Source organism: Coregonus clupeaformis, chromosome 21 (genome assembly GCF_020615455.1).
Source record: "Coregonus clupeaformis isolate EN_2021a chromosome 21, ASM2061545v1, whole genome shotgun sequence".
Classification (NCBI taxonomy): Eukaryota; Metazoa; Chordata; class Actinopteri; order Salmoniformes; family Salmonidae; genus Coregonus; species Coregonus clupeaformis.
In genome coordinates, this window is record NC_059212.1 from 11,332,037 (window position 1) to 11,476,215 (window position 144,179).

Genomic DNA, 144,179 nt, shown 5'->3' on the forward strand with positions numbered 1-144,179 from the left:
GGAGGAGACAGCTTAAAGAAGGATTTTTAAGCCTTGAGACAATTGTGACATGGATTGTGTATGTATGCCATTCAGAGAGTTAATGGGCAAGACAGAAGATTTAAGTGCCTTTGAACAGGCTATGGTATGGTAGTAGGTGCCAGGCACAAAGGTTTGAGTGTGTCAAGAACTGCAACGCTGCTGAGTTTTTCACACTCAACAGTTTCCCCATGTGCATAAAGAATGGTCCACCACCCAAAGGACATCCAGCCAACTTAACACAACTGTTGGAAGCATTGGAGTCAACATTGGCCATTAACCCTGTGGAACGCTGTCGACACCTTGTAGTCCATGCCCTGACGAATTGAGGCTGTTCTGGGGGCAAAAGGGGGTTAAACTCAATATTAGGAAGGTGTTCCTAATGTTTTGTACACTCAGCGTATATTACAGCATCTCTGCTGTAAAGCACAATTACAGTATTAAACTGGCAACCCTCTATTTAGGGTTCTTCATAGAACCTCCTGTAAAGGGTTCTACCTAGAACCCTTTATGAAGGTCTCTACCAAGAACCTCGTTATTCTCTCAAGGTTCTTCATAGAACCCTCTAGTTTTGCTTCACAGCAGAGATGCTGTAATCTACCGAGAACCCTTTTATATTTGAAGGGTTCTTTCTAGAACCCTCTATGAACAGTTCCACCAGCCATATTAGCCATTCGAATTAAACTCTTTATGACATAATGTCACGGATTCTGCCGAGGCTGCTCCTCCTCCTTGCTCGGGCAGGCTTCGGCATTCGTCGTCCCCGGAGTACTAGCTACTGCCGTTCGATGTTATCGGTGTTTGTTTAGTTTTGTCTGTATTGTTTACACCTGTTCGTCATTATGTTAATTGTTTCCCTTATAATTACCCCTGTCTCTCATCTGTACTTTGTGTGTGATTGTTTTCCCCTTCACGGTTGTCCATTTTTGTGAGCGGGTTATTTCCTCCCTGCGTGGAGTTATTTTCTGTGTCCTTTTGGATCCTTTTCGTATTAAAAGTACGTATCCGAGAGTTCTGTGTCCTGCGCCTGACTTCGTTTACCGCATCTCACAGACAGTCATGACAGAATCACACACCTTACCATGGAGTCAGCAGGAGCGACGGCACCGACTGGATCACTCGAGGAGCGCGTCCTACAACAGGCAGCGATGCTCCAAAATCTTGGTGCCGCTATGGATAACGTTATGAACACTTTGGGACGATGGGAGAGAGCAGGTTTGCCCACACCTCCTCCAACGATACCACCACCATCGGCTACTCCTATCGTCTCACATCCGGAGTCCAGTGGGATTCGGCTCTCGCTCCCGAGGGCTTATGATGGCACAGCAGCCGGGTGTCAGGGTTTCCTGCTCCAGGTGGAACTTTACCTGGCAACCATTCACCCGGCACCCTCGGGATACGAGAGCGTGTCCGCCCTCATCTCCTGTCTGTCCGGCAAGGCACTGGAGTGGGCCAACGCCGAGTGGGGAGGGATAGACGCCGCTACTGTGAACTATGCAGAGTTCACCCGCCGCTTCAGGGCAGTGTTCGATCATCCCCCGGAGGGGAAGGCGGCGGGTGAGCGTCTATTCCACCTCAGACAGGGGAGGAGGAGCGCGCAGGAATTCGCACTGGACTTCCGGACTCTGGCTGCCAATTCGGGATGGAATGAGAGGGCCCTCATCGACCACTACAGATGCAGCCTGAGGGAGGACGTTCGTCGAGAGCTGGCCTGCAGGGACACCAACCTAAGCTTCGATCAGCTGGTGGACATGTCAATTCGCTTGGATACCCTGTTGGCTACCCGCGGACGTCCAGCGCTGGGGCCGTCCATTCCATCCCCCAGCACCTCCGAGCCGAGCCCTATGGAGCTCGGGGGTGCTGGTAGTAGGGAGGCCAGGAAGGAGGCTGTCCCCTGCATCAACTGTGGCCGCTGAGGACACACGGCGGTTCGGTGCTGGAGAGAGTCTCCTCGGATTCGAGGCAGCAGGCAGCGCACTGATGAGTCATTCCCGGTGAGCAAGGTCCCAACTCACCCAGAGCTCTCTGCTGTTCATATGTGTATCCAAGTGATGTTTCCAGAAGTTTCTTCTTACTCCCAGCATAAGGCGCTAGTCGATTCAGGCGCAGCTGGAATTTTATCGATCGCCATTTCTCATATAAGTTAGGGATCCCTATATTACCAGTCGATGTGCCCTTCCCTATCCATGCCCTAGATAGCCGGCCTTTGGGGTCGGGATTGATTAGGGAGGTCACAGCGCCACTGAAGATGAAAACGCAGAAGGGTCATGAGGAGACTATACAGTTGTATTTAATTGACTCTCCTGCGTTTCCAGTGGTGTTGGGACTTCCCTGGTTAATATCTCATGACCCCAACATTTCATGGCAACAGAGGGCTCTCAAGGGATGGTCTGATCAGTGTGTGGGGCGGTGTGTAGGTGTTTCCGTAGGCGCAACGACGGTGGAGAGTCCGAACCAAATGCCCACAATGCACATTCCTCCTGAGTATGCCGATTTGGCAAGCGCCTTCTGTAAGAAGAAGGCGACTCAATTACCACCTCATCGACAGGGGTATTGTGCGATAGACCTCCAGGTTGGCGCGGCGCTCCCTCGCAGCCATGTGTATCCTCTGTCTCAGGAGGAGATGGCTGCTATGGAGACATACGTCGCCGAATCCTTGAGACAGGGATACATCCGGCCTTCCACTTCTCCTGCGTCCTCAAGTTTCTTTTTTGTGAAGAAGAAGGATGGGGGTTTACGCCCGTGTATTGATTACCGTGGTCTCAATCAGATCACTATTACATACAGCTATCCTCTCCCTCTGATTGCTAGTATGACGGAGTCATTACACGGGGCGCGCTTCTTCACAAAATTGGATCTCAGGAGCGCTTACAACCTGGTGCGCATTCGGGAGGGAGATGAGTGGAAAACAGCCTTCAGTACCACCTCGGGTCACTATGAGTACCTCGTCATGCCATACGGTCTAATGAATGCTCCTTCAGTCTTCCAATCATTTGTAGACGAGATTTTCCGGGATTTGCATGGACAGGGGGTAGTGGTGTATATTGATGACATTCTGATATACTCCGCTACACGTACCGAGCATGTGTCCCTGGTACGTCGGGTGCTGGGTAGACTGTTGGAGCATGATCTGTATGTGAAGGCAGAGAAATGTCTGTTTTTTCCAGGAGTCCATCTCCTTCCTGGGACACCGGTTGTCTGCGTCAGGGGTGGAGATGGAGATTGACCGCGTTTCAGCCGTGCGTAATTGGCAGACTCCAACTACAGTAAAGGAGGTGCAGCGGTTTTTGGGTTTAGCCAATTACTACCGGAGGTTTATCCGGGGTTTTGGACAGGTAGCGGCTCCCATTACCTCCCTGCTAAAGGAGGGCCCGGTGCGTTTGCAGTGGTCGGCTGAGGCGGACAGGGCGTTTAGTCATTTGAAGGACATGTTCACCTCAGCTCCGGTGCTGGGAAGTTACAACCTCTCCCTGTTCCACAACGGCCGTGGTCTCACCTGTCGGTGGATTTTGTCACGGACCTTCCCCCCTCCCAGGGGAATACCATGATCTTGGTCGTTGTGGATCGGTTTTCTAAGGCCTGCCGTCTCATCCCTATGCCAGGTCTTCCTACAGCCCTACAAACGGCCGAAGCCCTGTTTACTCACGTTTTCCGGCACTACGGGGTGCCTGAGGATATAGTGTCTGATCGGGTCCCCAGTTCACCTCTAGAGTGTGGAGGGCGTTTATGGAACGTTTGGGGGTCTCGATCAGCCTTACCTCGGGTTTTCACCCTGAGAGTAATGGGCAGGTGGAGAGAGTAAACCAAGATGTGGGTAGGTTTCTGAGGTCCTACTACCAGGACCGGCAGGAGGAGTGGTCGGGGTATATTCCCTGGGCAGAGATAGCCCAAAACTCACTCCGCCACTCCTCCACTAATCTCACTCCTTTCCAGTGTGTGTTGGGCTATCAGCCGGTTCTGGCACCCTGGCATCAGAGCCAGATCGAGGCTCCTGCGGTGGATGAATGGTTTCGGCGCTCGGAGGAGACATGGAACGCTGCGCACGTCCATCTGCAGCGGGCCATCAGACGGCAAAAGGCGAGCGCCGATCGCCACCGCAGTGAGGGTCCGGTTTATGCACCGGGAGATCGGGTCTGGCTCTCGACCAGAAACCTGCCCCTTCACCTGCCCTGCTGGAAGCTGGGCCAGCGGTTTGTGGGGCCATTTAAAGTCCTGAGGAGATTGAACGAGGTATGTTATAGGTTACAGCTGCCTGTTAATTATCGCATTAACCCCTCGTTCCATGTGTCTCTCCTCAGGCCGGTGGTAGCTGGTCCACTCCAGGAGAATGAGGTACGAGAGGCCCCTCCGCCCCCACTAGACATCGAAGGGGCTCCGGCGTACTCAGTCCGTTCCATCGTGGATTCAAGGCGTCGGATGGGGGGTCTGCAGTATCTCGTGGAGTGGGAGGGGTACGGTCCGGAGGAACGGTGCTGGGTCCCTAGGAGGGACATCCTAGATCCCTCCCTGTTGACAGAGTTCCACCGGAGTCACCCAATTCGCCCTGCTCCACGTCCTCCTGGCCGTCCCCGAGGCCGGGGTCGGCGCACGGCTGGAGCCGCGCGTCAAGGGGGGGGGTACTGTCACAGATTCTGCCGAGGCTGCTCCTCCTCCTTGCTCGGGCAGGCTTCGGCGTTCGTCGTCCCCGGAGAACTAGCTACTGCCGTTCGATGTTATTGGTGTTTGTTTAGTTTTGTCTGTATTGTTTACACCTGTTCGTCATTATGTTAATTGTTTCCCTTATAATTACCCCTGTCTCTCATCTGTACTTTGTGTGTGATTGTTTTCCCCTTCACGGTTGTCCATTTTTGTGAGCGGGTTATTTCCTCCCTGCGTGGAGTTATTTTCTGTGTCCTTTTGGATCCTTTTCGTCTTAAAAGTACGTATCTGAGAGTTCTGTGTCCTGCGCCTGACTTCGTTTACCGCATCTCACAGACAGTCGTGACACATAAACTCTTTATGACAATGCATTACATATATCATAAGGCCTTTCTTTGAGGGCCTAGTTATAACCTAACACAGTATTGTTAGAAAACTCCTGGTTTACAGGCCACATCAGGCCTGCACGTCACATTATGCTGGCTTGCAAAGGGATGTGTAATTCCTATTGGAATCCAGCCAGAGTGAGGAAATCCAACAATTGGAACTTTTAATCACCCACAACCTGCATTCAGAATGACTGCCTGGTTAAGGAAGATTGAGTAATTGGACTACCTAAATCATCTAAACTGGAACAACCATCTCAGTAACAGGTGCAATAAATCAAACTACTCACAGATTGGAACAGTTTAGAAAAAGGTATGTTATTTATCTTTGTGTAGTATAATATTAATCAACCAATCAATGTACATGCAAAAACACAGATATTGCAACAAACAATACAGAAAATCAACTTGCAATAGAGCATGTTGGGAAATATGATAATGGTGGGTGTGGTTCTGAGTGTTTTACTAAACACAGAGTAAAAATTACACAATCATACCCTCAACTCTGGTTATTAACACCAACACTGGGGTTATTTTACACCACTGAGTGTTAAGTTAATTAAACTCCTGAATGAACACTAGAAATGTTACACTGAAAAAAGTAAAACTGGCCAGTTTGCTGTGTACCATAAAATACACTGCTGGTTCACTCATACTTCCTTCTATTCTCCTACTTTGCTCAATAAAATCACAGAAAGTACTCATTTGACAGAGAGAAATCAGGGCAAAGAAATCAACTATGTCAGTACTGTGTATGTAAAATGATTAAGGGAATACCAGAGACACGCACAAATATTCCCATATAGGTACACACCTATCTTTATAAATGAATATCAGATTTCTCAAATCCTAATATTAAAGTTTAAACACTGAGGAAAACACTCATGCTCAGGCACTATTTAAAAGAAAGAAAAAAAAGACAATACAAAATTATATTCAGATTCATAAGGGTTCTATGTAAATCCCTTCTTGCCTTCCAAATAATTATTCAAAAAACGGTTATTAGGATGAAAAAGGTTCTAGGTAGAACTCTTTGCCTTACAAAGAACCCTTGTCTTCCAAAAAGGAAGGGTTCTTCAGATGAAAACGGATCTTGGTAGATTACTATCACTCTGCAAAGAACCCTTTTAGAACCCCCACCTTTTTTTTGAGTGTAGCCTATGCATGCTGGCAAAGATGCACCTATTTTTATGCGCTAATCATAGCCTATTGGTAAATGAATGAGCACATAGGATACAATTTAAACGTAGGCCTAATATGATTTATGATTGATGGGCTGTAAAGATTGTTTCTGATTTTTGTTGAGATGGCATGAAAGCAGTATTGATTCAATCAGCGTGTTACCATTTCCACATCAAAAGGACAGAATGTTGAAACCGTTTTTTTTTTTTACCCATGAGCTCAAGAGACGTCTGCCTTATCCATTTAATTGATTTTTCTGTAGGTTTTTAAGAATGCATATAATGCCAAAGGCTACAATGAATACATTGATTTAGTTATGTTGTAAAACGGTTACAAACACACTGCAACATCTTGAGTGGTTATAAACGTTGTAGGCTACGTTAATAAGCACTATGACATTTGCAATTATTTATGGGATAACATGCACGATCGGAGTCTCATCGTCATCCAAAGGATATGCAACTGAATTGTAGAACCATTTAAATGGCTGCCCTAATGGCCCAATAATAACATGCATTATGGAAATTAACAATGATTCTGTGAAAGAATGTTGGGTTTAATTCCATAATTAAATGGGGAATGCAGAAAAGGGCGCGCTTCCCAGGTGCTCTTATCAATAGGCTTATAGGCTATTTAGGCTACCATAATTAAAAGAGTGGGTACCATAATTTATTGCCAATGCAAAATTATGCTATATCTATTCCACTATAGGCGAAGTTCATCAAACACTAATCATGAGTGGGCCAAAATTATTCAGTAGAATCAGGAATTGGCGTGTTCAACTTAATTAAACAAAAGTATTTGGGCCCTGCTATGCCTTAATGGTCCTCACAAATGATTAAGGGCATGCACATTACAATTTTAACCGGTGCGCTTCAGTATAATAGCCTGTATCATCATTTTTTGGACAAATCTTAAACCATCACCTAAATTTGTTTGAGTGCGAGAGAAACAATCTAAACCATAGCCTACGAGTTGTGGACTAAAGACCCAGACAGTGCATGAAATGTGTGTGATCACATATCAAAGTTTGAGTAGCTTACTTTTGTCTTGGCACATCAACAAACCACCCTTGAGGAATGAGACCACGTGATATAGCGGGGCGGTCTAACTAGTGTGCAAGCCATTTTGGGAACAGTGTCAGTTTCTACTGCTATCAAGTGCCTACTGCTTCATAGGGGTCGAGCACGGAGCAAACCGATAACCTATTTGGACCGGTACTTTTCGGAATCTGCGTAAAGTTCCTGTCTCTCCGCGCATTGCGTTCATCTTTTCCTATTTGTTGAGAATTTCGCCACTGCCATTGAACAGCATTGTAGCTCGTTCCAAGATGGCCGCTTGGGTTGCATTCATTTTTTTCTGATACACTTGTAACTTTCATTGCCCATCACATTTATTGTCCGTCACATATGGGATATTAACCATTAGGTATGTATTACTGAACTTTTAGTTTTAACATGCAATAATACAAGTTTATGTTGAAAATGTTATAGCATTGCAAACGCAAGACCACTGCAGACTATCTGATTAACCGTGAACATCGGCAGTGGACCACACGGGCACACAAGATTATATAATGTTATATTATTTCAATGGTTATGTTTGTGTTCTTTCTGGAGCGCGTAATTTACATAATTGAAAAATTGTCGCAGATCTGTTCATCGCAGCCAATGTTAACAGATCTGCACAGAAGCATTGACGTTAGCATGTATTCTACCAAGCTGATTTTCAAACAGTTTTCCTCAACATGCTCATAGGCTGTTGTTTCATGAAAGTGGTATCAAATATGATTTTGTCGTTGTAGCAAAATTGGCACGTTTGTTTTCAATATAGATACGTTAATTCCGTCATTCATCGAAAATAAATGGGCTTCGCAAGCCATAGGCTATAATAGACCTACGTTGTAGATAAGTTATTAAATTGACAGGATTTCGCTGTTGTGACATTTTATGCTATTGCCATTATTGCGAATATGCTGCTTTGTTTAGACAGTAAATAGTTGATAGGCTATAGCCTATTCAATTTATTTCATTCAGTTATGTTGAACAAATGGCTTTCTCACACACTGATTTGGTTTCTGTCTTGTCGCAGGAATAGGCCTAGGCTATGTTTTGTTATGTTATTCAGTCACTTGAAAAGTGTTATGAAAAGTTTAAAGATTGATGGTTTATTTCCGTGGATCATTTGATGATAAAGAGCATTTATGAGTTGAGATCATGGGATCCTTAACAATTCTGTTAACATAATTAACAACGCGATGGGTACCATTCAAGATTGTTCATATCAATGCAATTTCTGTCTTTCTCTGTTGGTCAAGCATGAGTAGGCTACTAGAGAGCAATAACTCCACATTTTGCGCAATTGATGAGTGGTCGTGGACATTCATTAGGCTATTTCAATATAATTTTCAAATGTATCATCGTCGCAGTATGGTTTAATGCAATTTAGCTAGGCCTACACAAGATCAAGAGCTTATGTCTCCATCACCAATTGGCCAAATTTGGTCTCCAAATTCAGAGCACCTCTCGAATCTCATTTGAAATCAAGATAAATGCCTTGGCCTACTGGGGAGATATCTATTATTTATTTTTAAGTGTTGCTCATCATCTAGTTATGAAATAATCGGCTAATTATATATTTTTGGATTTCAGATAGGTCCTGATCATGTCTTTATGATCATTCGGCTGTGGACATTGGAATATCGGCCGACTCGAGGCTACTATTATTAGGTCTACCCAAATAAACTATGTCATCACAATCAATAATGTAGGCCTATTATTGTGATGACATTATAGTTTGACACAATAGGCTGAGGCAAAAACTCACATGTAAGCCTAAAACTTATAAATACAAATCTCTAAATGTTTCACATTTTATTCATTCTTTCAATAAAGAACACCTATTTCTCTCCACCCATAATAAGGTCAGTCGCGTTTCTTGTTGGTCAACTTTCATGCATGCATCAAAAACAGACTAATTTTCTGCAATGTGAAATTTTCTGCACTAGATCAGTCATGTCTATAGGCCTAACAATGGGATTGACCCATAATAATATTTGCAAATCTTTACAACTTGTATAAATTAAGGCATGGAAAACATTGCAACTTAGGAAGGACATTAATATGAAATATGTCTAGTCGTGTGCTTCTGTTGGGCGCATTCGAGAAAGAAAGTGAACGTTTGCGTAATTTGGGGCTTGATGCATTATTTCTCTCGTTTATGACTACAATTTCGTTGTTGCCATGTTAAGCTATACAGCCAATAGCATGCATAGTTCAATAGCACAGGACAAACATGGCTTTAAACGTTTTCACATCACAGTGAACTAACTAGCTATTGTCTTGAGGCGCATGATAATGGACACATTCGGAGATTACGTGCGTAATGCGAGCTCCCCGTTTCTTGACAGGTGTATGACGGGTCAGGGATTTGTCCAACTAAATGTTTAAATATTTTTGGAATTAACTTATTTTAGAGACATTGGGTGCGGTTTAGTTAACACACATAGCTGAGTAGAAAGAGACATGCGATTTTTGTAGGTCTGGAGTTTACACTGTCATGTTTGCGTGAACATGCGCCATAATGCCAAACATAGTGTGATACATGCCTCATAATTCTTGCTTGGTCATATAGTTCAGATAATAAAAAATGTCGAGTGTGCTGCATATTCTGTCGAGTCTACTCTGTTGCACAACCATTCGATATCGCTTTATCCACCGCATTGATCCTTTGACATTTGTGATGAATAGGCTAGGTCTTTTAATAAATCAACATGATTGATTATCAGCTGCCCACGGTAGATGCTTCTACAGCCAAGCAAGTCATTACAATAGCCTACAATTCGTACATACATATGTAGGCCTATAACACAAAGTGATTTAACAATTAGGATTGGTTAGTCCAACATTTAATTTGACAAATAGCCTACAGTGAGTTATTGTCTTGGAGCGCATGATGTGCACATATGGAGATGCATAATGCGCGCTCCCAGTTTCTCAACAGGTGTAGGAATGTATCCAATTAACTCAATTTTCCAACATAAATTGTTCACTAGGCTATTGTGTGCTCCTTTTAGAATGACCATCCGTAAGAGGGATGAAAGAGCATATTGCGTCTTGTGTCAGGTCAAGCTTGCGGTTTTGTAGGCATAGCCGGTACTTCACAATCCAGTGTTTGCGTCAACACGCAGTCGCAGGAAACACTTTACTTACAATCCTTTACAGCGTCATAATGACATTGCATAACATTGACATTGCATGATCGCGTCATAATATTCCTCTAAACCTGTCAAGAAACCGGGCGCGGGATTGCACGCGTAGGCTAGGCCTACATTTATAAAATGTGGGTTAATAGGGGTTCTATCCAGAACCTATTTTTCTAAGAGTGTAGGCTACACTCCAAATGTAGGCTGCATATTGTGTGCCAATAACAGGGCAAATAATGGTTGTTTACTGTGTTTAAGGCAATTAAATATATTGTCACTTGGCGTTATAGGCCTAGCAAATTATTTTATGAATTGAGCTTTGGAAAAAGTTGATCATCATTCATCGGCCCATTCGCCCTATAACCAATAAACTCGCACACATTCCGGACTTGAAAACGTAGCCTAAGGCATGTGCTATCAGTTTGCACAATTTTAACCTCGCATCGAAATCAACATTTCTGTGACGTGCTTCTGGGATAGGTAGGCTATTCTAAATAAATCAAACGCTTGGCTTGAAGTGAAGAATTCTAAAAATCGAAATGGAAGCTGGAAACAAAATTCATGGTAGCAATTATAAAAGGGTAAATTTATATTAGGCTAGATAACAAATGCTATAATAAATAGGCCTACCCGATTAATATTGTATACATTTTTCTTGGTTTAACCAATTTAAAGTCATCAAAAGAATGTCCAGATTAGTTTTTCGCAGGGTAGACATTAAAACAGTAACGAAAATGCTTTACATTCTCAAGGCCCATCATCACCCGTTTGTGCTCTGAACAGATTGCGAAACTAGGTTATATCCATTAATTATTTATTTATCCTTTCCTATAGGATTTTACCATCTTAGGACAATGCACAGAACAACAAAAATCAAGATTACCGAGCTGAATCCACACTTGATGTGTGTCTTGTGCGGTGGATATTTTATCGACGCAACCACCATCGTGGAGTGTTTACACTCATGTAAGTTGTCGTCAGTTGCATTTCATTCAAAATACCACACCATGCAAGTTGCCGTCTATGCCCATAGTTTTGAAGGATTCGTGTGGCTTAAAGTATGCAGTGTTGTGAAATTGTTTTGATTCTTTTGTCTTTTCAGTCTGTAAAATGTGCATTGTTTGTTATCTGGAGACCAGCAAATACTGTCCAATTTGTGATGTCCAGGTTCACAAAACAAAACCCCTTTTGAATATTAGGTGAGTAGCCTATATATATCGTTTTGTAAAGGCAAGAAATTAAAGTTCTATAATATTTTTAAACTCAAATATGAATGTGGAGACTTCGGGCTCAATACATTGAAACCACATTACAATATTGACATCTCTTTTCCAAGTAAACCCTAGCTCAGAAATTAATCATACAATTTGCTGAAAATATTATATTTCAGGTCTGACAAGACCCTTCAAGACATTGTTTACAGGTTGGTACCAGGGCTTTTCAAAGGTCAGTACATTTTCCCGTTCATCCCCTCAAGTTGGTTTGTAACATGTCAAGTCCATCGTAATACTTTTTTTTTTTAATATTATTTTGCTTGCAGATGAAATGAAACGAAGGAGGGATTTCTATGCTGCACATCCTTCTCTTGATGGTAAACCAGTTGAATCAATGGCGAAGCACCTCAAGCATATCATTGCTACTTCAATGTTCATGTTTCTTTATCATTAGAAAGAGGGGAATTGGCACACTTGAATACTTGGTTGGTTTTAATTGTTAGTTTCTTATTTTGTAGCTGGAAATGGATCAAATGAAGAGCGAGGGGAGGTGGCAGACGGAGAAAATAGAATAATAGCAGATGATGAGATTATCAGCCTGTCCATCGAATTTTTTCATCAGAGCAAGTAAGACCGCTTTCAAACCGCAAAAACAATTGTGCTTAAAAAATTGCAGCCAACCCCCATGCTTGTCAATTATTTCGGTGCTCTTTTTCCAATTGTATATTTTGCTTTTCTCTTAGGCTGGTAAAGGAGGACGGTGAAGTCAAGGACATGAAGACAGAGGTGATTGTTTTAACCCTAAGAAAATCGTATTGGTGTCTTTAAAATGTATGCACTCACTAACTGTAAGTCGCTCTGGATAAGATTGTCTGCTAAATGACAATAATGTACAGTGGGGAAAAAAAGTATTTAGTCAGCCACCAATTGTGCAAGTTCTCCCACTTAAAAAGATGAGAGAGGCCTGTAATTTTCATCATAGGTACACGTCAATTTTGACAGACAAAATTAGGAAAAAAAATCCAGAAAATCACATTGTAGGATTTTTAATGAATTTATTGGCATATGATGGTGGAAAATAAGTATTTGGTCAATAACAAAAGTTTCTCAATACTTTGTTATATACCCTTTGTTGGCAATGACACAGGTCAAACGTTTTCTGTAAGTCTTCACAAGGTTTTCACACACTGTTGCTGGTATTTTGGCCCATTCCTCCATGCAGATCTCCTCTAGAGCAGTGATGTTTTGGGGCTGTCGCTGGGCAACACAGACTTTCAACTCCCCTCCAAATATTTTCTATGGGGTTGAGATCTGGAGACTGGCTAGGCCACTCCAGGACCTTGAAATGCTTCTTACGAAGCCACTCCTTCGTTGCCCGGGCGGTGTGTTTGGGATCATTGTTATGCTGAAAGACCCAGCCACGTTTCATCTTCAATGCCCTTGCTGATGGAAGGAGGGTTTCACTCAAAATCTCACGATATATGGCCCCATTCATTCTTTCCTTTACACGGATCAGTCGTCCTGGTCCCTTTGCAGAAAAACAGCCCCAAAGCATGATGTTTCCACCCCCATGCTTCACAGTAGGTATGGTGTTCTTTGGATGCAACTCAGCATTATTTGTCCTCCAAACATGACGAGTTGAGTTTTTACCAAAAAGTTATATTTTGGTTTCATCTGACCATATGACATTCTCCCAATCCTCTTCTGGATCATCCAAATGCACTTCAGACGGGCCTGGACATGTACTGGCTTAAGCAGGGGGGACACGTCTCGCACTGCAGGATTTGAGTCCCTGGCGGCGTAGTGTGTTACTGATGGTTGGCTTTGTTACTTTGGTCCCAGCTCTCAGCAGGTCATTCACTAGGTCCCCCCGTGTGGTTCTGGGATTTTTGCTCACCGTTCTTGTGATCATTTTGACCCCACGGGGTGAGATCTTGCATGGAGCCCCAGATCGAGGGAGATTATCAGTGGTCTTGTATGTCTTCCATTTCCTAATAATTGCTCCCACAGTTGATTTCTTCAAACCAAGCTGCTTACCTGTTGCAGATTCAGTCTTCCCAGCCTGGTGCAGGTCTACAATTTTGTTTTTGGTGTCCTTTGACAGCTCTTTGGTCTTGGCCATTGTGAAGTTTGGAGTGTGACTGTTTGAGGTTGTGGACAGGTGTCTTTTATACTGATAACAAGTTCAAACAGGTGCCATTAATACAGGTAACGAGTGGAGGACAGAGGAGCCTCTTAAAGAAGAAGTTACAGGTCTGTGAGAGCCAGAAATCTTGCTTGTTTGTAGGTGACCAAATACTTATTTTCCACCATAATTTGCAAATAAATTCATTAAAAATCCTACAATAGGATTTTCTGGATTTTTTTTTCTCAATTTGTCTGTCATAGTTGACGTGTACCTATGATGAAAATTACAGGCCTCTCTCATCTTTTTAAGTGGGAGAACTTGCATAATTGGTGGCTGACTAAATACTTTTTTGCCCCACTGTAAATGTTTATATACAGGGTAAATCCATATGACTGTAAACTAATGCAGTGTTTATCATGTCTCAACTCAACGTATCTTTTTTTTGTCTATTTGTTTGAAGATGATTGACAAGCGGTACTTGCAGTGTCCAGCAGCCATGACCATAATGCATCTGAGGAAATTCCTCCGAAGTAAAATGGATATTCCATGCACCTATCAGGTGACTATGGATATTTAATCACTGATTATTAATGTTATTATTTGAAATTCAGTTAACAATGAATCTATCCGAAATGTTGTGCACTTGTATAGACATTGTTGAACTTAAAAAATAAATAAAAATACACTATACAACTGATTAATTATGGTTAGATTATTATTATTATTTTTAGTTTTAGGGGGTAGATCAGCTTAATACTGCAGATAGATTGTAACTTCCATCAATGTAATTGTCTGCATCACTTCCAATCCCCCATGTTTATATATGTATATATACATACATACATACATACATACATACATACATACATACATACATACAGTGAGGGAAAAAAGTATTTGATCCCCTGCTGATTTTGTACGTTTGCCCACTGACAAAGAAATGATCCGTCTATAATTTTAATGGTAGATTTATTTGAACAGTGAGAGACAGAATAACAACACAAAAATCCAGAAATACGCATGTCAAAAATGTTATAAATTGATTTCCATTTTAATGAGGGAAATAAGTATTTGACCCCCTCTCAATCAGAAAGGTTTCTGGCTCCCAGGTGTCTTTTATACAGGTAACGAGCTGAGATTAGGAGCACACTCTTAAAGGGAGTGCTCCTAATCTCAGTTTGTTACCTGTATAAAAGACACCTGTCCACAGAAGCAATCAATCAATCAATCAGATTCCAAACTCTCCACCATGGCCAAGACAAAGAGCTCTCCAAGGATGTCAGGGACAAGATTGTAGACCTACACAAGGCTGGAATGGGCTACAAGACCATCGCCAAGCAGCTTGGTGAGACGGTGACAACAGTTGGTGCGATTATTCGCAAATGGAAGAAACACAAAATAACTGTCAATCTCCCTCGGCCTGGGGCTCCATGCAAGATCTCACCTCATGGAGTTGCAATGATCATGAGAACGGTGAGGAATCAGCCCAGAACTACACGGGAGGCTCTTGTCAATAATCTCAAGGCAGCTGGGACCATAGTCACCAAGAAAACAATTGGTAACACACTACGCCGTGAAGGACTGAAATCCTGCAGCGCCCGCAAGGTCCCCCTGCTCAAGAAAGCACATATACAGGCCCGTCTGGTTTGCCAATGAACATCTCAGTGATTCAGAGGAGAACTGATTGAAAGTGTTGTGGTCAGATGAGACCAAAATGGAGCTCTTTGGCATCAACTCAACTCGCCGTGTTTGGAGGAGGAGGAATGCTGCCTATGACCCCAAGAACACCATCCCCACCGTCAAACATGGAGGTGGAAACATTATGCTTTGGGGGTGTTTTTCTGCTAATGGGACAGGACAACTTCACTGAATCAAAGGAACGATGGACGGGGCCATGTACCGTCAAATCTTGGGTGGGAACCTCCTTCCCTCAGCCAGGGTACTAAGTCATGTTTTGCAGAGGGGTCAAATACTTATTTCCCTCATTAAAATGCAAATCAATTTATAAAATTTTTAGATTAGATTTTAACTAGAATTTCACACTGTTTTTTATTAATTATTATTCACACCTAATCTTTTCTCTCAAAATGTGTTCACAGGTAGAAGTTATGTATGAAGATGAACCATTGAAGGATTACTACACATTAATGGACATTGCACACATCTACACCTGGAGAAGGGTAAGCATTTACCCTTGCACTTCAACACATGTAATTTCGTTTTTTCTAATAAGACCTGGAAATGATATGCTGTGCTGTTTTCCTTATTTATAAGTATAAGGTGGCTCATCTGAGAATATGGCTATAAGTCACAGAAAAGTCACCTGTACACATTAACTAATCTTCACGTGTTTTAGAATGGTCCCTTGCCACTGAAATACCGGGTACGAACAGGCTGCAGGAAGACGAAGATGAGCAACCCAAGAAACGGGACCAAAACCACACAACATGGTGGAGGAGAATGCTCAGACTCTGGGACTGGGGGTGACAAGCATCCGAACAATGACCCCGAAGTTCCCTCTACCTCATCCTCCTCTCTGCCCAGTCCGAGCCCCAGCATTGTCCAGTCATCATCACCGCTTACCCACTTCCCCCACCTCTCCAGCACTAACACCTCAACAAACGGTATCTTAACAAAAGCGGGTCCAAATGGACTTTCCCGGACCTTCACGCCAACATAGACTGTAGATTATTTTATTATTGTTTCAAACATTTGCCATTTTTATATAATCCTATGTGGACAATATATTTGTTCATTTGTATAAGAAAGACTGTGGAAAGACTTATTGAATTTGCTCAATGGCATCTGCAGATCGGATTTGAAAAGGCTAGCCCAGTAATGTGCCATGTGGTTTGGAATGTGAAGAAATATCACACGTTAATTTCAAACTTGGACATTCCAATTATTCCCATAACTGAATTGCCAAATACTGTAGTTGATTAAAATGGAAATGTGGTGTTGGCTTCGTCAACTTCATTTGTCAAAACAACACAGAAAAGTGAAAAGTTGACTATTGTCCTCTGCATACATGTAATGTTGAATTTAATAAACACAACCTGATTGTGTTTTGGCTTTAAGGGTGAAATCTGCAATAGGTACTGCTGTTAAATGGTCATTTCAATTAATGATATACACTATATATATAAAGTATGTTGACACCCCTTCAAATGAGTGGATTTGGCTATTTCAGCCACACCCATTGCTAACAGACGTATAAAATCGAGCACACAGCCATGCAATCTCCATAGACAAACACTGGTAGTATAATGGCCTTACTGAAGAGCTCAGTGACTTTCAACGTGGCACCGTCATAGGATGCCACCTTTTCCAACAAGTCAGTTTGTCAAATTCCTGCCCTGCTAGAGCTTTCCCAGTCAACTGTAAGTGCTCTTATTGTGAAGTGGAAAGGTCTAGGAGCAACAACAGCTCAGCTGTGAAGTGGTAGGCCACACAAGCTCACAGAATGGGACCGCCGAGTGCTGAAGCGCGTAGCGCATAAAAATTGTCTGTCTTCGGTTGCAACCCTCACTACCAAGTTCCAAACTGCCTCTGGAAGCAATGTCAGCACAATAACTGTTCGTCGGGAGCTTCATGAAATGGGTTTCCATGGTCGAGCAGTCGCACACAAGCCTAAGATCACCATGAAAAATGCCAAGCGTCGGCTGGAGTGGTGTAAAGCTCGCTGCTATTGGACTCTGGAGCAGTGGAAACGCGTTCTCGGGAGTGATGAATCACGCTTCACCATCTGGCAGTCTGACGGACGAATCTGGGTTTGGCGGACGCCAGAAGGACGCTACCTGCCCCAATGCATAGCGCCAACTGTAAAGTTTGGTGGAGGAGGAATAATGGTCTGGGGCTGTTTTCATGGTTCGGGCTAGACCCCTTAGTTCTTGTGAAGGGAAATCTTAACGCTACGGCATACAATGACATTCTAGACGATTCTGCGCTTCCAACTTTGTTTCAGCATGGCCCTTTCCTGTTTCAGCATGACAATGCCCCCGTGCACAAAGCGAGGTCCATACAGAAATGGTTTGTCGAGATCAGTGTGGAAGAACTTGACTGGCCTGCACAGAGCCCTGACCTCAACCCCATCGAACACCTTTGTGATGAATTGGAACGCTGACTGCGAGCCAGGCCTAATCGCCCAACATCAGTGCCCAACCTCACTAATGCTCGTGGCTGAATGGAAGCAAGTCCCCGCAGCAATGTTCCAACATCTAGTGGAAAGCCTTGCCAGAAGAGTGGAGGCTGTTATAGCAGCAAAAGTGGGGACCAACTCCATATTAATGCCCATGATTTCGGAATGAGATGTTCGACGAGCAGGTGACTACATACTTTTGGTCATGTAGTGTATATAGGCTACTCAATACTTGATCAATACCATTTATTCTTGAAGAATATTTAAAGGGTTGGTGTGAGATTTTGGCAATTAAGCCCTTTGTGTGTAGATTGATGTGGGAAAAAAACAATTTAATCAATTTTAGAATACGGCTGTAACCTAACAAAATGTGGAAAAAGTCAAGGTGTCTGAATATTTTCTGAAGGCACTGTATATTTGCATATTTTCATTAGGGAATGCCTCCTCTGTGAAGTGTGCATGTGCACAAACTCAATTCGACCTTGCACTTCTTCTAAACAACACAATTTTGGGAAACTTTGGCAAAGCATCAAGCCTATAAAACTCTGTGCACTGTGTTTGCAACAGATTTCAGTTTTTGGAACAGAAACATTTGAGATCAGATGTTTCATCAATGAGAAAATTAGCAGAATGTAGGTCCAGTTTCACCTAGTTCCATCCTCTCCCACTACCCATGACTCGACTTCCTCTCACTACCATATTTGGTGGTGAGAAAACGTTCTAAAAAGATGCTTCAACTTTATGCCATTGTGACATGTCTGGGTTTCCCCTTTTGTCTGTGAAGCAATGTTGATGAAAAATGCCCCAAGAGGATTTTGAAGTTGGTGGAGATTTACTGCTATATTTACTGTGAAAGGTACCTCCACCAAGTTGACTCAAGGGCGTGAATAGCCATGCAGGATGGTACAAATCCTTCAATTGTACAAATGTGATTAATTAATTTTAGGAATGAACCAGTTCCAATATGTTTATTTATAGCAGTAGTATTGTGTCTTTTGTTAATTGTTTAAATCTTTTTTTTTTAAATCCAATTTACATCCTTGCTTCATTACATCTACTCAGAACAATATTAGGGGCACTGGTTAAAATGTACATCGTTTTAATGAGTTTTCAATGTCTTTAAATGGGGGCTGTGAGAGAGCTGGCCTTACTAGATCACTTAAAAATGCTTAAAAACAAACTGAGAAGTAAAATGTGCAAAAAGGCTTTAATTTTTTGTAAAATGCAGGATAAACCAAGTAAAAGGTACAAAACCCATGGCTAAAACTGTGGCTCACCTTACACCCACAAGGATCTCTAAAACAATAGTCAGGTTTACATTGACCCAGTTTATTCGACAAAAGCAATGTCGCAAAATAAAATCATTGCGACATGTGTAATAGAAACATCAGATATAGAAGCAATTTGATAAAGATTGACAACATTTATATCCGTTCGACATGGTTGGATTTTCCTTTTGTCTAACTTCCTTTATTGCGACAAATGATGATGGAAACTGTGTTTTTCAAATAAATGATTATTGCCGAATACTTGAAGGTACGCGGGGCACGTGATGTCCACTCTACATTTGAATTCTAATTGCTTACTGCTTTCAAAATACTGACATTCAAGAATGCCTGACTTGCTTCCTTTTGCTTTTCTGTTAGGCTAACAAGTTTCACCATCCAATCCACCGACTAGCCTAAGCATCTGATAGTGCATGCCCGTGTGCGCTAGATCCGTGGCGATGCACGTGATAATTATTAGAATATGGCAAATATTAGTAAATTATTGCATTCTATCCATGCTGGCTTTCACGGGCTACCTGATACATGAAACAGATAAATGGGAGGTCATACAGGCTGTCGCCAATTTATTAATGCTCAATTTGCCTAAATGGGTAACGGAAATACTTCAGCCACTACATTTCCATTCAACGTTAGGGTCTTCTTCTTCTATGATATCATGGCGGTCCGCAAACAATCATTTAAGTGCATGCCGCCACCTACTGTTCTGGAATGTACAATCAATCATGATCTGAACAATTCTGTACTACCATGAAAATAACATTAAAAACCAAATCACTTCTACCACACCCTCCTCCCTCCCCCCAAAACCCCTCCCCAACCCCATTAAACTTAATCTATATAATGCTGAAACACTCCACCCTTAGGATTGTTCAGAATGTCAACAACCATTTCAACAGGAACATCTGTTACCCCCAATATCTCTTTTGCCATCTCCACAATAACCTTCAACCTGGCATTTCTGCTTTCCACAACCTGAGTCGTATTGATAACCTTACCAATAAAAGCTATGAAGTCAACTTTATTCATTATCAAAGTGTCCTTTGACACCGCACATACATGAGCACAAGATTTCTGAAATCGAAACCATGCCAGGACAATCAGAAGCACCAGCCCCGACAGTAGGTCCACTTACTACAGGTACATCCATGTAACCTCCATCAGTCCGCACTGTAGTTCTACCAATCTGTTTTACGGCCTCTGCATGGGACATGTGTTCTCCCCCACAATTACAGCACTTAACCTTCAAATTGTTTCCACATTCACCACAATCATGTGCACCTCCACACTTGGCACATCTTTTCTTTCCTTTACACTGAGCAGCTACATGTCCCATTCTTTGGCATTTAAAACACCGCAGTGCATATGGGACAAATTCTCAAACACTGAAACTAAGGAATCCTATCTGTACTTTTCCCGGCAAGACATTCTCAAACCTCAGCATCAGTGATAAGCTTTCACTTCTTTGTCCCTCTTTCCTACTGATCAACCTTTTGGCCTTAATCACTCTGCCTCCCTTCACATTTTCTTTAATATCATCTGTGGACATAGATATTGGGACCCCAGTGAAGACTTCTCTCAATCTAGCACAAGCACCAGGGACATGCCTTTTAATCTTCTTCCCATTAAGCTTTTCCATTTTCAGAATCTTCTCTTGCTGTGCCTGGCTACCACACAATATTAACAATCTACCATTTCCAATTAACCGAGCTAATTTCACTTCACCTACCGCTTTCTCTACGGCATTAGTTAGTCTGATAGGGTGTAAGTGAGGCCTTGTTGTCTCATCAAACACTATCACCACTTTCCACTCCAACACATCATTACTCTTGCTTCCTACCTTGGCCAACTTTATGCTTTCTTTACTAGACACTCCTCCACTGCTTTCTGTATCATGATCTCTCTTCTTTCTGTCTTTCACCTACTGACCATTCCGGTCCTTGACCTTCATCCTCCCGCTCCAAACAATCAGAACTGACACCCACATTGTTTGCATTCCAGCACAGCTGTTGCTTCACCAACTTTTTCTCAATTTCCTCCATTCCGTCCGCACTACTCGCCGTCATTTCCGACCTCCAACCCTCCCCACCCTTGTCAGCTGTCTCGACACTAGATTTTTGTGAAAGTGTGATGTCATTACGTCCAGCTGTTTTTATTGACACAAAGTAGTTACATGGAAATTGTCACATCACTTTCTATGCGAACTTTTAAAATGTCAACAAGAAAAATCACTGGACTGGTTTATGGAAACATAGCTACTGACACCTGCTGTTAAAAGCAGTTCCTTCAATAATTAGGTCAAAGGGACCACACCTGTGTTCAAACAGCCACTCAACTAACCTGCCAATCAAGATTCAGAGCCAATTAACAGGGAAGCGGTGCAATTTACATTGTAGCTATAGTATTGCCTGGAATGATGAATGGTTTATCCAATAAATAAGAAATAAAGACTCCAGCCACCCAAGTCAAAGACTCCAGCCACCCAAGTCATACTGTTCTCTCTGCTACCGCACAGCAAGCCAAAAGGCTCCTTAACAGCTTCTACCATGCTTCACCATCCCTACGGTGAAGCATGGTGGTGGCAGCATCATGCTGTGGGGATGTTTTTCAGCGGCAGGGACTGGGAGACTAGTCAGGATCGAGGGAAATATGAATGGAGCAAAGTACAGAGAGATCCTTCATGAAAACCTGCTCCAGAGCGCTCAGGACCTCAGACTGGTTTGAAGGTTCACCTTCCAACAGGACAACCACCCTAAGCACACAGCCAAGACAACGCAGGAGTGGCTTTGTGACAAGTCTCTGAATGTCCTTGAGTGGCCCAGCCAGAACCCGGACTTGAACCCGATCGAACATCTCTGGAGAGACCTTAAAGTAGCTGTGCAGCGACGCTCCCCATCCAACCTGACAGAGCTTGAGAGGATCTGCAGAGAAGAATGGGAGAAACTCCCCAAATACAGGTGTGCCAAGCTTGTAGCATCATACCCAAGAAGACTCGCTGCCAAAGGTGCTTCAACAAAGTACTGAGTAAAGGGTCTGAATACTTATGTAAATGTTATGTTTCAGTTGTTTTTTTAAATACATTTACAAAATGTCTAAAAACCTGTTTTTGGTTTGTCATTATGGGGTACTGTGTGTAGATTGATGAGGAAACAAATGAATTTAATACATTTTAGAATAAAGCTGTAACATAACAAAATGTGGAAAAAGGGAAGGGGTCTGAATACTTTCCGAATGCACTGTATAGGAACAAGATCATCCCTATGTATTGATCACATTTTTACTAATACTGTAGAACTTTGTTCTAAAGCTGTATTTGTACCCATTGGATGCAGTGATCACAATATAGTGACTATATCTAAAATAGTGTATAAGAGATCATACAAAATATTTTTATGTGGATGATGTTAAAAATATGTGTTGGTCTGATGTGATTAATAAGGAGCATCCAGACGCTGCACTTGATGAATTTATGAAATTGCTTCTTCAAATTTTTTATAAACATGCACCTGTTAAGAAACTGACTGTTAGAACTGTTAAGGCTCCATGGATTGATGTGGAATTGAAAAACTGTATGGTTGAAAGAGATGGGGCAAAAGGAGTGACTAATAAGTCTGGCTGCACATCTGACTGGCTGACTTACTGCAAATTGAGAAATTATGTGACTAAACTCAACAAAAAGAAGAAGAAACTGTATTATGAAGCCAAGATCAATGATATAAAGACATTTTGGAGTACTTTAAATGAAATTATGGGCAGAATGACAAATTCAACGCCATCTTTCATCGAATCAGATGGTTTATTCAGCACAAAACCATTTGATGTTGCCAATTATTTTTATGATTACTTAATTGGCATGTGGGCAAATTTACGCAGGAAATGCCAACAGCGAACAGTGAGCCATCGTACTCATGCATAAAAAACTAATAATGAAAGAAAAGCATTGCAAGTTAAAATGTTGGAAAGTTGGAAAAAAAATTGTTATGATCAATAATGACAAACCTCCTGGCATTGACAACTTAGATGGAAAGCTACTGAGGATGGTAGCTAACTCTATAGCCACTCCTATCTGTCATATCTTTAATCTGAGCCTAGAGGAAAGTATTTGTCCTCAGGCCTGGAGGGAAGCCAAAGTCATTTCGCTACCCAGTGGTAAAGTGGCCTTTACTGGTTCTAACAGCAGACCTATCAGCTTGCTGCCAGCTCTCAGCAAACTGTTGGGGAAAAAATTGTGTTTGAACAAATACAATGCTATTTCTCTGTAAACAAATTAACAACAGACTTTCAGCATGCTTATTGAGAAGGGCACTACTCAACATGTACCGCACTGACACAAATGACTGATGATTGGTTGAAAGAAAATGATAATAAGAAGATTATGGGAACTGTACTGTTAGATTTCAGTGCAACCTTTGACATTATTGACCATAACCTGTTGTTGAGAAAACGTATGTGTTATGGCCTTTCAACCTCTGCCATATTGTGGATTCAGAGCTATCTATCTAATAGAACTCAGAGGTTTTTCTTTCATGGAAGCTTCTCTAATGTCAAACATGTAAAGTGTGGTGTACCGCAGGGCAGCTCTCTAGGCCCTTTACTCTTTTCTATTTTTACCAATGACCTGCCTGCCATTGGCATTAAACAAAGCATGTGTGTCCATGTATGCTGATGATTCAACCATATACGCATCAGCAACCACAGCTAATGGAGTCACTTAAACCCTTAACAAAGAGTTGTAGTCTGTTTTGGAATGGGTCGCCAGTAATAAACTGGTCCTGAACATCTCTAAAACTAAGAGCATTATATTTGGTACAAATCATTTCCTAAGACCTCAGCTGAATCTGGTAATGAATGGTGTGGCTGTTGAACAAGTTGAGGAGACTAAATTACTTGGTGTTACCTTAGATTGTAAACTGTCATGGTCAAAACATATAGATTCTGTGGTTGTAAAGATGGGGAGAGGTCTGTCCGTAATAAAGAGATGCTCTGCTTTTTTGACACCACACTCCAAAAAGTAGGCTCTAGTTTTGTCTTATCATGATTATTGTCCAGTCGTGTGGTCGAATGCTGCAAGGAAAGACCTAGTTAAGCTGCAGCTGGCACAGAACAGAGTGACACCTCTTGCTCTTTATTGTAATCAGAGGGCTAATATTAATACTATGCATGCCAGTCTCTCTTGGCTAAGAGTTGAGGACAGACTGACTACATCACTTCTTCTTTTTATAAGAAACATTAATGTGTTGAAAATTCCAAATGGTTTGCATAGTCAACTTACACACAGCTCTGACACACACATTGACCCCACCAGACATGCCAGCAGGGGTCTTTTCACAGTCCCCAAATCCAGAACAAATTAAAGAAAGTGTACAGTATTATATAGAGCCATTATTGCATGGAACTCCATTCCCTCTCATATTGCTGAAATGAACAGCAAACCTGGTTGAAAAAAACATGTAAAGCAACACCTTATGGCACAAGGCCTCTCCCGTATTTAACCTAGATAGTTTGTGTGTATGTATTTATATGTAAGCTGCGTGTTCCTTTTTTAAATGTATGTACAGTAGTTCTGTCCTTGAGCTGGTCTTGTCTATTAATGTTCTGTATTGTGTAATGTTTCATGTTTTGTGTGGACCCCAGGAAGAGTAGCAGCTGCTTTCACAACAGCTAATGGGGATCCTAATAAAATACCAAAATACTAAATAGTTAGTGTCAATGAATGGGCTACTAGTCCATTAGCTAGCTAGTTCTGTTGAATCTTACAGCTAGCTGCAGACAGTGCACTAGCAGTAGGTATTTTCTGGTTGAACTAGCTTTGCAGGGCATAGGGAACTGTATGATACACTTTTTTTTTCATTCAAATATGTCAAATATATCTGAAGATATACTAGCAATATTTCCTGTTTGTTTTCCTTTCAAAACCCCAGCAACTCACTCTCCCTGTATCTAAAGAGGATGTTCCCCCTGAGCAGGAGCACTGTGAGCAGTAATGGAGCCTTAGTCTGAGGCAGGAAGACCCAGAGCCCACACAGATTAAAGAGGAACATGAGGAGTTCAGGATCAGTAAGGGGAAAGAGCAGCTGACAGGGCTATGGAGTAACATAACAAACCATACTTCGAAAAGGCATTTGATAAAGTACGACTGGGGTTTATATATAAATGCCTGGAGCATTTAAATTTTGGAGAATCTCTTATAAAATGGGTTACAATCATGTATAGTAACCCTAGGTGTAAAATAGTAAATCATGGCTATTTCTCAGAAAGTTTTAAACTGTCAAGAGGAGTGAAACAAGGTTGTCCACTATCGGCATATCTATTTATTATGGCCATCGAGATGTTAGCTATTAAAATCAGATCCAACAATAATATCAAGGGATTAGAAATCCAGGGCTTAAAAACAAAGGTGTCATTGTACGCTGATGATTCATGTTTTCTTTTAAATCCACAACTTGAATCCCTCCACAGCCTCATAGAGGATCTAGAGACATTTTCTAACCTCTCTGGATTACAACCAAATTATGATAAATGTACTATATTACGTATTGGATCACTGAAAAATACAGTTTTTACATTACCAAGTAGTTTACCAATTAAATGGTCTGATGGTGATGTGGATATACTCGGAACATATATTCCAAATGAAATAAATGATCTCACTCCAATACATTTTAATAGAAAGTTAGCAAAAATAGATAAGATCTTGCTACCATGGAAAGGTAAATACCTGTCAATTTGTGGAAAAATCACCCTGATTAACTCTTTAGTATTATCTCAGTTTACCTATTTGCTTATGGTCTTGCCTACGCCTAGAGAACAGTTTTTTTTTATATTAAATTTTATTTGGAACGGCAAACCAGACAAAAATAAACGAGCCTATTTATATAATGAATATGAATTCGGAGGACAGAAATGATTAAATATTAAAGCATTAGACCTATCACTAAAAGCTTCAGTCATACAAACGTTATACTTAAATCTGAACTGGTTCTCTAGCAAATTAGTAAGATTGTCTCACCCCATGTTCAAGAATGGCCCTTTTCCCTTTATTCAGATTACAACCTCTCACTTTCAGTTATTTGAAAAGGAAATAATCTCCCAAATATCACTATTTCTAAAACAAGCCATAGAAAGTTGGTTGAAATTTCAATTTAATCCTCCAGAAACGACAGAACAAATAATACAACAAATATTGTGGTTAAACTCAAATATACTAATTGATAAAAAAAACTTCTTTTTTTTGACAACATGTTTAAAAAATGTATAATCTTTGTAAATGATATCATCGGTAGGACTGGTGGAGTTATGTCGCACATGCAGCTAACAAAAACATATGGAAATGTCTGCTCTACCCAAAATTACAATCAAAATAATTGCAGCATTACGGCAAAAATGGAAGAGGAAAGTGGAAGGGGGAAAAAGTAAGGAACTTGTCTGTAGGCCTTGCATTAAAGAACATAATTGGTTAAAGAAAACTGTGATAAATAAAAAAGTATACCAGTTTCATTTAAGGACCAAAGGATTGACAGCCGTCCCATATAGATTGCAAAATAGTTGGGAAGAGATTTTTGACATACCGATCCCATGGCATAGTGTTTATGAACTGATACACAAAACGACGCCGGATTCAAAACTTAGAATTTTTCAATTTAAATTATTTTATCAAATTCTTGCTACCAATAGAATGTTATTTATATGGGGGATACAACCTTCCCAGCTCTGCAGATTTTGCTGCGAAGAGACAGAATCATTAGATAATTTGTTTTGGTACTGTCCATTTGTAGCTTGTTTTTGGACACAGGTCCAGGAATGGCTAAAGGATTGCAATATTTACCTGGAGCTAACCCTGCAGATACCATTACTGGGTGATCTGAAAAGTCATAGTCAATCGATCAATAATATAATAATACTTCTAGCAAAAATGTTTATTTTCAATTTACAATCTGTAGAAACAATGAGAATAGAAAGGTTCAGAACTTTTGTAAAGCATCACAGTACAGTTGAAAAATATATGGCAAATAGAAATCCTATATGGATAGTGTTAAAAGATAGATGGGTGGTGTTGAATGGAGTTAAAGGATGGGACTAATAACAACTAACAACAACTAATAACAACAAGATAACTAATAATGTAAGCATACTGTGTCCATAATAAGTATATAGGTTATAGGTTGAGAGCTTTGGTGAAAGAGCACAGTTAGAAAGATATGGCATATAGAAGCAAACCGGATGGACATCATGAAAAGGATCGGAGAGGTTGAGGGTAGAGGAAGTTCAGGAGTAAAAACAAACTAAATAGAATTATTGTAAAATTGACTGTGTCCATAACATTTATATAGTATGTATAAGCTGGAAGTAGAGGCCTAAGCATTGTTGTTCACTAGTTTACTCCAATTAGGGAAGGGGTGGTGGGGTTGGAAAGTAATAAAGGGAAATATATTATTTTAAATATATGTATATGTATGTGTATATATGTATGTATGTACGTACAGTTGAAGTCGGAAGTTTACATACACTTAGGTTGGAGTCATTAAAACTCGTTTTTCAACCACTCTACAAATTTCTTGTTAACAAACTATCGTTTTGGCAAGTCGGTTAGGACATCTACTTTGTGCATGACACAAGTCATTTTTCCAACAATTGTTTACAGACAGATTATTTCACTTATAATTCACTGTATCACAATTCCAGTTGGTCAGAAGTTTACATACACTAAGTTGACTGTGCCTTTAAACAGCTTGGAAAATTCCAGAAAATGATGTCATGGCTTTAGAAGCTTCTGATAGGCTAATTGACATAATTTGAGTCAATTGGAGGTGTACCTGTGGATGTATGTCAAGGCCTACCTCCAACCTCAGTTCTTCTTTGCTTGACATCATGGGAAAATCAAAAGACATCAGCCAAGACCTCAGAAAGATAATTGTAGACCTCCACAAGTCTGGTTCATCCTTTTGAGCAATTTCCAAACGCCTGAATGTACCACGTTCATCTGTACAAGCAATAGTACGCAAGTATAAACACCATGGGACCACGCAGCCGTCATACCGCTCAGGAAGGAGACGCATTCTGTCTCCTAGAGATGAACATACTTTGGTGCGAATAGTGCAAATCAATCCCAGAACAACAGCAAAGGACCTTGTGAAGATGCTGGAGGAAACAGGTACAAAAGTATCTATATCCACAGTAAAACGAGTCCTATATCGACATAACCTGAAAGGCCGCTCAGCAAGGAAGAAGCCACTGCTCCAAAACCGCCATAAAAAAAGCCAGACTACGGTTTGCAACTGCACATGGGGACGAAGATCATACTTTTTGGAGAAATGTCCTCTGGGCTGATGAAACAAAAATAGAACTGTTTGGCCATAATGACCATCGTTATGTTTGGAGGAAAAGGGGTGGGCTTGCAAGCCGAAGAACACAATCCCAACCGTGAAGCACGGGGGTGGCAGCATCATGCTGCGGGAGTGCTTTGCTGCAGGAGGGACTGGTGCACTTCACAAAATAGATGGCATCATGAGAAAGGAAAATTATGTGGATATATTGAAGCAACATCTGAAGACATCAGTCAGGAAGTTAAAGCTTGGTCGCAAATGGGTCTTCCAAATGGACAATGACCACAAGCATACTTCCAAAGCTGTGCCAAAATAGCTTAAGGACAACAAAGTCAAGGTATTGGAGTGGCCATCACAAAGCCCTGACCTCAATCCTATAGAACATTTGTGGGCAGAACTGAAAAAGCGTGTGCGAGCAAGGAGGCCAACAAACCTGACTCAGTTACACCAGCTCTGTCAGGAGAAATGCGCCAAAATTCACCCAACTTATTGTGGGAAGCTTGTGGAAGGCTATCCGGAACGTTTGACCTAAGTTAAACAATTCAAAGGCAATGCTACCAAATACTAATTGAGTGTACGTAAACTTCTGACCCACTGGGAGTGGGATGAAAGACATAAAAGCTTAAATAAATCATTATCTCTACTATTATTCTGACATTTCACATTCTTAAAATAAAGTGGTGATCCTAACTGACCTAAGACAGGGAATTTCTACTAGGATTAAATGTCAGGAATTGTGAAAAACTGAGTTTAAATGTGTTTGGCTAAGGTGTATGTCAACTTCCGACTTCAACTTTATATGTATATACAGTGAGGAGAACAAGTATTTGATACACTGCCGATTTTGCAGGTTTTCCTACTTACAAAGCATGTAGAGGTCTGTAATTTTTATCATAGGTACACTTCAACTGTGAGAGACAGAATCTAAAACAAAAATCCAGAAAATCACATTGTTTGATTTTTAAGTAATTCATTTGCATTTTATTGCATGACATAATTATTTGATCACCTACCAACCAGTAAGAATTCCGGCTCTCACAGACCTGTTAGTTTTTCTTTAAGAAGCCCTCCTGTTCTCCACTCAGTACCTGTATTAACTGCACCTGTTTGAACTCGTTACCTGTATAAAAGACACCTGTCCACACACTCAATCAAACAGACTCCAACCTCTCCACAATGGCCAAGACCAGAGAGCTGTGTAAGGACATCAGGGATACAATTGTAGACCTGCACAAGGCTGGGATGGGCTACAGGACAATAGGCAAGCAGCTTGGTGAGAAGGCAACAACTGTTGGCGCAATTATTAGAAAATGGATGAAGTTCAAGATGACGGTCAATCACCCTCGGTCTGGGGCTCCATGCAAGATCTCACCTCGTGGGGCATCAATGATCATGAGGAAGGTGAGGGATCAGCCCAGAACTACATGGCAGGACCTGGTCAATGACCTGAAGAGAGCTGGGACCACAGTCTCAAAGAAAACCATTAGTAACACACTACACCATCATGGATTAAAATCCTGCTGCACACGCAAGGTCCCCCTGCTCAAGCCAGCGCATGTCCAGGCCCGTCTGAAGTTTGCCAATGACCATCTGGATGATCCAGAGGAGGAATGGGAGAAGGTCATGTGGTCTGATGAGACAAAAATAGAGCTTTTTGGTCTAAACTCCACTCGCCGTGTTTGGAGGAAGAAGAAGGATGAGTACAACCCCAAGAACACCATCCCAACCGTGAAGCATGGAGGTGGAAAAATCATTATTTGGAGATGCTTTTCTGCAAAAGGGACAGGACGACTGCACCGTATTGAGGGGAGGATGGATGGGGCCATGTTGTATCGCGAGATCTTGGCCAACAACCTCCTTCCCTCAGTAAGAGCATTGAAGATGGGTCGTGGTTGGGTCTTCAAGCATGACAACGACCCGAAACACACAGCCAGGGCAACTAAGGAGTGGCTCCGTAAGAAGCATCTCAAGGTCCTGGAGTGGCCTAGCCAGTCTCCAGACCTGAACCCAATAGAAAACTTTGGAGGGAGCTGAAAGTCCGTATTGCCCAGCGACAGCCCCGAAACCTGAAGGATCTGGAGAAGGTCTGTATGGAGGAGTGGGCCAAAATCCCTGCTGCAGTGTGTGCAAACCTGGTCAAGACCTACAGGAAACATATCATCTCTGTAATTGCAAACAAAGGTTTCTGTACCAAATATTAAGTTCTGCTTTTCTGATCTATCAAATACTTATGTCATGCAATAAAAGGCAAATTAATTACTTAAAAATCATACAATATGATTTTCAGGATTTTTTTTTAGATTCCGTCTCTCACAGTTGAAGTGTACCTATGATAAAAATTACAGACCTTTACATGCTTTGTAAGTAGGAAAACCTGCAAAATCGGCAGTGTATAAAATACTTGTTCTCCCCACTGTATATATATATATATTTGCGAGAAGAAAAAACATATGGGGGATTGGAAATGATGCAGACAATTACATTGATGGAAGTTACAATCTAACTGCAATATTAAAGCTGATCTACCCCCTAAAAATAAACAATAAAAAAAATATATATATATTTTTTATAATAAATAAAAAACATAACAAACCAATGACTCTCATCCCCTATCTGCAGTAGATCTGTGCTGTTCTGCAGTTCAGAGTGAAACCAATTACAATGGGGTGGAAAGTGGAGAACTACTGCTAGCATCTACACTACAGAAATCAAAGGCATGGACAAAAAAAAGGAAAAAGCTCCCATACCAGGTGCGTAGAAAGACTTTTGTGTGAGAAGTGCGGAGAAGATTTTAAGACCACAGAACATATGATCGATCACCTGCAAAGTCACACTACAGAAATATATTATTGTAATGTTGGTAGTAAACACTTCTCCTTTGAGTCTCATCTGAAACAACAAATGATGGTTCACACAGGGGAGAGGCGATATCAATGCAAAGAATGTGGAAAATGCTTCATCCATAGGGGACACCTGAATACACATATGAAGAGAAACACAAGGAAGAAATTGTATCAGTGCAAAGAATGTACAAACTGTTTTCCCAGTAAGCATAACCTGGACAGACATATATGGTGATTCACACGTATTCTAATCTGAAAATGCATAAGAAGAAACGATATCAATGCAAAGAATATGGGAAATGCTTCATTCATAAAGGACACCTGAATAACTATATGAGGATTCACACAGGGGAGAAATCGTACTAGTGCAAAGAATGTGAGAAATGCTTCAGCTGGAAGGAAAACCTAACATCACATATGAGGGTTCACACAGGGGAGGAATCATACACGTGCCCAGTGTGTGGAAAATGCTATAACACTGCACAGGTCCTAAAATTGCACAAATTTCCCAGTCACCATAAGGAATGTTCACAATAGTAAGAAGTAGGCCTACACTTAACAATGCCTTTTGAGTAAAATACGTTAGTCCCAGAAGATGACAATTGAAAACCATCACGCTCAACCGGCCTTTTGATTGGTGGGGCTTAGGACATACAATCTAAAATCTAAAAATGATATGAATGTTGGGGTACTTTATTTATTTATTTGTGTTGCTTTGTAGCAATAGTGAACTGCCCAAATGTTTCAACATGGTCCCTTCTTAACAACCTACTCATGGTTTACTCCAAAGTGGATATCTTGGGGAGATACAAATAAAAATGTTTCCATTAAAATTGCCATTAAATGTCCCTCTGTTTTCCAAAAGCCATCAAGATCACTATGACAGAATCACAGAAGTTCACATTCCAAAAATGTGATTGTTGAAGTGTCTTATATGCTTTTCTCTAGGGTTGCAACATTCCTGGTAATTTAGCAAAGTTCAGAAACTGGTAACTAACACATACTTTCGGAAATGTATGGAAACTTTGTGAATCTATACCTACTTGAATTATGAGGCTACTTTTTAAAAATCGATATTTGTTCAGATTCTTTATATCTGTGTCCAATGTTGGCCGTGAGTTTGTAGTGGATAGACCATATGGTTAAGGAGAAAATAGCCTGTTAATGTACGGAATAAACATCTAATCAACAAAATAGAATTTCACTAGGTTCAAATCAGGGACAAGCTGGATTGAAATCGGAGAGATATCATGCCCATCAATTGGCACTTTAATTTTGAAGGCTACAAACCTCTACAAACCGGTGTGATGTGTATGGAAACCGGAGGAGGAGCTTGTTGATAAAGCAGTAATTCTCTGTCAAAACAAAGTTGCAGAATCAAAGTGCAGGTGGAAGCACACAGGATGTGTGTGCAAACAAAGTTGACGCACACTGACAGGTAACAGAATTGGAACGTGTAGAGTGGAGGATGACGGTTTCCGGAGTGGAAGCCTATGGGAGGTGGATGGACGTGAGGACGATGGCACCCGATGACGACAAAGATGATTCTGGCCCAGTGGGAGTGAGATTTTTGGAAAGAATGGATCCTTGCCTTCTGGCTTATCCATATGTGGTGTCAGGCTGGGTGGAGAAGAGGTTGGAGACTGTTGAATCGGTGAAAGTAACTCGAAGTGTACTCGTGATGATTTTTTGTGTTTCGGCCATCCAGAGGTAGCGGGTGCTCTGCACCACACGCCTCGGGACAAGAATTCTGACAACTGGGAGCATGTTGAAACAGAGAAGACACTGTCTGTCCTGCTGAGTTTTGATGCAGAGTCTTTACCCGACAAAGTAAAGTTAGGATGTGTCAGTTATCCCGTGAGAGCTTTTGTCCGGAACCCAATACGGTGTTTTAGGTGCCAAGCTTATGGTCATGTTGCAGTAGTGTGTAGGAGGGAGATTCCTAGATGTGAGAAGTGTGCAGGAGGACATGAGACAAAGGAATGTGTAGTATTGGTGGAAAAAGCTGTGTGTGTTAATTGTAGGGGTACCCATGGTGCTGGAGATCAGAAGTGTCCGGTCAGAGAAATGCAGATTGAGGTTGCCAGGGTCAGAGTAGTACAAAAGGTGTCGGCTGAGGCAGTGAAGACAGAGTACAGGAAGATGGGTCCAGAGCGAGGGACCCTAAGAGGCTCCCTGTGAGTAGGCCGAGGGAGTCAATAGAGAGTGATAGGAATAACGTGCTTCAGTAAGATTGGCTTCTTAGCGTTCATAGCCATGGTTATCAACTGTAACGTAGAAATTGAATGTAAATCACAGGAAATAGATGTTGTGGTGGCAGCTGCAGAGAAGTACTTGGTTGTATGATATTTTACTGCAGAAGAGTTACAAGTTGTGTTGAATGATAGTGTCCAGCCCTCCCAGGATTCCGGCCTGGTGTAGGATCAGACAGGGCCAAGTAGTGGACTAGTGGTGAGGTTTTAATGGGTGTAATGGGCAGCGTTTCCCAGACTCGGTCCTGGGGACCCCGAGGGGTGCACATTTTGTTTTTTGCCCTAGCACTACATTCAAATAATCAAAACTTGATGATGAGTTCATTCTTTGAATCAGCTGTGTAGTGGTAACTGAGTTTGGGAAACGCTGGTGTAGGATTAGTTGGTATAGGGCAATTTTCCTTCACTTTCCACGTCCTTTTTCCCTTCTGTTTTCTGTCACAGTAGCTAGTTTTCCATCCAATTTGCTACAGATTTTCATGCGAATATTAACAAATCTGACTTTTTGCGGATAACAGTTTGTGCTTAACATAGTGCACATAAAAATAATCTTACCATTAAATACAAGTTAAATGGGTTTCCATTCCATTTTCAACTCTACTGATGGTTTTGTGACAAACACTGTCGTGTTTTATAGCAAATGTGCCCACTCTGGTCTTGGCACATGCGCGCTAGCCAACAGCCAGCAGATACAGTTCGGGTAGGCTACCTACATTATGATATTATTATGGATAAGAGCGATATTATTTGTATTTGTCAAACGGCAGCCAAGCATTAATCATCATGTCACCAGAATAAGAACATCGATATTTATTGGAAAGGAGCGTCAAGCTCATCACCTTGCACATTCACCAACCTGTGAAGTTCATCATCATTTATTTAATCTGTAGCCTAATAAACTGTATGCTTTCCAGAGTCATAGTGGGAGGACCACACAACATATCGCGTGATTCCAAGTTTACTTCGATATGATGGTTATTCCATCAATATTTCCGAATTAAGACGTTTCCACCGCCATTTCTTGCATAATGAATTTGACCGACACAAAAAGATCCCACCATGTCGAACGAACAAATTGTCTGTCGCCATTTATAAAATGATTTCCATCAAACCGGTCGTGACTTTTTCATGCGTCAGGTAATTCATCCGTATGAAATGGTTGGATGGAAACGTGGTTAGTGTAATAAATTCACACTCCAGAACCGTAGGCGGACACAGCCCACACAGTACGGAGCGGCATGGACCTCTAACGAATGTTTGCGGATCGCCATAATACCATAGAAGAAGGAAACCGGAAATGGTCAATAACAGAGGATTGTGGGAAATTTAGCAACTCGTTGCAAATTTTTTGCATATGCAGCAGCCTGTTGTAAGGGTAGTAGCTAGACACGTTAGCTATATTACAGCAGGTTTTTTTTAATTTATTTTTATATTTCGTGGTGCAATATTACCGCGAACATTGCCAAAGCCTCATAATGACCTCAGCTTCATGGGGCCTCTCGTTTATTCTTGCCGTCAGTATTCTTATTGCATACCCAAGTCCCTCTCATGCCTGGGATTCAGACCTTGAGCTGTACGATCTGGTGGAGGAAATTCAACAAAACTTTTACGAATTCCTATCTGTTGAACAGGTAACGTAAAGTCATAGTTAAATTAGTTATTTTGTAACCTGTAAACATTTTTGGCTTCGCCAAAGGGCTAAATAGGTAACGTTAGCTAGCTGGCTTGCCAATGCCACATTCACGGATCTGTTTCGATGTCGAGGCCTGCTGTAGTTTTTTTTGCTAACAGCTAGCTAACGTTTACTAGTTACGTGTACCGGGAGACGAGCAAACCATGACGTGTCAGGTTGCTCCCCTCACTGTTTATTTTCACAGCTTCAGTTGTCCATTCCTCCCTCCACTCAAGTGAGGTACTGATTAAAGATAGGTAAATATCGTTAGTTCTTCATCTTGCAAGGAACACTTGCAGGAACGATGTTGCTTCAGCTAAAGTGTGCAGGGCTGGAGCACGTTTTTGCTCCAGCCCTACTCGAACACATCCGATTCTACTACTCCGTTTCAGCTGCGCATCAGCACCTTGATTAGCTGAAAGAGGTGTGTTGTAGCAGGGCTGGAACAAAAGTCTGCATGCCCAACATCTCTCCAGTCAGAGGGTTGGCCACCATATGGACATCCTGCAATGCTCCAGTCAGACCCATCAGAGTGCCATGTCCTTGTGGGAAGCCGTTAGCTCTGGGGGTGGTTATTGTCCACTGGATAGAATTTGGGAAGCTTAGGCCCGGTTACTGTGGGGGTTGTCAAGTCACCACATTGGAGGCAGAATGAGAGCATACATACTGATTTATTGCCATAAACCAGTGATTGTGTGATATATCACCACACAATACCCTCTGAAAGGTGTCATGTACATGTGTAGTTTTACTGTTCATTTCTATCTCTCCTGACTCCAGGATGCCTCGTCAGTGGACATCAGAAAGGCCTATCGCAGGCTGTCGCTCACTCTGCATCCCGACAAGAACAAAGATGAAAACGCTGAAACCCAATTCCGACAGGTCAGCCTGCTCACTCACCATGTTCACACTCCCTACTCCTCCATGTTTTTTATTTGCGGACTAAACTCCACTCCATGGTGAAGGACGTTTCTGAAGACTCCACCAATGGAGTGGAGCAGAGACCAGGCTTTGTGGAATCTAGCTCCAACTACATCGATTCGCCCCAAGGTCAATACTTCAAAAAATGTAAAATATTAAATGCCTACCTTGTACCTATGGTTGTCCTTTCTTTGTTGAAATCCATAATTTTTCAATAAAAGTTAATCAAATACAACCACTGACTGTTTACTCATTGCTGTTGCTCTAAGATGGCAACTCGGCACATGTGCCAATTGAATCTCAACAATGAAACAGTCGGTGGTTGTATTTGATTAATGATTACTGAAGAAGTATGGATTACAGCAAACAAAGGCACGCAACTACAGAAGACAAACATGGGTACAAGGTAGGCGTTTCATAATTTACATATTTTGAAGTATTGACCTTGGGCGAATCGATGTAGTCAGAGCTAGATATCACAAAGCCACCGTTCGACTCCATTGGTGTAGTCATCAGAAACTTCCTTCACCATGGAGTGCAGTTTAATCCGCTAGGGTTTTTTAAGCCCAACTTTAACTTGTTAGATCTCCATCTTACAAGTAAGCTATGGACACCTTAAAGAAAAATTCTAGCAGCAATTAGAAAAGGTAACGTTTAAGTGAAACACTTTATATGTAGTGTTTCATGGCAGTAAAAGTAGTTAGTGAGGTATAGTCATTTTCATACACTGCAGTCTTCAACTAATTGATTAGTTGAAGTATTGATTGCAATTTGTCTATTGCCTTACTGATCATATTTTCTCCTATAGTTGGTGGCCATCTATGAAGTACTGAAAGATGAAGAGAGGAGAGAGAGGTCAGTTTTACTACTACTTCCTGCTTTGGCCTTTCACCCCTCACTGACCTCACTTATTTCTTCTGAAAGTGGGAGGAGTCTGTCAAATTCACATTATCATACACAATTTTGTTGAGAGAACATTACAGTATTCTGTAATTATTACGTATACTATTTTCTCACCATGTTATTCCCCGGAGTCCGCTTTTTGTACGTATTTCCTATGTATGGTTTGGGTCGGCACGGTAGTGTGAAGCACCTCAAAAATGTGCCATCGGGGAAATCCTCAAACCACTCATCACCACCTATCGTTTTGGGTCGTCCCAACCACAGGTATAACGATGTCCTGGTCAACGGGCTACCGGACTGGAGGCAGCCAGTGTTCTACTACAGACGGGTGAGGAAGATGAGCAACGGGGAGCTGGGCTTCCTGCTCTTCCTCATCCTCACCGTGTGCCACTACGCCGTCATCTGGTCCATCTACCTGGAGAAGCAGCTGGTGAGGGGACATTACCTTTCTCTTAGTTCTTTACTGCCTAGCTGTTGTCAAAGGTAGCTGTTATCCATTCCACAGCTTTCATTCAAGTCAATGAACTTATTTTTCCCCCCCATGGGGCAGTTATTGCTGGGCTGAAAAAGTGGGGTTGAAAAGCCTTTTTCTGTGTAGGAAAGTAGAAATGCACAGGTGCAATTTTAGGACAGGGTTTCTTCGCTTCGGCCACTGCATATGCAGGTTTTTATCATAACTAATTAGTCCTATTAACAATGCAAATTGAAATAGTCCAAAATGTAACTTATTTCTCTTTATCTGCCATAGAATAAATTAAGTGATTTGCAGTAAAATGGTTCCCTTCAACCAAGGAGACTGCAAACAAACCAGTGTTTTTGAGTCCGCAAAGGGGAGCCCATAGGCTACTAATAACTTGCTTTGATCCCATATGGTGCTTCTCTTACTAGGATGAACTTCTGAGCAAGAAGAAAAAGGAGAAAAAGAAAAAGATGAGTAGCAAGAGTGCTGAAGAATCACGGTCTGTTGGACAGGATAAAATGGAGAAGTGAGTTGAGCTTTTGTCACTACACATTCCTAATTCCACAAGTAAATAGCATACTGATGAATAATGTGGGCTGTCGAAGGGGAGAACGGAACATTTGCCGCTCCAATGAAGGCCTAACTTTTTGAAGCAGCGGAAAGCAAGTGAAAATATCATGGGAAACACATTGGAATATTGCTCCTTTGTTTGTTGATCATTTATCCTATTCATGTGTGTTGGATGTACACTTAAACATGGTCACAGTTCTTAATATGTCCTTTTCCTGTCAGGTCACATGACAAACCTCAATGGCAGGATATCCTGCCACTCAAGCTGAGCATTTGGCTGTATCTCTCTGTCAAGTCCCTCCCCCATGTCATCCAGGTAGTCCTCCTAACTACTTTCCCTTAGCTTCACCTTTGGATGTTGATTTTAACCTGAAATATACAGTGCCTAGTGAAAGTATTCCCTTCCCTTGCACAGTTTCTATCCCTTTATTGATGTAAAATAAATAATGCCATTTGATAAGACATCCCCAGTGACAATTGTCATCAATTTTGTCTGTGTTACAGGACGCCAAACAGTATTACGAAGATTATAAGGAGATGAAAATCAGAGAGAAAGAGGAAGCGGAAGCCATGGTACTGGCAGAACAGGAAGCTACAACAATAAGTAAGGACTTGTAGTATTTTATTGCAAACAGTAGACCATTTCTGCTGAATTGTGACTAATTGTTCACTTTCGCCTGGTCTTTATTGAAAAGGAAGATTTTTTTAATTTTTTTATTAACCTGCCTGGAAAAATAAAGGTTAGATGGATCAAATGAAATAGGAAATAATTACATTTGATTTCTAGAGCGAAATCGTTTTCTTGAAATCATTCAGGAACTACGATACATCAGTTGCATTTTCCCCAGCCAAGTTTTGTAGATGTGCTCCTCTTATCCCATTCCTCACTTGTCATTCCACAGAAGAGAAACGACCCAAAGTGAAGAAGCCGAAGTTTGAGTTCCCTGTTTATGAGCCTTCGCTCACGGTCGCAGACAGCGCGTACTCACCAGTATACGACCAGGGAACGTCCATTGAGGAGATCGAAGACCAGATGGATGACTGGCTAGAGGATAAGAAGTCTCAGAAGAAAAAGGTGGGTCCGCAATATTTTCCCGCTGTGAAAGGGTTTGTTCCACAACATTACTAAAGCTCTGCTCTTTTAATTCAGCCAAAATTGATTATAAAGTTGTTTTATATCTCAAATATATTCTAGTTCTAGGATCAAGTATGGCAAATTGCATGAGGCAACGTGCGAAATGGAATAGATTTTGGATGGTCATTATTGCACAATGTTCAATAAAAATGGTTTTTCCTCCAACAGGGATTGCTGAAAAACATGTGAACTTTGGGAAAGTTTCTGGAATTTTTCAGCCCTATACCACCATAACCCACAATGGTCGTATTTGGAATTTATATGATCTAGTCTTGTTTGTCGTTTCCTCAGGCACCTGAGTGGTCAGAAGAGGACATCACTCTTCTGACAAGGAGTATGGCCAAGTTCCCTGGGGGAACACCTGGTCGCTGGGAGAAGATCGCACACGAACTAGGAAGATCGGTGACAGATGTCAGTCTACATTGGGAATGGGTGGTGCATGGGAAAACTCTGAACTCAGATGGATGTGAACGTTTTGTCAGTCTTAGACAAATATATGGCAAAATTAACATTTGTGTTTGGAAATTAAGGAGACTACTAGCTTGCTCTCATCATAGAGCATCAAATAAATATGCTAAATATTGTGATCCTTTGCAGGTTACTGCAAAAGTCAAACAAGTTAAAGACGGTCAAACCAACACATCAGGTAAATCAGTTTTTTTTTACTGGATTTTTCACAGTATATACATTATCATGGTTAATTTTATTTATTTATTCTACAATCATGCAAGGTTTTTAATGAGAGATGAACATCTATAATGGAATAGCCTATGTATACAGCTGCATCCATGATATTACTCCCAATACTGAAGCAGCATGTCATGTTTAATGTCCATGAGAAGACTAGGATGATTAATATTATTAATGCATTTTGGAATATAGCGATTCCAGTTCAAACTTAAGTGCTGTGTCAAATAATTTTAAGTCAGACTATCTTTGACAACTGCACCATTGTCCCCCCCCATTTTGAATTGAATAACATGGTTTGTAGATGTTCAATAACTCAACATTTCAACTAACCCTAACCTTAATCCTTATCCTAACCTTTATTCTAAACCTAACCATTCCAAGCAGTTGCTTATCAACAGATAGTTTGTTGATAGGATGACCATCTGTAGATCATCTACACGACGTGTACAAAACATTAAGAACACCTTCCTAATATTAAGTTACACCCCCCTCCTCAGAACAGCCTTAATTCGTCGGGGCATGGACTCTACAAGGTGTCAAAAGCGTTCCACAGGGATGCTGGCCCATGTTGACTCCAATGCTTTCTACAGTTGTGCCAAGTTGGCTGGATGTCCTTTGGGTGGTGGACCATTCTTGATACACACAGGAAACCGTTGAGCATGAAAAACCCAGCAGTGTTGCAGTTCTTGACACAAACCGGTGCGCCTGGCACCTACTATCATAACCTGTTCAAAGGCACTTCAAGTCTTTTCTTGCCTATTCACTGTCTAAATGGTACACATACACAATTGATGTCTCAATTGTCTCCAGGCTTAAAAATCATTTTTTAACCTGTCTCCTCCCCTTCATCTACACTGATTGAAGTGGATTTAACAACTGACGTCAATAAGGATCATAGCGTTCACCTGGTTAGTCTATCATGGAAAGATAAGGTGTTCATCTTAACTTGTACCTCTCTGATGCAGGGCTGGTGAAGCTCTCAGAGCTCAAGGCCCAGGGCAGCGCCGCACTCTCAGGAAAGGGATCCAAAGCTGGGGCTGGAGCTGTACCCGACAGCATCATGACCCAGCGAGAACACCCGCAACCCCAGCCTCCGGCAGCAGCCACGGCAGAGTGCACGGAGCCCAGCAGTGGAGGGGATGAAGGAGAGGGCATCCAAGCAGGAGGTGTCAGGAGGAGAGGCAAAAAGACTGGGGGTGGAGGGGTGGGGGGCGAGGACAAAGCCAAGGGGCGCAGACAGAGGGACTTCGACCCCACAGCTGCTGCCGAGGAGGACAGCGAGGAGGAGCAGAGTCCGCCCGCCTCCTCGGTACCACAACCCTCCAAGGAGAAGCCCACTGCGGCGGCTGACGACGTCTGGACCCAGAACCAGCAGAAGCTTCTGGAGCTGGCCCTGCAGCAGTACCCGCGAGGCACCACGGAACGCTGGGACAGGATTGCCAAGGTGGTGCCCGGGAAGAGCAAGGTGAGAGATGGTCCCCCACAATGCAACATTGCAGGGTATATCAAAACGTTTGGTCGACCCCAGTTTTAGTCACGTGTGTACACAGTTTATCTACAGTGCATTCGGAAAGTATTCAGACCCCTTCCCTTTTTACACATTTTGTTACATTACAGCCTTGTTCTAAAATAAAAACAAATCCTCTTCAATCTACACACAATACCCCATAATGTGTTTTTGAAATTGTAGCAAATTTATTAAAACTAAAACATAAATACTTTATTTATATAAGTATTTAGACCCTTTGCTATGAGACTCGAAATTGGGCTCAGGTGCATCCTGTTTCCATTGATCATCCTTGATGTTTCTACAACTTGATTTGAGTCCACCTGTTGTAAATTAAATTGATTGTACATGATTTGGAAAGGCACACACCTGTCTATATAAGGTCCCACAGTTGACAGTGCATGTCAGAGCAAAAACCAAGCCATGAGGTCAAAGGAATTGTCCGTAGAGCTCTGAGACAGGATTGTGGGGAAGGGTACCAAAAAATTTCTGCAGCTTTGAAGGTCCCCAAGAACACAGTGGCCTTCATCATTCTTAAATGGAAGACATTTGGAACCACCAAGACTCTTCCTTGAGCTGGCTGCCTGGCCAAACTGAGCAATCAGGGGAGAAGGGCCTTAGTCAGGGAGGTGACCAAGAACCTGCTGGTCACTCTGACAGAGCTCCAGAGTTCCTCTGTGGAGATGGGAGAACCTTCCAGAAGGACAACCATCTCTGCAGCAGTCACCAATCAGGCCTTTATGGTAGAGTAGCTAGACAAAAGCCACTCCTCAGTAAAAGGCACATGACAGCACGCTTGGAGTTTGTCAAAATTCACTTAAGTCTCTCAGATTCTCTGGTCTGATGAAACCAAGATTGAACTCTTTGGCCTGAATGCCAAGCGTCACGTCTGGAGGAAACCTGGCACCATCCCTACAGTGAAGCATGGTGGTGGCAGCATGCTCTGGGGATGTTTTTCAGCGGCAGGGACTGGGAGACTAGTCAGGATCGAGGAAAAGATGAACGGAGCAAAGTACAGAGAGTTCCTTGATGAAAACCTGCTCCAGAGCGACCTTAGACTGGGGTGAAGTCACCTTCCAACAGGACAATGACCCTAAGCACACGGCCAAGACAATGCAGGAGTGGCTTCGGGATAAGTCTCAATGTCCTTGAGTGGCCCAGCCAGAGGCCGGACTTCAACCCGATCTAACATCTCTGGAGAGACCTGAAAATAGCTGTGCAGCGACGCTCCCCATCCAACCTGACAGAGCTTGAGAAGATCTGCAGAAAATAATTGGAGAACCTCCCCAAATACAGGTGTGCCAAGCTTGTAGCGTCATACCCAAGAAGACTCAAGGATGTAATCGCTGCCAAAGGTGCTTCAACAAAGTACTGAGTAAAGGGTCTGTTTTCGCTTTGTCATTATGGGGGTATTTTGTGTAGATTGCTGAGGATTTTTAAAAATGTAATCCATTTTAGAATAAGGCTGTAACGTAACAATGTGGAAAAAGTCAAGGGGTCTGAATACTTTCCAAAGGCACTGTATATAATCTATATTGTCTGTGGTATTATTTGTCTAATTTCGAGACGAATTTTGATGACTTAATTTGTGTCAGCAAGTTAGCTGTAGTTAGGTAGAATAACATGGAAAGAACCAAACCTAAATTGTCATGAATAGCTGAGATGGTAAACATTAAATCATTTTGGATGGTGACAGACTTATAACCTTTTCCCCTACTTATTTTTCAGGAGGAGTGTATGATACGTTACAAACTTTTGGCTGAGCTGGTGCTGAAAAGGAAGCAGGCCAAGAGCTGACTCCGCCAAGGACGGCCATCTTGAAATCACTTTCTGGGTCCTAGCCCCTTTTCCTAGCTTCTATCCCCTTCAATGTGATCTGAAAGCCCTGGCTAGATGAAGGCAATATAGTGAAAAATCCACATCGCATATTGTTGGGCCATATTGCTTTTACCTGTCCAGTTTCTTCAGATCTGTGAACAGGACAGGGAGAGGAGCAGGGGGAAAGGGCCATATTCTCATGTCTGTCATGTGCCTTAGCTCCGCCCAAAGCATGCCATCCAGCCTCCTCTCTGAACTACCATGTGAGGGAGGGTTCAAAGCACCAACAAAAAACGTCAATACTTTTTTTGTACTTCAATATGTTTTGACTTCTGCTTTGCTCTGTCATTTGAAATCACATGTATTGAATATAACTTGTTTGAGATGAGGAAATAAACTGTTTTATTTATTTACATGGATGACATGTCTTTGAGACCCATTTAGTGTAATGCAACAATGTACTATGTTTGAAGGTTCAGTTTGACCGAAAAGTAAGATTTAAAAAAGAAATTAACATGAAAATGTATTCAATTTTCAAAGGCAAATATGAATATGGGCCTGAGTGAGTAGGTACATATGAATGAGGCGAAAGTACAGAATAGACCATTTTTATTGGGGTATCTCAATTAATGTTTTACAAATTTTTACAGTATACTATGATTCATCTTTTTATATGTTTACAGGTATGTAGTGCGGACCTGAATCTATGTACATCATGAAATTGGGCAGGTTTCAGGGGTAGTCTAGGCAGGGGGAGTTTTTGTTGTGTCCACCCCCCCCTTCCTACTGAGGCAGTGCTTTGATAATCCTCCAAGAGTCAACACCCATACCGCTACACAGCCTGTGCTTACTGTGTTACTACTGCTTATTATCTTTTTTATTGAGTTTTATAGTCACTCATTTGGTGAAGATGAATCCTCATTGTGCGCGCTGTGGGAAAATTGTCTATGCCACCGAGAAAGTCAACTGCCTGGATAAGGTGAGACCTACTGAACTGTCTATTGTTGTGATGTTGATGGCCATTTAGGACTAGCCCTGATGAACTAATGGGTATCTTTATTTTTCTGAGATACCTGATGGTTTTGCCTTTGTATCGACGCTCTTATGCAGTATTGGCACAAAGGATGCTTCCACTGTGAGGTCTGCAGGATGACTCTCAACATGAAGAACTACAAAGGCTATGAAAAGAAGCCCTACTGTAATTCGTGAGTCCTGTGTTGTACTCCTAGCCTCCAAACGACATTTCGGTACTCCATTTTCACCTCTTAACTCTTAAACCAGGCACCAAATCACTTCTCCTAAATGGATCTAATTTACTGAACAATGTAATTGCAACGGCGAATTGCAGTCTTTGTGAGAAACCTTTTGAGTACTTTTGTGCTGTATTGTAGTTTGTGAATAGATCGTTTTATTCAAAGAAATGGGTTCTATTCAGGTCATTTGAATAATGTAGGCAGTAAATATTGCAGGTGTAATTGGTTTACCCTGAAGTCGGTTTCCCAGACCCAGATTAAGGAACAAGTGTTGTCTGCAAAAGATTTGCTGCTCCCACAAGTGAACCTTTACAGAGCTTTTAATGATAAATGGCAAACAATGATTCGAACAACATGGTCTTCCTCTGTCGCTTTGATAGGATAAAGATCACTTGTGGGAGCAGAAAACAATGAGCTGATTCACTCATTCCCACTGGCGTTTTAGAATAAAATACAATCAAATCACTTTAATTTTGAAGTAAATTCAGTTGTGGCAAGTCAGATAAGATTTAAAGATATATTAAACATATAACAAATATTTATAACATATCCTTGCAGGCACTATCCAAAGCAGTCATTCACCATTGTGGCAGATACTCCTGAGAACCTTCGACTGAGACAGCAAAGTGAGCTTCAGAGTCAGGTATACACACCTTTGCCTTTTGAACCATAATTATTCCTTTTAACATTTAAAATCTGAGTTTCCCAAAAATATGAAGATCGGAAATGTATAATGACCATAAAGTTGTTTTTCAATCAATATATTAATTCAATATAGTTGTGGAGTGGATTAAATGGAGGGGAGAGCGAAACTACGCAGTTTCATTTGCCTGCACATGTAACAAGGTGTGATTTGTTATGGGGGTGTATTCATTGGTGCACACCGTAGCTTAATGTTTTGCAACAGAAAAGGTAAACAAGCATTTCTTATTGGACAAATTCAGGTAGGTCCAGATCCGTTTGCTTCCGATTGAATACACCCCAGGATGGGGGATGAGCTATCTCTCAACTCTGCTGGCTGCAGAAGGATCCCCCTGGCTTCTCCACCTGGCCATGCAGTTCGTGCTGCCATCTCACTCTTGAGGGTTCCTGGCACTATTCCCTACTCAAGACTTCCACCATGCTTGACAAAAGCTGACCTCTAGATATTTACATGGAAGGTTTCCCATCTATTCTATGGAGACAGAGCTTTATGTAACAGTGTCAAGAAACATATTTTAGCATCGGGTGCTGGCTTCTGACTAACAGAGCATTTAATCAATAAGGTTGACTTATGTGTGTATTGAATCTGTCTAGGGAACAATGCCCTCACGTTAAAGTGGCAATCTGCAGTTTAAACAACAAAGTGCCCATCCCGCCACTCTTTTGGTAAACAGCCGAAGGATGGGCCTGGAGAAATGTATAGACAGAGCTATGGATGCTCAGACTGACCATCCATGACATCAACATTATAGTTTTAACCATGTTTTGAGGCTATACAGTGTTTGTTTACAATTACATTGTTTACAAAGAATGGCTTAAAACAAGCTTATATTTGGGGGTTTTGATGGGGTACGACAATTGAACTAAGCTCATGAGACATTTTTAAGTTATATTCTTCCAGAATGAATGGGTATATACAGTGCATTCGGAAAGTATTCAGACCCCTTGACTTTTTCCACATTTAAATGATTTTTTCCCCTCATCAATCTACACCCAATACCCCATAATGACAAAGTGAAAACAGGTTTTTAGAAATGTGTTAAAAAATAAAAACAGAAATAACGTATTTACATAAGTATTCAGACTCGAAATTGAGCTCAGGTGCATCCTGTTTCCATTGATCACCTCGAGAGGTTTCTACAACTTGATTGGAGTCCACCTGTGGTAAATTCAATTGATTGGACATGATTTAGAAAGGCACACACCTGTCTATATAAGGTCCAACAGTTGACAGTGCATGTCAGAGCAAAAACCAAGCCATGAGGTCGAAGGAATTGTCCATAGAGCTCAGAGACAGGATTGTGTCATGGCACAGATCTGTGGAAGGGTACCAAAAAATGTCTGCAGCTTTGAAGGTCCCCAAGAAGACATTAGCTGCCATCATTCTTAAATGGAAGATGTTTGGAACCACCAAGACTCTTCCTTGAGCTGGACGCCCAGCCAAACTTAGCAGTCGGAGGAGAAGGGCCTTGGTCAGGGAGGTGACCAAGAACCCGATGGTCACTCTGACAGAGTTCCTCTGTGGAGATTTGAGAAGGACAACCACCTCTGCAGCACTCCACCAATCAGGCCTTTATGGTAGAGTAGCCAGACGGAAGCCACTCCTCAGTAAAAGACACATGACAGACCGCTTGGAGTTTGCCAAAAGGCACCTAAAGGACTCTGACCATGAGAAACTCTGGCCTGATTAAACCAAGACTGAACTCTTTGGCCTGAATGCCAAGCGTCATGCCTGGAGGAAACCTGGCACCATCCCTACAGTGAAGCATGGTGGTGGCAGCATCATGCTGTGGGGATGTTTTTCCAACAGCAGGAACTGGGAGACTAGTCAGGATCGAGGCAAAGATGAACGGAGCAAAGTACAGAGAGATCCTTGATGAAAACCTGCTCCAGAGCGCTCAGGACCTTAGACTGGGGCAAAGGTTCACCTTCCAACAGGACAACGACCCTAAGCACACAGCCAAGACAACGCAGGAGTTGCTTCTCTGAATGTCCTTAAGTGGCCCAGCCAGAGCCCGGACTTGAACCCAATCGAACATCTCTGGAGAGACCTGAAAATAGCTGTGCAGCGACGCTCCCCATCCAACCTTACTGACTTTATTGTCCCCATGGGGAAATGTTGTTGCAGTATCATGTACACGTTTAAAGTGCTGTTTAAATACAGTAGAAAACGAATTGACAATTCAACATTCATAACAGTTACATACTAATAGAAAGAAACTAGCCTGCAGGCCTTACTGGGTCGATAGGAACATTAGCCGGAGCTGTTTAGGAGGGATATCACACCTGGCACAAGTGATTGTCTAGTTCTGTTTTTCCTGCCGGGGGGTAGTACCTGCACCCAGAGGGGAGTAGTTCAAAGTCTGGGTACAGGGGGTGGTTTGGGTCTAAAATAATTTTGTGAACCTTGCTGAGGGACCTTAAAGATCTCATCCAAGCCTGTCTGTTTGACTCCAAGTACCTTGCTTGCTGTGGTGATAATCATTCTCAGCATAATTTTCTGGCTGACAGAGTTTGAGGATCTGTAGAGAAGAATCTGAGAAACTCCCCGAATATAGGTGTGCCAAGCTTGTAGCATCATACCCAAGAAGACATGAGGCTGTATCGCTGCCAAAGGTGCTTCAACAAAGTACTGAGTAAAGGGTCTGAATACTTATGTAAATTTGATATTTCATTTATTTTGTTTTTATATAAATTTGCAAAAAAGTTTAAAAACCTGTTTTTGCTTTGTCATTATGTGGTATTGTGTGTAGATTGTTGAGGGAAAAAACAATTAATCAATTTTAGAATAAGGCTGTAACCTAACAAAATGTGGAAAAAGTGAAGGGGTCTGAATACTTTCCGAATGCACTGTATATACTGAACAAAAATATAAACGCAACAATTTCAACGATTTTACTGAGTTACAGTTCATGTAAGGAAATCAGTAAATTGAATTAAATTAACTAGGCCCTAATCTATGGATTTCACATGACTGGGCAGGTGTGTAGCCATAGGCCCACACACTTGGGAGCCAGGCCCAGCCAATCAGAATGAGGCTTTCCCCACAAAAGGGCTTTGTTACAGACAGATATTTCATCAGATGTCCGGGTGGCTGGTCTCAGACGAATCCCCAGGTGAAGGAGCTGGATGTGGAGGTCCGGGGCTGGTATGGTTACATGTGGTCTGCGGTTGTGAGGCCGGTTAGACGTACTGCCAAATTCTCTAAAACGACGTTGGAGGTGGCTTAAGGTAGAGAATTGAACATTAAATTATCTGGCAGCAGCTGTGGTGGACATTCCTGCAGTCAGCATGCCAATTGCACGCTCCCTCAAAACTTCAGACGTGGCAATGTGTTGTGTGACAAAATGGCACATTTTAGTGGCCTTTTATTATCCCCAGCACAAGGTGCACCTGTGTAATGATCATGCTGTTTATTCAGCTTCTTGATATGCCACACCTGTCAAGTGGATAGATTATCTTGGCAAATGAGAAATGCTCACTAACATGGATGTAAACAAATTTGTGCATAATTTATTTTAGAGAAATAAGCTTTTTGTGCATATGGAACATTTCTGGGATCTTTTATTTCAGGTCATGAAACATGGGACCAACACTTTACATGTTGCGTTTATATTTTTGTACCATATATAATTTATTTGAAAGTTCAAAAATGCCAAGTTTTGACATGTACTGGGGGCCATGGTGCGCTGCGCAGGGAGAAGGCATGCTCTGATGGAGCATTTTCTCTGGAGATGTACTTTGATATAATCATTCCATTTAACTATTTACCCTCGTAGGAATTGGCCTATATGCATAGGGCTGAATTGAAACGTTTGTTACAGAAGAAATATGAAATGCATAAGAATGGTAGCAATTGAAAGGGAACAGTTTGGAGATTTATTAGACCGAAGTTGAGGACACAACAGTTCACCTGACACAAGACTGAATCCAAACATTACACTGTTGATTTTATGTGCATTTTACATTTACTGTACTTTTTGCCGCATTCGTTGATAACGAAATCTGAAAATACTCTGGATACATTCAGAGAATATTCCGGCAAAATGTGGGGTAGGTGCAACATAAGACCCAAAAAATGACAAAGGTTTGAATGAGAGGACTAACTTGTGTCTCCAAGTGGCCACACACCTCTCCAAAGTGTGCACAGTTCCTAAGCAATTTCAATGCCCTTTTCTGACTCCAAGAAGAGTCTTCAACTATAAGGTGCATTTGGAGTTCTCCTAGCTGTGCCGTTGAGGACCTACAGGAACAAACTTGTAGCCTAGTTGTTTTGTTTGGAACACAACCCTGCATCCCCGCCAATCACAGGATTATTGTTGTTGTTTACACAATCCAAAAACTGCCCATTATAAATCGCAATTTGGGTCAGGTGGGCATCATTTAAAAGCTTGTTCTATTGCTGACATGACTAGCTAAGTTATAAAATATGATCTTACAGTGTTGGGCTTTCACAAGGCAATACATTTTTTTTTTTATCGTAATTTTGGTGCTTATAGAAAGGTGTCATGAGTTCTGCTGCTCATTCTGTTCGGAACAACCCTGGGTATGACGCCGTGTCATCTTGTAACTCTAAATCAAACGTAGTGATCATAAATGTTGACAATGTACAGTGAGGGGAAAAAGTATTTGATCCCCTGCTGATTTTGTACGTTTGCCCACTGACAAAGACATGATCAGTCTATAATTTTAATGGTAGGTTTATTTGAACAGCGAGAGACAGAATAACAACAACAAAATCCAGAAAAACGCATGTCAAAAATGTTATAAATTGATTTGCATTTTAATGAGGGAAATAAGTATTTGACCCCTCTGCAAAACATGACTTAGTACTTGGTGGCAAAACCCTTGTTGACAATCACAGAGGTCAGACGTTTCTTGTAGTTGGCCACCAGGTTTGCACACATCTCAGGAGGGATTTTGTTCCACTCCTCTTTGCAGATCTTCTCCAAGTCATTAAGGTTTCGAGGCTGACGTTTGGCAACTCGAACCTTCAGCCTCCCTCCACAGATTTTCTATGGGATTAAGGTCTGGAGACTGGCTAGGCCACTCCAGGACCTTAATGTGCTTCTTCTTGAGCCACTCCTTTGTTGCCTTGGCCGTGTGTTTTGGGTCATTGTCATGCTGGAATACCCATCCACTACCCATTTTCAATGCCCTGGCTGAGGGAAGGAGGTTCTCACCCAAGATTTGACGGTACATGGCCCCGTCCATCGTCCCTTTGATGCGGTGAAATTGTCCTGTCCCCTTAGCAGAAAAATAACCTCAAAGCATAATGTTTCCACCTCCATGTTTGACGGTGGGGATGGTGTTCTTGGGTCATAGGCAGCATTCCTCCTCCTCCAAACACGGCGAGTTGAGTTGATGCCAAAGAGCTCGATTTTGGTCTCATCTGACCACAACACTTTCACCCAGTTCTCCTCTGAATCATTCAGATGTTCATTGGCAAACTTCAGACGGCCCTGTATATGTGCTTTCTTGAGCAGGGGGACCTTGCGGGCGCTGCAGGATTTCAGTCCTTCACGGCGTAGTGTGTTACCAATTGTTTTCTTGGTGACTATGGTCCCAGCTGCCTTGAGATCATTGACAAGATCCTCCCGTGTAGTTCTGGGCTGGTTCCTCACCGTTCTCATGATCATTGCAACTCCACGAGGTAAGATCTTGCATGGAGCCCCAGGCTGAGGGAGATTGACAGGTCTTTTGTGTTTCTTCCATTTGCGAATAATCGCACCAACTGTTGTCACCTTCTCACCAAGCTGCTTGGCGATGGTCTTGTAGCCCATTCCAGCCTTGTGTAGGTCTACAATCCTGTCCCTGACATCCTTGGAGAGCTCTTTGGTCTTGGCCATGGTGGAGAGTTTGGAATCTGATTGATTGATTGCTTCTGTGGACAGGTGTCTTTTATACAGGTAACAAACTGAGATTAGGAGCACTCCCTTTAAGAGTGTGCTCCTAATCTCAGCTCGTTACCTGTATAAAAGACACCTGGGAGCCAGAAATCTTTCTGATTGAGAGGAGGTCTTATTTCCCTCATTAAAATGCAAATCAATTTATAACATTTTTATGTTGTTATTCTGTCTCTCACTGTTCAAATAAACCTACCATTAAAATTATAGACTGATCATTTCTTTGTCAGTGGGTAAACGTACAAAATCAGCAGGGGATTAAATACTTTTTTCCCTCACTGTATATGACATGCGTTTTATGATATGGAAATGTAAAGTGCACATTTGGACTCAGGTGTTTGGCTTGGTTGTATGACATAACAGCAGTATTTTTTATAATCCTCAATTTATCATCTTTCAAAATACATAGACTCAAGTCCTCTTAATTTACAGCATTTCCCATTTCCCTCACTCAGAAAACAAAACATTTGCAAAAGCTGCCCAATTAGCAGGAGGGATGGGGGCAACTTCTTATCACGTGCAGTGTTCAAGTTCACAACGGCTGTCAGTCAAAACCCATACAGCGCTGTGAAGTGCAGAGCCAGAGCTCTGATGTAATTTATAGCGTGTTACTGGACAGCCACTGCGTTCCAATTTAGGCGCTTATTAGTTCCCAAATCTGCCATTTTCAACCCTTATACGAGTGTAAACGGAAATGTACAAAAATTACAGTAAAGGACAGCATGGATTTGTGCTTTTCTAGATTTAGGCCAACAAAGCGTGATCGGGTTGAATCCCGGCCATAGTCTCTCTTGGCATTGATTTAGGAGACTGCTGGGTTGAATAATAGTGTAACTAATGGCCCTTGCCTAGGTAGGCTTGTTACAATCTCCCGAAGTGGGTTAACACAAAGATTCTGGAATATACTTACTGGTTAGCAAGTGTGCCTATGGACTGGGATACTGGAGTTAGAGACACACAAGGGGTGTTGCACTGTCATCGTTTGATAGAATACCATATAATTGACCTTCAATCCAAGAGTTTAGTAACTGTATGCTGCTTGTTTGCATTAATCTTACGGCTAACCGCTCAAGCTCTCCCCAATCTACAGGTGAAGTACAAGAAAGACTTTGAGGAGAGCAAAGGACGAGGCTTCAAATTTGTGCTGGACACTCCTGAGCTGCAGAGACTACGGCGAGCCCAGGATCAGATCAGTAATGTAGGTTCAAGTGTCTCTTTGCCCATCCACCGGTGGGAGGGAATTTGTTGGGAGCTATACGTACAGTGCCTTCAGAAAGTATTCATACCCCTTGACTTATTCCACATTTTGTTGTGTTACAGCCTGAATTCAAAATAGATTACATTTATTAATTGTCCCCTCCCATCTACACACAATACCCCATAATGACAAAGTGAAAACATGTTTTTAGGCATTTTTGCAAATGTATTTAAAATGAAATACAGAAATATCTCATTTCGATAAGTATTCACACCCCTGAGTCAATACGTTAGAATCACCTTTGGCAGCAATTACAGCTTTGAGTCTTTCTGGGTAAGTCAGAGCTTTGCACACCTGGATTGTACAATATTTGCACATTATTCTTTAAAAGATTCTAAAAGCTCTGTCAAGTTGGTTGTTGATCATTGCTAGACAGCCATTTCCAAATCTTGCCATAGATTTTCAAGCAGATTTAAGTCAAAATTGTAACTAGGCCACTCAGGAACATTCAATGTTGTCTTGGTAAGCAACTCCAGTGTATATTTGGCCTTGTGTTTTAGGTTATTGTCTTGCTGAAAGGTGAATTTGTCTCCCAGTGTCTGTTGGAAAGCTGACTGAACCAGGTTTTCCTCTAGGATTTTGCCTTTGCTTAGCTCTATTCTGTTTCTTTTTACAATAAAAAAAAAAATCCCTAGTCCTTGCCGATGACAAGCATACCCATAACATGATGCAGCCACCACCATGCTTGAAAATATGAAGAGTGGTGAAGAGTGGTACTCAGTGACGTGTTATGTTGGATTTGCTTTTCATTCAGGACATAAAGTTAATTTCTTTGCCACATTTTTTGCAGTTTTACTGTAGTGTCTTATTGCAAACAGGATGCATGTTTTGAAATATGTTTTATTCTGTACAGGCTTCCTTCTTTTCACTCTGTCATTTAGGTTAGTATTGTGGCGAAACTACATGTTGTTCATCCATCCTCCATTTTCTCCTATCACAGCCATTCAACTCTGTAACTGTTTCCTGCCTCTCCTGCAACTGAGTTAGGAAGAACGCAAGTATCTTTGTAGTGACTGGGTGTATTGATACACCATCCAAAGTGTAATTAATAACCTCACCATGCTCAAAGGGATATTCAATGTCTCCTTTTTACCCCATCTACCAATAGGTGCCCTTCTTTGCAAGGCATTGGAAAACCTCCCTGGTCTTTGTGGTTGAATCTGTGTTTGAAAATTCACTGCTCGACTGAGGGACTTAAAGATAATTGTATGTGTGTGGTACAGAGATGAGGTAGTCATGTTAAACACTTATTGCACACAGAGTGAGTCCATGCAACTTATTATATGACTTGTTAAGCAAATGTTTCCTCCTGAAATTATTTACACTTGCCATAACAAAGGGTTTGAATACTTATTGTATTGACTCAAGACGTTTCAGCTATTCATTTTTAATTAATTTGTAAAAATGTCAAAAAACACAATTCCACTTTGACATTATGGGGTATTATGTGTAGGCCAGTGACAAAAAAATTGCCAGTAACACAACAAAATGTGGAAAAGGTCAAGGGGTATGAATAATTTCTGGAGGCACTGTATGTAGGCTGGGGTGTTTTTTGAACCCACATACACAAAAGTAGTTTGAAAAAGTTTACTTAAGAAATATGTTGTCTGCATACACAAATATTTTTCAGTGTTCCCTAAAAAATAAAACAACCTGAAATAAAGTGTGCATATTTAGATATGATGCATAATCTGACTGTTTCACATAATAATTTAAATAGTTTCCAATTATATATTTTTTAAATTCAATTAACCCTGGTTAAAAATGATCTTATCCTCAGTTGGTAGAGCATGGCGCTTGCAACGCCAGGGTTGTGGGTTTGTTTCCCACGGGGGGCCAGTATGAAAAAAATTATGCACTCACTAACTGTAAGTCGCTCTGGATAAGAGCGTCTGCTAAATGACTAAAATGTAAATACACTGATAGTATGTAAACTTGTCTGCGTCTCTTGCAGGTGAAATACCACAAGGACTTTGAGGTGATGGGCTCACAAGGGGTCACACATGGTGTTCATGCGCCTTACCTTGTGCGTGGCCAGCTGCGTCAAAACATCCAAACAGAAAATACAGGGCACAAGGGTGTGCACCAGTACATAGTGGAGATGGCCCGGAGGCCTGGTGTCATCGTAGGTGGGTCTTAATATTGTATGGACATTATATTTTTGATGTCTGGGTCCTGAGAGGTTTGGTCTGTTTTTTTTCTCCCTGTAAGCAGGAAGTTGGCCCGCTATTTATGATGAGGTCACATTCCTGAGTCTACCTTTTTATTTAATCTTTATTCAGGCAGGGTGGAATCCCATTGAGACCAAGGTCTCTTTTACAAGGGAGCCCTGCAACCATGCCACCGTTATAAGTTGTCTTACTTGGGTTCAAATTGTTCGTGATGAATCACAGTAACAAACAAACAAAATATTCAAGTTTCCTTGATATTTGTAGCCGCAGCAGCAGCCAACAGATAGCCATCAATATTGGGTTAGTCTTAACATGCTGCTGGATAATAGTCAGACCCCTGTTTTGGCAACAACTGAACCAACAGTGTCTGTACTGTATCAGACTGTCTGCGGTGTGTCTTTGCAGCTCCTGTGCTGCCAGGCGCGTACTACCCCAGTGGACACATCCAGGGGCACAGCTACATGCACCAGACCAGCATGCACTCCTTACGGTCCATGCAGGTGAATTAATCTATCTATTAATATAGTAGTCATTTATCAATCAATCAAATCTGTGACAAGCATCAGGGATACAAACACTGTCTGTGTTTGCCCTTGACAATAGAAATCAGCATCATGCATCCTAATAAATACCCTTTCACACTTGCTGAGCTGGGCCAAACTGTACTGGGCCAGCATGGTTATGCATAAACCATAGTTGCTGGAACCGTGTTGGAAAGGTTCATTTGAAAAGAAAATATCCAAGCCAGCCCAGTACAGGTCGGGTTGGCCCCAATAATGTGAATCCGGTCAAATGTAGCCTACTGTTTCAGTTGATGTGTTTTTGTACCCTGACTGGGTAGGCTGTGTCCCCAATTGGCACCCTTTTCCCTATTTAGTGCACTACTTTGGTCAAACGTAGTGCAACATTAGGGAATAAGGTGCTGTTTGGGATGTAGCTGTTGTCTCACCTTGGTGCTATCTTGCCACAGAATGTGTACAGAGCCCTCTACGATTACGTGAGCCAAGACACGGATGAGGTGTCATTTCAGGACGGTGACATCATCCACAGCGTGCAGCCCATTGACGGGGGTTGGGTGTACGGCACGGTGCAAAGGACTGGCAGATCTGGAATGCTCCCTGGTAACTACATAGAGGGTCTCCGCTAGGGCTTACCAAACTAACTAAAGGCCTGGAACACATTCAAGTTGTACAACTGTTTTGATACAACAGTTTGTCTGCACAGAAATAATTACAAAGGCCTCAATTCAATCAGCGTAAACCCACGTTGGCCAACATCCGCATAGCGTGTAACTGCGGTATGAGATGACAAATCGGTGAGCGGCTGCTCTTGTGTCACCAACCACTCCCTTTCTTATTATCCACGATAGAAGTTCAAACCGGTGATAGAAAATGTAAAATGTAGGTTCTATCGATTATAGAAATAATGACAGGGGCTAATGCTTCCATGTTAATTTGGATGGGGGGATTTATAGCCTATCGGTCTAGTCAAGGTGTAGACAGTAGAACATCACACATTCAAGTGTTTGAACTTGTGACGTGGATATAAAGTCGGGTGGGGTTTCATTGCATCAAATGGCAGTGTCCGCGATAAGGTAACACAAGGAGCCGCTTATGGGTTTGACAGCTCGAACGCCCCACCACCGCTCCGACACCACCAAAATGAACGCTATGCGGATGTTGGTTAGCGCTAATGATAGAATCTAGCCCAAAAGTAGTTGTACAACCCGAGTGTATACCGGCTCTAACTGAGAGCAATATGTAGATAAGATGACTGTATGGTGGGGATTTTCATCAGAATAGACAAGTGGTAATATCACCTGAAATAAAATGTTTCTAGAAATATATGAAAAAGTAATGATTAAAATTCTGTACATGTTTAAAAATGAATGTAACTGTCATTTTTGTGTGCTTATAGTATATAAAATGTTCTATTCACAGCAGTGCGTGCATTACATAGAATATGGTAACAATTTATTCAAATCTTAAGTTGTAAATGTGACAAAATTCCAGTATGTAATGTCAAGCTACTGTATGCAACCTGTCACTTGCATGTCTTCGATTCCATGTCAATGATTCAAATGCAGGCAAGTGGTTTGCAGATAAATGTAAAAAAAAAAATGTAATGTTAAATAAATGTACTAACAAGAAGAAGTACATTTTCTTGTTTAACAGTTTCCATACCTTAAAATAAATTAAAGATGACTGGCTGCAATCCACAATTTCCATGTGGTTATTTTGGTGTACATATGGCTAATTTTAGCACAGGCCATCAGGAGCACCTGCCTGCAAGCTGTTGCAGTAACTGTACATAGAAGAGCCCTTGAAACCTCTTTACCCTCATGGGAATTGGCCTATATGGATAGGGCTACATTTAAATGTATTCTAACAAAATAAATATGAAAATGCATAACTATGGTAACAACTAACATAATTGAGCCGGAGGTGATGGCTGCCGTTTTACGGGCTCCTAACCAATTGTGCTATTATGAAAAATGTATGCACTCACTAACTGTAAGTCGCTCTGGATAAGAGTGCCTGCTAAATGACTAAAATGTAAAATGATGTGTGTTTTTTAGCGTTATTTGTAACTTATTTTGTACATAATGTTTCTGCCACCGTCTCTTACGACCGAAAATAGCTTCTGGATATCAGGACAGCGATTACTCACCTTGTACTGGACGAAGATTTTTTCTTCAACGAGTTGGACGCGAAGGATTTACTTCAGACACCCGACAAAGCCCAAATCCCCGTAATTCGCAGGAGAAAGAGACGGAGATATCGGGGACGTAGGTCGGGGTGCCTAGTAAGGATCCGACAGCGAGTGGGTAACCCGCCTCTACCATCAGTCCTATTAGCCAACGTAAAATCATTGGAAAACAAAATAGACGAGCTACGATCACAAATATCCTACCAACGGGACATTAAAAACTGTAATATCTTACCTTTCACCGAGTCGTGGCTGAACGACAAAATGGATAACATAAAGCTGGCGGGATATACGCTACATCGGCAAGAAAGAACATCCTCCTCCGGTAAGACAAGGGGTGGCGGTCCGTGTATATTTATAAAGAACAGCTGGTGCACAAAATCTAATATTAAGGAAGTCTCAAGGTTTTCCTCGCCTGAGGTAGAGTATCTCATGATAAGCTGTAGACCACAATATTTACCAAGAGAGTTTTCATCTATATTTTTCGTAGCTGTCTATTTACCACCACAAACCGATGATGGCACTAACACCGCACTCAATGAGCTGTATAAGGCCATAAGCAAACAGGAAAACGCTCATCCAGAGGCGGTGCTCCTAGTGGCCGGGGACTTTAATGCAGGGAAACTTAAATCCATTTTACCTCATTTCTACCAGCATGTTAAATGTGCAACCAGAGGGGAAAAAAACTCTAGACCACCTTTACTCCACACACAGAGACACGTACAAAGCTCTCCCTCGCCCTCCCTTTGGCAAATCTGACCATAATTCTATCCTCCTGATTCCTGCTTATAAGCAAAAACTAAAGCAGGAAGCACCATTTACTCTGTTAATAAGGAAGTGGTCAGATGACGCAGATGCTAAGCTACAGGACTGTTTTGCTAGCACAGACTGGAATATGTTCTGGGATTCTTCCGATGGCATTGAGGAGTACACCACATCAGTCACTGGCTTCATCAATAAGTGCATCGATGACGTCGTCCCCACAGTGACCGTACGTACATACCCCAACCAGAAGCCATGGATTACAGGCAACATCCGCACTGAGCTAAAGGGTAGAGCTGCCGCTTTTAAGTAGCGGGACTTTAACCCGGACACTTATAAGAAATCCCGTTATGCCCTCCGACAAACCATCAAACAGGCAAAGCGTCAATACAGGACTAAGATTGAATCGTACTACACCGGCTCTGATGCTCGTCGGATGTGGCAGGGCTTGCAAACTATTAGACTACAAAGGGAAGCACAGCCGCGAGCTGCCCAGTGACACGAGCCTACCAGACAAGCTAAATCACTTCTATGCTCACTTCGAGGCAAGCAACACTGAAGCATGCATGAGAGCATCAGCTGTTCCGGACGACTGTGTGATCACGCTCTCCGTAGCCGATATGAGTAAGTCCTTTAAACAGGTCAACATTCCCAAGGCCGCAAGGCCAGACGGATTACCAGGACGTGTACTCCGAGCATGCGCTGACCAACTGGCAAGTGTCTTCACTGACATTTTTAACCTGTCCCTGACTGAGTCTGTAATACCAACATGTTTCAAGCAGACTACCATAGTCCCTGTGCCCAAGAACACTAAGGTAACCTGCCTAAATGTCTACAGACCCGTAGCACTCACGTCTGTAGCCATGAAGTGCTGTGAAAGGCTGGTCATGGCTCACATCAACACCATTATCCCAGAAACCCACTCCAATTTGCATACCGCCCCAACAGATCCACAGATAATGCAATCTCTATTGCACTCCACACTGCCCTTTCCCACCTGAACAAAAGGAAGACTTACGTGAGAATGCTATTCATTGACTACAGCTCAGCGTTCAACACCATAGTGCCCTCAAAGCTCATCACTAAGCTAAGGACCCTGGGACTAAACACCTCCCTCTGCAACTGGATCCTGGACTTCCTGACGGGACGCCTTCAGGTGGTAAGGGTAGGTAACAACACATCCATCACGCTGATCCTCAATGCGGGGGCCCCTCAGGGGTGCGTGCTCAGTCCCCTCCTGTACTCCCTGTTCACCCATGACTGAATGGCCAGGCACGACTCCAACACCATCATTAAGTTTGCCGATGACACAACAGTGGTAGGCCTGAAGACCCGACAACGATTAGACAGCCTATAGGAAGGAGGTCAGAGTCCTGGTGTGGTGCCAGGATAACAACCTCTCCCTCAACATGATCAAGACAAAGGAGATGATTGTGGACTACAGGAAAATAAGTACAGAGCATGTCCCCATTCTCATCGACAGGGCTTTAGTGGAGCATGTTGAGAGCTTCAAGTTCCTTGGTGTCCACATCACCAACAAACTATCATGGTCCAAACACACCAAGACAGTCATGAAAAGGGCACGACAAAGCCTATTCCCCCTCAGGAGACTGAAAAGATTTGGCATGGGTCCTCAGATCCTCAAAAAATTCTACAGCTGCACCATCGAGAGCATCCTGACTGGTTGCATCACCGCCTGGTATGGCAACTGCTTGGCCTCTGACCGCAAGGCACTACAGAGGGTAGTGCGTACGGCCCAGTACATCACTGGGGCCAAGCTTCCTGCCATCCAGGACCTCTATACCAGGCGGTGTCAGAGGAAGGCCCTCAAAATTGTCAAAGACTCCAGCCACCCTAGTCATAGACTGTTCTCTCTGCTACCTCACGGCAAGCAGTACCAGAGCGCCAAGTCTAGGTCCAAAAGGCTTCTTAACAGCTTCTACCCCCAAGTCATAAGACTCCTGAACAGATAATCAAATGGCTACCTGGACTATTTGCATCAGAAAATACTCTGGATACATTCAGTAACATGATAAGAATATTCCTGCAAAATGTGGGGTAGGTGCAACATAAGACACTAACTGGTGTCTCCAAGTGGCCACACACCTCTCCAAAGTGTGCACAGTTCCTAAGTAATTTCGAGTCTTCAACTATAAGGTGCTTTTTTGAGCTCTCCTAGCTGTGCCATTGAGGAAATAGAGCAAGCACTTTTGTAGTCGTTTTGTTTGGAACAAAACTCTGCATCTCCGCCATCACACAATTACTGTTGTTTTCGCAATCCAAAAACGGCCATAATAAATTGCAATCTGGGACATGTGGGTATCATATGAAAGCTTGTTCTATTGCCAACATTACCAGCAAAGTTTAAAATACAATATTACAGTGTTAGGCTTTCACAATACAATTCTGGGAAACATAATAATTTTGGTGCGCATAGAAAGGAGTCATGTGTGCCGCAGCGAATTTTCTTCACAATAGACAAACATAGGTTCATTCTGTTCAGAACAACCCAGGGTAAGACGACATGTAATCTTGTCATAAATGTTCACACTATATGACATGAGTTTTATGATATGGAAATATGAAGTGCACATTTGGACTCAGGGGTGTTTGGCTTGCTTGTATGTATCAAAGCGACTATAATCCTCAACGTCTCATCTTTCAAAATACATAGAGTCCTTTTAATTTATAGCACTCAGACATCTTTAATTTTTTTTTCAATTAGCAGGATGGATGGGGGCAACTTCTTGTCGCGTGCGGTGCTCAAGTTCAGAACAGCTGTCAGTCAAAACCCATACAGTGCTGTGAAGCACAGAGCCAGAGCTCTGACGTCATGTATAGCATGTTACTGTACAGCGGAATGGCAAAAAAGTACTTTTTACTGTTCTAATTACGTTGGTAACCAGTTTATAATAGCAATAAGGCACCTCAGGGGTTTGTGGTATATGGCCAATATACCACGGCTAAGGGCATTGTCCACAATATTTTCCCCACACATCTCTCATACAGAAACATGCAATTTCCACTGACATGTCAGTTTTTCACTGGCAGGTTTAGTGTGGCCTAATATTGTAATCTAACCTAATCTGTTCACCAGTTTTGCTACAGTGGTACTGAAGGCCTGTGTGTTGAGCAGCACTGAGATTTACACACAGATTACATTTGCATTGTTACAAAAACCACTGGTGGTCAATTCAAATAAAATAAAATCCAATTTTATTTGCCACATGCGCCGAATACAACAGGTGTAGACATTACAGTGAAATGCTTACTTACAAGCCCTTAACCAACAATGCAGTTATTTTTTTTATAAAAAAGTAAAATAAAAAAGTGTTAAGTAAAAAATAAATAAAAGCAAATAACTAAAGAGTAGCAGTAAAGTATGACTAGGGTGGCTGGAGTCTTTGACAATTTTTAGGGCCTTCCTCTGACACCGCCTGGTATAGAGGTCCTGGATGGCAGGAAGCTTGGCCCCAGTGATGTACTGGGCCGTATGCACTACCCTCTGTAGTGCCTTGCGGTCGGAGGCTGAGCAGTTGCCATACCAGGCAGTGATGCAACCTGTCAGGATGCTCTCGATGGTGCAGCTGTATAACTTTTTGAGGATCTGAGGACCCATGCCAAATCTTTTCAGTCTCCTGAGGGGGAATAGGTTTTGTCGTGCCCTCTTCACGACTGTCTTGGTGTGTTTGGAACCCATGATAGTTTGTTGGTGATGTGGACACCAAGGAACTTGAAGCTCTCAACCTGTTCCACTACTGTCCCGTCGATGAGAATGGGGGCATCTTCTTTTCTCTTGATCACGTTGAGGGAGAGGTTACTCACCTCGTATTGGATGAAGATTCTGTATTTCCAGTTTGTTTTTGCATTTCATCCAAAGTGATATTCATCCCGCCAATGCAATAACATAAAATATATGCTAGTAGCAGTTAAATATCGCAAGATTACCTGGCAAACCCATTCTTGTCGTTAACAGTCAAGCCCTAATGGAAACGTACCTTCTTGGCTATCTGTGAGTCCTCTCCCACAGACTCCGTTTGCCACCATCCTCATATGTTTCTTCTGAATTTGAGCTCTCCTCCCCATCACAGTCCTGCAGCAGGGCAGGTACACAGGGAGAGATCGAAGGTTTACAATAAACAGTCAACAATCAAATCTATCAAATTTACCATTCCTCAACTCATGGTAAAATATTTTATAAATCTGACAATTTAAATTGACAGATTGTCACCACAGAAAGCCATACCTCTAAAAAGATCAACCTCTCTTTTTTAATCAATACATAAGCTTTGCTGCCAAGCCACAAGGGAAAGTGATGCCGTTGAGAATGACTTACCATCTGAACTCCAGACAGATCCTTCTTCAGGCCCGTCACCGTCTGATAGAGGATCTACACCATAAAGAGATCACAGCCATTAACACTGAAGAGACAGATTAATAATCACAAAAGTGCAGGATTGATCAATCAAATCTTTTGCGATCCGATAATTCAGGCCAACTAGACAGTTTGCGATGTGACGATGTGATTTTTTTTGCAGTTGCTACTGAAAAAGTAACAATAAATATCTGAACTAGTGAAATGTGTAATTGTGTATAAGGAAAGTTGGGGGTTGACAAAGTCAACTTCTTTGGTATTAGAATGGTGTATTTGAGCAGTTACACCAGGGTTTTAATCAACTCATGTTGTCATTCTGCATGTTGCGCGAGGACTCATCATCTTCATGTTTGTCATGGCATCAACATCACGATCGTAGTGACTCACTTTGTATTTTTATTTATTAGGGATCCCCATTAGCTGCTGCCAAGGCAGCAGCTACTCTTCCTGGGGTACAAACACATTAAGGCACTTACATTACATATAAAACAAAATATTAAACGATACATCATATAACATTATTACACCACTACATATCTACAATACAAAATGTATAATACCACCATACAACAATATTACAATGTACGTGTGTGTAGAGTGCATGTGCTAGCGTGTGTGTGCGTATGCGTGTGTCTATTCCTGTGTGTGTGTGTATCTCTTCACAGTCCCCGCTGTTACATAAGGTGTAGTTTTATCTGTTTTTTTAATCGGATTCTACTGCTTGTATCAGTTACCTGATATGGAATAGAGTTCCATGTAGTCATGGCTCTATGTAGTACTGTGCGCCTCCCATAGTCTGTTCTGGACTTGGGGATTGTGAAGAGACCTCTGGTGGCATGTCTTGTAGGGTATGCATGGGTGTCCGATGCTGTGTGCTAGTAGTTTAAACAGACAGCTCGGTGCATTCAGCTAGTCAACACTTCTTACAAAAACAAGTAGTGATGAAGTCAATCTCTCCTCCACTTTAAGCCATGAGAGATTGACATGCAAATCAAATCAAATTGTATTTGGCACATGCGCCGAATACAACAGACCTTACAGTGAAATGCTTACTTACAAGCCCTTAACCAACAATTAATTTTTAAGTAAAAAATAGATAAGTAAAAAATAAAATACAAATACAATAAGAAAAATTGAAAGATAACAAATAATTAAAGAGCAACAGTAAAATAACAGTAGCGAGGCTATATACATGGGGTACCGGTACAGAGTCAATGTGCGGGGGTACAGGTTAGTCAAGGTAATTTAGGTAATATGTACAGTTGAAGTCGGAAGTTTACATACACTTAGGTTGGAGTCATTAAAACACATTTTTCAACCACTCCACAAATTTCTTGTTAACAAACTATAGTTTTGGCAAGTCGGTTAGGACATCTACTTTGTGCATGACACAAACAATTGTTGGAAAACTTACTTACAGACAGATTATTTCACTTATAATTCACTGTATCACAATTCCAGTTGGTCAGATGTTTACATACAGTAAATTGACTGTGCCTTTCAACAGCTTGGAAAATTCCAGAAAATGATGTCATGGCTTTAGAAGTGTCTGATAGGCTAATTGACATCATTTGAGTCAATTAGAGGTGTATGTGTGGATGTATTTCAAGGCCTACCTTCAAACTCAGTGCCTCTTTGCTTGACATCATGGGAAAATCAAAAGAAATCAGCCAAGACCTCAGAAAGAAATGTGTAGCCCTCCACAAGTCTGGTTCATCCTTGGGAGCAATTTCCAAACTGCTGAAGGTACCACGTTCATCTGTACAAACAATAGTACGCAAGTATAAACACCATGGGACCACGCAGCCGTCATACCGCTCAGGAAGGAGACGCGTTCTCTCCTAGAGATGAACGTACTTTGGTGTGAAAAGTGCAAATCAATCCCAGAACAACAGCAAAGGATCTTGTGAAGATGCTGGAGGAAACAGGTACAAAAGTATCTATATCCACAGTAAAACGAGTCCTATATCGACATAACCTGAAAGGCCGCTCAGCAAGGAAGAAGCCACTGCTCCAAAACCGCCATAAAAAAGCCAGACTACGGTTTGCAACTGCACATGGGGACAAAGATTGTACTTTTGGAGAAATGTCCTCTGGTCTGATGAAACAGAAATGGAACTGTTCGGCCATATGGATATGTTCTGTGGTCCTCTGTAGCTCAATTGGTAGAGCATGGCGCTTGTAACGCCAGGGTAGTGGGTTCGATCCCCGGGACCACCCATACGTAAAAATGTATGCATACATGACTGTAAGTCGCTTTGGATAAAAGCGTCTGCGAAATGGCATACTATTATTTATTTATTATTATGTTTGGAGGAAAAAGGGGGTGCTTGCAAGCAGAAGAACACCATCCCAACCTTGAAGCACGGGGGTGGCAGCATCATGCTATGGGAGTGCTTTGCTGCAGGAGGGACTGGTGCACTTCACAAAATAGATGGCATCATGATGAAGGAAAATTATGTGGATATATTGAAGCAACATCTCAAGACATCAGTCAGGAAGTTAACGCTTGGTCGCAAATGGGTCTTCCAAATGGACAATGGCCCCAAGCATACTTCCAAAGTTGTGGCAAAATGGCTTAAGGACAACAAAGTCAAGGTATTGGAGTGGCCATCACAAAGCCCTGACCTCAACCCTATAGAACATTTGTGGGCAGAACTGAAAAAGCGTGTGCGAGCAAGGAGGCCTACAAACCTGACTCAGTTACACCAGCTCTGTCAGGAGAAATGGGCCAAAATTCACCTAACTTATTGTGGGAAGCTGACCCAAAACATCGCCGGCGGAGGAGAGGCACTCGGAGCGGCCTGCTGATTCAACTTAGGAGGCGCGCACACCACCCACTGCTTCCAAGTACACTACTCGCTAATGTTCAGTCTCTGGTTAACAAGTTCGACGAACTATGGGAAAGGATTTCTTTCCAGAGAGACATCAAGGCCTGTAACATACTCTGTTTCACGGAAACATGGCTCCCTTGGGATATTTTGTCGGAATTGGTCCAGCCAGATGGGTTCTCAGTTCATCGTGCAGACAGGAATAAATATCTCTCCGGGAAGCAGAAGGGCGGAAGTGTGTGTTTCATGATTAATGACTCATAGTGTAACATAGTAACATAGAGAAACTCGAGTCCTTCTGTTCACCCGACCTAGAGTATCTCACAATCAAATGCCGACCGTATTATCTCCCAAGATAATTTTCTTCGGTTATAGTCACGGCCGTGTATATCCCCCCTCAAGCCGATACCACGACAGCCCTCAAATAGCTTCACTGGACCTTATGAAAACTGGAAACCACATATCCTGAGGCTGCATTTATTGTTGCCGGGGATTTTAACAAAGCAAATTTGAGGACTAGGCTGCCGAAGTTCTATCAACATATCGACTGTTGCACTCGCGCTGCCAAAACCCTCAACCATTGCTATTCGAACTTCCGGGATGGTTATAAGGCCCTCCCCCGCCCTCCTTTCGGCAAATCTGACCATGACTCCATTTTGCTTCTCCCTTCCTATAGGCAGAAACTCAAACAGGAAGTACCCGTGCTAAGGACTATTCAACGCTGGTCTGACCAATCGGAATCCACGCTTCAAGATTGTTTTGATCACGCGGACTGGGATATGTTCTGGGTAGCTTCCGAAAATAATTTAGACTTATACACTGAAACAGTGACTGGGTTTATCAAGAAGTGTATAGGGGATGTTGTGCCCACTGTGACTATTAAAACCTACCCTAACCAGAAACCGTGGATAGATGGCAGCATTCGCGCAAATCTGAAAGCGTGAACCACCGCATTCAACCATGGCAAGGTGACTGGGAATATGGCAGAATACAAACAGTGTAGCTACTCACTCCGCAAAGCAATTAAACTGGCAAAACATCAGTATAGAGACAAAGTGGAGTCACAATTCAACGGCTCAGACACGAGACATATGTGGCAGGGTCTACAGACAATCACGGACTACAAAATGAAAATCAGCCACGTCGCCGACACCGACGTCTCGCTTCCAGACAAGCTAAACACCTTCTTCGCCTGCTTTGAGGATAACACAGTGCCACTGACGAGGCCCACTACCAAGGACTGTGGCCTGTCCTTCTCCATGGCCGACGTGATTAAGACATTTAAGCATGTTAACCCCTGCAAGGCTGCCGGCCTAGACGGCATCCCTAGCCGTGTCCTCAGAGCATGCGCAGACCAGCTGGCTGGTGTATTTATGTACATATTCAATCTCTCCCTTTCCCAGTCTGCTGTTCCCACATGCTTCAAGATGGCCACCATTGTTCCTGTACCCAAGAAAGCAAAGGTAACTGAACTAAATGACTATCGCCCTGTAGCACTCACCTCTGTCATCATGAAGTGCTTTGAGAGACTAGTGAAGGATCATATCACCTCTACCTTACCTGTCACCCTAGACCCACTTCAATTTGCTTACCACCCCAATAGATCCACAGACAATGCAATCGCCATCACACTGCCCTATCCCATCTGGACAAGAGGAATACCTATGTAAGAATGCTGTTCATTGACTATAGCTCAGCATTCAACACCATAGTACCCTCCAAGCTCATCATTAAGCTCGAGGCCCTGGGTCTGAACCCCGCCCTGTGCAACTGGGTCCTAGACTTCCTGACTGGCCGCCCCCAGGTGGTGAAGGTAGGAAACAACATCTCCACTTCGCTGATCCTCAACACTGGGGCCCCACAAGGGTGCGTGCTCAGCCCCCTCCTGTACTCCCTGTTCACCCATGACTGCGTGGCCAAGCACGCCTCCAAATCAATAACCTCTCACTCAACATCAACAAAACAAAGGAGATGATTGTGGACTTCAGGAAACAGCAGAGGGTGCACCCCCTATCCACATTGACGGGACCGCAGTGGAGAAGGTGGAAAGCTTCAAGTTCCTTGGCGTACACATCACCGACAAACTGAAATGGTCCACCCACACAGACAGTGTGGTGAAGAAGGCACAACAGAGCCTCTTCAACCTCAGGAGGCTAAAGAAATTCGGCTTCCTGTCGGGCTGTATCACCGTCTGGTACGGCAACTGCACCGCCCACAACCGCAGGGCTCTCTAGAGAGTGGTGCGGTCTGCCGAACGCATTACCGGGGGCAAACTACCCTCCCTCCAAGACACATACAGCACCCGATGTCACAGGAAGGCCAAAAAGATCATCAAGGACATCAACCACCCGAGTTTACATGGACACATCTGAAATCAGGTTACCTGATGGGACTTAAATAAATGCAGAATACCAGGCATTTTAATTGGCATATGCTTACTTAGATTTTGGCCTTATGCCAATTAAGATAAGGAGAGTAAAGTGTTTACATGAGTATTGCCATACTCGGCATACTGCCATACTCCATTTAATATCTCATTAGTGTGCATGTAAACATACTCAATATTTAAATATTTTATTTGGACAGGCAAGGAGGTACTGTAGGGTGGGCCAGGCCACCTAAGGCCCGCCCATTATGCCGGCCCTGCTCCCGGAGGGAGCCTACCAGGGGGTTCTCTCCAGTCTGAGAGAAAGGTTACCTCCATAGAGATAGATAGAGAACTCATCTTTATATCTGTGCCATTAAAACGTCTGTGACAGCATGGGCAGTACCATTAATGCAATCTCATTTTGAAGTAGTCAATTTTCCCGGTGACTCCAACAGGGTCACCGGGAGGGATCAGCCAATGAAGTTGGAAGTCCCACCCAGTTGACTACATTAAAATGGTGGAAGCCCTCAATGGCGCTAATACGGCCTTTGGCCACTAGAGGCCTCTATCATTATATTATGAAGCTCTGAAATGCGACTTCCTACTGATGTTGCACATGGGGATGTGTGAAATGTACTCCTCAGCCTTAAGTGCCCCGCTGGCATTGCCTCATTAGCTAGCTTTTGAAGTGGCATGATAAGACGCTTGAGGAGGGCGGTCACGTCTGTTTGTGAGGCAGAGGTCCCGAGTTCGAGACAAGTATGGGCCTAATTGGGAGGAAATGGTACTCCCTAAGCAAGCAGTGTGACGTCCTTTATACTTGTACAACACAATTCAGTTAAGAGAACCTTTGTGTGTGCTGTTGACTCCGAGGCATGCACTGTCAGTTGGGAAGTATTTCTGTTACGTGTATTTTAATTACTTCTCAGTATTTTGTCATTTGAATTACACTGGGCTGAACTACACTCCAATGTGTTTTGTATATTGTATTTTCAAAATACTGTAATTTGTATTTTCAAAATACAAAATACTTTTCAATAGCTTTTTTAATAGCGGTTCACATTTTGTGGCCCCCATTTCATCCTGCATTATTACAGAAGTCTGATAGCACTATGGTGTGATAAGAGAGTCTGTTAAATGAACTAAATATAAATGTATATGTAAAAATGAACAATTGCAAAGCATGCTGAGTATTATTCGAATGAGCTCCGCCCGAAACAACACACAGCGTCCTCTGCGGTTCATTTTGGTATGTTAATTTTCACATATACATTTAAATCTTGGTCATTTAGCAGACAAACTTATCCAGAGTGACTTGCTCAACTAAGGCAGTTAAACAAAAACATATCACAGTGATAGCAAGTAAAACTTTTTGTAACCGTTACTGAGAATGTTTTTGCTGTTCGGGCCAGCTACTTGCAAATGTATTTTAAAATACAAAATACATGTATTTGTATTAAATACATTAGAAAATACACGTTTTTCATAGTTCATTTTGATACAAAATACCATAAAGATCAATGTATCTGTATTTGGTCATTTTTGCCCATCCCTGTGCACTGTCTAGTCAAAGTCCAAGTCTTGGGTCGTATTCACTAGAGTGACTAGACCAGCGTTTTCCCAAACTAAGGTTCACGACCCCATGTGCGGTCACCTGATTTAAAAATTGGTTTGCAAAAAAAAAAACTCTGAAATAAAATTAATATAATCACACTAGGTTCATAGAACCTCAGTAACCTCCGGTAGCCGTGCTAGATGCGGTCGTAATAAACCGAGCGATTTCTGTTTTCTTCCCACAAATGTAGCTCCATCTTTTGAACCAAATCACTGAAAGACAAGACTCAAGAACACGAATGTGTCTCCTGTTTCCCTCTACAATGCCTACAAGCTGTGCAGGACTCATTAGCACAGAGTGGACAACACCAGGCACTGAATCAGACTAGGGGGAAAATAACATCATCCGTAACCAGGCTTCCATCCAACCTTTCTATGCCAGTAATGTACATGTTGGATAAAAAATGTCATGACAGGCCTGATGGAAACAGAACATTTGTCGGGAAACTTTTTAAATGTTGACAAAAATAAATACGCTAGACAAGGTGGAATCTTTTTGTTTTAGGAAAATGTTTTATGCGAGAAATGTCAGCGGAAATGCTTTTATGAGCAAATATGTATATATTATAAACTGGGTGGGTCGAGCCCTGAATGCTGATTGGCTGACAGCCATGTTATGAAAAAACATTTATTTTTACTGCTCTAATTACGTTGGTAACCAGTTTCTAATAGCAATAAGGCTCCTCTGCGGTTTGTGATTTATGGCCAATATACCACGACTAAGGGCTGTGTCCAGGAACCCTGTGTTGCGTCGTGCGTAAGAACAGCCCTTAGCTGTGGTATACTGGCCACATACCACACCTCCTCGGGCCTTATTGCTTAAATACCCATCATATTAAAAGTACATTTGGGAGTCACGCGATGACATGTTGTGTGGTCCTCCCACTATGACTCGTCGGGAAAGCTAGGCTACAGATTAATTAAATTTATCGAGGGTCTTATTCTGGTGACATGATCATTGATGCTTGGCTGCCATTTGACAAATAAAAATAATCTCACTCTTTTGTCCATAATAATCTCATAATTTAGGCTATACTAGCACTGTATCTGCGAGCTGTTGTCTAGAGCACACTCGCTATATAACGCAACAAAACATTTTGTGAGAAAATCATCAGTAGAGTTGAAAATGCGATGGAAACCCATTTAACTTTTTTTTTTTTTCTCTCGGTACATAGGAATATAACTGCAAAATGCATTTTTATGCGCACTACGTCATCACGCAATTCAATGGAAACATATCTCTGGTGGGAAAATGCGGATATGGTTATTATGCGGATTTCAGGATATTCACATGCATTTCAGTCACGTGACACTATACTTACTTCAGATTGAAATACTGTCAAAAGTACTGTCAGACTGATTTGTAATACACCGTCAGTCTCAATTAAAAATGTAAACATTGGCAGTTGATTACATTACTTTTTTGACATGGTGGGTTTACATATTATTTTTTTCTAATGGGTCTTGGGACATAAAAGTTGGACTAGACTAAATTTGTCCAATAAGAAACTCTTGTTTTCATTTGCTACATTGTGCACGAATAAATACGACCCTGGACTTGAGTAAGCAACTGTTTTTCTTCAAAGCATTCTAAAACTGGTGCCTGTGTGTTAAACCTCAGGGGCAGATGGGGATAGAGTGCTCCTGTCCTGTTTCCAATGGAAAGCGCACAGGCCAGTGGTCATTACCCACACCCTAGAGGACCTCCCATGTCCATCCCTGCACACCTCAAGCCTGTGCGGGAACCAGCGCTCGTGACCCCCACACCTTCCTGGAGTGGCTATGGCCAGTGAGCGCCAAAGTTAGTTGGTACGTGTAGAGCCATATACAGTGCCTTGCAAAAGTATTCATCCCCCCCTTGGCGTTTTTCCTATTTTGTTGCATTACAACCTGTAATTTAAATTGATTTTTATTTGGATTTCATGTAATGGACATACACAAAATAGTCGAAATTGGTGAAGTGAAATGAAAAAAATAACTTGTTTCAAAAAATTCAAAAAAATAAATAACGGACAAGTGGTGTGTGCGTATGTATTCACCCCCTTTGCTATGAAGCCCCTAAATAAGATCTGGTGCAACCAATTACCTTCAGAAGTCACATAATTAGTTAAATAAAGTCCACCTGTGTGCATTCTAAGTGTCACATGATCTCAGTACATACATACATACATACATACACCTGTTCTGAAAGGCCCCAGAGTCTGCAACACCACTAAGCAAGGGGCAACACCACTAAGCAAGGGGCACTACCAAACAAGCGGCACCATGAAGACCAAGGAGCTCTCCAAACAGGTCAGGGACAAAGTTGTGGAGAAGTACAGATCAGGGTTGGGTTATAAAAAAATATCCTTAACTTTTAATATCCCACGGAGCACCATTAAATCCATTATTAAAGAATGGAAAGAATATGGCACCACAACAAACCTGCCAAGAGAGGGCCGCCCACCAAAACTCATGGACCAGGCAAGGAGGGCATTAATCAGAGAGGCAACAAAAAGGAAACTGGTCAGAATTGAAGGAATGATGGATGGCGCTAAATACAGGGAAATTCTTGAGGGAAACCTGTTTCAGTCTTCCAGAGATTTGAGATTGGGACAGAGGTTCACCTTCCAGCAGGACAATGACCCTAAGCATACTGCTAAAGCAACACTCGAGTGGTTTAAGGGGACACATTTAAATGTCTTGGAATGGCCTAGTCAAAGCCCAGACCTCAATCCAATTGAGAATCTGTGGTATGACTTAAAGATTGCTGTACACCAGCGGAACCCATCCAACTTGAAGGAGCTGGAGCAGTTTTGCCTTGAAGAATGGGCAAAGATTCCAGTGGCTAGATGTGCCAAGCTTATAGAGACATATCCCAAGAGACTTGCAGCTGTAAAATATTGTATGTATTGACTTTGTAGAGCCTTTGTCTTATTTCTTGTTTGTTTCACAATAAACAATAATTAGCATCTTCAAAGTGGTAGGCATGTTGTGTAAATCAAATGATACAAACCCCACCAAAACACAGTTTTAATTCCAGGTTGTAAGGCAACAAAATAGGAAAAATGCCAAGGGGGTGAATACTTTCGCAAGCCACTGTAGTTATAATGAATATCTAAATGTGGCTCTGGGTACTTGTATGAGAGATGAAAATCTCTCTCAAATAGCACACACATGCAGAAAGCTGGTGATGATGATTGTTGTTGTTCATTGTTTACAGTCACAATACAGCAGCCAGCTTCCTTTCGACATATGTCTATCCAGAGCACCAAACACCTGTGAACCAAGCCCTGCATTGCACAGTATTCAGCCTGCTGCTGCCCGAAGGCATCTACTCACTGCTGCAGGAACTGAGGTAAGTTCACCTTCTGCAACATATCTGAATGTATCGTCAAACAAAAGGCAGTATTTGTAATTCAATATTGGTGAGACAAAAAAGGTGTCCAAAAGGGAGAACAGTACAGATAGTACAATGAGATTGCAGCTTTATACAGTTCACTCCTAAAACACCATCTTAATTATCTGGTTCAGTGAAGGCATTTAGCAAAGTCCCAGGTCATCATTGACAGCGTCCTACAGAGTTCGAACCTGCAAAGCCGCACAGTCTAGGGACATGCGTCTGCAACTTGATAACAGCTGTGGACTGTGAATTGAGCTTGTCAACTGTATTGCCCAAAAAATTGCTCTCCTTTGGTTTTGTTCAATGTTTGGAAATTCACTTATATGAAATAAGTTTTTCAAAAATCAAGTCTTAAATATATACTTATTTACTCTGTGGTCTTCTCATAAACTTAGGCGGTACTTTGACGAGCCCAAATTCACAAGCTGGCTGTCACTGACTGCGCACGGCTTCAGGGACAGTCCCAATTCCTGGGGGGAGACAACACAGGTTCCACAAGGGAGGCGAGAACTTCTACAACCTCGTCCTCTTCAAGAACCAGGACTACTGGCTGCACATGGGCACAGGCTCCCATGATGACATCATGCAGAAGGTTTTCGTTATTCTTCTTTCTTGGTTTTATACGCTTGGAGAAGGTATTGTACAAAACTGTTCACAAAAATTGATTGCTTCTCAATTGTGATTTTTGTAAAGAAATACTTATTTGCATCATCTTGAATAAAACAATTGAGTCCCACTGAAGTGCTCATAGTAAAAACAATATATATATAAATATATATTTATACATACACACACACACACTTCAGGAAACAAGAAGACCACTGCAGACACCAACACTAGGGTACATTTAATTTCAAGGGATTAAATTGAAATTCAATTAAGGAGTGGAATATTGCTTGTTATTTTTATGGTAGACATTTCAAGTCCTGAAAGGACTGAATTTAAATGGATTGACCCGAACTCTGACCAACACAAAATAACAAGGATTTTAACAAGTTCTAACAGTTTATTTTCATAGCGAGAATATATTTCAGCAATCTATATAAAAACAAATATATATTTTTAGTTTGTACAGTAAGTATAATAAGTTCAACTACAAGATAGGTCCCATGTATGCAAAAATAGTGTACCAGGATTTCAGTCTAAAGGCAGTTCACACAGTACATACAGTGAGGGAAAAAGGTATTTGATCCCCTGCTGATTTTGTACGTTTGCCCACTGACAAAGAAATGATCAGTCTATAATTTTAATGGTAGGTTTATTTGAACAGTGAGAGACAGAATAACAACATAAAAATCCAGGAAAACATGTCAAAAATGTTATAAATTGATTTGCATTTTAATGAGGGAAATAAGTATTTGACCCCCTCTCAATCTGAAAGATTTCTGGCTCCCAGGTGTCTTTTATACAGGTAACGAGCTGAGATTAGGAGCACACTCTTAAAGGGAGTGCCCCTAATCTCAGTTTGTTACCTGTATAAAAGACACCTGTCCACAGAAGCAATCAATCAGATTCCAAACTCTCCACCATGGCCAAGACCAAAGAGCTCTCCAAGGATGTCAGGGACAAGATTGTAGACCTACACAAGGCTGGAATGGGCTACAAGACCATCACCAAGCAGCTTGGTGAGAAGGTGACAACAGTTGGTGCGATTATTCGCAAATGGAAGAAACACAAAATAACTGTCAATCTCCCTCGGCCTGGGGCTCCATGCAAGATCTCACCTTGTGGAGTTGCAATGATCATGAGAACGGTGAGGAATCAGCCCAGAACTACACGGGAGGATCTTGTCAATGATCTCAAGGCAGCTGGGACCATAGTCACCAAGAAAACAATTGGTAACACACTACGCCGTGAAGGACTGAAATCCTGCAGCGCCCGCAAGGTCCCCCTGCTCAAGAAAGCACATATACAGGCCCGTCTGAAGTTTGCCAATGAACATCTGAATAATTCAGAGGAGAACTGGGTGAAAGTGTTGTGGTCAGATGAGACCAAAATCGAGCTCTTTGGCATCAACTCAACTCGCCGTGTTTGGAGTAGGAGGAATGCTGCCTATGACCCCAAGAACACCATCCCCACCGTCAAACATGGAGGTGGAAACATTATGCTTTGGGGGTGTTTTTCTGCTAAGGGGACAGGACAACTTCACCGCATCAAAGGGACGATGGACGGGGCCATGTACCGTCAAATCTTGGGTGAGAACCTCCTTCCCTCAGCCAGGGCATTGAAAATGGGTCGTGGATGGCTATTCCAGCATGACAATGACCCAAAACACACAGCCAAGGCAACAAAGGAGTGGCTCAAGAAGAAGCACATTAAGGTCCTGGAGTGGCCTAGCCAGTCTCCAGACCTTAATACCATAGAAAATCTGTGGAGGGAGCTGAAGGTTTGAGTTGCCAAACGTCAGCCTCGAAACCTTAATGACTTGGAGAAGATCTGCAAAGAGGAGTGGAACAAAATCCCTCCTGAGATGTGTGCAAACCTGGTGGCCAACTACAAGAAACGTCTGACCTCTGATTGCCAACAAGGGTTTTGCCACCAAGTACTAAGTCATGTTTTGCAGAGGGGTCAAATACTTATTTCCCTCATTAAAATGCAAATCAATTTATAACATTTTTGACATGCGTTTTTCTGTATTTTTGTTGTTGTTATTCTGTCTCTCACTGTTCAAATAAACCTACCATTAAAATTATAGACTGATCATTTCTTTGTCAGTGGGCAAACGTACAAAATCAGCAGGGGATCAAATACTTTTTTTCCCCTCACTGTAGTTCTTCATACTGAAAAATTGGAAGGGTGAGGGTTATACAATTCAGACTTAGTAAAATAGTTTGCTGCTGTACCAAAATAGAGTCAATTTCAACAATGCTTCTTGGACTCTGAACAGAATGAGTGAATTATGTGTGACTAAACAAGCCTCCTGCCATCATGCTGTGCCAACATAGGATAAATTATTTATATAATCAATTTTTTCAACAAGAAAAATGTTTGAAACATTGGGTTGAGGAGGTGCAGTATGGGTAACCTAAGGAGATATGACATGCTTATCAGGCACAATATTTGGGGGCAGATTGATTTACAGAAAATAGATGGAAAGACAAAAATGTAAAAAAGCATGAGTCTTTTGAAAATCTGTTATCCAGCTTAATCTGTAACGTGAATGACATTCTGAAAGTATTCAGACCCCTTGACTTTTTCCAAATTTTGTTACGTTACAGCCTTACGCTTTGAACACACCGACTGCGTTATTGCGCAAAATAGTATGCAGCATCATCTAGATGTGTGTGCAACAAAAGTTCAACATTCACCTTCTGCTACCATTTCTGTCAACCCGTTTACGCATACAGTTTGACACATACGTTCGATAAATCCAACGAATGCACTGCAACTGCCTCTGCAACGCAATGAAGCAGTCGGGGTGTTCGAAGCGTTATTCTAAAATGGATTAAATAAATAAACAAATCTCAATCTTAAACAACACCCCATAATAACAAAGCGAAAACAGGTTTTTGGAAATGTTAGCAAATTTATTAAAAAATATAAAAACCTTATTTACAATAAGTATTCAGACCCTTTGCTATGAGACTCGAAATTGAGCTCAGGTGCATCCTGTTTCCATTTATCGTCCTTGAGATGTTTCTACAACTTGGAGTCCACCTGTGGTAAATTCAATTGACTGGACATGATTTGGAAAGGCACACACCTGTCTAAGGTCCCACAGTTGACAGTGCATGTCAGAGCAAAAGCCAAGCCATGAGGTTGAAGGAATAGTCCGTAGAGCTCCGAGACAGGATTTTGTCGAGGCACAGATCTGGGGAAGGGTACAAAAAAATGTCTGCAGCATTGAAGAAGGTCCAAGAACAAAGTGGCCTTGATCATTCTTAAATGGAAGAAATTTGGAACTACCAAGACTCTTCCTAGAGCTGGCCGCCCGGCCAAACTGAGGTGAGGTCAGGGAGGTGACCAAGAACCCGATGGTCACTCTGACAGAGCTCTAGAGTTCCTCTGTGGAGAACCTTCCAGAAGGACAACCATCTCTGCAGCACTCCACCAATCAGGCCTTTATGGTAGTGGCCAGACAGAAGCCACTCCTCAGTAAAAAGGCACGACAACCCGCTTGGAGTTTGTCAAGATGCAGGACTCTGACCATGAGAAACATGATTCTCTGGTCTGAAGAAAACAAGATTGAACTCTTTGGCCTGAATGTCAAGCGTCACGTCTGGAGGAAACCTGGCACCATACATACGGTGAAGCATGGTGGTGGCAGGATCATGCTGTGGGGATGTTTTTCAGTGGCAGGGACTGGGAGACTAGTCAGGATCGAGGGAAAGATTAACAGAGAGATCCTTATTGAAAACCTGCTCCAGAGCACTCAGGACCTCTGGGGCAAAGGTTCACCTTCCAACAGGACAACCACCCTAAGCACACAGCCAAGACAACGCAGGAGTGGCTTCCACAAGTCTCTGGATGTCCTTGAGTGGCCCAGCCAGAGCCCAAACATGAACCCGATCAAACATTTCTGGAGAGACCTGAAAATAGCTGTGCAGCAACACTCCCCATCTAACCTGACAGCTTGAGAGGAAACTCCCCAAATACAGGTGTGCCAAGCTTGTAGCATCATACCAAAGACTCAAAGATGTAATCGCTGCCAAAAGGTGCTTCAACAATGTACTGAGTAAAGGGTCTGAATACTTATGTAAATATCAGTTTTTTTTATTTGTAGTACATTTGAAAAATGTTCATTATGAGGTATTGATTAAAAATAAAAAATAAAATTGAATAAGTCTGTACTAAAACAAAATGTGGAAAAAGTCAAGGGGTCTGAATACTTTCCGAATGTACTGTATGTATGAAAGCAAAAAACTGAATTCTGACAAAGATAGCGAAAAGACAGTGTTGTAATAAACTAGAGCCAAAAGTGATGAGTAGACTGACCCGAGAAGATACTTCACATTTCAAAGAATAAAAAAAAAGGGATACAAACCATGAGCAATGACTCAAAAACAAACACGACTTTGTCCAAACCAGCTCCACTTTAAATATTTAAATACTTCATATACTTTTAGACAATAAATAATTACATTTTTACATTATTTTAAATCAGTACCATGAATATATAACTATCCAAAAGGCACACATGCCAAGACATGTTTAATAAATACATCAGGGTACGCATGTCCCTGATGTATTTATGGTACTATATTCATGGTACTGAGAAAGGTGACATGTTTTCCCTGATGTATTTATTAAACATGATGTCTTGGCATGTGTGCCTTTTGGAAAAGTTTTCATAAACTATCACATCACACTGTATTGGCCCGATTTCACTGCAATAATATTACAGGCTATTCTCACTGATAATCGAGTCAGATCAGAACCCACATTTTGTGAAGTCATAGAAAAAGGAGTTAGGCACTGCTTTGGAGCTTAGCTAGAGCCTCGAAACGTGTACCCGAGCCTCGAAACGTGTACCCGAGCCTCATCACAACTGCATACAAATATTGCATTGGAATCTTGTCATTGTCTCTCCCTTGCGTGCATGTTTCATGGAAGAAATCATTCAGAAGTTGCAGAATATTAAATTAAATTATAATATTCTAATAAGTCTTAACTTTAAAAAATTGTTTTACTATAGAAACTGTTTGGGGGAACATACCGTCCGCAAAGCCAAATAAGAAGATAACAAATAAAATAAAGATTACCTGGGTGAAATATCTACAGAGACGATATCAGTTAGACAAACTAAATACAGGCAAGAGCTTTTTAAAAGTTATTCTGAGCCAGACTTTGGCCTGGATTCAATCGAAGGCACGTTGTTGATAAGGCACTACACTGTTGACAAGGAGTCTTTAAAAAAGGCAACTTCCCCGACGTTCGCGAAGATCGCATTCATGGTAGAGGCTACGGATCACGGCTCAAGCGTAAATTACCTTCAAAAGTAAAGTGCTGTACGCTTATCAACAATGGGCCTTTGATTGAATCCCAGCCTCTATTCAACTGAATAGCAATACGTCCTGTTTTGTATGGAAAGTCTTCCAGGTGTCCAAATGAAAAAGTAAATTTAGAGAATCCAATAAGCCTCCAATCCACTGGGCTGCACTGTTTTCCCAAGAGTTAGTTCCAACACAGTTTAAGAGTTCAGAGCATCACATCTTAGTGCAAAGCTCCACAATGTAAGTCGCTTGGGTTTTCGTTGAATGTTTACATTTGCTCTTTAGTTACGTCATAAATAAATGCTGATCCATGTTGATACAACATCCAACTCAAATCAATCCCGAGCTGAGTAGGCCAGACACCCCGCTATGTAAGACACATTGTGTATTCATCAATGTCTTCTCCTCCTTCAATCCCTCCAACCCTTTCAATTTAGATGGACCTGTAATGTAGCATGGGAAATTGTATTTCGGAAGCCAGGGTTATTGGGTAAAGGGTCAACACAAGGTTATCAGGATGCTAGGAGGGCGGGATTTAAAGGTCTAGCAGGAACGTCCACAAATGTTATTTTTTAGCCCTTTAACCTTTACCACCTTAATGTGCGCACTCGCATACAATTCATTACATACAGTGCCTTCAGAAAGTATTCAGACCCCTTGACTTTTCCCACATTGTTACAGACTTATTCTAAAATTGATTAAATAAAATGTTTTCCTCAGCAACCTACATACAATACCCCATAATGACGAAGCGAAAACAGGTTTTTAAAAGTTTCTGCTAATGTTTTCAAAATAAAAAACAGAAATACCTTATTTACATAAGTATTCAGACCTTTTGCTATCAGACTTGAAATTGAGCTCAGGTGCATCCTGTTTCCATTGATCATCCTTGAGATGTTTCTACAACTTGATTGGAGTGCACCTGTTGTAAATTCTATTGATTGGACATGATTTGAAAAATGCACACACCTGTCTATATAAGGTCCCACAGTTGACCGTGCATGTCAGAGCAAAAACCAAGCCATGAGGTCGAAGGAATTGTCCGTAGAGCTCAGAGACAGGATTGTGTCGAGGCACAGATCTGGGGAAGGGTACCAAAACATTTCTGCAGCATTGAAGGTCCCCAAGAACACAGTGGCCTCCATCATTCTTAAATGGAAGAAGTTTGGAACCACCAAGACTCTTCCTTGAGCTGGCTGCCCGGCCAAACTGAGCAATCAGGGGAGAAGGGCCTTGGTCAGGGAGGTGACCAAGAACCCGATGGTCACTCTGACAAAGCTCCAGAGTTCCTCTGAGGAGATGGGAGAACCTTCCAGAAGGACAACCATCTCTGCAGCACTCCACCAATCAGGCCTTTTGGCCAAACAGAAGCCACTCCTCAGTAAAAGGCACATGACAGCCTGCTTGGAGTTTGCCAAAAGGCAAAGACTCTCAGACCATGAGAAACAAGATTCTCTGGTCTGATGAAACCAAGATTGAACTCTTCGGCCTGAATGCCAAGCGTCACATCTGAAGCCAGAGCCCGGACTTGAACCCGATCTAACATCTTTGGAGAGACCTGAAAATAGCTGTGTAGCAACACTCCCCATCCAACCTAACAGAGCTTGAGAAACTCCCCAAATACAGGTGCCCCAAGCTTGTAGCGTCATACCCAAGACTCGAGGCTGTAATCGCTGCCAAACGTGCTTCAACAAAGTACTGAGTAAAGGGTCTGAATACTTATGTAAATGTAATATTTCAGTTTATTTTTAACACATTTGCAAAAATGTATAAAAACTAGTTTTTGCTTTGTCATTATGGGGTATTGTGCGTAGGTTGATGAGGGGAAAATAAACAATGTAATACATTTTAGAATAAGGCTGTAACGTAACAAAATGTGGAAAAAGTCAAGGGGTCTGAATACTTTCCAAATGCACTGTACTCTCATACATGCAAGAGGGATGATGGGATATTGGAGAGGCTGCAGATTGAACGCCATGCACTGCCAGTGCCATATTTTTCTGGTACCTTGGGAATGGGGGGGGATACGTGCTTTCCTTAAAACTCATCAATCTTCTTCTGCAGGTATTTGAGGATGGAGTCCACCCCCTGCGAGGAGCCCCACACTCTCTTCAGTGCCTCGCATTCGCGTTCATTGGCCTGCTCCAGGGCGGCCCGGTTTGCGTTTCGCACCAGTGCTTTTGACTCCCGCAGGACCTACAGTGCAGCAAACAGAGGCCGCCCACCCCACCCGCCAGAAAAAAAGAAGAAAAAAAAGGAAAATGATTTATGGATATGGATGCATTGAAGGATATTGGCATAGATTTGTTTAACATTTAATTCTGGGACATGACATCACTTTTATGTCATCAATGAAAAGATTCATGAGCAATTCTGCAACATCCAGATGTTTTGTGACATGATCTCAATTCAATGTATTGCTAAAAGCATTATGTTAATTTAAAACAACACACTCTTGGTTAGGGACAGGACGATACCAGTATCGCGATACTCATTCGTATCGTGGCAAGGAAACAAAACACGAAGCAGATTTAACTTCTTTAGGAAAACAGCCCTAATGTTGGAAACAATCATTGTTGTCACCCAGTCACATTTATTTATTCATTTTCCAAGCTATTGCACACAATATTTTACATACAGAAGGTTTTTAAAGGACCAAAGAGTTTGGACTGCTTTGTGTTTTCTTTTTTGCCATGGGAAAAATATTGCAACACTGATATCATCCCGGCCCTACTCTTGGTCCGTTTCAAGTTGAGAGACATTGAAAATATAACAATTCAAGTGGACACTATGGCTAGGAGAGTGTGTGTATGTGTATGTACAGTGCATTCACAAAGTATTCAGACCCCTTGACTTTTTCCACATTTTGTTACATTACAGCCTTATTCTAAAATTGAATAATCAATCTACACACAATACCCCATAATGACAAAGCAAAAACAGGTTTTTAGACATTTTTGCAAATGTTGAAAATAACAGAAATACCTTATTTACATAAGTATTCATTCCCTTTGCTATTAGACTCCAAATTGAGCTCAGGTGCATCCAATTTCCTTTGATCGTCCTTGAGATGTTCCGACAACTTGATTGGAGTCCACCTGTGGCCAATTCAATTGATTGGACATGATTTGGAAAGGCACACACCTGTCTATATAAGGTCCCACAGTTGACAGTGCATGTCAGAGCAAAAACCAAGCCGTGAGGTTGAAGGAATTGTCCGTAGAGCTCCGAGACAGGATTGTGTCAAGGCACAGATCTGGGGAAGGGTACCAAAACATTTCTGCAGCATTGAAGCTCCCCAAGTACACAATGGCCTCTATCATTCTTAAATGGAAGAAGTTTGGAACCCCCAAGACTCTTCCAAGAAGACTTGAGGCTGTAATCGCTGCCAAAGGTGCTTCAACAAAGTACTGAGTAAAGGGTCTGAATACTTATGTAAATGTGATTTCTTCGTTTTATTATTGTATATATTTGCAAAAATGTCTAAAAACCTGTTTTTGCATTTTCATTATGGGGTGCTGTGTGTAGATTGATGAGGGGAAAAAAAACAATTTAATCCATTTTAGAATAAGGCTGTAACGTAACAAAATATGGAAAAATTCAAGGGGTCTGAATACTTTCCGAATGCACTGTACATGCCTCTTGTAAGACCTTATGATCTGTGAACCGTACATGATACAGACAACATAACTGTATATGAGTGTCGGTGAGAAAATGTTTGTTTTTGATGAGCGAGAAAATAAAAGACAAAAGTGAGGGAGAGGGTCGTACTCTGTGGAAAAGAGATGCCACAAAATATTTAAAAACTTCAAAATCAAATGAAAAGGATGACTTACAACTGAATTACAAGAGACTAGCTCCCTAATGCGAACCATCACCTCCTGAGTGAAAGTCCCGGGCCACAGCACCTGGGACACGAGGCCTTTAGCGCAGGCCTCCTGGGCTGTCAGCTTCCGCCCACTCAGCAACATCTCATTGGCCTGGGGAGAAGAGGGGAGAAGAGGGGGTGAGGTTAAGCAAAGGACTGGAATAGTATTAATAGTAGTTCACTATTAGTATTAATAGCTGTCCCACTCCATTCTTATTTTTTGTATTGGACAGGATCGATTCCCCATCGCAGGAAAACCAGCCCAGTGAGTGCTACACTTAAAACCAGTTCCCCACACTATATCTGTATTGCTGTGCTGGACTACTCCCCCTCTGAGGAGGATTTTTCAGCCAACGCCGTATAAACTCACCGAGGCCACGCCCATGACGCGAGGGAAGGTGAGGGAGGCGCAAGCGTCGGGTGTCTGTCCGTAGGTGGTATAGGGCGTCTGAAACCAGGCTTTCTCGTTGGCCCAGACAACGTCACACAGCGGGAGGATGGAGGCTCCGAGGCCCACCGCCGGCCCGTTCACGGCTACGATGATGGGCTTCTTGAATTGGATGAACGTGTTCACGAATGTCCTGAGGATGGGAATGACAGACTGTCTGCATCACCGTCTTCTGTGGCATTATTACAAAGACTGCCACTACAACACACAGCTAACGTTCTACTCATCACCTGTTCAAAATAACCGATGATTCAAGACAACTGTCTACAAATCTGTCACTTGTACTGATCTGAAAGAACTGACCAGAGATGAAACCAACCATTCCACCATTATGTTTTCTCCAATCAGTGCAGATGATGGTAAGGGGGACAAGGACGACGAGGTCACATTTTTGGACAATCGAGAAAGAGCCAAGGTTAGCCATCGTTCCGTCCCTTTCCAACGTTTTTTGTTGTTGTTTGTTTTTAACATATTTGGGGGGTTTTCTCTCTGAAAACAAATCACATACAAAACAGAAACAGAAGTACACCTTCTGACCTACCTAATGGTCTCTGCCATCTTGATGCTCTCCTTCTTGCGGTCGTCGGTGAGATGCCTGATGAAGTAGATGAAGTCCAGGCCGAAGCAGAAGATGCTGCCCACGGCGCTTAGCAGGACCAGCTTGCTGTCGTCTGCCGCCGCCGTGGCCATGGCACTCTGTATCTCCTTCATTACCTGAGGCAGCCCAGAGAGGGAGACATTAAAAAAATACTTACAATTATTATGGGCCAGTTACCTAGACACAGATGAAGCATAGTCTTGGATTAAGAAGCACTTTCGATGGAGAATTACATTAGAAATACTTTTTAGTATAGTACTAGGCTTAATTTGTGTCCAGGAAACAAACCCAATATATTTTTATAGGACCAGTATTTGACTTTCTTTTCAGATATTTTGCTTACATATATATTTGACTACCAAGTGTTCGGAAAAGTTGGCATAACTAAACGATGAAGTACTACTATTTTTGGCCTGTCACGCCAATTGTCATGCAGTATAACAATTGTTTTGTTAGGGCAAAGACAAGACAGGCGTATGACTCACATCGGGGTTGAGTGAGTTGTTCTCCGAGGACTTGGTGGAGAGCAGGATGTGGGTGAAGCCGTCCTGCTTCTTGACGACGAGGTCCCTGTAGCGATAGGCGCTCTCCGTCTGCCGGACACTGAACCGAAGGCGCTTATCGAAGACCGAGCGCTGCTCCCCAAAGCGCCGTTTCCCCGCCACCCCGGAGACTGCGGTGACTCCTGCCACTGCACTCTGCAGGCTAGCTGTCCCATTGGCCGCCAGAGCCTGCATGAGTGTTGATGTCCCTGGTGATAAGAATAAAAGTTAAGATACGGGGGGGTGGGAATGGTGACACAGCCTTCCTTAATATTGTCTGTTTTAATAACCAGGTAGATTAAAATGTGGTACTGCCTGAATGGTTTACTGTAGTTAATGAGTAGGGCTTCCCTTCTGGTCTACTGAACAGCAGATGAACAGTTCACCAACTTTGACTTAATTGACAGATAATGAATGAGTACAAAGTTTGAGGAGAAGGGGGAGAAATTGAATTGACCTAGAGTAAAGACATCAGTTTGCATGGCAGTGTCCCCAATCACTCCCCTATGGCATTGTGGTCTACTTAGCCCAAAGCGAGAAGTTGTAGGCTACATAAAAAAAATTCCTCCAAAACTACTTCTAACAGCATCGTATCTCCCAAATGATAAAACCGGTCCAATCAGAGGCAACCCAGCAATGGAGTGTTTATGGCATTTGAATGTACAACTACAAGACCTGGGTTCAGTATACATCACAACAACAACAGTTATTGCAGTCTACTGGAAAAGCCTAGAGGATTTTTTGAAAATCCTGATGAAAGTGGCCATTTTAGACCTACGGTGCCTTCAGAAGGTATTCACAACCCCTTGGACTTTTTCCCACATTTTCTTGTGTTACAGCCAGAATTTAAAATGGATTCAATTGAGATTTTTTCACTGGCCTATACACAATACCCCATAATGTCAAAGTAGAATTATGTTGTTAGAACATTTTACAAAATTAATTAAAAAGGAAAAGCTGAAATGTCTTGAGTCAATAAGTATTCAACCCCTTTGTTATGGCAACAATACCCCATAATAACATTCTTGCAAATTTATAAAAATAAAAACTGAAATATAACATTTACATAATTATTCTCTGCAGATCCTCTCAAGCTCTGTCAGGTTAGATGGGGAGCGTCGTTAAACAGCTATTTGCAGGTATCTCCAAAGATGTTCGATCAGGTTCAAGTCCGGGATCTGGCTGGGCCACTCAAGGATAATCAGAGACTTGTCCCGAAGCCACTCCTGCATTGTCTTGGCTGTGTGCTTAGGGTCGTTGTCCTGTTGGAAGGTGAACCTTAGCCCCAGTCTGAGGTCCTGAGTGTTCTTGGGGACCTTCAATGCTGAAGAAATGTTTTGGTGCCTCGACCCAATCAAATGAAAGTTTGGAACCACCAAGACTCTTCCTAGAGCTGGCCGCCCGGCCAAGCTGAGCAATTGGGGGAGAAGGACCTTGGTCAGGGAGGTGACCAAGAACCAATGAGCTCCAGAGTTATTTTGTGGAGATGGGAGAACCTTCCAGAAGGACAACCATCTCTGCAGCACTTCACCAATCAGGCCTTTATGGTAGAGTGGCCAGACGGAAGCCACTCCTCAGTAAAAGGCACATGACAGCCCGCTTGGAGTTTGCCAAAAGGCACCTAAAGGACTCCCAGACCATGAGAAACAAGATTCTCTGTTTTGATGAAACCAAGATTGAACTATTTGGCTTGAATGCCAAGTGTCACATCTGGAGGAAACCTGGCACCATCCGTACGTGAAGCATGGTGGTGGCAGCATCATGCGGTGGGAATGTTTTTCAGCGGCAGGGACTGGGAGACTAGTCAGGATCGAGGGGAAGATGAACGAAGCAAAGTACAGAGAGATCCTTAATGAAAATCTGCTTCTGAGCGCTCAGGACCTCAGACTGGGGCGAAGGTTCACCTTCCAACAGGACAACGACCCTAGGCACACAGCCAAGGCAACGCAGGAGTGGCTTCGGGACAAGTCTCAATGTCCTTGAGTGGCCCAGCCAGAGGCCGGACTTCAACCCGATCGAACATCTCTGGAGAGACCTGAAAATAGCTGTGCAGCGACGCTCCCCATCCAACCTGACAGAGCTTGAGAGGATCTGCAGAGAAGAATGGGAGAAACTCCACAAATACAGGTGTGCCAAGCTTGTAGCGTCATACCCAAGAAGACTCAAGGCTGTAAATCGCTGCCAAAGGTGCTTCAACAAAGTACTGAGTAAAGGGTCTGAACACTTATGTAAATGTTATATTTAAGTTTTAATACATTTGCAAACATTTCTAAAAACCTGTTTTTCTTTGTCATTATGGGGTATTGTATGTAGATTGATGAGGGAAAAAAACGATTTATCCATTTTAGAATAAGGCTGTAACGTAACAAAATGTGGAAAATGGGGTCTGAATACTTTCCTAATGCACTGTACATGCCTCTTGTAAGACCTTATGATCTGTGAACCATACATGATACAGACAACATATTGGTATCATTATACTCCTAATAATGTGCTCTAACATATGGAGTACATCTAGATTCTGAAATAAAAATGTACACATTACATTTATTCAACATTACACATATTAATATCTCAACTAGCCTTTTTGATTTTGTTCATTTTAAGACATATTGTTTGGAACGATATACTCTACAAGTACATCACATTTCCAGAGTGGGCTCTCTTCTAATTCTGAAGTTCTGATACATTTTATGAGCACCACCAACACAGCGAATGGTAAATGAATTCAAAGGGAACGCCCTCTGCTGGTGACTTGCTGAATGTGCAATCCTAAAGGAGGGCTGTGATTGGTTAATGTCCTATAATGTCAATTTCTATGTATAAAATGGGTAAAATCATTACAAGTAGCCCACTCTGGAAATGTGATGTGTTTGAAGAGTATATTGTTCCAAACAATATGTCTAAAAAATAAGCTAAATCAAAAAGGGTAGTTTTGAGAGATTCATATTAATAGTTCTAATGTTGAATAAATTAAAATGTGAAAATGTGTATTTCAGAATCTAGACATACTCCATATGTTAGAGCACACTATTAGGAGTATAATGACACCAAGATGTTGTCTGTATCATGTACGGTTTACGGATCATAGGGACTTATAGGAGGTACCAGTCAAAAGTTTGGATACACCTACTCATTCCAGGGTTTTTCTTAATTCTTTACTATTTTCTACATTTTAGAATAATAGTGAAGACATCAAAACTATGATATAACACATTTGGAATCATGTAGTAACAAAAACAAGTGTTAAACAAATCAAAATATATTTTATATTTGAGATTCTTCAAATAGCCACCCCTTGCCTTGATGACAGCTTTGCACACGCTTGGTATTCTCTCAACCAGCTTCATGAGGTAGTCACATGGAATGCATTTCAATTAACAGGTATGCCTTCTTAAAAGTTAATTTGTGGAATTTCTTTCTTTCCTAATGCGTTTGAGCCAATCAGTTTTGTTGTGACAAGGTAGGGGGGGTATACAGAAGATAGCCCTATTTGGTAAAAGACCAAGTCCATATTATGGCAAGAACAGCTCAAATAAACAAAGAGAAACAACAGTCCATCATTACTTTAAGACAAGAAGGTCAGTCAATACGGAACATTAAGAACTTTGAAAGTTTCTTCAAGTGCAGTCGCAAAAACCATCAAGCGCTATGATGAAACTGGCTCTCATGAGGACCACCACAGGAATGGAAGACACAGAGTAACCTCTGCTGCAGTGGATAATTTCATTAGAGTTAACTGCACCTCAGATTGCAGCCCAAATAAATGCTTCAGAGTTCAAGTAACAGACACATCTCAACATCAACTGTTCAGAGGAGACTGCGTGAATCAGGCCTTCATGGTCGAATTGCTGCAAAGAAACCACTACTAAAGGACACCAATAAGAAGAGACTTGCTTGGGCCAAGAAACACGAGCAATGGACATTAGACCAGTGGAAATATGTCCTTTGGTCTGGAGTCCAAATTGGAGATTTTTGGTTCCAACCGCTGTGTCTTTGTGAGACGCTGTGTGTGTGAATGAATGATCGCCGCGTGTGGATTTCCCACCGTAAAGCATGGAGGAGCAGGTGTTATGGTGCTTTGCTGGTGACACTGTCTGATTTATTTAGAATTCAAGGCACACTTAACCAGCATGGCTACCACAGCATTATGCAGCGATATGCCATCCCATCTGGTTTGCGCTTAGTGGGACTATCATTTGTTTTTCAACAGGACAATGACCCAAAACCCACCTCCAGGCTGTGTAAGGGCTATTTGACCAAGGAGGAGAGTGATAGAGTGCTGTATCAGATGACCTGGCCTCCGCAATCCCCCGACCTCAACCCAATTGAGATGGTTTGGGAAGAGTTGGACCGCAGCATGAAGGAAAAGCAGCCAACCAGTGCTCAGCATGGTTGAAAGAATGCCAAGAGTGTGCAAAGCTGTCATCAAGGTAAAGGGTGGCTACTTTGAAGAATCTAAAATATATTTTGATTTGTTTAACACTTTTTTGGTTACTACATGATTCCATATGTGTTATTTCATAGTTTTGATGTCTTCACTATTATTCTACAATGTAGAAAATAGTAAAAATAAAGAAAAACCCTTGAATGAGTAGGTGTCCAAACTTGACTGGTACTGTATGTCTAAAAAGGGCCTAAAATGGCCACTTTCATCATAATAAAACAATTAAATAAAGTGGCTGGTGATACAAATGTAAAAAGCATTTCAAACATCCTTCCTCCCAATGAAGTTTCTATGTGAGATACCGAAAATATTTTCACCTGGCGTGGAATCGCCCTAGAGCCTTACCTTTCCCATTGAGCGTGCGTATGGATGCAGGTGTTATGGGGACTTGCTGAGGGATTAATGGGCTTTGAGTCCTGGGCCGGGTCCCCATGCGCGCCCTTTCTTCCCCAGGCCCCAGCAGCAACCCCGGAGGCTTTTCCAAAAGGGCCACCTCTGGGGGCACCGAGTCCTGCTCCTGCCCCCCTTGATCCAGACAGTGGGCCGCCTCGCTAGGCGACTCCTCAGAGTCCGCCCGGCTGCTCATGGGGCTTTTGGGTACCAGGATTTTGATCCCGGACTTGGCCAGGTCCATGCTCCGACGCACCGTGCCCACCGGAGAAGCCGCAGGCCCACTTGTGAAGCCCGGGCTACAAATGGCACCGGTGGCCGAAACGCTGTACTTTTGGCTCAAGTTAAGCTGCTGTATGTTCGTTTTAGCGTCTGCCATGCCAGTGTCAAGTGGTGGCAACTGTTTGGAGATGGCCATAGCTGCTGTGGGGGGCGAAGGGGCATTCCCGGGTTTTACTAGAGCATGGCTTCCTGCTCCACTGTGTGGCTGAGGCCTGCAGATCTGCTTGCGGGCGTTGTTTCTCGAACTGTAGCTGTGGGCCGTGCTTCGAGTGGAGCGCAGTAATGTGCCGTCTCTCTGTCTTTCACTGTGTTGCCGATTAAAATCGTGGATGAACTCCACACAGGCAGAGAGTTGCATCTCGGGCTCCCAGGTGTCCCCCTTCGTAGCCATAGCCCCTCCACCGCACCAGGTACTCCATCTTTCCCTTCTTGTTCTTCCGTTTGTCCACAATTCTCTCAACCTGTAACAGAATTAAAACAAATAGTTGGCAGTGGCAATGACTGGATTTAGGGCAGTCATTAAGTCACAATCATGAGACTAAAACATCTCGGGTTATAGACTACAAATGGGGCTACATGATGTGAGAAACAAATCAGCCATATGGTCAAATCATCTGTGATATTCCAGGATCCAGGCACCCAAATGGACGAAAAAGGACTGAAACAGGGCGGGACTACCTAAACTTGTCCAACAAGAAATGCTTGTTTCATTTTCCGTTTGCACTAGTGAATACGACCCTGCTATAGCTTATTCTAACACCCTCAGATTTCCTGTAGGATGTTTCTAACTAGGGATAGACCTCAGAAATAAAGCAACCCCACATATACTGACCTAACCTAGAAGGCGGCACCTAGGAACAGAGTTGCCATCTATCAAGGACATTTTCATTAACCACTGCCGCCCTCAGTATAATCATGAACTGTTTTCATCCCAATGGTCCAGCCATAGTATTAGACCACCAGGTTCAAAGAGGCCGTTTCTACCCACAGGCAGTAGTGTGACTACTGAATAGATGACTTCATTGCTGACTGGGTCCGTTTTTTTGTATTAGCCTACTTTGATATTCCTCCTATAAGCTTTGATTTCATTGATATATTGCTGAAGCTATTTGTATGTGTTTAACCTGAACTGTCTGTGAGTAAGATTGTCAATGTAGGCAATTTAACTACCAGTAAATGGCAAACTTGAACTTGATAGAAAGACAAAAATCAGCATGTTGAGTTTAAAACTAAAATGTTCAATGTAACTTTACTCCATTACCTCATATAGTCTAGATACGATAGGCTGGCTACCTGTAACAGTTAGCCTATAGTCCAGGCCATATATGAAAATGATGTTAACTTTTTCATAAAAGCATGAAAATCTTGACACACTTGTGCAGTTTGGGCCCATTTTCCATTCTGCCATAACCAAAATGTATACTGAACAAAAATGTAAAACGCAACATGCAACAATTTCAACAATTTTACTGAGTTACAGTTCATATAAGGAAATCAGTCAATTAAAATAAATAAATTAGGCCCTAATCTATGGATTTCACATGACTCGGCAGGGGCGCAGCTATGGGTGGGCATAGGCCCACCCACTTGGGAGCCAGGCCCAGCCAATCAGAATTAGTTTTTCCCCAAAAAAGGGCTTTATTACAGACAGAAATACTCCTCAGTTTCAGCCGCTGTCCGGTTGGCTGGTCTCAGACGATCCCGCAGGTGAAAAAGCCGGATGTGGAGGTCCTGGGCTGGTGTGGTTACACATGGTCTGCGGTTGTGATGCCAGTTGGACGTACTGCCAAATACTCTAAAAACGGTGGCTTATGGTAGAGCAATTAACATTAACTTCTCTGGCAACATCTCTGGTGGACATTCCTGCAGTCAGCATGCCAATTGCATGCTCCCTCAGAACATCTGTGGCATTGTGTTGTGTGACAAAACTGCACATTTTATTGCCCTTTTATTGTCACCAGCACAAGGTGCACTAGTGTAATGATCATGCTGTTTAATATGCCACACCTGTCAGATGGATGATCTTATCTTGGCAAAGGAGAAATGCTCACTAAAACGAATGTAAACAAATTTGTGCACAACATTTGAGAGAAATAAGCTTTTTGTGCGTATGGAAAATTTCTGGGATCTTTTATTTCAGCTCATGAAACATGAACCAAGACTTCACGTTGCGTTTATATTTTTGTTCAGGATATTTTGCGTCATATCTCCTGTACCAAACATAACATGGAAAATGTAATGTCTACCCCTATGTTTTGATGGTCAAGGATTACAATGGTGACGTGTACATCCTAAACAGTTCAGATGATTACATAAAGGGTGGACTGCCATGGTAAGAAAGCTAATTAAAATTGCAGTTTCTGACTCAATAGAATATTATTTCTGTGGCATACAGAGCCATACAATCGTCTTCTGCTGTTGTCTTTCCCCTGGATCCCAAATGCCACTCCTCAAATTATATTTCAGAAGAGAACATGTCCATTTTAGAGCCATTCACAATTCTCCTTTATGATTGCACTCAGTCAAGATAACATCAATCAAGCTCATGTTGAGATGTTCATGAAGAAACAGAAAATGAGCAAATCCTCCCACAAATGAAGCATTGGTGCAGCACTTCAAAATCAATTAATACAAATGTTATTTATATAGCCCTTTTCACAACGACGATGATCAACACCCCGGCCTAGACTCCCAAAGAGCAAGCAACAGCAAAGGAAAAATAAAGAAAAGATGGAAGGATCCTCCTTTAGATGTACCGAGTAGAAGGTTGGAGTGAATATGACCATTTAGGCCAGACAAATTGTCAATTTAGGCAAGAGAGTATGGTAGAGTATGTGACCAAGATTCATGGCATGGATGACCTACAGGGTCATAGAAGATCAGTGTACAACTCTCTAGCTAGAGAGCTGTCCACATAGGCCGACAAAGATCTAATAATCTATACTTCAATCCATTTCATCTCCATTGGGACATAAGTCCATAACCACTTGATGTGGTGTGTGACATTTTGGCAACCGGTCTTCTTGTTTAGCTTAGTGTAGTGCATTTTACTCAGCCAGAAGATGCAGCAGATTCTGTGGAGACATCCACTGCTGGAAGACTCCATCCTTCTCATGCCATTCTTGGGGTTAGCAGTGTACAGTTGCTCCTGCCTTAGCTTGGTGTCAATGGCTGACTCCATGCATACATTTTCAGTAAAGCAGAATCAGAAATGGTTGATTCTGCATTAACCCTAACCTGTGCTTCATTTTCAAGCATTATGTAAAAAATAAAAAGAGTAGTGCAATTTCCAAATCAACAACAGAAATAATATTATATTGCATACCAGTGATGAGGCAGACAGTGGTGAAGCTGAGGCAGGCTGCAATGCAGGAGGCAAAGGAGGCAGAGAGAGGAAGCAAGCCGAGAGAGGGGTTAGTAGTACAGTGGTTCCCAAACTTGGGGTCAGGGACCCATGTGGGATCCCCTGACATTTAAATAGGGTCCCCTGAGAGAATCTTTAATCTTATCAAACACATTAATAACTTGCTTCTCTTCAAATAGGCATTATATACACCATTTTAGAGTCAACTAAGGGCCTTTTACACTGTTAGAATGCACTTTCATGTCATTATGAGTTGGAACAGCCTGTGGGACATAAAAATTGAGTGAAATACAGTATAAAGACAATTTAAATAAATACAATGTAATATTGTCATGTATATAAAAATCTATTTTTAAAAATGCTTTACAGACAGTGGTGAGGCAGACAGTGGTAAGGCTGAAGCAGTCTGCAATGCAGGAGGAGGAAGAGACACAGAGAGAGGAAGCAAGCAGAGAGAGGTTAGTAGTCAGGGGTCGCGTTAACACAGGATTATGTTTTTCACGCAGAAAAGGAAAGATAAAACGCTGAAAAAATATTTTGCTGTGTTTGTAAACGCAGATCTAAAATGCTTCTTATTATAAATTCTGCGCGGCTTCAGTTAGGGTTCGCTCCAAATCACGAATGTAAAAGGACTAATTTCGTGCTTCAGTTGCACTTCTCCACTCGGATGAAATATCTTTGCACTTGTCATTGGATCACCAGACAGCTCTGAAGGCTACTTTTCTTCTTTCCTCCAGAGTAGTTTTTCTCCGGTAGCAAGTTAAAATGCAAGATTAACTTCAAGTAAAACATTAGGAAATGAGGCTGGCTACATTCTTTCTATGATAAACAGAAATATGACATTGCTTTTTTATTGTAAACTAATTTACTTGTGTAGCTGGTAGCCAAATAGCGTTGCACTTCTGTTGTTATCTGATGAAAACAATTTCATTTTCTGCCGAATGTGTTGCACTAATGCATTTTGTGTTTCGAAAAACTAGAGTTGCACGCCCCTTATCACTCTATTGAAGCAAAAAAACACGACTTTCAATATGAAATGCAGGTGAAATGGTTTAAATACGCAGTTTTATTTTGATGGTCTGCGTTTTAGAAATTCAGATTTCAGAAAGCTAATGCGACCCCCGGTACAGTAGAGTGCAGTAAAGTAAAGTACAGTAAAGAAAACTATAGTTTAGTATAGTACAGTCCAGTAGATAAGTATATTACATTATACTGTACTCTACGGGTACGAAATTGGGATTAAGAAAAATCACTAACGGACTGTTTTTTTTTTTTAGGTGTTAACTAACTAGACATAGGCTATAAAAGCCTGGGAAAAGTTGTATAATTTAAATAAAAAGAGGCAAACTTTAGGCTACTTTCATGAATTTGCGAGGCATGCAAGACAAGACATTGCAAGGTACAGATTACCAAAATATGCGCACAAATCTTTCTGCCTGCCCCCTCCGCTCTCTCCCTCGCGTTGGCTCGCCTGCTCCTTCTCTTTGCTAATGATGCGAGTGTGTATTTAGTCTTCAGTCTGTTACATGTAGAATATCCTAGCCTATTCGTTGATGATGGGCCGTGCTTTACTGAAGTTCCGAGACATTGCAAACCAAGAAATTGCGAGATACAGCATTCCATTGCAAGATTCAGCTTTAGATTGCCGATAGATAGGCCTAGTGCACGGTTCTGACTGTCTGCCTGGTGGCCGACTTGCCTATACTGTGCCCCTCCCCTCGCTAGTTCACTATGAAAGATGTGAGTGTTTGTGTTCTCGGAAGTATGGCAAGTAATCAGTCTCCTCTGTTCCAAAAATACTGAATCTTAGGAGTCGATTCCAAGCGGGATCTAATCTTGACAGTCAGAAATGGGAGTCGACACCGGGAGTTGACGTGCAAGGAGCGGAGGAATCAATTATTTTGGAGTCGACTCTCCACCACTACGTCACAGTCGTTAACAGCTGGAAAAACGGCAGAGAAAGGCAAGCGACAGCAGTGTAGTCCTACAGTATATGGAAATGCAAACTTGCGAGGTGGAATTGAGGTAGAGTAATGGTAGTACAGGTGCAATGCTTAACCATCTGAAAGGGATGCACCGTGAGACCCAAACCGTTGTTGGCAGCAGTGCAGCTGCATAGTGAATTCACCTGGAATTTCATGCATTTTTCTTATTGTTTTTTACAGAGAGAAAAAAAAAAGGCAGTTTAAATTAAGAAAAAAATATATTTGTCACATCCCTAGTGTGCTCTACTGTACTGAACTATACTCTACTTTCCTTTACTGTAACTGTGGTTTGTGACTGATTTGCCCTTGTGGCCAATTCAATTGCAGTCATTCTGTTAGATGTTTTGGTCACCATTACCGATTTATTAGTGACACGTTTTAATCAATGAATAATAACAAAATTGTTATCCGTAATAACACTGTAACTAATTGGTAGGTCTACCTTTACTTGTTACTTCTGTTAATTTTCATAATCCTCCCTACTCGTAATGGAATATAGCCACCATGGCCACCAGGAGGAGGCGTTTTTGCAATGGCTTCATATCTGAAAATGTTCAGGGCCCCAAACTATACAAGTGTACCAAGTTTCATGCTTTTATTAAAAGTTTACATGTCACCTAAAATGTGGAACATATCTGCCTGGACTACTACTAACGACGTTAATAACTGGAAAGCGTTCACATAATTACATATAGAATAGTACCTTACTTGAATAGGACCTCTGTGAAAGCATAAGCCTACAATGTTAGCTACATTGATATGTTTAAAAACCTGGCCACAAGACCTGGAGGTGAGGCAAAATCCTCTAGGTGCAATTTAAAACAGAGTGCAGTACCTAATTGTTAGCTATCTAGCTAACTCACTCACTAGCCTAGGTTAGGCAAGTTGGTAGGGTAAAGTAGCCAAGAGGACTTGACATGCACAGTCGGTATCACTGCTAACTAACCTTAGCTAACGAACAGTCAGCGAGCTAACGTTAGCTGTCGCGTTAGGTGGCCCAATTTCGATTTAGTAGGCAACACGTCCTGGACTGAAATTATAATGAAGCTCAAGCTAATGTGGTGTCTTTCAAGCCAGATCGCTGGCTAAGAAGCTAACTTAGTTAGCTACACGGACCAAAAACATTTCAGATAGCTAGCTCCCAGTAGATAGTAGCTAACTCACCTCATAAAGCTCTCCCGAGGCCATTATGAGTTGCAATTTCTCTCGCCGTTTGGCTAATCTTCTTCGGTTGAAAGCACCTCCAGATTTGATGAAGCCCAGTTTACGTGAGTTGTCTTTGGCCTGCTCCCAATCCCCGTAACGTTAGCTAGGTACTCTAGGTGGTGTTCTGTCCAGCCGAACTTTTTGTCTCTGGGTCTATGTGCGGAACTATTTATTTTGCGCTCACAGCTGCGCATGTTTTGCGCACAATGATGCGGTTTTGGAGCCTAGACTTGATAGCCAAACCTGTTGAAGAGGAAAGCTTCTAATTTTTTTGTAAGGACTCCAACGCAGCTCTTGTATTCGTTCAAGAAACACATTCAGGCAAAGATGATTATAATTTTGGGAAAAATCAGTGGGGTAGTGACATTTTCTTGGCCCACGGAACTAATCATTCAGCTGGGGTTGCAATTTTAGCACACAATTTCAAAGGGACATTTTTGTTTACTCAAATGGACACCAATGGACATTGGCTAGTAGCGGTCTTTTTATTTTTTATTTTTTACATTTTAGTCATTTAGCATACGCTCTTTACAGTTAGTGAGTGCATTTTTTTTTCTCCATCAACCACATGGACAGATTATTTGTGTAATGTATATGGATACTGTTCTAGTCCTCCAAATAATTTACTTCTAGAGGAAATTCTTAAAAGACTTCTGAGTCAGATTATAGTTGGTGGGGATTTTAACATGGTTTATTATAATGAAACTGATAGATTGCCCCATAAACCTAACATTGGTGTGAACAAATTGGCGAATTTCTGCCAAAACCTGGATTTAATTGACATATGGAGAGTTATAAACCCCGGAGAGAAACAGTACACATGGAGTAATAGAGATCGTTCACTACAATCAATAATTGACTTGTGGGTGATAACCTCTAGTCTTGAGCCCCACACTGTAGAGGTAAAAATACTGCCTGCAGTCCTGACAGATCATAAAGTCATATGGCTGACTGTGAGTGTGCAGTAATGATGATAAGAAATACTCTGGTGGTTATTGGAAATTGAATAACTCATTGTTATTGCATGATGATTAAGAAAATGTGATTAAGAATCTAATTTCTGTTTACTGAAATATTGTGAACTACTGAAATTTAAAATCTGCTCAGCCTGTATTACTTACGGGAAACGGCTTGCTTTAAGAAGGAGATGTGAGGTAGCTGAGCTCTCTAAGAAAATTGCTGATATCACAGAGATTGACCATATTGATCTTAATGAAAAAGCTAAATTGAATGATTTACAGAATCAAGTAGATACATTTTATGAGGAAAAGGCTAGAGGAGCCTTCATAAGATCCAGAAAACATTGGCTTGAAAAAGGCGAAAAGAACAGTAGATACTTTTTTTATTTGGAAAAGAGGAGAGGGGAACTCAACACACTTCGGAAATTTAAGATTAATTGGGTAACCTCTGAGGATAGGGAGTTGGTATCAGACTTTACCACTAAATTTTATGAGAATCTTTACTCCTTAGATAACAGTTTGAGTGACTATAAGGATCTCCTTGATTCTACAGAGAATGTTAACTCTGTTAGTGGAGAATTCAATCGATCTTGTTGTGAAGATTTATCCATTATGGACATCCAATATGGGGTTGCTCAATTAAAAAATAACAAGTCTCCAGGTTGTGATGGATTAACCTCTGAATTTTACAAAACCTTCTCTGAAGAAATAGCACAATTCTTACTTGAAACCTTTGAAGGGGCTATAAAGAAGGGATAACTACCTGCCTCTCTGAAACAAGGGTTTATTACTCTTATACCTAAACCACAAAAGGATCTCTTAATTATTGATAATTGGCGTCCAATCACACACCTAAATAAAGACTACAAAATTATAGCCTCAATCTTTGCGAAAAAGGTTAAAGTTGTGCTTGAATGATCTGATTGATGAATGTCAATCAGGGTTTATGAAAGGGTGTCATATATCTAATAATCTGAGGCTGGTGTTAGATTTGGTTGAGTATTGTGATCTATTGGATGACTCCCCTGTTATCTTATTTTTTGATTTTCAGAAAGCATTTGATACCGTAAGTCACCATTTTATCTTTGATTGTCTTAAGCATTTGAAGTTTGGTAATTTTTGTTGTTGATGCTATTAGAACTCTGTATAATGGTAGCAATAGCTGTATCAAACTCTGTCATGGAACATCCTCAAGGTTGAATATTTACAAAGGAATACGACAAGGTTGTCCAATTCCACTTTTTTTTTTTTTTTTGTTAGTTTCTCAAACCTTATGCTCATTAGTTTATCAAAGTCAATTTGAAGGCATTACATTCCAGGCCAGAGAGATCAATATATCCCAACTCTCGGATGACACCTCACTTTTTTTTGAAAAATGTGTCACAAGCTAGATTGACATTGGATATTGTGAAGCAGTTCTCCAAAATCTCAGGTTTGGCATTAAATCTTTCCAAATGTGAGATGTTTGTTCTGAAAGGAGCTGTCAATCCAGCAGATTGTAACATCTCTGAAAAAGATACTGTAACATACCTCGGTGTAAAGATCACCAAAAATCTTAAGGCTGTGAATGATCTTCATTTGAATCCTGTAACTGAATCTATCAAAAATAAGATTTCTTCATGGATAGGGAGGGAGTTAAGTCTTCGAGGGAGGGTGCTTTTATCCAAAGCTGAGGGGCTATCTCGTGCATCTTTTTTCATCTATTGACATTCCCAAATCCACTTGCTGTACCTTAGATAGGCTATTGTACAACTTCATATGGAAAAACAAGCCACATAGATAAAAATAGATGTTATCACCAGCAGGGTTTGTGATGGCGGTCTAAATATCTTAGACTTCACTCTCTTTATTCAGATATCAAAATTCAACTGGGTTAAAAGGTACTCAAAAAATCCTCCTAGTTTCTGGAATATTATATCTCATTTTGTTTTTCAGAAGCTCGGAGGGCTTAATGTTTTACTACAATGTCCCTAAATTGCGGGTAAACTTCCTGTGAAATTGGCGGCTTTTCACAAGCAGGCTTTAATGTGCTGGGCTTTGCTGTATAAACTTTTCACCTCATAAATGTTTTATATGGAATAATGGGTCGATATTACATAGAAACAAGATGTTATTTTACTGTAACTGGCTCTCGAAAAACATTGTCCTTGTCAGCCAATTAGTTAGTATTAGTGGGAATCTATGAACACGGAGAGAATTTATGGAAAGATACAACTTTGAGGTTTCATGCAAGGAATATGACACTGTTATAAAAGCTATACCTAGTGGGAAATATCTTTACTTCAGAATAATGCATATTTTGGAACCTCTCCTATTGTAAGCAATATCCAAGTGAATGGCATAGGTTTACTAGATAAGAAATTCAATAATAGTTTTTTAAGGGATATTTTCTACAGGAATTCTATTCCTTCTGCTATATTTTATTGGGCTTCATCGTTTGATGTAAACTGGCACGGTGCTTGGCGCACTCCACACAAATTTATGGTGACCAATAAAGTAAAGGAGATCTCCTTTAAGAATATCCATAGATTCTACCCGTGTAATAGCCTGATTTCTAAATATATACCTGATGTTACTAGTGAATGCAGTTTTTGTGAACTAGAAACGGAATCTATTGAACACTTATTTTGTAATTGTTTACATAGTGAGGTGTTCTGGACTGATGTACAACTATATCTTGGCAACAAAATTCATACAACCATTAAAATATCTACATTTGACATATTATTTTACTACACTGATTCCACAATTTAATGTCAGTATGTCATAAATCTCTTTATTTTATTAGGAAAATGTTTCATACACAAATAAAAATGTATGAAGAAAATGTCAGTTTTTTATTTTTTTAAATCAGCTTTGGAAAAATATTTAGCATAATTAAAACATATACAAAACAAAATGTCAATTTTTTAAATTCATTACATGTCTGTATTTGATTTGATATAATGTGGATTTGTGTTATTTTTTTATTTTTTTCTCTCTTCCTTATTTTTTTGTGTAATCCCTCTGGCTGTTCTGTTTTTTTTTTGTGTTTTACATGTTATTGTTAAATAAATAAATAAAAAACACACACCCCAAAAAATATATATACTGTATATATAACTAAAAATAATAATAATACACTTTTTTTTATGAATAATTTAAATGCTGGTAGCTCTTCTTCTTCTTCATCTGTGGATTTTGTATGGCGGTTGGCAACCAACTTTAAGGTGCATTACTGCCACCAACTGGACTGGAGTGTGGACCAGAGACAGTGAAGGTCTAAATAATAATATGCCATTTAGCAGATGCTTTTATCCAAAGCGACTTACAGTCATGCGTGCATATTTTTTTTTGTGTATGGGTGGTCCCGGGGATCGAACCCACTACCTTGGTGTTACAAGCACCGTGCTCTACCAGCTGAGCTACAGAGGACCACAAATCCTACCCAATAATCTCGGACCCCCTAAGGCAGGGTTCTTCAATTCCGGTCCTGGAGGGCCGAAACACTTCTGTTTTTTTATTTCTACCTGGTAGTTAATTGCACTCACCTGGTGTCCCAGGTCTGAATTAGCCCCTGCTTAGAAGGAGAGGATGAAAAACAGAGGTGTTTCGGCCCTCCAGGACCGGAATTGAAGAACCCTGCCCTAAGGAAATGAAATACATAATTAAATACTACATCCCCTGAAGATTTCCCCAGCAGTTCACTTAATCCTGGCTCTTCAACCCTATTACTCCTCAAATCTAATAACAATCGCTCCCTTTCTCTCACATATTCCAATGTCTCCATCTCCTCCTGACAATGATCACACCTCCCAGTCGGATGTTTTCCCACCACTTTCAATTAACTATTTAGTATTGTGTCTGCTGGTAGCTCAGTGGTGCATATGTCTTTTTTTTCGCATCAGTATAGATATGGAGACAATGTTCAACACATATTTGATGAATTAGTATGAAAATGTATGAAAATGTATGCACTCACTAACTGTAAGTCGCTCTGGATAAGAGCGTCTGCTAAATGACTAAAATGTAAATATGTAAATTATCTTTAAATAATCCACTGTTTCCTAAGTATGGAGTGAGATTTGTTTCTTTATACTGTAAATATGTCTGTGCATATATTCAACATAACTCCCAAATAAAACTATGATCTGTGAATATATTAACATATTTAGTAAATAAAACCATAAAAGTAAATATATTAAATGAATATTTCACAAATTAAACCATAAACCATTAATATGTACAAATATTTCATGAATATTCACCACTTACACAACGGGTGGTTCTAATCTTGAATGCTGATTGGTTAAAACCATATTCCAGCTGGTGTCTATTCCACAAGTTACCACCGGCTAAATCTATGACGTTAAAATACCTATTTACTCTGTTCCATCTGACTTCGATAAAGCCACCATAAATCACAAATAAATCTATGATCTGTAAATATATTCAACATAGCTCACAAATAAAACTACAATTTGAACAAATGTAGAAGGATCTGTGAGAACATTTTCAGAAATCCCTAACATTTACAAAATGTGCATTTGCGCATTGAAAAAGTGCTTGTGGATCTGTATTCTGAGAAATGTTTCTGCCTGTCAATGTATTACACAAATGTGTCTTCAGATGAGAGTTGGCTATCTCCATTCATTGGGATAATCTTTGTGTCACATGACGCGCAGAGTAATAAATAATAAAGAACGACTTCATTAAATGTGAGTATTGTGGGTAATTTTCCAGTACGTGTATTATGAAATATTGAGATGGAATAACATAATTATTATAGGCTTAAGGGAAACCTGTAACCACACCTTTTTGTATAGGAGAAGGGCAAAACAGAATAAGCATGATTTACACTTTGTAATCCAGATGCATGCCTGGATAGTAACGACAATCAGCACACCTTGTAATTATCTTTAAGAATGTACTCATATAATTTTTTATGAAACTGCTAGTATCACGCAAGAGTCGAAGGGGAGGGGAAACCCCGCCTAGAGAGAAACAACTTAGGTTTGGAAACAATAGTGGCGTGAAACTAAAAGATGTTAGTCATTTACATAAAGAGGAATGACTATGTATGTTGTGTAAGAATGAAACTGTATAAAAGGAGAGCTCCGAGTCAGGATGGGCAGTTGCTCCATGTACCAGCTCGGCTTTGTTACTTTGTAATAAAGTTTATACTGAATTCACAAGCTCCGGTGTCTGAGAGATATCTTTGAAAAGTATTTTCACTACAGTATAATGTTTAGTTATTCAATAAATTATGTTAAAATGTTCAACAAATTACTTTCATATGAATGTTAAATTCGACCATTGGGGCATGCAACACCGAGTGTGTGCTTTCGACATCAGCCCACTAGCCAAGCTAGCTAACGACATAACATTGGACACTACCGATAGCTAGCAGGAAATATTGTCAGCTGTTTAGATGAATAACCAGAGTTAAACTTACTAGTTAATTGTTTATTCAGGAATGTGTCAATTATGAAGAACCATGCAGTTAAATCCTAAATTGGTGATCTGGCTAGCCAGCTAATGAACATTTTTGCAAATGATATTTTTCAATCTGATTTCTTTCAGGGATTAAACAGGGCCCGGTTTCTAGAAACTTCGTAGGAGTATCGTTAAATCTCTGATCTGTTTTCACCATCATTACTAAAGTTGCACTTGAAAACGCTTGTTATTTACCGACTGTCTCAGACCACTCATACAACAACTACCTGTAAGCACATCACCTTATACACAGAAGAGCTCTGCTAAACATAGAATCAATGTTTATCTGTCTCTCTGTGACCGCCATAACTTCACAATGAAGTTGAGTAGAAATACAAAGTTGCCCAATGTCTTTGCAATTGTTACAAACAAGTGAAGGATATAAATTAAAACTGAGATGACGGCATTCAAATATAAATAGCCTACAGTATAGGCTACATAGGCCTATATAATTAAATCATATTTCATGTTCATTCAATTGAGTTCTATTTTGCTAATTGTTGGCTACTGTCTGTAATTTTTGCCTCAGTATATTTCATGGTGTAACGTGCACAATGACGTGCCAAATCTTGATTTAGTGCATTATTATAGGGTAAGCATTAGAATAAGCAGCCTCAATATTTGCAGCCATTGGTGATATAATCTTTCTAGCAGCTGATCCGTTGTCAGTAGCCTATTGTTGAATAATTGTAATTTTAAGGTAAGATTTGAATGAAGATAGCTGATCCGAGAGCAGCACTGCCTTTCTTTCGATCCTATCAGTATCGACACGTCTTAACGCACTTAGCGAACGTTCTCTCTGCGTGGTCCATCGTTAAAACACTGGCAAACCTAAGTTCCCTTGCTATCGGAAAACCAGGCCCAAGGCAATTGATGCTTTGACAGGACAAATCACTCTTTCCAGACTGGTGTGGAGGTAAGAAATTGTAACATTATCTGATTACAATTTTTAGAAATTCAGCTAGCGGTTTTCTGCTCAACGTAGGCTTGCATACTAGCTAGCCAAGTCATTTGTTGTGCATCCGTAGCTACATTTATGCATGCATTCCATGTCTGACAGTAGTCAGTTCAATCCCTCTCTGTATTGTGTTGCACCATTGGGTTGAGGAACTGGGCAATGTTACAAGTTAAACGCCCACAACAGTAGAAATCCAAATTTTCAAGCTGAAAGACGATGGCCAGTGTTTACCCATGATGTTGCAAAACAATTTAAGTCAATAAGTAATCATTTTAGTAAAAGTATGATATATATGGGCTTGAAGTGACAAATCTGAACTACCACTTTGTGCAAATCTGTGTGAATGCGATGTCTCTTCCTATGATATGATGTACAAATTATTTTCAGCCTACGTTTCGTTTCAGGGCTGGGTTCTATTTGAATGTTACCACCCACCAGCATGGCATTGTTTTATAATCAGAAACAGCTGCAAAGTTATTCCTCTTCGCAATTGAGATGAGCCAAACAGCCTTGTGTCCATTTGGCCCCCTGAGCCATGGAGCAAATTAAAATAGAGTGTGCAAACTTAGAATTGGTGAATTTTCACTTATTTTGAGCTAGTCTGTATTATATATATATATATATATATATATATATATATATATATATATGACAATTTTACAAATGGTATAATTGCGTGATATGATTAGCATTTTGCAAACCCGCTCCCCCCTGTCTCCCCAAGATTAATGGTTTTGACCACTAAAGTTTTGCATTCTAATTCGATATACACTAATCATCCAACATTACCATGCATAGATTTAAAAACACAGATATTGCACAATATGTATGTTTAGGGAAGTATTCATGAACCCTAAGCTACTTCATGGAACAATGGGGTTGGAGAGCCTTTATGCACACGAGGGAAAACACGGTGGTTTGATTCATTCCGAAAATTGCCACATTCAGTTCTTCAACCAAGGGTAATGTTGGACAATTAGTGTACATCGAATTAGAATAGGTGTCAAACAGAGGTTGCATGACCTTACATGAAGTTTGGTATAACCTGTGTCCAAATCAGCCAAACATGTGTAAGGGTTGGTGTGAGGTGTGACCCAGGTGCGGTGTAGGATAGACAGTAGACAGTAAGCAGAGATGGTGAAAACAAGGATCTTTACTGGTGGTCCCGAAGCCAGGATACAAAACAATGGACTTAACACGATAAAAGAAAGGTGGAGCAAATAAGTCTCCAAAAACAGGCTGACAGCCAAAATACGAAATAGTAACTACGACTGAAATAATAAAGAAACAGGGAGAACACTTTTCGAGTACCTGTACATACTTCTCCGATCAGACACTGATTAGTACTGCTGAGCATAGGAAAACTGAGCAAGGGAACACAGGGAAGTGAGGGCATAAATACACAGGTGAACAGGTAGACACAGGTGACACCAATAGGATAATGATTAGTCCAGACTGAGTAAGGAGGTGCCTAAGGTTGTCGGGGGGTGACACCTAGTGGGTTACTCCGGAACTGCGACCCCCTCCTGTAACACACATGCATATTTATTGAAAATGATCTTGCATTATTAGCTTTCAAGAGGTATGGGGGCAGATGTGAAGTCCTATAGATAGTCCTATAGAGACAAAAACAGTGATACCTGGCTCCATTCTGTGTTTTAAAATACCAGTGTATCATTCAAGTGCCTTTTGTTTTGAAGAGATAATCAGGTCTGATTGTATTATGGGTATTTGCTAATCATAGCGATATAAGCCTAATACTTTCAACTGATAGACTTCAAACCTGAATCAATCTGTCAACATATTTATTCATAATGTATTGTAAATAAAGATGTGGAACATCCCAAAACAAGTGTGATGTGTACTGTCTGAGAGAGGGGGAGACACTTTTCGTTGTTCTCAGTAACACATGGACAATGCATTTTTATTCTATTCTATATTTTGGCACTTAGTGACAAATGTGTGCAACAAAGGGAAGATCTCAATTGCATACTCCTCGCATCCTCTCTCCTTGTCTCCTTCTCAAAACCCATTGGATGAGAAACCAGAGGTCCCTCCCCTCTGACCTTCTCCTCCAATGGGTTTTGAGAAGGAGATAAGGAGAGAGGAGTGAGGACGTCTTATTGTAGCCAATAAAATGCGAGCATTAACAGCCCACTGTCCCATTATGACAACCCGATCGTAGAAGTCTCCAGACTTCCAATAGTTGCTTTAAAATTGGATTTGGAAGCTGTCCTCTTAACAATATGGTTCCGGTGGCTATTGTATGCTTATAGTTGTTAAAATCTCTTCTATGAGTTCAGAAGGAAGAAATAGAATTGAACTGCATTTATTTGGGTAAAAAACATACAGTGCATTCAGAAAGTATTCACACCCCTTGACTTTTTCCACATTTTGTTGTGTTACAGCCTGAATTTAAAATGGATTACAAAGGAGATGATTGTGGACTACAGGAAAAGGAGGACTGAGCACGTCCCCATTCTCATCGACGGGGCTGTAGTGGAGCAGGTTGAGAGCTTCAAGTTCCTTGGTGTCCACATCACCAACACACTATCATGGTCCAAACACACCAAGACAGTCGTGAAGAGGGCACGACAAAGCCTATTCCCCCTCAGGAGACTGAAAAGATTTGGCATCGGTCCTCAGATCCTCAAAAACTTATTCAGCTGCACCATCGAGAGCATCCTGACTGGTTGCATCCCTGCCTGGTATGGCAACTGCTTGGCCTCCGACCGCAAGGCACTACAGAGGGTAGTGCGTACCGCCCAGTACATCACTGTGGCCAAGCTTCCTGCCATCGAGGACCTCTATACCAGGCGGTGTCAGAGGAAGGCCCTAAAAATTGTAAAAGACTCCAGCCACCCTAGTCATAGACTGTTCTCTCTGCTACTGCACGGCAAGCGGTACCGGAGCACCAAGTCTAGGTCCAAAAGGCTTCTTAACAGCTTCTACCCCCAAGTCATAAGACTCCTGAACAGCTAATCAAATGGCTACCCAGACTATTTGCATTTTGTCACCAGTAGCGGTGCTTGGGTAAAATCACTGAGTATGCCAAGCCAAGTCAGTAACAAAGCCATATTACAACCTATGTTGTGATAATTGCATTGTTTGCTCTATAACCCATTCTTTCATATGCCACCGTGATATACAATAAGGGCGTGACAACAAAAAGACAACAGTCACACATTTTACATTTACATTTTAGTCATTTAGCAGACGCTCTTATCCAGAGCGACTTACAGTTAGTGAATAATTTTTTTTTTTTATACTGGCCCCCCGTGGGAATTGAACCCACAACCCTGGCGTTGCAAACGCCATGCTCTATCAACTGAGCTACATCCCTGCCGGCCATTCCCTCCCCTACCCTGGACGACGCTAGGCCAATTGTGCGCCGCCCATGAGTCTCCCGGTCGCGGCCGGCTGCGACAGAGCCTGGATTCGAACCAGGATCTCTAGTGAAACAGTTACCACTGCGATGCAGTGCCTTAGACCACTGCGCCACACAGTGGTGGAATAAATTAAACTACACATACGTTTGTTTCATCACAAAACCGGAGAGCAACATCTGTCTGGTGAAGACTACAAAGCATATTGCATGTAACAAACAGTTATATCACCTGCAGCATGGTCAAGCAAGTTAATGTTTTTGACAGTTTACTAAACAACTACTGATTTAGAACCACAGAGTTTACCGCAAATTCAGCACAAAGACAACAGGAGCACTGCCTCCGCTATTCCAGCACCATTTCAACTTAAACATTTAAACATCATCAAATCAACAAGGCTATATATGCTTAGTTTAATACACTGAAAACAAACTTAAAGATTCCTAAAACAATTTAGTCCAATCAATCAATGTTGCTAAATATCATGTGGCTGCCCATGGTACTGATTTCTGTGTGTGTGTGCGTGTGCGTAAGAAAAACAAAAAATGTTGTAGACTAGTTGAACGCCAATGCCATCCTCCTCTCTTTCATGTTGGCAAAACGGTCTATGGCTCTGTCATACAGTACACTTTTAGTTTGTTTTGTCATAGGATACCTAGCTAAGTTGCTTGCTAGCCTAACTTCCTTGCATTGGCAGCAATGAAGAGGCTAAGTTAGCTAGCTAGCTAGCTAGCTAGCTAGTTAACGTGAGCCTACTAGGCTACATCAAGGCTACATATTGAACTTCAATCGTCTCAGGCCAGTGGCACAACATATTAATTTATGGTTAGATCAGAATCACCGTCATAATCATTGGCCTGTAAAGATAATTAAGTCAAAACCACAGGTCCAAATCCCCATCTCCATCTATGGCTTAGGAAAGGGCGGATTTAGCAAGCTAGCTACTGCAGGTCATCAACACAAGCAGACAAGAAACAGACAAGTTTTTCTGAAACTGACATTTTGCTTGGGAAGTGATTTGTTTGGTCTGAAGCCAAATCCAAACTGGCCTCCCCTGGGGGGCGTTTTGCTGCACCAGGACAACCCACAGTTGAGCTCAGCTCAACACTGATTGGCTAATTATTTTATTTAAAAAATGATCAAGGGAGGGCAAGTGCTTGCTCGCATCAATCAATCAAATGCTAAGGCGGCAACATGTTATACTCTTTTGGTCCAGACAGCATCAGAAACATGGGCTACACATATTGAGACAGAGGGGCGCTGTTTCCCTCGCTCTGATGATTTCTAACGGTGAGATTCTGCCCCTTGCGAATTGATGAAAAATTATGAAAACACAGAGAGAGACGAAAATTTAATTATTTTATAATTCCTATTTTGTTATTGGTGAAATATTTTGGGATGGCTGGCTTCCCTTGGCATCCATGAATACATGCCACTGTTTGTCACTGGCCTACACACAATGCCCCATAATCTCAAAGTGGAATTATGTTTTCTAAATTTTTACAGATTAATTAAAAATTAAAAGCTGAAATGTCAATAAGTATTTAACCCCTATGTTATGGCAAGCCTAAATAACTTCAGGAGTGAAATTTGCTTAACAAGTCACATAATAAATTGCATGGACTCACATAATAAATTGCATGGATTTTTGAATGACTACCTCATCTCTGTACCTCACACATACAATTATCTGTAAGATCCCTCAGTCAAGCAGTGAATTTCAAACACAGATTCAACCACAAAGACCAGGGAGGTTTTCCGATGCCTCGCAAAGAAGGGCACCTATTGGTAGATGGCAGTGGAGGCTCCTCAGAGGAGGGAGGGGATGACCATCCTCCTCAGTGAATTTCATAAAAATAAAAATAGTGAAACAATTGTCATCCTTTTTAGATAAAGCTATACTAAAGATATTCACGTCACCAAATAATTTATTAAACACTGTTTTGCGATGAAGGTCGACAGTAGCCTCAACAGCACTCTCTGGGGTTGCACCATGGTATAGCCAGAGGACAGCTAGTTTCCATCCTCCTCTGGGTACATTGACTTCAAAACCAAAACCTAGGAGGCTCATGGTTATCACCCCCTTCTACAGACTTACACAGTAATTATGACAACTTCCGGAGGACGTCCTCTAACCTATTAGAGCTATTGTCGACCCAATCAAAGTATCACGTTTCAGGAGAAGACCCAGATGCAGATAGTGTCGAAGAAAAACAAAAGTTTATTACAAAAACAGGGGGCAGGCAAACAACAGGTCAAGGGCAGTAATCCAGATCTGAGTCCAAAAGGTACAGAACGGCAGGCAGTCTCAGGGTCAGGGCAGGCAGAGGTCAATAATCCAGGGTGGTGTGACAAGGTAGAGAATGGCAGGCAGGGTCAGGGCAGGCAGAATGGTCAAAACCGGGGAAAACTAGAAAACAGGAACTTGCAACAGACGCAAGGGGAAAACCACTGGTAGGCTTGACGAAACAAAATGAACTGGCAACAGACAAACAGAGAACACAGGTTTAAATACACTGTGGATAATGGGGAAGATGGGCGACGCCTGGAGGGGGGTGGAGACAATCACAAAGACAGGTGAAACAGATCAGGGTGTGACACAAAGGATCAGATAATTCATCTAGTACTGAAAGCATAAGCTACAGCTGGCTAGCACTGCAGTGCATAAAATGTGGTGAGTAGTTGACTCAAAGTGAGAGAAAGACAATAGTTGAACAGTTTTGAACAAAGAGAATGCAGCTAGCTAGTTTAGCCTGCTCAAACACCCAGCTCAAACAGAGAGGGATGCTATGTTAGCTAGCTGGCTATGGCTATCCAACACTGGAACTCTTCCAAGGTGTATTAATTTATTGCCACTGGGGCCCGACGGTGTAATTGCTAAACTGCTTGCTGTACACTGTACTGCATGATTGTAGCGGGTTTATTAACGCGTTAATTCTAGTAGCTAGCTATATTTACTATGACGTTAGCTAATATAGTGACAACGATGTAGGCTATTTGTAGCGGTTAGAGGTTATGGTATGAAGGTTTGGCTTGGAAAGGTTTTTTCGCCTGGTCACAGACAGCTGTTGTATTGTGCTCCGAAGTCCACAAGCGAAAGGAAAGGTGAGAGGAGTTGAGCACGTAGATGCGAGAAGGAATTATACAATGAGCAAAGTGATCGTGCTGTTTGTATGTTGCTGCTATGAAAGTGAACTGTGTCTGCGGTGATCAGGGGTGTATTCATTCTGACGATTCTGTTGAAAAACTTTTCTTAAACGGAAGCAAACGGAATGAAACGGGGATAAACATACCTGAATTTATCCAATAGAAACTCTTGTTTGCAACTGTTGGACTACTGATTACACCCTAGATCAGCTAGATGCAGGAAACCGTGTGCAAGGCGATATTGAATGTGTCACTGTCTGTCACCTTGATTACAAGAAATGTTATCTCGACCTGTGCACCTACGTTGTAAACTTTCATTCATATCCTAGGTTGTAGCAACCTCATGATGGGTATAGAGAAAATGTGGGTATCATGTAGTAGCCTAAACCTATTGATGTTACATTGAGCTGGGTGAATGGAATATGAATGACAGTAATCCAATATGCTGTAATAGAAATAAGGCTATGCTCCTAAAAAAAAAAATGGTCCTCCCTCATCTTAATACTGCAGTGGGCTAAATCAGGGTCACACATAGTGGTTCTTGGTAGTCTTAAACGAATCTACTTTGAAACAAAAGTATACACCCCACACACATGGTTATGGCCTTAAAAAAAGAAGACACCTGTACCATGTCAGATATAGAGTTGAAATATATTCAATTTTGAGTTTGCATCCCAATATTACACTTTATATACATCACAGAAGACTAAAATATAACAAAACCATTTGACACAGAAACACTGGATTTTTGGCAGGTTTTTTCTAATTATGTTGATTAATTCTGAAAATAATTAATAACATTCCACCCATGAGGCCACTCTGTCATTTGACTGCAAGAAAGGGCTACACAGCACCGACCGCCACTGGCAGATAAAAAGCAGACATTGAATATCCTTTTGAGCATGGTGAAGTTATTAATTACACTTTGGATGGTGTATCAATACATCCAGTCACTACAAAGATACAGGCATCCTTCCTAACTCAGGCGAATGGTGACTTTAAAACAGTTACAGAGTTTAATGGCTATGATAGGAGAAAACTGAGGATGGAACAACATTGTAGTTACTCCACAATACTAACCTAAGTGACCGAGTGAAAAGAAGGAAGCCTGTATGTAGCCGGCTCGCTCTGCTCGTTGCCGACTACTGCGTTGTGTTCCGGTGCACTGAAGACAAGACACTGGCGTACTTGAAGGCACTTTATTGTGTACAACCCTCTCAATCTGTTCAACATCAAAGAGAGAAAATGTTCAAAACTCTACCCTCGACCAGAATCCGCCTCTCCCAGCCGAGTACAATGCAGACCCAATATAATCACATTCAAAAATACAAGGAATAAAATACAACATCATTGGAAAATAAACATTGCATCTGGTGTATATCTTATGTATGTGTCATATTCATGTTATCTCTGCCAAAAACTCTGAGCTTTTAGCCTTTACATTAATACTGTGCAACATGACATAAACCATCTTTCAAATGGGTAATACATACAGTAATATGCACGAAGCAACATGTAATCCTTCACATTTGAGCTTTTCAGTGCCATTAAACACTAATCAATACATGAAAACATTTTAAATGAACACATTTTTAACCTGATATAGGGAATACATACCTGTTCAACATCAAAGAGAGAAAATGTTCAAAACTCTACCCTCGACCAGAATCCGCCTAACATAAAAAGAACAACGTGAGCTTCATACAAGAGGATAGAATGATGATTGCTAACTTACAGCTAAACAGAACACGAGGTTAGCTAAGTTAGCAATTTCTCAACTCTCAAAAATGGCTAAATTCACGACACAGCTTGATTAAATGTACGTACACTCATCATATAATATACATACAAGTTACTATGTGCACTGAAACGTTTTAGTTTTAACAGGTATATCAAGTTTATGTCACGCCGAAGTGAATACATACCTCTCCCAGCCGAGTACAATGCAGACTGAGAAAAGCATGACCTCCCTCCGCATATAACCAAACCAACTCTAGAGGGCGCACTTACACAACTAACTCTCCCAATATCTGTAGACTACACGAAATGCTGAACAATACAATATTTTGGTGAAATCAACTCACAAAATAAAATAAAAAATAGAAAATGAACGGTTGCAAAAATCTGTAATTCTTTGACCTGTTACATTCACCCCTCTTTAATTTCACCAAAATCCTTCACACTTCGAGGGTGGAAAATAACCAAAAACATATAGAATAAAACTCTTGTCCACTTGGTCCAAGATAGCCCTGGGACTCCATTTCCCATATACAGCGTATAAAGCTACTTACAAAGTAAGTTAAAAGAAAACAGCAGTTGATCAGGCTACTGCCCTTCTAGTGAATATGATGCCTTATACATCATATGAAATCTTGGAACACTTTCCCTCCATTATGAACATCTCATGACTCAGGTCATACTACTGGTAATAAAGAAAAATATCTTAATCTCAAAAATGTATCTAAAATAAAGAACGGAAAGACAGTGACCTTTTGACTCCTGTAACAAAACCCTTGGTGAGTGGTTTTGCACCATGTTCTCTATCAAGCGATCGACTGCCTTAACAACCCTGCCAGTACGTGTTCTGACAACCTGACTTTCAAACCCTTGTACTTGGGAGGGTATCTGACTATCAATCAGTGTAACAGGTGAATTGACGTCCGAAGACCCTGTCTCATCTAAGTCAGGAACATCAACTGGGGCAACAGAGTCAGTGTCAGTCATGTGCAAATCAGGGGGGTCACTGGAATCCGACAAGTCTCTCACAGGTGAGTATTCATTTTCCCCTTGGCCTCTGACCTCTTTAGACTGGGCTCTCGTGGGTGTCAGTTGAACAGACTTCCTGGACAGAGAGTGGGGCATCTCATTCTCCATCTCAGACTCATCAGCTTCTCCAATAGACTCAGAGTCAGAGGATGCGTTTAACCACGAACATGTACGGTCCTCAGAAGCATCTACTGCTAGGCCACTCAAAGCATCAACAGAAGGAGGCTGAAGCTCACTGGCCACATCCGAGGCAGCTCCATTCATCTCTTCATCGCTTAGTTCTGGCATGGGCAAGAAGCTCACATCCAACATCAAATTCCGATGAACAACTTTTTGTTTTCCCACTTTCGTCTCTGACTTTGTAAACGTGAGTCTGAGGGTTCCGGTCTATGATGGTATACATAGTGGCTTCCCACTTATCCGCTAACTTCCTCTTCCCTCTCTCTGCTTTATTAGCTAACAAAACTCGGTCGCCAACGTTCAAGTGGGTTCCACGAACTCTCTTGTTGTAGCCATCAGCTTGATGTTGCTGTCCTTTCCTCGCATGCTGCTGAGCTATGTCGGCAGCCACATGGAGGTTCGCCATCAGTTTCTCTGCATAGGTCTTATAATTCACCACGACTGGATCCCTCAAGACTTGTTTGAAGACCATGTCTACTGGGAGTCTGGGGACTCGACCATACATCAAATAGAATGGAGGATATCCAGTTGTTTCATGAGTGGTGGCATTATACGCAAAAGTCAAAGTCTGTATCTGTTGGGCCCAGTGTTGCTTAGCTGTCAGGGGTAGGGCACGCAACATACTGCCAAGTGTCCTATTGAACCTTTCGGTTTGCCCATTTCCCATGGGATGATATGCTGTTGTGTGTGTTTTCTTAATCCCTGTGAGGCTGAGGAGTTCAGCTATGAGTTTGCTTTCAAAATTGGCCCCTTGATCAGAATGTATTCGCTCTGGGAAACCGTAGATGCAGAATACGTTATCCCATAACTTCTTTGCTATTTGCTTTGCAGTTTGGTTTACGCAGGGAAAGGCATGAGCCAATTTTGTAAAGTGGTCTGTTATGACTAACACATCGACAGATCTTTGCTTACAGTCCTCAGCACTCCAAAAATCAATGCACACCAGCTCCATGGGTGCCGAAGTGCGAATGCTCTCCAAGGGAGCTCGGGCAGCTGGTTCAGGGGTCTTTGCAAGGATACAGCGTTGGCAGCATTTCACATATTCCTTGATGTCTCTTCCCATTTGCGGCCAGAAGAAACGCTGTCGGGCGAGGTGTGCTGTTCTAGCCTGCCCTTGATGCCCAGCGAAATCATGCACACCAGCGAGAGCTTTGGCCTTCAAGCTAGCAGGCAGCACAAACTGATACCTCTTCTCTCTGCTTAATGGGTCTTTGGTTACCCTATATAGGACTCCGTCCTGGACTTTTAGATGATGCCACTGCTTGCACAGTGTCTGGGTCGTAAGAGATAACCTCCTCCTCCCTCGCCTAGGTGGTGGCTCACCCCTCTGAATGAGTGGCAGGACTTCCCTGATAACTGGATCTATTTCCTGGCTGTGCCTCAGCTCGCCGATGGAGAGGGCTGGAAGTGTGTCTTGTTCTGAGGGCACCGCCTGGGGAAGAACATTGAGAAACTGTGTTGCTCTTATCTCTGCTCCCCTTTCCCACTCTACATGAGCTTCACAAGCAGATTTCACATGAGAGGGTTCTTGACTGCTGGCCAGCCTGTCTTGAGTGGGGTCCATAGTTACACAGCACCCTGCATCAAGTGCCTGGAGACACTGGGTCTTACTCCGGAAGAGATCTTGGACTTTCTCCTCTTTGGTTCCCTCCGCCTCGGCCAAAAGACTTCCATAGGGCTCACTGATCAACCTTTGGCTCACTGATTTAGCAAACGGATCTCTACTCAGGGCATCTGCCACAATGTTCTTTACCCCAGGAATGTGTTTGATACTGAAGGTGTAGGGGGAAAGCTTTGCCACCCACCTCTGTTCGCAAGCGTCAAGTTTTGGTTTGGTCATTATATAGGTCAAAGGATTATTGTCGGTCCACACTGTAAAAGTGTGGCCTTTCAACCAGTGGCTGAATTTTTCACAAACACTCCATTTGAGCGCCAAGAACTCCAGTCGGTGAGCAGGATACCTCTTTTGTGAGCCAGTGAGGGTCTTGCTGGCAAAGGCGATCGGGCGTGCCTTTGTTTCTCCTTCTGGTATCTGGGACAGAACTGCCCCAAGGCCATCAAGAGACGCATCAATGGACAAAACCAAGGGCTTAGTAAAGTCTGGATGGCTAAGGACCACACAATTCAGGAGCTTCTCCTTAAGGCTGGCGAAAGCGGAATCGCAGTCAAGGGTCCAATCCGCAGGTTTGAGCTTTCTGTAGACTCCCGCATTCTGACTGTACTTCCCGGCCTTTCCTCTCCGTTTCTGGCCAGCTGTGAGAGCAAACAGGGGTTTTGCGATGGAGGAGCAATTTGGTATGTAGTGTTGGTAATAAAATACCATCCCCAGGAACGACTTCACTCTGCGAACTGAAGGAGTGCAGCCATCATCTTCCATCAAGTCCCTCTTTGACATTTTGGTGATGACCTCGACCTTCTCTGGGTCAACAGCAACACCGTCACTGTCAACGATGTGTCCGAGAAACTTCACAGATCTCCGCAACAGATGGCATTTCTTTGGACTCAACTTTAGATTGTGCTCCCGTAGCCTCTGGAAAACAACCTCTAATCTGCTGAGGGCCTGCTGTTCATTGGGGGCAAATATCAAGAGATCATCTAGGTAGCACAAGAGACTGCTGAAGTTAAGATCGCCAAAGATACTCATCATCATCCTCATGAAGGACGCTGGACTGTTGCAAAGCCCCTGTGGCATTCTGTTATACTCGTGCAGGCCTAATGGTGTTGTGAAGGCGGTATACTTTTTTGTCCTCCTCATGCATGGGCAAGTTATAAAATCCAGACGTGAGGTCCATGGTGCTGAAGACAGCATTACCGCCAAGGGCAGCCAAGCAGTCCGATTGATGGGGCAAAGGATGAGCGTCCTTGATAGTTCTTGCATTCAGCCATCGAAAGTCTGTGCATATCCGGAGGTCGCCATTTTTCTTCCAAACCATCACGAGTGGAGAAGCATATTCACTCATTGATTTCCGTATGATTTCCTGTTCCTCCATCTCGGTGAGAACTTGGCGCAGCTTTTGATAATGGGCTGGCGGCACTCTGCGATATGGAAGACGGAAGGGACGGTCGTCAGTGAGGCGGATCCTATGGGCAAAGCCCTTGGCTTCTCCACAGTCAAGATTATGCTTTGAAAATATATCCTGATATTTCTCCAGCAATGTCACAAGTTGGAGCTTGGTGGAGGGGCTCGCTTCACAATGATCAATATCGACATTTCCTAGACCAGACTTCTGCAGTCTGTCTTTCAGGTCACCGTTGTCGTCCTGTTTCACATGAGTCACTCCAACAGAGCCAGCATCACTCTGACAGGAACCCTGGAACAGTGTGAGATCTTCAGCTGCAACACAAGTAGAGACGTCCGCAAGCTTGCTGTTCCTTTTCAGTGTGAGTGGTTTGTCTGAGATATTAGTGACTTTCATGGGAGTCCAGCCATCTCCCCATAGCGGTGTTACCACTCTCCCCCACCATAATGCCCCGAGGCACACACCTGGAGGTTGTAGGCTCCACCATAACTGTACTCCCAGGTGACTTGGGTATATTACTTGGCAGTCTTCCCCACAGCAGGTACTCTTGTTTGGGAAGGAGAGTCACCGCCTGAGTTAGCTTCACTGTCCCTACTTTTCCTGGGACATCTTCACCCCCTCCATCTTGTGAGACTGGTCATCATTTCTAGAAACTGTTCGCCATCTGGAGACCCTTTTGTGTTGCTCGAGATAAGTGTCCAATAACTGTTCTCGTTTTTCAGCTGATGCAGTACACGTTTCAACATGTTGGTGCCTACTATTATGTCGTCTTTCTGACCAGTGATCACCAGAACTGGGACCATGCACTTTACCCCATACAGACTTAGTTCCATGTCATACATGCACTTGGGGCGCACTTGTACTCCTCCACAGCCAACAAGGATGATATGCTGTGAGAGTTCTTGATGTGGGGTCAAGACGCTATCCGATAGTAGTCTCTGCTCTGCCTCTTCACTTATCGTGCAAGCCATTGAGCCTGTATCGAGGAGCCCTTGCAACTGAGCACAGCCATTAACTGTCACCGGTGCGTGAAATAACTCACTGAACGTCTCAACTCTGTGAATATTCTGAACAATTACCGTGCAATTATCAGACATTGCTTTACAGACATTGACATACATCTCCTTCAATTCTTCACTTTCTTCAAGGGTTGAATCTTCAACGCTCACACATCCCCTTTCCGTATGTGAGCTATCTAGTTTAAACTGGCTCCACCTTGCTCAGAGTTAGGTGATGTGTGCGTTAACTGTGGCTGAGCGTTAATTCTTGGCCGGCGTTGTTGGCATTCTCTCTTCCAGTGGCCGGGCTTGTAACAGCCCATACAGAGGTTCGCCTGTCTACAGTGTGCAGTAGTTGAATGTTCGGCAGACTGACAGACTTTACATCTACTCTGAACAATGGCTGCTGGCCCCCTGCTTGGTGGCACGACTGCTGTTGTGTGTGCCGTCTGCTCTAGCACACGGTCCAGCAAGCCAATGAGAGACTGCATGCAGATGCTCTCTGTCTGAGGAGAGGATGGAAGCCCCATTGCCTTTGGGTAACCCGTAAGGTCTGTTGGGTTTTCAGCAGCGACTGTCTCTGTGGTTAATGCCTGAGCATGTGCACCAATGTTCTTTGGCCGATAAGATTTGGCTTGACACATTGTTCTAGCCTCTCTCTGATGTTCAACGAGGTGTTCATGAATCTCATTTGCTGTCCACTTTTCAGCTGTTTTGCACTTTAGGACACTTGCAAGAGCGGGGTCGGGACAGTGTTTCACCAGCATCATTGTGACTTCGTGAGAGGGGTCCTCAATGTTTCGCCCCTGCCTTCTCAGACACTCATCTGCGACATCCACAGCCTTGTTCAAGCGTATCCAATAGTCCATGGGACTTTCTCCAGCCAGAGGAAGTGTGTTATAGAAATCTGCTAAAGGCATAGAGGAGTAGGTTAACTCACTGAAATGTTGTTTCAGAATATCAAAGACGAGCTTGGAGTTCTCAGCTGGCTGCAGCGATGGCATACTGCGCAGGGTAACTTTAACAATGTCTCTAGCCTTTCCCATTAGTCTTGACATTATCTCCTGGGAGTGCTCTTGCGGGTGTACACCCCTCTTATTCAGGTAAACGCTCATAATCTCTTCCCACTCATGCACTGTGTGTTTGTCTGTTCCATCACCCCCTGAAGTACGGCGGCTCTTTGACATCTGTCTTCATGACTAACTTTACTCCTGTCATGTTCAAATCAGACTGTCCATATCCTAAGTTCAGGCTAGGCGTAGGAGTGGTTTGGTTATCTGCACTACCAACAGATCTCTGTAATTGGCTAGCAATGTTCTCTCCTATTTCATGAGCTAACTGTGTGATGAGACTCCCTAGGTCTGCAGAACTCACATGTGAACTAGACACTGGCTGACGTGGAGAATGTTCATCTGTTTGGGTGTGAGTGTATGAAAATGCAGGACAGCCCCCTGAACTAACGCTGCTTGCAATGTCTGGAGCATCTCCTAAGCTACGCATGTGTGGTGCGGGGGAATATTCATCAGTGCGTAAGCGTGTGGACGAGAGTACAGGTCTGCCTAGTATACCAGCACCCCTAACCGGCATGCTCTCCACCATACTCATAAACCTGCCCCTCCCCAGGCTTACCCCTGCAGCATCTCCAACACTAAATGGTGTCTGCGCATCCTTGCCATCAGCCATTTAAAAAAATAAATAAATAGAAAGTTGTAATAGACTATGGTAATGATATGTGAATCACCAGAACATGTGAATATGAAAAACAATTGTAAAATTATAGAAGTAGCTGAGGTAAGCAATTAAGAGCTACAATTTACACATTAATGTTTGCCCTTATACTTGTCAACGTTCCGAAGAGGTTCCTACTCGTCACAGCAACCACCGGCGATCACCCTGGCGATGATCTGAAGCGAAGATATCCGGGTCACGGCACCAATGTAGCCGGCGCGCTCTGCTCGTTGCCGACTACTGCGTTGTGTTCCGGTGCACTGAAGACAAGACACTGGCGTACTTGAAGGCACTTTATTGTGTACAACCCTCTCAATCTGTTCAACATCAAAGAGAGAAAATGTTCAAAACTCTACCCTCGACCAGAATCCGCCTCTCCCAGCCGAGTACAATGCAGACCCAATATAATCACATTCAAAAATACAAGGAATAAAATACAACATCATTGGAAAATAAACATTGCATCTGGTGTATATCTTATGTATGTGTCATATTCATGTTATCTCTGCCAAAAACTCTGAGCTTTTAGCCTTTACATTAATACTGTGCAACATGACATAAACCATCTTTCAAATGGGTAATACATACAGTAATATGCACGAAGCAACATGTAATCCTTCACATTTGAGCTTTTCAGTGCCATTAAACACTAATCAATACATGAAAACATTTTAAATGAACACATTTTTAACCTGATATAGGGAATACATACCTGTTCAACATCAAAGAGAGAAAATGTTCAAAACTCTACCCTCGACCAGAATCCGCCTAACATAAAAAGAACAACGTGAGCTTCATACAAGAGGATAGAATGATGATTGCTAACTTACAGCTAAACAGAACACGAGGTTAGCTAAGTTAGCAATTTCTCAACTCTCAAAAATGGCTAAATTCACGACACAGCTTGATTAAATGTACGTACACTCATCATATAATATACATACAAGTTACTATGTGCACTGAAACGTTTTAGTTTTAACAGGTATATCAAGTTTATGTCACGCCGAAGTGAATACATACCTCTCCCAGCCGAGTACAATGCAGACTGAGAAAAGCATGACCTCCCTCCGCATATAACCAAACCAACTCTAGAGGGCGCACTTACACAACTAACTCTCCCAATATCTGTAGACTACACGAAATGCTGAACAATACAATATTTTGGTGAAATCAACTCACAAAATAAAATAAAAAATAGAAAATGAACGGTTGCAAAAATCTGTAATTCTTTGACCTGTTACATGTACAGTTCTCCTAGCTGTGCCATTGAGGAACTACAGGAACAAACTTGTAGCCTAGTTGTTTTGTTTGGAACACAACCCTGCATCCCCGCCAATCACAAAATGTACTGTTGTTGTTTACGTAATCCAAAAACGGCCCACTATAAATCGCAATTTGGGTCAGGTGGGCATCATTTGAAAGCTTGTTCTATTGCCAACATGACTAGCTAAGTTATAAAATACGATATTACAGTGTTAGGCTGCGACAAGTCAATTCAGAGAAACAGATCGTAATTCTGGTGCGCATAGAAAGGAGCCGTGTTCCGCGGCTAATTTTCTTCACAATAGACAAACATAGGCTCATTCTGTTCAGACAACCCAGGGTATGATGCCATGTCATCTTGTAACTCTACATCAAACATAGTGATCATAAATGTTGACGCTGTATATGACATGAGTTTTATGATATGGAAATGTAATATCGCTACACCCGAAATAACATCTGCTAAATATGTGTATGTGACCAATAGAATTTGATATGATTTGATTTAAAGTGCACATTTGGACTCACGGGTGTTTGGCTTGCTTGTATGACATCAAAGCAGAATTGTTTATAATCCTCAACCACAGGGGGTTGGTGGCATCTTAATTTACAGTCCACTTAATTTACAGCATTTCCCTTTTCGCTCACTCAGAAAACAAAACATTTGCAAAAGTTGCCCAATTAGTGGGAGGAATGGGGGCAACTTCTTGTCGTGTGCGGTGTCCAAGTTTAGAACGGCTGTCAGTCATAACCCATATACCTGACCAATATTGAAAACTCAATGCCCCCTTTGCAAAAAAATATTTTCAGAATACTCAACAATCTCAGGATATAAAATGTATGTGGAAAAAAACGAAATAAAGGCAATAGGAAAAATAATAACTCACGATCTACAGCAATCCTATAAGTGTACCACAAAAAATATTAAATACTTAGGATGCTTAATAAGTGACAACAAACAACAAATATATAAAATAACTTTATTCCATTACTCAACAATATGAAAGCAGATCTAATTTAAATGGAATAATCTTCCCATAAATCTTACAGGCAGAATAAATCTCTTTCAAATGGCATGGCTCCCAAAGTTTTTGAATTACTTTTTGGTAATACCAATTGCCCCACCGAAGACATTATTTAAAAAAGTGTACTCGGTCATAACAGACTTTATATGGGCTAATAAAATAAAAAGGAACGTTTTACGTCTTCCTAAGTCTGATGGTGGTTTTAACCTTCCAGACTTGGAATTGTATCAACTAGCTACCCAAGGCTTTTACTTCCTACTTACAGTGGGGAGAACAAGTATTTGATACACTGCCGATTTTGCAGGTTTTCCTACTTACAAAGCATGTAGAGGTCTGTAATTTTTTATCATAGGTATACTTCAACTGTGAGAGACAAAAATCCAGAAAATCACATTGTATGATTTTTAAGTAATTAATTTGCATTTTATTGCATGACATAAGTATTTGATCACCTACCAACCAGTAAGAATTCCGGGTCTCACAGACCTGTTAGTTTTTCTTTAAGAAGCCCTCCTGTTCTCCACTCATTACCTGTATTAACTGCACCTGTTTGAACTCGTTACCTGTATAAAAGACACCTGTCCATACACTCAATCAAACAGACTCCAACCTCTCCACAATGGCCAAGACCAGAGAGCTGTGTAAGGACATCAGGGATAAAATTGTAGACCTGCACAAGGCTGGGATGGGCTACAGGACAATAGGCAAGCAGCTTGGTGAGAAGGCAACAACTGTTGGCGCAATTATTAGAAAATGGAAGAAGTTCAAGATGACGGTCAATCACCCTCGGTCTGGGGCTCCATGCAAGATCTTACCTCGTGGGGCATCAATGATCATGAGGACTACACGGCAGGACCTGGTCAATGACCTGAAGAGAGCTGGGACCACAGTCTCAAAGAAAACCATTAGTAACACACTACGCCATCATGGATTAAAATCCTGCAGCGCACGCAAGGTCCCCCTGCTCAAGCCAGCGCATGTCCAGGCCCGTCTGAAGTTTGCCAATGACCATCTGGATGATCCAGAGGAGGAATGGGAGAAGGTCATGTGGTCTGATGAGACAGAAATTGAGCTTTTTGGTCTAAACTCCACTCGCCGTGTTTGGAGGAAGAAGAAGGATGAGTACAACCCCAAGAACACCATCCCAACTGTGAAGCATGGAGGTGGAAACATCATTCTTTGGGGATGCTTTTCTGCAAAGGGGACAGGACGACTGCACCGTATTGAGGGGAGGATGGATGGGGCCATGTATCGCGAGATCTTGGCCAACAACCTCCTTCCCTCAGTAAGAGCATTGAAGATGGGTCGTGGCTGGGTCTTCCAGCATGACAACAACCCGAAACACACAGCCAGGGCAACTAAGGAGTGGCTCCGTAAGAAGCATCTCAAGGTCCTGGAGTGGCCTAGCCAGTCTCCAGATCTGAACCCAATAGAAAAACTTTGGAGGGAGCTGAAAGTCCGTATTGCCCAGCGACAGCCCCGAAACCTGAAGGATCTGGAGAAGGTCTGTATGGAGGAGTGGGCCAAAATCCCTGCTGCAGTGTGTGCAAACCTGGTCAAGACCTACAGGAAACGTATGATCTATGTAATTGCAAACAAAGGTTTCTGTACCAAATATTAAGTTCTGCTTTTCTGATGTATCAAATACTTATGTCATGCAATAAAATGCAAATTAATTACTTAAAAATCATACAATGTGATTTTCTGGATTTTTGTTTTAGATTCCGTCTCTCACAGTTGAAGTATACCTATGATAAAAATGACAGACCTGCAAAATCGGCAGTGTATCAAATACTTGTTCTCCCCACTGTATAGTTAGATGCACTAAAGAGGAACAATGGGTACATATTGAAGATGCGCATGCTCATCACCAGAATATTTTTATGTGTCTATTTTCAAAGGATACATCTAAAAACATTAACAACTTCATAGTTAAGAAGACTATAACAATGTGGAAGAAAATGAAACTTATTCTACAAGAACCAAAATTACTCCCTAAAAACACAACCTTACACTCTTAGAAAAAACAGTGCTATCTAGAACCTAAAACGGTTCTACGGCTGTCCCCATAGGAGAACGCTTTGAAGAACCCTTTTTGGTTTCCATGTAAAACCCTTTCCACAGAGGGTTCTACATGGAACCCAAAATAGTTCTACCTTGAACCAAAAAGGGTTCTACCTGGAACCAAAAAGGGTTATCCTATGGGGACAGCCAAAGAACCCTTTTGGATAATTTTTTCTAAGAGTGTATGGAACAATCCTTGGATCGTTTTTCAGAATTCACAGATAAATTGGTCCACATGGAAAACTAAAGGCATAGAAACCGTAAATTACTTGGTAACAGGAAATACAATTATTTCCATGACAGAATTAAACAGTAATTTTGGACTGATCAATGTTCATATGATAGAGAAAATGTACAAAACCTTGCAGAGAAAATATCCAACAGACAATCTCTTCGAAAAAATAGAAACTATTGGAGCCAAGACTTAAAAAGAACTGATGTTGGCACAAAATGGAGGGAAAGCTGGAGCATAACTAATGAAATTAAAGTTAACAAAAATGTATGCTTAATCCAGTATAAACAAATGTATAGAATTTGTTATACAAGAGACAAAATTCACAAATTCTACAGCACAAAGGCAGAGTTATGTCTTAAGTGAAGTTGGCTGTCAGAAGTATTACAATGTAAACTTACTTTTAATCCGTCTGTCTGCATATTTCAAGACATGGCATATGGGGGTGTAGTGAGATACCCAATGATTTATTATTGAAAAAGCATTGGGCGACAGAGAAAATGTGTCAAATTGAAGGCCATGTGGCAAACAATAATGCAGACACTAGGGATGGAGGTGTGAGCATGTGGGTCTGGGCAGAGGAGATGTGGTCGTTGTTTGTGTGTGTCTTTTAAGTTGTTCATATGTGTATGTTTGTATTTGGTGTAAAAAAACTAAACAAATGGAAATAAACATTGTAGCCACACTGTAAGTATTGATTCTGGGGTGAATTGAAATAGACACTGTGTATATAAAACATTAAGAGCACCTGCTGTTTCCATTACATAGACTGACCAGGTGAAAGCTATGATCCCTTATTGATGTTACTTATTAAATCCACTTCAATCAGTGTAGATAAAGGGGGGAGACAGGTTAAAGAAGGAGTTCTAAGCCTTGAGACAATTGAGACAATGATTGTGAATGGACAAGACTAAATATTGAAGTGCCTTTGAACAGGGTATGGTAGTAGGTGCCAGGCGAAACGGTTTGTATCAAGAACTGCAACGCTGCTGGGTTTTTCACACTCAACAGTTTCCCATGTGTATCAAGAATGGTCCACCACCTACAGGACATCCAGCCAACTTGACACAACTGTGGGAAGCATTGGAGTCAACGTGGGCCAGCAACCCTGTGGAGCGTTTTTGACACCTTGTAGAGTCCATGCCCCGACGAATTGAGGCTGTTTTGAGGCGGAGGGGGAGGGGTGTGTGTGGGGGGGTGCAACTTAATATTAGGAAGGTGTTCCTAATCTTTGGTATACTCAGTGTAGACAGGTCACCCCTCTCTCCACCGAAGACCAGGGTTAAATTCCCCGCTGCAACCCTTCAATCTGTTTCTCCCACCTATCTGTATCCCCGCTGTCATTTCATAACAATAAAGTGTCAAAATACTCCAATAAATATCTTTCAATAGCCCAAAAATGTTTTTTCAATTATTTGTTATTTTCATTTTACAAAAATAATGTAAATACCATTTAACATGTTGCTCAAAATGTAAGCATCTTTCATGAGGATAACCAAAGAAAGAGACAATAGAGTGATTGAATTTATTCTAAATCTTTGGTTTTAATCACCTTGCATGTCCATTCTTGCCACATGACTCTGTTTTTAGAGGATTGTGGGTCATTCATAATTTTTGTATTTTATGATTCTTTCACACAATATTGTATGCATGTTTAAGAAATAAAATGATATTTCTATACTAGTATTAAGCTTGTTGTGCCATGAGGTGTAATGGATCATGATGAACACATATCAAAACCGTTAGACAAATTGATGTTCAATGAGGACAGCACCCATTCCCACATTCATGATTGTTAATGTAAGAGGAAAGTGCAGAATCCTCAAGTCTTACAGTTCAACCTCCAGTTACTGCTGGTGGTTTGAACACTACTTGATAATGCCTGGCAAAATTGTATATAATGGAAAATGATCAAATACTTAAAGTAATATTAAACATTAAGACACTTCAGAAAAAAATATCTTTCTGCACTAGACAGGATTCAAAACATCATAATTTAGAAGCTTTAGAGAGAGGAAACAACACCAAAACAGGACTTGAAACACTAAACAGGACTTGAAACACCAAAATAGTGTTTTCAACCCTTTCTGTTAGTGCTCTCAGTCCCTGGCAAGGTGTTGCAGATCACTTGATTAAGTGGTGTTACAACACACCATGTAATATTTCAAAACATCTCAGGATGATGTGTTTCAATACTGCAGCAAGTTAAGGTTTTGTCTCCTTCAAGTTGGTGGCAGCTCAGTTGCCACTAGTTTTGGTGTTAAAAAGCACTTAATTTTAACAGTGTATGTTTGGGGCAAATCTAATTCAATCGAGTACAGGCTTAACTGAATGACAACAGAGACAGAATAAAATAACGAAATGTTATTGAATAGTTTGGGGTAGGCCTCATCTCTGAGGAATACTCCTCAGAGGTAGATTCTGATGACAGGTTTCCCTATGCTGGGCAGCTGGCATCGAACCTCCCCTACTGGGAGAACGGGGATTAAACAACGGGACTTCAGTTGGTGGGGAGGTGGAAGGTCGCTGCAAGACTGTTGCTGTAAAACAGCAAGTGGGAGACACAAGGTTTGAGTTTACATATAAATACTCCTCTAGATTTATGCCCATTGGTTGAAAGAAAGCAAAGTGATTATTGCATGAGTGAGCCCATAGGTTAATCAGCAAGCGTGGTGGAATTGCCTTAGTGTGCCCTGCTCATTGGCTGAAGTTAATAGGTGAATGACATTCTGCATGCCTGCTAATAGTAAAGGGGGAGGAGAGACGTGACGCTATGCTGATGAGGTAACATTATGACACTACCATATAAATACCTGCTATGCTGATGAGTGAGATAGGAAGTGATGTGAATGATGTGTTTACTAGATTAATAAAAAATGACGAGCCATTCAGACCAGCTGTCCTGATTGAACTTTTGTAAACTACATTTCAATCAAATACAGCCTTAACTGAAGCCATAAGACTACTGAACAATTAATCAAATGGCCACCCGGACTATTTACATTGACACCCCCCCACCCCCTCCCCCCTCACCCCTTTGTTTTTACACTGCTGCTACTCGCTGTTTATTATCTATGTATAGTCACTTTACCCCTACCTTCATGTACAAATTACCTCGACTAACCTGTACCCCCGCACATTGACTCGGTACCGGTACCCCCTGTATATAGCCTCATTATTGTTCATTTATTGTGTTACTTTTTTTTTACATTAGTTTATTTTAGTAAATATTTTCTTAACTCTATTTTCTTAAAACTGCATTGTTGGTTAAGGGCTTGTAAGTAAGCATTTCACGGTAAGGTCTACACCTGTTGTATTCGGCGCATGTGACAAATACATTTTGATTTGATTTGATTTTTTTATTTATAGCTTAGAGCTAGGACAGGCGACCGGGCGCCGGCTAAGGCTGGGGTTGCGAACTGGCTATGGGCAGGGACTTCACACCTAGAGGAGCAGATAACCTAGCGGGACGGGAGACCCAGGGCCTAGAACTAGGGCAGGAGGTTTGGCGTGTAGCACTAAGGGAGCTGACTGCTTGCCGACTGAGGCTGGGGGCTGCAGACCAATGGAGGGCAGAGGCTGCAGACCCTAGTGGGGCAGAGAAGCTATAGCCTGGTGGAGCAGTGGACTGAGGGCTGGCTAGAGCTGGAGAAAGTGAAACTAGAACGGCTGAGGGCTGGGAGCCTGGTGCTGATAACTTTGGACCTGACAGTGAAAGTGACTCTGGATCTGACAGTGAAAGTGACTCTGGACCTGACAGTGAAACTGACTCTGGGCCTGACAGGCAAACTGACATGGCTACGCTAGTTGTCTGATTGGTGGTGGTGCTCGTGCTTCCTCTCACTCAGAAGTTGTTGTGTAGCAAGCTAATGTGACAACAATGCCTGCCATGGAAGTTTCCCAGTTGCATTGAATGTTTGAAATCATAGTGTAAGAACACTTTTAAAGCCTCAAAGGATATGATCCAACTTTCAAAATGAGTCCTTTTTGGCTAGCCACAACAGTCAACTAGCTAGCTGTTTAGCCAAATAACAGATTTGAATTTGATTTCATAGGTGGTTTGTATCTGACTTGAAAATATCCGATTCCATGTGGGTTTTGACTGTTCAGACTGCAGGAAAAAGATGAGAGACAATGTAAATAGGATATGCAAAAGAATAGGATTTGAGTCACTTCAAACTGCCAGTGTGAACAAGGTTTAATCAACCTATCATGTGCCTTCTTAAGGACATTTTGTGTGAAGACTAGAGGGTGTGAAGACTAGTGCAATCAAGATTTCTAAGTTTTGTATTTTATTTATTTTTTTAATTCTGAAAAAGGTCTTCCACTTTGAAAGTGTGGAGTAGGTTGTGTAGGTCAGTGAATCCCAATTGAATGCATTTATTTTATTGTTAAGGCAGAACATTTAGAAAACTGTGCAATGGTGTGTAGACTTTCAATATTGACTGTATTTAGGACTATCTAAATGAAGTGTTGTAGCCCTAACGTTAACCCTTACCCTAACCATAACACTAGCAAGCTATTGTATATCCACAGTTTGTTGATAGTTTGAGGATCTGTAGATCATCTATAGAGAACTATCAAAATAAAGTGTGACCAAGTTAACAACCTAATGCTTTCCTCTTGCCAACTTTATGAGATCAGTGATTACTTCCTGGAAAGAAGGATGCATTTCTTATCGGCCCAAAAATCAAATGGCCAAGCATCATGAACTGAAAAACATATGCTTCACAAGACAGTTTTGGGGCATTTCAAATGTTTATTGCATAATCTTTTCACTGTGAGTCAGATACTTTAAGACTATGTTCCGATATACACACTAGCATACCACTTACAACTCATACACAGCACATCGCTTCATTCTAAGTGGTATGTTAATGTGGAAATTGGAACACAGGCATTTGACTTATGGTACAGATGTATAGAGTGGGAGTAGTCATCTTCCTTGATGACCCTTTGGACAGAGCCAGTTGCGGTCAGGACATTCACTGCTTGTGGCCCTTGGAGGAAGCAGAGTTCCACATTTCATCTCCGTCCTTCTCAACGACCAGGTTGCCGTCGTTGCGCAGGTACATGCGACACATCTTGAACCCTTGACCCTGGCTCTTCGTTTGCCAAATTATCTTGTTATCCCTCTTGTACATGACAAAGTTGCAGTCGTCCTGCATGCACAGACGGTAGGCGTCACGCTGGCCGGCGGTGTCAGAGGACCACATCTGCCTCCAGCCATTGATGACAAAGTTACCATCCTCCTGTGTAGACAAGAGATAAAGGATTGTGGTATGCACAGAACAATTTGAAAGGTTTTGGGTAGGTGCAAACACACAAACAGTTTGGGAGACACTGTCTTAGTTCAGCTGACTGCAGATGACACATTGTCTATCTGTGAATGTATTTAGATAGCAGCTTTAAAGAAGCTTCAAACCTACCTGGAAAACTGCCTTGTATTCCTTGTTATTGGACCACATGTAGTCTCCCTTACGCATCTCATCATACTTGGACATGTAATTCCTGCTCATGATTCTGAAATAAAGAAATAAAGAATAAATAAATAAAACCCTTCTTAGCAAAACATTTAATATATACCTTGCCTTTTCTAAATTCCCATAGCAAATATTTCCATGGCAAAAATGAGTACATTAATAGCTTTTGGAATAGTAAAATAATGGGCCATTCAATGGACCACCTTTCAAAAGGTGAATAGCACCCTTCACATGAGGCATTTTGACAGTTGACAAGAGTTTAAGTGGCCTCCAAAGACATTTCAGTTTTTAGCTAATTGAAATCACTGCTTGGAGTTATTTCCCGTAACACAGCATTTAGCGGGAGACATGCTATACCCAGACACTTTAGTTGGTAAACTCCCGTTATGATACTCACAGGCCGTGTGTGGTTCAATAGTTCGGATTGATGAGGCTGAAGGTTCCAGATGAAGTGAAGCTGGTAAAGAAACTGTCCTCTTTATACCCACAGAGAAGAGGGCAAGACAGGGGGACAGTGGAGGAGGAGACCGGAGCAGAAGACAGCTTTCTTTCATGGCTGAATGGACACTGAGATGCATAAGACACCCTTGAACCCAGTAAAACGTGTGGTAGTTAATTGGACTGGAATCTTGAAAAAATAAAATGCTTTCATAGTTTGGATTAGATTGCCTAGATTAGAGTTTAATCATCTTCAGCTGGTGTATCTGGCTGGACACATTGAGGATGCTAAATTCTTGTTTTGATCTGGTCTTGTGATAATCTTTTAAAAGATCAAATCGTTTTTAAAGTTACATTTTATTTTTGGTGGCCAAGAGTTCATCTGTATTTCGTACGTAGTAGTGACTAATTAGCCCCTAAATTCTTTGTGAATTATTTAGCTAATGGAATAGAGTTAGCTGGTAGGCATGCTTTTAAGAAGCATTCTAGATAAGCATTGAATGTTGTTTCAACACCATCTACCTTTACCCGATCATTACAGTATATTGTTACTTTGAAGTGTCCTATTTCGTTTTTTGAAGTACCAGTACTGGTCATGCTTAAGATTGGATAAGGAATACCACTAATGGTATTGCCTTCAGCAAGCACATTAATGCCGTCTTCAAATGCTCATTGGAACTGGGAAATCTCCCGGTTATGAGTCGTAAGTCTGACGTGATTGTGTTCAAGTAAAAACATGTTTTTAACCAGCTAGGTAAATGAGCTATCTAACGTTGCTCATGATAAAGTTAGCTAACTTGCTTAACATTGAGAGTATGGTCAAACTAGCTACATTATCCACATTGATAAGTTTAACACTGTCAATGGATTTGCTTGATCATCTTTTGGTTGAAAAGGTGAAAGGTCAGTGATGAAATGTCACAACTTGTAAACTCGGGTATCAACATTATCTCTTACTTTCACTGATAACATAATTTTGTATGAATGCCTTTCACATCAGTTTCTTCTTTGAAATATATACTTTAATGTAATGTGTCGAATTATCACCAAGCAAGTAAGAGCACACATTTTCAATTACCAATAAACTCTAAAGGGTCAGGTTTGAAAGCATAGGCTACCGTAATATGACATGTTTTGTTACTACCAAATAGCTAAGTCGTTCACATTCTTTCCCTCTGAGTAAGGGCCAGCATTTAACCATCAACATCAATAATATTATTTGACCACGATTAACATGAAACCATATGAAAACTGAGGAGTACACCACATCAGTCACTGGCTTCATCAATAAGTGCATCGATGATGTCGTCCCCACAGTGACCGTTCGTACATACCCCAACCAGAAGCCATGGATTACAGGAAACATCCGCACAGAGCTAAAGGGTAGAGCTGCCGCTTTCAAGGAACGGGACTCTAACCCGGACGCTTATAAGAAATCCCGCTATGCCCTCCGACGAACCATCAAACAGGCAAAGAGTCAATACAGGACTAAGATTGAATCGTACTACACTGGCTCTGACGCTCGTCGGATGTGGCAGGGCTTGAAAACTATTACAGACTACAAAGGGAAGCACAGCCACGAGCTGCCCAGTAATACAAGCCTACCAGACGAGCTAAACCACTTCTATGCTCGCTTCGAGGCAAGCAACACTGAAGCATGCATGAGAGCACCAGCTGTTCCGGATGACTATGTGATCACGCTCTCCGTAGCCGATGTGAGTAAGACTTTTAAGCAGGTCAACATTCACAAGGCCGCAGGGCCAGACGGATTACCAGGACGTGTACTCCGAGCATGTGCTGACCAACTGGCAAGTGTCTTCACTGACATTTTCAACATGTCCCTGACTGAGTCTGTAATACCAACATGTTTCAAGCAGACCACCATAGTCCCCGTGCCCAAGGATTCTAAGATAACCTGCCTAAATGACTACCGACCCGTAGCACTGACGTCTGTAGCCATGAAGTGCTTTGAAAGGCTGGTCATGGCTCACATCAACAGCATTATCCCAGAAACCCTAGACCCACTCCAATTTGCATACCGCCCCAACAGATCCACAGATGATGCAATCTCTATTGCACTCCACACTGCCCTTTCCCACCTGGACAAGAGGAACACCTACGTGAGAATGCTATTCATTGACTACAGCTCAGCATTCAACACCATAGTACCCTCTAAGCTCATCACTAAGCTAAGGATCCTGGGACTAAACACCTCCCTCTGCAACTGGATCCTGGACTTCCTGACGGGCCGCCCCCAGGTGGTAAGGGTAGGTAACAACACATCTGCCACACTGATCCTCAACACGGGGGGCCCCTCAGGGGTGCGTGCTCAGTCCCCTCCTGTACTCTCTGTTCACCCATGACTGCATGGCCAGGCACGACTCCAACACCATCATTAAGTTTGCCGACGACACAACAGTGGTAGGGCTGATCACCGACAACGATGAGACAGCCTATAGGGAGGAGGTCAGAGACCTGGCCGTGTGGTGCCAGGACAACAACCTCTCCCTCAACGTGACCAAGACAAAGGAGATGATTGTGGACTACAGGAAAAAAATTAGGACTGAGCACGCCCCCATTCTCATCGACGGGGCTGTAGTGGAACAGGTTGAGAGCTTCAAGTTCCTTGGTGTCCACATCACCAACAAACTATCATGGTCCAAACACACCAAGACAGTCGTGAAGAGGGCACGACAAAGCCTATTCCCCCTCAGGAGACTGAAAAGATTTGGCATGGGTCCTCAGATCCTCAAAAAATTCTACAGCTGCACCATCGAGAGCATCCTGACTGGTTGCATCACCGCCTGGTATGGAAACTGCTTGGCCTCCGACCGCAAGGCACTACAGAGGGTAGTGCGTACGGCCCAGTACATCACTGGGGCCAAGCTTCCTGCCATCCAGGACCTCTATACTCAGGCGGTGTCAGAGGAAGGCCCTCAAAATTGTCAAAGACTCCAGCCACCCTAGTCATAGACTGTTCTCTCTGCTACCGCACGGCAAGCGGTACCGGAGTGCCAAGTCTAGGTCCAAAAGACTTCTCAACAGCTTCTACCCCCAAGCCATAAGACTCCTGAACAGCTAATCATGGCTACCCGGACTATTTGCACTGCCCCCCCACCCCATCCTTTTTACGCCGCTGCTACTCTGTTAATTATTTATGCATAGTCACTTTAACTCTACCCACATGAACATATTATCTCAACTACCTCAACTAGCCGGTGCCCCAGCACATTGACTCTGCAACGGTACCCCCCTGTATATATAGCCTCCCTACTGTTATTTTATTTTACTTCTGCTCTTTTTTTTCTCAACACTTTTTTTGTTGTTGTTTTATTTTACTTTTTTTGTTAAAAATAAGTGCACTGTTGGTTAAGGGCTGTAAGTAAGCATTTCACTGTAATGTCTGCACCTGTTGTATTCGGCGCATGTGACCAATAAAATTTGATTTGATTTGATTTGATTTGATTTGAAACTGTAGCTCTCCCTTTATGTCAGAAATGCTGTTGTTCTGCTGAAGTCAGCATTCCTTCCAGACCAACAGACAAGCTTCTTTCAGGATGTAATTTAAGATCATCTGATTAGATTTGCGAGAGGCGTCTGACTTGTTTGTGAACATGATTAGATCCAACATGCACAAGGTTTTTATCTGTGAAAATGGAAAGAAAACTGTACCTGTTCTCTGCTTTGAGATCCAGCTTGAGTTAGCTATCTGTTAATTTATTGGAGTAGTAATCAAAAGGGACATTACGAGAGCATCACTTTCTGTGTAAATTCAATTAGAATGGGATGAGGGGGGAACATGGGATCATGTCCCTGGCAGGCTGTAGTCATTTAACCCATCTGCAAATCTGAAGATGGACTTCAGTTGAAATTGTATTTATAGTGATGATATAAACTAATACTCTACTACATCGTGATAATTGTTGTTAATTTTCATATTCAGGTGTGAAGTGTCAGATCGAACAATGATGTAAAGACGATAATAGAATGATATAACAGGAAAGTACAATGTGTTGGAGAAATGCTTGGGCACATCATGTTTTATTTTATTTGCTTATGATGGTGCAATAATGACAATCCATTGCACTCTGTCCTTCATAGAAGTCCCTTAACATTTTGGAGATAGTGTTGTTTTTTTCCGCCTCAAGAGACGTTCTGAACCTTGAAGGTCGGGCACCCTAGGGCACTGGGCACCAGGGCAGTCTAATCAATTACATTTCAATCAAATATATTTATAAAGCCATTTTTACATCAGCAGATGTCACAAAGTGCTATACAGAAACCCAGCCTAAAACCCCAAACAGCAAGCAATGCAGATGTAGAAGCACAGTGGCTAGGAAAAACTTGACTATAGCATATTTTCTATTAGTCTATTTAAATACTCTATATTTTATGTGCAACATGATATGCTTTAATACCTGTATATATCCCATTGCATGTTTTACAAATGACTTCATTATGAAGTAAAACATAAAGACCCCAGGAAACAAACACAAGCACACAGAAAATATACTTTTTAACAACTTTATTGAATGAGCTCTGTTGACAGCGAGTGTTGAGACCACTCCTCTAAGATGTAAGTTGAAGGTTGTTTCTCAACTCTCTGGAGGAGCTGCAGTCGAACACTTCACTTCTGACCCTTGGAGGAGGCAGAGTTCCACACCTCCTCACCGTCCTTCTCGATGACCAGGTTGCCGTCGTTACGCAGCCACATGCGACACATCTTGAAGCCGTCAGTCCTCGGGGAGTTGGTGTGCCACATGGTTTTGTTGTCCCTCGTGTACATGACGAAGTTGCCGTCGTCTTGCATGCACAGACGGTAGGCGTTGCTCATGCCAGGAGTTTCAGAGGACCACATCTGCCTCCAGCCATAGATGACAAAGTTGCCGTCCTCCTGTGTAGACAAGCCACACAGAGCAGCGCGTTTGAATGTATTCATTAGAATCAACATTACATTACATAAATAAAGCGTCATTTTTCCATTTAAACCTTCTACTGTCCAAAAAATACATAACAGGTCACAGCCATCATACTACCCACCTGAAAAATTGCCTTGTATTCCTTGTTATTGGACCACATGTAGTCTCCTTTCCGCATCTCGTCATACTTGGACATATAGTTCCTGCTCATGTTCTGCAAAGAGAAAGGTGAAGACAACCACAGAATGTGAGTTATATCAAATTGAGTTATTCCTGCAACACTCAGTGAAGTGATCAGTTTTGTCAGGCAGCAATACTCACAGGCTTGTTGTTGTTAAGTGGATCTGACTGATGATGAGACTGGTGCTCCCGGTAAAGTGAGGATAGTAAAGAGCTGTCCTGTTTTATACCCCCTGAGAAATGAGGGAGAGGAGGGAGGAAGAAGACTGTTCCTTTCATGCGGTGGTCACAAACAGTCAAAGAACATCAAAATAATTTCACATTAAAGGCGACTTGTGGATTAATTAAATAAAACCCCAACTAGATTCCTTTCGTGGAGACAGCCCTAAAATAACATCGAAAAAATTACCCAAAGTGAACAGCACTGTCTGAAAAGAGTCAGACATCACATTACAGTCACCAACCCAGCAACCACTGCCTATCATACTCTTCTGTTGAAAGAGTGCCCTCTAGCTGTGTTTTACATCGTGGTTGTCACCTTCTCTTGCCCTCCACTGCACAATGGGTTCTCAAAGTATGAGCAAAATTAATCAGGGACCCCCTCATAATCAGAACACAACTCCCACTTTAGAGTGCAATTTTTTCCCCTACATTTTATTTGTCACATGCCTCGTAAACAACAGGTGTAGGCTAACAGTGACATGCTTACTTACATTTACATTTTAGTCATTTAGCAGACGCTCTTATCCAGAGCGACTTACAGTTAGTGAGTGCATACATTATTATCTTTTAATTTTTTCATACTGGCCCCCCGTGGGAATCGAACCCACAACCCTGGCGTTGCAAACGCCATGCTCTACCAACTGAGCTACATCCCTGCCGGCCATTCCCGCCCCTACCCTGAACGACGCTGGGCCAATTGTGCGCCGCCCCATGGGTCTCCCGGTCACGGCCGGCTACGACAGAGCCTGGATTCGAACCAGGATCTCTAGTGGCACAGCTAGTACTGCGATGCAGTGCCTTAGACCACTGCGCCACTCGGGCCCTTCCCAACTACACAGAGAGAAAAAAAGAGAAATCATAGAAAAATAATAACACAAATAATAAATGCACAATGAGTAATGATAACTTGGCTATATACATGGGGTACCAGTACCGAGTCGATGTGCAGGGGTACGAGGTAATTGAGGTAGATACAGTGCTTTCATAAAGTATTCATACCCCTTGACTTATTCCACATTTTGTTGTGTTACAGCCTGAATTCAATTTCTTGCACATTTATTGAAAATGAAATACAGAAATATGTCATTTACATAAGTATTCACACCTGAGTCAATACTTTGTAGAAGCACCTTTGGCAGTGATTACAGCTGTGAGTCTTTCTGGGTAAGTCTCTAATAGCTTTCCACCCCTGGATTGTGCAACACATACCTATTATTATTTTCTAAATTCTTCCAGCTCTGTCAAATTGGTTGTTGATCATTGCTTGACAACCATTTTCAGGTCTTGCCATAGATTTTCAAGTAGATTTAAGTCAAAACTGTAACTCGGCCACTCAGGAACATTTACTGTCTTCTTGGTAAGCAACTCCAGTGTAGATTTTGCCTTGGTTATTGTCCTGCTGAAAGGTGAATTCATCTCCCAGTGTCTGGTGGAAAGCAGACTGAACCACGTTTTCCTCTTGGATTTTGCCTGTGCTTAGCTCCATTCCGTTTATTTGTTATCCTGAAAAACTCCCCCGTCCTTAACGATTACAAGCATTACCATAACATGATGCAGCCACCACTATGCTTGAAAATATAGAAAGTGGTACTCAGTAATGTGTTGTATTGGATTTGCCTCAAACATAACACTTTGCAGTATTACTTTAGTGCCTTGCTGCAAACAGGAAACACGTTTTGGATTTTTTAAAATTCTGTACAGGCTTCCTTCTTTTCACTCTGTCAATTAGGTTAGTATTGTGGGGTATATACAATGTTGTTGATCAATCCTCAGTTTTCTCCTATCACAGCTATTAAACTCTGTAACTTTTTTAAAGTCACCATTGGCCTCATTGTGAAATCCCTGAGTGGTATCCTTCCTCTCCGGAAACTGAGTTAGGAAGGACACCTGTACCTTTGTAGTGACTGGGTGTATTAATACGCCATCCAACATATAATTAATAACTTCACCATGCTCAAAGGGAGATTCAGTGTCTGCTTTTTCTATTTGTACCCATTTACCATTAGGTGCTCTTCATTGCGAGGCATTGGAAAACCTCCCTGGTCTTTGTGGTTGAATCTGTGTTTGAAATTCACTGCTCGAATGAGGGACCTGACAGATAATTGTATGTGCGGGGTACAGAGATGATGTAGTCATTCAAAAATCAGGTTCAACACTATTATTGAACACAGTGAGTCCATGCAACTTATTATGTGACTTAAGCAAATGTTTACTCCTGAACTTATTTAGGCTTGCCATAGCAAAGGGATTGAATACTTATTGACTCAAGACATTTCAGTATTTCATTTTTGTCAAGGGGTGTGAATACTTTATGAAGGCACTGTATGTACAGTACCAGTCAAAAGTTTGGACACACTTACTCATTCCAGCGTTTTTCTCTATTTTTAACTATTTTCTACATTATAGAATAATAGCGAAGCCATCAAAACTATGAAATAACACATATGGAATCATGTAGTAACCAAAAAATATATTTTATATTTGAGATTCTTCAAATAGCCACCCTTTGCCTTGATGACAGCTTTGGACTCTCTCAACCAGCTTCACCTGGAATGCTTTTCCAATAGTCTTGAAGGAGTTCCCACATATGCTGAGCACTTGTTGGCTGCTTTTCCTTCACTCTGCCGTCCGACTCATCCCAAACCATCTCAATTTGGTTGAGGTCGGGGATTGTGGAGGCCAGGTCATCTGATACAGCACTCCATCACTCTCTTTCTTGGTAAAATAGCCCTTACACAGCCTGGAGGTGTTTTGAGTCATTGTCCTGTTGAAAAACAAATGATAGTCCTATTAAGCCCAAACCAGATGGGATGGCGTATCACTGCATAATTCTGTGGTAGCCATGCTGGTTATGTGTGCCTTGAATTCTAAATACATCACAGACAGTGTCACCAGCAAAGCACCCCCACACCATAACACTCCCACCCCCATGCTTTACGGTGGGAACTACACATGCAGAGATAATCCGTTCACCCACACTGCGTCTCACAAAGACACAGTTGGAACCAAAAATCTCAAATTTGGACTCCAGACCAAAGGACAGATTTCCACCGTGTTTCTTGGCCCAAGCAGGTCTCTTCTTCTTATTGGTGTCCTTTAGTAGTGGTTTCTTTGCAGCAATTCGACCATGAAGGCCTGATTCACACAGTCCCCTCTGAACAGTTGATGTTGAGATGTGTCTGTGACTTGAACTCTGTGAAGCATTTATTTGGGCTGCAATTTCTGAGGCTGGTAACTCTAATGAACTTATCCTCTGCAGCGGAGATAACTCTGGGTCTTCCATTCCTTTGCCAGTTTCATCATAGCGCTTAATGGTTTTTGCGACTGCACTTGAAGAAACGTTCAAAGTTCTTGAAATTTTCTGGATTGACTGACCTTCATGTCTTAAAGTAATGATGGACTGTCATTTCTCTTTGCTTATTTGAGCTGCTTTTGCCATAATATGAACTTTGTCTTCAACCAAATAGGGCTATCTTCTGTATACCCCCCCTACCTTGTCACAACACAACTGATTGGCTCCAACGCATTAAGAAGGAAAGAAATTCCACAAATTAACTTTTAAGAAGGTACACCTGTTAATTGAAATGCATTCCAGGTGACTACCTCATGAAGCTGGTTGAGAGAATACCAAGAGTGTGCAAAGCTGTCATCAAGGCAAAGGGTGTCTATTTGAAGAATCTCAAATATAAAATATATTTTGATTTGTTTGACACTTTTTTGGTTACTACATGATTCCATGTGTTATTTCATAGTTTTGATGTCTTCACTATTATTGTACAATGTAGAAAATAGTAAAAATAAAAACCCTTGAATGAGTAGGTGTGTCCAGACTTTTGACTGGTACTGTACATATAGGTAGGGATAAAGTGACTAGGCAAGAGGATAGATAATAAACAGTAGCAGCAGCGTATGAGATGAGTCAAAATAGTTTGTGCAAAAAGGGTCAATGCAGACAGTCCGGGTAGTTATTTGGTTAACTATTTAACTTAATATTTAGCAGTCTTATGGCTTGGGGGTAGAAGCTGTTCAGGGTCTTGTTGGTTTCAGACTTGGTGCATCGGTACCGCTTGCCATGCGGTAGCAGAAAGAACCGTCCATGACTTGGGTGGCTGGAGTCTTCGATAATTCTTAGGGCCTTCCTCTGACACCACCTGGTATAGAGGTCCCATATGCACTACCCTCTGTAGCGCCTTGTGGTCGGATGCCAAGCAGTTGCCATACCAAGCGGGATGCAGCCAGTCAGTATGCTCTCAATGGTGCAGCTGTATAACTTTTTGAGGATATCAGGGCCCATGCCAAATATTTTTAGCCTCCTGAGGGGGAATAAGCGTTGTTGTGCCTTCTTCACGACTGTGTTGTTGTGTGTGGACCATGGTAATTCCTTAGTGATGTGGACACATAGCAACTTGAAGCTCTTGACCCGCTCCACTACAGCCCCGTCGATGCGATGGAGGCGTGCTCGGCCCTCCGTTTCCTGTAGTCCCCGATCAGCTCCTTTATCTTGCTGATGTTGAGGGAGAGGTTGTTGTCCTGGAACCACACTGCCAGGCCACTGACCTCCTCCCTATAGGCTGTCTCATCATTGTCGGTGATCAGACCAACAACCATCATGTCGTCAGCAAGCTTAATGGTGTTGGAGTCGTGTGCGGCCATGCAGTCGTGGGTGAACAGGGAGTACAGTAGGGGCCCCTGTGTTGAGGGTCAGCGTGGCGGATGTGTTGTTGCCTACCCAAAACCTGGGGGTGGCCATCAGGCAGTCCAGGATCCAGTTGCAGAGGGGGGTGTTCAGTCCCAGGGTCCTGAGCTTAGTGATGAGCTTAGAGGGCATTATGGTGTTGAACGCTGAGCTATAGTCAATGAACAGCATTCTCATATAGGTGATCCTCTTGTCCAGGTGGAAGAGGGTAGTGTGCAGTCAATGACCAAAAGGGCCCTCTTTGGCCTTTCATAATTAATAAAATTAAATAAACAACGAAAATACGGTGTTTCTATGTCACAGTTTTGTTTTCTTACAGTCTTCTGTGATGTATATAAAGTGTAATATTGGCATGTAAACTCAAAATGGAATACATTTCAACTCTAGATCTGACATGGTACAGGTGTCTTCTTTTTTTTATGCCCATAACCCTGTGTGTGAGGTGTATACTTTTGTTTCAAAGTAGAATCACTCTGTGTGATCCTGATTTAGCCAAGTGCAGTAAAAGTTTAAAGGTCTTACATCGGCCACGGACAGTGAGATCACACAGTCGTCCGGAACAGCTGGGGCTCTCATGCATGGTTCAGTGTTGCTTGCCTCAAAACGATCAAAGGAGGAATATAGCTCATCTGTTAGGCAGGCCTGGAATTTCATGATTTTAAGGGTGTGATGGAAAATTGTATCATGTGAAGAGACAGCCTTGAAAACGTTAATCTTCTCTTAGTGTCATAAGTATTCCTTGGTTTCTGCCTGTGCTTGGTAAAGATGTGAGTGGGAGGGGGGCGACATGATCCCCTCCTTAGGACCATCTGGTAGAACGCCCAGAATATGTTCTATAAGTTAAGAGACAGTGCCAGACACATGCCGGAAACAAGCCTATGTAACGTGTCTGTAAGCAGCATATAAGAGATTTACATTTAAAAAAACATTTTAGTCATTTAGCAGACACTCTTATCCAGAGCGACTTACAGTTAGTGAGTGCATACATTTTCCATACTGGCCCCCTGTGGGAATCGAACCCACAACCCTGGCGTTGCAAGCGCCATGCTCTATCAACTGAGCTATAGGAGGCCCTATCTAGGACCTATCGGGACTGCCCCGACTGAGCTCACTTCAGACCGGTACTTTATGCATCTAAGTTTGACTGTGACCTCTCCAGCATGCTTTTAATAAACAATGATTCATTTAAAATTGACTTCGAGTGTCCCTGTGTAGAATTTTCACTGCAGTTTGGAATCAACGTGACTTCGAGTGTCTACGTGGTCTGCAGCCACTACTAATAGCACGTGGTGTTATTATAAATGTATGTGAAAGATGCATATGTTGCATAGGAAGTAATGACAGAGAATCGTTGAAGATGCACATGGGGTAATGAGGGAGATTACCGTGTGTGTTTGGGAATAGTACTAAGTGAATGTGGATGTGAAAGTTGTGTGAGTGTGGAAAGGACGTGTTAAACTGATTGAAATTTGGATAATAAGCTGATTGAAATGTGGATAATAAGAGGATTGAAATTGAGCTATTAAGTACTGAGTGAATGAGAGCTGTCAGGGGACTAGCTGCACTGTGAAATAGGTCTGAATAAATACCCCAACCAGCTCTGTGTGTGCTGGGTTTTCCATTTCTGTGTAAGCTGAGTTTTTCGATCTATAATGTTATGTACGGTTCTGTTATCTAGGGGTTCTGTCCACCACTGCCCATCGTAGTCTGGGACTACTAGCACGATGTGTTATTATATATGTTGTCATGACTCTCATGTGATGGTTTCATGTGAGAAGCCCAAGATCGGAATACAGAGAGGCAACAGTCTACAGATCTCCCTCTCTCTCCCGCAGAACAAAGGAGGGATTGACAAGGGGGGGGATTTATGACCCCTCGCACCAAGTCCTACATGTTTTGCTAGTATTGGCGATCTGAATGTCTCTGTGTTACAGGGACAGATTGCCGCCAAAACTCTAAAACGACCAAAAGTGGACACTGGAACAGTATATTTCAACATCCGAATGTTGGGAGTGATGAAAGAGAGAATTTGGAAAATAAATGTCTATTTTGTGATGTCATTAAAACTTTTATGAAAACGTTATAACATTGTAAGTTTGCATCCATTATAAAGTGTAGGAAATATCCAGGAAAAATATAATATTTTAGGAATCATTGAAGATGCACATGGGGTGGTGTGCATGTTAACATTTAAGTCCACCACCGCCCATCGGATCTACAGGTAGAGGATAACATGTCTCAAGATCTCAATCGAGGGTAACATGTCTCATTAGTAACGAGGATAACATGGTAACATGATTACACGTCTCATTAGTAACGAGGATAACATGTCTCAGAGGGTAACATGACTCATTAGAGATAATGAGGATAGCATGACTCATCAGTAGAGTTTGACGGTATAACATTGTTATGTATGTGGAGATATGAAAGGAGAAAGTACTATTCCCGAATATGCTGTTACTAGAGATAAAGTAACATATGAAGAGTATAATGGGTTACTAGAGATCTGATGAAGTAACAATAGAATAAAAAAAAAATACTTGCACACCCACACATAGACGTATGTAAGTGGTGTAAAAAGTATTAAGAAATTAATAGTATGGCCTCCCGAGTGGCACAGCGGTGTAAGGCACTGCATTGCAGAGCTAGAGGCATCACTACAGACCCTGGTTCGATCCCAGGCTGTATCACAACCGGCCGTGATTGGGAGTCCCATAGGGGGGCTTTACAGCGCCTGCAGGCTGATCTCGGTCGTCAGTTGAACAGTGTTTCCTCCAACACATATATAGAGTAACATTGTTAGGGTAGACTAAAATTAAAACAATGCCTTCCAATATGGAGAAGGTTATCATGTTTGTTTTGTTTTTAAACCTTGCAATGGGGAAAAGCAGAACATTGTTTGAAAGTGTTCCGAGTGTATTAGCAGTAGAGATTGAGAAGGTCTTCCTATTGGGAAGAAGGGAGTCCTAGTTGAGGGAAACAGATATGGAGACTAGTGAAATAACAAAGTGAATGATAATATTGGTGGCTTTCAGATAGCACTTTAATAATGCAGTGTCTTAGTAATTTGAAGAGGTAAATGTTTTAATTAGGGCTGTCAAAAATAGCGCGTTAACGACGTTAATTAGTTGTTTGCTGTTAATTACGTCAATTTTTTTAACGCATTTCACGCATGCGCAGTGTGACAAATTATTCAGGTCAGGAAAGTGGTTGGGAGCTAGAGGCGAGATGGAGCAAGGTGAGCCTATTGACGGATACAAATATAAAAAGAATGATGATGGTACAGTTAACAAGTACAAGGTTATTTGCAAGATTTGTAAGAAGGAGTTTCAATTTCACCGGAGCTGTTCAAGCTTGAAGTACCATGTCAACGCCAAACATGCGTTTGCTGGGCCGTCAGATTCAGCAAGTGGTTTGCGCCAGACCACGCTGAATGTTTGCAGGCAATTAACAAAATCAACCTCAGATAATTTGACCAACACAATAGCAAAATGGATTGCAAAGGATTGTAGACCCATTAGCATTGTAGAAGACTCAGGTTTCCTTGATGTTTTGCAAGTGGCGTCTCAAGACTCATTCTATAAGCCACCGTCAAGAGCCACAGTTATGAAGAAAATCCACGAGCTCTATGAAAACGAAAAAGAAAAAAGGAAAGAGGTCTTGGCTCAAGTAAATCATATCGCCCTGACAGGGAGACCATTGGACATCAGTGAGTAACAACAATTACCTCGGAGTAACTGCACATTTAATCAGTGACACGTGGGAACTGAAGTCTTTTGCGCTGACTATATTAAAAACTGAGGAGCGTCATTTTGCGGAGGCTTGTAAAGAACAGTTCCTGTCTGTTGCACGTGAGTGGGACATCGTATGCATTTCAGAAAAAAAATGGTTAGGATTCAGGTGTAATTGCAAATAGTGATTAATCATGATTAATCCACTGAAAATTCTGATTAATTTGATTAAAAATTTTAATCATTTGACAGCCCTAGTTTTAATACAAGGTCACATGACAAACAGAGGGATTGAGCATTGGGACTGATATTAAATGAGCCTGCCATCTGGTGGTTGGGTTAGAGATATGTTTCCTGTGGAACAATAGATAGCCACCAGTACTCACTGCTCAAACAGGCTGTATGGGACACAGTGGGGAAATATGGGACAGTGGTATGAATAATTGAATAAGAGACGTTTTTGACAATTTCCAATTATTATTACTCAATTCTATAGTTTGGGTAGCACCAGTGATTTAAGCAAGAAGGTAATGTAATCTAAAACAACAATCTGTTTCCATTTCTTGGAACTGTGTCCAGAATTGAAGTAGATTCAAGTAAATGTTTTTAGTTCCGAATATTGAGCTGATAAGCCAGCACCAACTTTTGAAGGTCCTAGCAGATTTGTTAAACAACAGGTCTCATATTTTGACTAGTTGATGTCACAGGAACATATGTCAATGCAACAGGTCAAAATGATAAGATTACAGGAGAGGGGCTCTGGGATTGTTTACTTTAGAAGTTGCCTATTCCGCTTAACGGGACACTGTATCATCTGATGTGTCTGAAGCATAATTCTGTATACGCATGGTTTCATTAAGACTTCCTGCCCAAGATGCAGTAAAGTCAATTAAGATTAAGAATTTTTAGGACTGATTGAGATGTGCAAACTAAGTACATGTTTATTTTCTTTCTTCTAGGACTGATGGAATGTCCGCTACCAAGATTGTTTTGGACATGTTTATCAATGATTCTATATCTCTCCCTTTGAAATGCTTTCTGAGGCAGGTGCCTTGGGAGTTAGCATAAAGATACCTGGATCCGGTTGTTAAGGGAGCTCCCAAATTAAGTAAGGCCTGCCCATTTTGTTTGTTTTTACCTGTTATTGAATATTTGTTAGTGGTGTTAATACTGATTTATTGTGTGGGGTCTTTTTATTTTTATTTTAGTGGATTTTTAACGGGTTAGAAAGGATGCACCATAAAGGGCACACAAATGAAGTTTTGTGAAGTATCTATTGTCAGAGTTTTGGTTGCACACAGTTGTTCTAATCATTATTATTGTATGAGGTCTTATTGGTTGGGTAACACCTGTGCTGTGACAGACCCTTATCCTTTCTCTCCACTGGCTATCTGGCAAACAAGCTACACTCTAGGCAGTCTCTTCTGCTGATGTGTGTGTGTCTGGTAACGGTACTCTCTCTCCTACTCTTTTCACATCGGCAGTGTAAATACCTGCCTGGCGCCCGAACAAAAATCGTAATCTTTACCCCTCTCTAACAATACTGCTACAAATTTATTCTGTGCTTCTTTTTTTTTTTTAATCCTTTTTTCTTTTAGGTCATACCTTGCAGCCTTGCATTACAATG

The 144,179-nt window shown here is 41.8% G+C and overlaps 6 protein-coding genes and 1 pseudogene across 6 annotated transcripts; 4 read left to right on the forward strand and 3 right to left on the reverse strand.

The window, feature by feature from the left end:
* Positions 1 to 7,330: 7,330 nt before the first annotated feature.
* Positions 7,331 to 16,835, forward strand: LOC121534556 (polycomb complex protein BMI-1-B). The gene is made up of 10 exons (XM_041841131.1): positions 7,331 to 7,652; positions 11,263 to 11,394; positions 11,531 to 11,627; positions 11,819 to 11,874; positions 11,969 to 12,019; positions 12,161 to 12,269; positions 12,386 to 12,428; positions 14,231 to 14,329; positions 15,870 to 15,950; positions 16,127 to 16,835. The coding sequence occupies exons 2-10, from the start codon at positions 11,283 to 11,285 to the stop codon at positions 16,448 to 16,450; spliced, it is 972 nt and encodes a 323-aa protein (XP_041697065.1). The 5' UTR covers positions 7,331 to 7,652; positions 11,263 to 11,282; the 3' UTR covers positions 16,451 to 16,835.
* An 18,089-nt stretch (positions 16,836 to 34,924) lies between these two features.
* On the forward strand, positions 34,925 to 43,701 carry dnajc1 (DnaJ (Hsp40) homolog, subfamily C, member 1). The gene is made up of 12 exons (XM_041841540.2): positions 34,925 to 35,243; positions 36,065 to 36,166; positions 37,014 to 37,060; positions 37,373 to 37,538; positions 37,997 to 38,094; positions 38,361 to 38,454; positions 38,643 to 38,742; positions 39,041 to 39,213; positions 39,565 to 39,684; positions 39,871 to 39,919; positions 40,929 to 41,428; positions 43,199 to 43,701. Exons 1-12 carry the CDS (start codon positions 35,088 to 35,090, stop codon positions 43,265 to 43,267), a joined length of 1,674 nt encoding a protein of 557 aa, XP_041697474.2. The 5' UTR covers positions 34,925 to 35,087; the 3' UTR covers positions 43,268 to 43,701.
* Positions 43,702 to 43,785: 84 nt separating this feature from the next.
* nebl (nebulette) lies at positions 43,786 to 56,792 on the forward strand. Its single transcript, XM_041841541.2, has 7 exons — positions 43,786 to 44,267; positions 44,399 to 44,493; positions 45,100 to 45,184; positions 52,240 to 52,347; positions 54,362 to 54,536; positions 54,984 to 55,078; positions 55,549 to 56,792. Exons 1-7 carry the CDS (start codon positions 44,199 to 44,201, stop codon positions 55,723 to 55,725), a joined length of 804 nt encoding a protein of 267 aa, XP_041697475.1. The 5' UTR covers positions 43,786 to 44,198; the 3' UTR covers positions 55,726 to 56,792.
* An 11,097-nt stretch (positions 56,793 to 67,889) lies between these two features.
* LOC121534772 lies at positions 67,890 to 75,515 on the forward strand (annotated as a pseudogene).
* Positions 75,516 to 80,568: 5,053 nt separating this feature from the next.
* LOC121534557 (chromodomain Y-like protein) lies at positions 80,569 to 95,935 on the reverse strand. Its single transcript, XM_041841132.2, is given in 9 exon segments — positions 80,569 to 80,748; positions 82,389 to 82,532; positions 82,791 to 83,001; positions 83,410 to 83,582; positions 83,952 to 84,217; positions 88,801 to 89,506; positions 89,508 to 89,588; positions 92,453 to 92,488; positions 95,641 to 95,935. Coding segments are annotated over 9 exon segments (1,800 nt in total). The 5' UTR covers positions 95,665 to 95,935; the 3' UTR covers positions 80,569 to 80,589.
* Positions 95,936 to 127,868: 31,933 nt separating this feature from the next.
* Positions 127,869 to 128,402, reverse strand: LOC121563245 (mannose-specific lectin-like). The gene is made up of 2 exons (XM_041875214.1): positions 128,313 to 128,402; positions 127,869 to 128,135 (listed from the first exon to the last, which is right to left on the reverse strand). The coding sequence occupies exons 1-2, from the start codon at positions 128,400 to 128,402 to the stop codon at positions 127,869 to 127,871; spliced, it is 357 nt and encodes a 118-aa protein (XP_041731148.1).
* Positions 128,403 to 133,352: 4,950 nt separating this feature from the next.
* LOC121534559 (mannose-specific lectin-like) lies at positions 133,353 to 134,130 on the reverse strand. Its single transcript, XM_041875213.2, has 3 exons — positions 134,045 to 134,130; positions 133,845 to 133,937; positions 133,353 to 133,698 (listed from the first exon to the last, which is right to left on the reverse strand). The coding sequence occupies exons 2-3, from the start codon at positions 133,932 to 133,934 to the stop codon at positions 133,432 to 133,434; spliced, it is 357 nt and encodes a 118-aa protein (XP_041731147.1). The 5' UTR covers positions 133,935 to 133,937; positions 134,045 to 134,130; the 3' UTR covers positions 133,353 to 133,431.
* Between the last annotated feature and the right edge of the window lie 10,049 nt (positions 134,131 to 144,179).

Coding starts and splice junctions, on each gene's coding strand:
- LOC121534559 (XM_041875213.2), bottom strand. CDS start 133,934: ATGAGCAGGAACTATATGTCCAAGTATGACGAGATGCGGAAAGGAGAC. Junction 133,699..133,844: donor AATACAAGGCAATTTTTCAG/GTGGGTAGTATG, acceptor TTGTCTACACAG/GAGGACGGCAACTTTGTCAT.
- LOC121534556 (XM_041841131.1), top strand. CDS start 11,283: ATGCACAGAACAACAAAAATCAAGATTACCGAGCTGAATCCACACTTG. Junction 12,020..12,160: donor TGCACATCCTTCTCTTGATG/GTAAACCAGTTG, acceptor CTTATTTTGTAG/CTGGAAATGGATCAAATGAA. Junction 12,270..12,385: donor GAATTTTTTCATCAGAGCAA/GTAAGACCGCTT, acceptor CTTTTCTCTTAG/GCTGGTAAAGGAGGACGGTG.
- nebl (XM_041841541.2), top strand. CDS start 44,199: ATGAATCCTCATTGTGCGCGCTGTGGGAAAATTGTCTATGCCACCGAG. Junction 45,185..52,239: donor AAAGTGAGCTTCAGAGTCAG/GTATACACACCT, acceptor CCCAATCTACAG/GTGAAGTACAAGAAAGACTT. Junction 55,079..55,548: donor ACTCCTTACGGTCCATGCAG/GTGAATTAATCT, acceptor ATCTTGCCACAG/AATGTGTACAGAGCCCTCTA.
- LOC121563245 (XM_041875214.1), bottom strand. CDS start 128,402: ATGAGCAGGAATTACATGTCCAAGTATGATGAGATGCGTAAGGGAGAC. Junction 128,136..128,312: donor AATACAAGGCAGTTTTCCAG/GTAGGTTTGAAG, acceptor TTGTCTACACAG/GAGGATGGTAACTTTGTCAT.
- dnajc1 (XM_041841540.2), top strand. CDS start 35,088: ATGACCTCAGCTTCATGGGGCCTCTCGTTTATTCTTGCCGTCAGTATT. Junction 35,244..36,064: donor AATTCCTATCTGTTGAACAG/GTAACGTAAAGT, acceptor TCCTGACTCCAG/GATGCCTCGTCAGTGGACAT. Junction 37,539..37,996: donor TCTACCTGGAGAAGCAGCTG/GTGAGGGGACAT, acceptor TTCTCTTACTAG/GATGAACTTCTGAGCAAGAA.